Source organism: Liolophura sinensis, chromosome 9 (genome assembly GCF_032854445.1).
Source record: "Liolophura sinensis isolate JHLJ2023 chromosome 9, CUHK_Ljap_v2, whole genome shotgun sequence".
NCBI lineage: Eukaryota > Metazoa > Mollusca > Polyplacophora > Chitonida > Chitonidae > Liolophura > Liolophura sinensis.
In genome coordinates this window covers 34,979,613-35,123,791 of record NC_088303.1, presented here as the reverse complement: position 1 = coordinate 35,123,791, position 144,179 = coordinate 34,979,613, and the positions used below count along the sequence as shown (strand labels likewise).

The window sequence follows — 144,179 nt, the reverse complement described above, 5'->3', positions numbered from 1 at the left end:
AACTTTACCACATCACCTTTGCCTCTGTAGAGACTGCAGGTCAAGAGTAATCCCGGGTTTCGGCTTGTTTATGGCAAAATTATGCTTTCATCACAATGCAGAAACGGGCCATTTCTTGTGTCAGCGCGGAACGCGTTAGGGACATGATGTAAATCTCATATTTCAAGTCAATTAGGCTTTGCTAGACAGTTTTCTGTTAAGAAATCATTCCATTCGCAGTCAAATGAAGTCACGCAAAGAAAGTCTTTGAAGAGAAATTTGAGGGCAAAGTTTACCTCCCTACATGTAACAAATTTGAAGAAGCTGAAGCACCAAACCTGAACTGTAATATCCCATGAGGACAGTTGTGTGACGAAAGCCACGCTAAAGTAGAAGAAAATATGCTATGTTCTTTTATCGATAACTCGTTTGTGCCTGATATATATCAAAATGCAGTCTGCAGGTAATGAAGTCTCCGATGACAATATCTGCGGTATAACTCTTTTCACATCAGGCCGAACAAATACTACTGCAATATGTCTGTGGTATGTTCCATGTTAAACTGCAGCTCTTCTATTTATCGTTTCTAAATGATTCAATTTATCTTAACTTAGTACGGTTCTCTCAAAGAGCGTTCACTCCGTGGTAGGAATGGATCAAGGTGCGTGAGTAAAGCTAGTTAAAAGTTAACTGGCAGCGAATCTTCTAAGACGCGGGTGTGAAATGTCTTAGTTAATGCACAAGTAACGATAAATATTAATCAAAAGACGAGAGAGACATATCACAATAATTTCTTTGTCACTTATGCCAAGTCACAGCGAACGGAATTTCCTATTAATTTACATATAACTGGTGTGAAATGGACGGTTCGTTCGACCTGAACCCTTTTTTCTTGCCCCAAAGGATTAATCAAAGGTGCCTCGGACCCAGTTTAATGTCTTGGCTTGATTTATGCTCGGTTCCCTGGCCTTAATGCTGATGTATGCTGATATTAACCCAAATCATGCGTGCACAACCGTATACAATTACAGCCCAGTTGGCACGTTCGCCTGTGAAAAACCGAATAAATACATATATGTCAACATTCCTAGTCAGTGGCATTAATAACTTAAATAAGGTTGATTGTCTAAAAATGAGATCGGAATCAGACATACTAAAGTGGACTCAAAATGCATTATATATACATATCAGGTGAGCCAAAACTGGGGGATTGCGAATGTTTCGGAATGCTTGATCGTACACAAAATCGAAAACGAGAATCACCCTGTGATTAAACAGTTTCTTAGAAGATCACTGTTTGTTCTCAATTTGTTGTTTATCTTAACAATATAGAGTTAACAACACCACTTGTCACGGTAACCTAAAGTCTTGGTGGACGAAGACATGTGGCAATGGAAATAACACTAAACTTGTACTAACTCATTGAAGTCTCACACTGAAGGGGTCATAAGTTCGAACCTGTTTTCCCTAATATCAAATATGATAATAAACGCATTCCTTCTGCCTACTGACAGAAAGAGATACAAGAAGCACAGGATTTTGAAACTGTCTTCAATTCTACGAAACAAGGCTGAAATATATATGCTACCGGATCTTATTTCAATTAATACACTCTTTGGTCTTTTGTACAAAATTGAATAGCTTACAATTACCAAACTTCTATAAATTTTTCTTTTGAAATTAATCCCTTCCTGAAGAGAAGAAATGGTATTAAGCAGGATGTATCCTTCACGTTTCCTGTACGACAATACATACTAACAGCAAAATACGATATTTCGGTACATTAAAATATGACTAGGGCCATATTACCAGAGCACACCATGACATTTTAATCTGAACATCTATAGCTATATAGCTTACACATGTGCAGAGCCTTTGTCGCAAACTGCGATATAATATCTTTCATACCGGATATAACCACAAACCGTAACATTTACTTGCACCCATTCACCTGTTGAAATGCCGTCAGTTTAATTTAATTGCAAAGTAGAGATTTGCTCAATAACTGGTGTTTAACAGCGTATGTACTACACACGTCCGTAGTCGTGTGCGGGGGTGAGAGCGTCTAAAAACGTACACATTGTTTACCGCGGTAACGCGATGCCTTCAGGGCACCATACATGTCACAATAATATATTAATACACACGTCTATATTCAACTAATTCTATGACTAAAAGCACAGGCGGAAATACCGTGAAATAAGGTTTGCCAATAGATGATAAATATACCCCTGCCTTCCTCCACCCCTCTGTACTCAGAAATTAACACGCATGTAAGTTCAATACATGGTCCTGCAACTTGGATTTACCATACCCTTTCACTCATGTATGGCCTTTTACCTTCAAACAAACTAGCTGCATATCACCAAAACGTACACAATCTATTCTGTTCTTCTCCTCAATCTGTTCCCTTTTTTTTTTCTATTGCGCAGTCCTAACCTACCAACGTTATGAGCGGTACGTATACATATTACATGAATGTAATATTTTGCACTGAAAGCATATGTGAGGTTATGGGAAACGCTTTGAATGTTTCGCCTGTCAACATCGCTTTGAACACCGCTTCTGTCATCAACAACGGTGTTTCGTTATATAGTAGAGCGCCATATAGGTAAAGTGCTGCCTCAATGGTACGTCCTGCTAAACACCTGATCAGACCTGATCTTTGTTTAACTCCAATGTGAGACACCGTACACCGAGGCACTTCACTCGCCTGGGGCAGAACAAAGCAACGACAAGATGAAAGATTACAAGAGAAAGTATGGAAGAATGAAAAATGAACTTGATAATATTCCGACAACTAAGGTTGATCATAACCCGGACATTACAGTTTGTCAGAAAACGGAAAAATCTGTACAACAACTGCATATAGTGAGCACGGCGTAGTTCCATATTAGTAAAGGCCATGCTTTTACCACCGTGGTTTACCGTGTGCCAGTGCCCGGATATCCTAAGGGTGCTAGGGGAAAGTGTACTGCGCATTCCTATTTCAGGTCAATGGTTTTTGTCGGGATTGAACACGGGTCTTGCGCTTGTGAGACGGACTCTCTATCCTCTCAACTAACAATCTGGTTCTGCAAAATGACGGTGTCATATCATTATCATCATAGCTTTGGGAGAATCTACACGGCACATGTATGTATAGTGTCCATCACCTCTAACCACAAGCAGCCACGCAATGCTGGCAGTAAGACAGATGAAGACACTATATTAAGTGATGTTTTTGGATATGTTGTCATGCCATGCTTCAGGCTGTCACACTGTGCGAATGTGGATGGAGACGTGGGAAAAAATAAACATGTCTGAACATCCACCACAAATGACAACTCCACATTTGTTACAACATGACAGACTGACAAGATATACATGTATAATATAGCTTTATTTCCGCCTAAATGGGCTGATGTTGGCAAAATACGACGAAACACGTGTACGCCTCTATGAAGACATCAAAGGATTTGTCTGTACAGTTAGCTTCCTTAAAGCCCACAGAGGTGGTTTCTTAGTTTCTAAAAGTAAGGCACAAAAGTCTTTTAAGAGCATAAACGATTTCAACCGCATGCTTCAGATAAAAGTTTTACTTGTCTGTGGGTTTGCACATCTGATAACGATGTGCAAAACCTAGATAAACCTGGACTTCAAAGCCAAGCCGCAACATGAATCGTTATGCTATACTGTCCACTTGTTGGGCAAAAACTACATGTGAGATGAAAGCCGAGAAAAACAATATCACTCTGCACAGATGAGCAAGCATATATGTATACCAGTGAATGCTGTCTGACGTTGTGCGTACAGTTTTCCTCTCGTCTAATATGGAACACTACACAGTAGTTTGACATCAATAAACTTCAAAAGGTCTACACGAAATACACTTTATGTATAAACTATGCTATCCTACACTACTGATTTTACAGTACATATGGAAAGGTAGGTCGAAAATATCACTACAAACATTCAAAGAGTTTCCACCACTTGGGAAACGGTGCCTACAGAATTATTACAGTTTTAAGGACGAAAATTTTACGTGCACGTTGAGTGTTGTGTACAATGATTGGCCAGTAGATTGGAGTAACCTTATATGGTCCTTCCTACGCTGAAGTGCGGATGGTCATGGGTTTCCCCCAGGGTCTTTCCGGTTTCCTAACGCCACAATACTGGCTGCAGTAGTCTGAGTGTAATACGGCGTAAAACGCCAACCAAAGAAATGACGAGAAAGACTAGGCACAATAGGCGGAAAGGAACTACGCTGTATCTCCTCACCCAGCCATGGGTCTGCAGCGGATGGCCGTGGGTTTCACCCCAGGCTCTGCCTGGTTTCCACCCACCATAACGCTGGCCGTCGTCGTACAAGTGAAATATTCTTGAGTACGGCGTAAAACGCCAATCAAATAAATAAATCAAATCACCCAGACATGTGTAAGATGCGAGTTGAAGAAATCAAGATCTTCTAAAATAGCGATTAAATATTGTTCGCATCAAATATAGTCACATCCCATAAAGGTAGTTTGTCAGCTTCATATGCTGCAGATTTGAAATACACTAGGCGATTCCAAGCAGGCTTCCGTTTACAACCTTTTATCATACGGTTTTACCTTGATCCCTGGGTACAAAACAGTTAAGGGGAAATGATTTACAACCCGCGAACCTTACGGGAGTCAAGTGTACGAGAAACTTTTACGCAAACGTACGAATTTTAGAACGTAGAAGAGAGGAGAACCCTTGAGGGTAAATGTTGGGTAACGTGACGTTATGATCGCTCATTTGTGGAGAAGTACGGAAGGTGAGATGTGTCATTCTTTGAAGAAAGCACGCATCGTTTCACGTGGTGAAGTAGACACCGGGTTTTCCATCCGGCCAATCAAGCAAAGAGTAGATCTCAAGTTCGCTATCCGCCACTTATCGCGGCACAATCGCTGGCTATACGTCGCTTGGCACACAGATCTGTAGCCATATTCAAATATGGATTCCATTTCTAATGATGGAAAACAAAATCCGAGGCAACTCGAGTGCTTCGACTTGGTACATGGCCGCTTGATTGGCACTCCCCTTAAGGATCATCCAAGCATGCGACATAAGTGGATAGTTAACCGGGCCTGAGTTCAGTTTCTCGGGGCCGCTGTCTCTTAAGTCGTCAGACTTTCGTTCAGCCGTGACAGACATATTTTGGCAGTTTATGCATCTGTCGGTGTGAAGATGGGAGTGCTTGAACCGCCCTGGAGTAGGGAGAAGATTAACATATATAAGTTTTGTGTCAGTCGTGCCGCCGGTTTAAGAGCGTCCTTGGTTCTGATAGTTGGTTTTATGTTGATGTTCCATCTGCCAAATGTCTTATCATGGACAGTACACTCACATCCCCACCCGTCCCATCCTTCAGGGAGACAGGTGATGAGGGATGAAGTTATAGTCTGGAGATGACTGCCTGGGTAACAAGTAACACACGTCAACAACTTGTAAGGTAAAAAAAGGAAGAACTAAACATGGCATAACCAGTGGTAACACAACACAAGCTATTTTAAAAAGCTCAATACAAGTCACAGTACTAAGTATGATACTCACACCTAAGTTTGAAAGCAGAACTGTGGTCTTCAACAATGAGGACCAAGTCTCCAACGCTTGAGACATACGTTCTACTATAACCAGAGAAATAATGGGGGCAAAGTAACTTAAGATGGGGTTCAATTACGGTGGAAAATTATAGATGGTGAAGACTGACAAAAATTTGATGAGGCAGTAAAGACGTCTTAGCGGGGTAAAATATTGTGAAATAGGTGTGTGATTATATCGAGAAGGATCCAGTGTTTGGGCAAAGGTCAGGTCGAGCTGGGCGATGGGGGTAAGACAAACGAGATGATCTCCTGCTCAGATGTCGGTATTGTCTGGTCTGCGAGCGACCAGACGAGTGGTTATCAAATATGAGCGAATCGCTATCTGCGGCTAGATACCTAGAATTAGTGGAAGGAAGCGGGGACAAGGCGATTATGATGGAGGACATAGGGCGCTAGGCTAGATTAATTATGGTAGACCTGGGGCAAAGGAACGAGCCGCCGGGTGGTGACTGAAGACAGGGGGAGTCAAACGAGGGCAAATATCTCCGAACAGGGCCGACATGGGTAAAAGAGTGCCGCTCTCTCCGCACACATAATAACAGTGTTTTACAGACCATGGAAGCAGGAGTAAAGAAAAAGAAGAAAGCCAGGCTGGTTGGAAAAGTCCTCTAAATGAAGGGACTTCTTGATTTGCCAAACACATGACATGAAGAATAAGCATGCTGAGAGGAAGGAAAGCCCAGATATGACTTTAAATGGGACTCGTGGGGTGGAATTACAGCTCCGAGTTATACTTCCGTTGTTGTCTGATTTAGAAATGTCATCAGCAGACAATAAAAAGCTCCCAATTGATTCTATTGCCACGTCCAAACAAAAGCTGCATTAGAGAAGAGGAGAGACGAGGTCTATGTCCATTCAGGAAGGCATAATCATTGGCATTCAGGAACAACAAGCTTTACAATGGAAGCCGGGTAATAGCAATACCACAGGAAATGCCTATCATTATTTTGTTGGAAGAGGGACTTGGTGAAATTGCCGGTTCATATTTAGTAAAAATTATACCTTTTACAAGGAGCAACTGAAAGCCCTCGTGCGTCGAGAAAACATTGGGGACAAATGGAAAAGGGTCTGATCTCTAGACCCGGTCAACTGGAGTGATGTGACCGGCAGTTTCATGTCCACTATAAACGGCCGGAGTGCTGTGAATTCGAAAATTACTTTACGGAAAGCTGCATTTATGGGCTTTGTTCCTCAAATTCAACACTGACAACAGCTAACTAAATTGATACCAGGCACTCGGGACTATGAATTAAAAACAATGGAGCTGGGATGACCGCTCACGTGCAAGGTTATATATACATGGTCTGGTCAGCTGGGAACAATCGGTGGCATTCTCTCAAGTCGCCACAATCTGTTGTGTAAAAACTGACAAGATTATGCTGGGGTAAAAATGGACAGCCTGTCCGTCGTGTTTGATCTGGCTGAAAATAGACAGATTCACGAAGACGATTTACAAAAAGCGATTAAAGCATTGTCATTTTTACCTGCACACACAATAATCGACAGTTGTAATTATTTCTGGAATCTCTTACACGAGACAGTTACATGGACATCAACTACACAGTTAACCTTGGACTGCAAAATCTTACTTGTTTTATCCTGCACATGAATGGGGGCTTCCAGAAAAAAAACCTATTACAGCAAGAAGGCACAATGACATTGCCGAACATACATTGGTTGTTATTGCTGGTACAAAACCACAAGAAAACATCCATTGCTCTTGACAGATCCTTTTTGCAACAGTGGTGACAGCTGACCGTGGATATCAAAGGAATAAAACGAAATCACGATTATCAAACTTTGCATAGTCATTAGGCTAAACTTAAAAATCTATCAAAAACAAAAGCAATGTTTTGTTAAGTGTTTTCATTAAGATATATCCGAGACAAATAGTTCGCTGCATTCATTATCTCGGCTATCTCCTGCTCTTGTTGGATTCCTCCACTGGCTAAACCACTGCCACTCTTGTATGTCAAATAGAGTTAAAAATTCATTAAAACTAAGTAAATAGTGTGTAATGTACACGCAGCAATGATTGTCCTTTAACTGGGCTGCCTATGCAAAGGTCAACGTTAAGTCTACACTGGCAAACAGCGCAGTTAATTCTTGAAATTCTTCGAAATATGCATGAACACTACATGGATATCTAATGAGTGAATTTACATGTACCACTAATATCAAATTCAGCCTTATGCCATGGTCGTTATCTAGTCGCTATATAGCAAGTGTTTATTCAGGTAATGTATCCGCCTCGGATTTTAATCTCTTTCGCCATTTTGCAGCCCGACACCTTCCCCTTTCCCGAGATGGGTTATGCTTGACCCGCAATCGATATGGAACAAAAACTTTCAACAAATTACAAAATGCGAAACAGTCTTGCGAACTTCAAAAGAATCGCATGAAACGATATGGCTTGACACCCGGAGCATAATCAAGTGACAATAAACATGTGGGCTAGGGTTTCCTTGCGTGTTGTCATTTTTATTGATTTCAGCCAAACTCATTTGATAAAACAGGCTTACAACTGGAGATCAAGTACAACGCGGCCATATATACGTGTAGAGCGTGTATCCACGTGTGCCCCACTCGGCGAGCCAATGTGATTAACTACTGAACATGTTATACAGCTAATAGCATTAATGTTGTAATTGGGAATATTAACCGGTCCCAAAATGAATACGGCCAATAGGGAAAACACTTTCCATCACTGACTCGCCTACAAGCTTGTACGAGGCCGATAAAAACTGTATACATGCATAAAGGAATACCTTTCAACGCTCAGAGAGCGACATGGGCTCTTCATGGAAAAGCAAAAGGGGAAAAGAAAATCAATTTTGTCCACAATTATTGTCAACAGGCGGCTCATTTGGCAAATATAACACCCTTCTCTTGCTCCAACCAAGATTTGACAGCCTTCTGACATGATTTGATTCATTCTGCCAGCATGTAGCTGGAATATTGATAGAATGTCACTAACAGACACAGTTACTTCGTCTTGGGAGTGGAACAACGTAAATGGAGGGAATATAGAGAAACTGTTGGGAAAAAATTCCTGGCAAAAGAACAAGTCTGCACAGACAAATACAGGTGTTAAAAATACCAAAAGGCCTAGGTCATATGGGGGTAAATTTGATAGAATGAACTGTACTGGGTCACAGGCAGCCATATATCTGTAAACATGTATATAAAAATTCCTGTACAATCATACTGCGATGCAATCTTAACCTCAAATATAACACAATTCTATGTGATTTTCCTCCACAATTGCGCTTCGCTCTTTTGACACCTTTCCGTGTTTGCCGGCGAAGCTTGACTGTGCCATAAGATCATATTTGCTCAAACATATCGCCTGTTTTCTTCCAAGAAGCTGGCCGTGTGTTGCCGTAGTCTAGAATAAACAGACCCCACAAGAGGTACCGCACTCCGGTGTTTAACTAACCCTGTCTACCACCACACAATCCATAATTTCTCATTTTTATATTCAAAATTTTAATAATTTGACGTTAAAACATATTTACTCAACTTGGGTGGACTTGGAACGGAAAGTCGTCAATAAAGATATTTCTTCTCAAATCTCTGTTAATATAACAATCTTTGTTTGCTTCATGTCGTTTGCTTTGCCTGACATCATTTCTTCACCACAGGGCACAAGAAATTGTTAGCAACTGCCAACAGATCAACCGCCAAGTTTGAACAAGATCACTATATATAGAGGAAAATGTCATCGACTCGTAGACACTTCACTTATATGCATGGCTGCTGGGAAAAAATCATTTCATTTACATCTTGATTATGGTTAAACGATGACGTCTAACTGATCAAAATCGGATGTGGCCTACAGAGCCGCAACTCACACGCAATCAATTACCTGCCAATCAACGTAGTCAAGGGATATATATATTGCCACACCCGCAGCTGAAACGCGACCAATAGCTGCAACTTACACATCGACACCTGTGTCTTCACCTGGACTTACATAAGTAGAGTTAACTGTCAATCTGTGATACCTACAAAGACCACCTGTTGTTTTGGTGACAGTCGTACACTGATTTCACCTGAACAGGTTAACATTCCCTTGCATCTGACTAGGTGTATACAAGGCCAAGGGAGAATACCCTGTCTCACTTTAAATTTTAAACATCCTGGATTTTAAGGCTTTCAAGTCGATGTCACGCAGCGAAAGAATTTAAGAAAATTTAAAGGGCAAATAGTATTCGCAACATACTAACCCACGTCATAATAATTGCTTGTCATTAACATCTTTGGTTGCCATATGGATCGTTAACTTTTTAAGAGATGAATGGATCGGTAACAGTTCATCTCGTTTAATACGTGCTATTTTTAGTAAAATGAAAATATGACGATTTTTATACCTTTTGACTAACTTCGACATTGGCACGTGTTTTTGATTGATTTTCATTCATGAATTCTGCAAGTCTGTTCGACATTTTGTGTTTTTTTTTTTTTTCGATTGTTGACAAACGTTAGAATTTTTCACTTCTACCGTGGCGGCCAACACATTGGTAGGTGGAAGACATCCGAGTGCACGGAGTAAACCATCTAGCTTTGACAAGTCATATACTGGCGAAGGTGTGACGTATGTCGTGTTGGGGGGGGGGGGTGTTGGGGGAAGGCCAATGGTCTCAATTATAACTTCATGCAACGCTACATCTAAGAGTACCGAGGAAGACACACAGAGCACTGAAAGCAGAGACTGGCGCTGAAACCGTATCTCGTAAAAGATCAAATTGTGATTTGATTGGGTTTTTACGCCGTACTCAGGAATATTTCACTTATACGACGGTGGCCAGCATTATGGTGGGAGGAAACCAGACAGAGCCCGGGGGGAAACCCACGAACCATCCGCAGGTTGTAGAGAATAAATGCCAAACATTTTAATCCCATGGCCACGATTTGCTCCTCACAAGTCTGTCCGACAAATCACACCACATAAATAGTGTTTAATTACCAAAGTACGTTTCAAAGAGCTGATTCTGTCACAACCTTATCATGATGTGTGTAACAACATTACCGGTTTCTCAGGATTCGTCACGGGTGGATGGACGCCAATTGAGCTAGACTGTTTTGTAGTCAGCCAACAAGACCTTTATTAGTGTGCATAAATTTCAATGTCAACCTTCCATAAGAGAAAGAATTTGAAAAATGAATAACATTAGTTTGGCTCTGTTCAGAAGCTTGCCATCAAAACCCATTTAGTCCTGGGTAGTACCTTTACCGGCTTTTGACTTAATGTTTACATGAAAACATTCACCTTATTTTTATTAATAATGATACATACTATGCTTACAGGGCTGAACTCTTCAGAAGGGTGGAGGCGTTTGGATACTGTTTCAACTTTCCTTTATTTCTAACGCATTCACTTAACATTCCCTTGAGCACAGAGGTGCCTAGCATATTATATTTCACTTCTTTCTAGGCTTAATTCAAGAATTCATTACTACGGGCGTTGACACAATTCCATGTCTGATTATGTAGGTTGTGTACATAAGTGGGAAGTCATGAGAGTTCAAATATGATAACTCCGACACAGGATGCCTGTATTCCTACCACACCAGTTATACGTATCAGTTAAATTTAATTAATAATTTACTTGACTGATGTTTAATGCTATACTCAAGAATTTTTCACAGGCAAAATCGTAGTCATGGTTATGGATGAAGGAAACTGGAGTGTGGGTAGCAAATCAACTCCAGGCGCCTGATAAATCTCCAGGTGTAAAGTTACAGCCAAAACACCGAGGGCTGGATTTGAACACACGACCTCATTGACCAAGGGTCTAACAGTAACAGAGCCATCCAAACCATATAAATATCTGCCTACAGATGTTCAAGCTGCTCCGACACTGCCATTCACAATGTAAGTTTGTACACTGACTAGTCAAAATTCCATGAAATTAAGAGAAAAATAATACTTACATTGAACAGTTGATTTTCCTCGTTTCTCCCTTTGACAGTGATTATCCTGCATCTGTGAACACACAACAGTGACGCCATTCTTAGCTTATGGGCCTTCAGACAAACATCGATGACAATGTACTATGATTGCTCATTAAGAACAAACTGCTGGAATTCTTGAACACGGAATTTTTTTTTTTTGTTGCCCCAACTTCTCCGGGTCTGTATTTACGGGGACCCTGTCGGCGATATTTATCTATGATCTTTTCTCACCCTGTTGCATATTTAAAACCAACAGAGGAGCTATTTAAAACATCCTCTTGGTCAACAAATGAGGGCAGGTTTTGTATATTAGCTCCGTATTCCCCCTTCTGTTCCATGAGCAGCGCTAAGACTGACTGTATTATTCTGTCATTTTCTCGCCAGCTTGTTTGAACATTGAGCATTCTTCTTTGTTTGTTGTTTGTCAGAAGAGATGCTTTGAAGGAGAAAGGTGCCCTGCTCACGTGTTACGCTACCCAGTTTTCACAGATATATCGGCAAGTTCACAGCTTCCCCGTCACGTTGGATTTGAGCCTTACCACCTTACAACTCCAACACTTTTAATGTATGTTTAACTTTTCCCCAGCCTCATCCATGAAACAAGTATTAAATCCGTGATAACATTTACTTTGATTTGTTGACATCCCTTCATTCTTTGCACCCCAAGGACACAATAATTGAGTGTTCACTGCATAAGACTAGTTGAAACTTCAAACTGGGGAATGTCACAGTCTACCACTAATGAAATAAAAATGTTTTTATCAAATAAAAAACAAAACTGAAGTCTTTTGATTCATTCATTTGAGCAATGTGGAGTTAAATATTTCTCTTAAGTTCATATTTAAGGAACTGTTCTCTTTGCCTCACTTTAGATTACATTTCTAATATATGTGCAAAAACAGACATTTCTCTTTCTTTGCCAACATGAGGAATTTGACAAAACATATTCATATAAATTTTATTTTACTTCTCCAAATTCTTCGACATACATGTAGTAATGAAATCAAGAAAATCTCACCAGTAAAATGAAGACAATTCCCATCCCAGCATGCTCTCACATCTTCCTAAACAGTTATTTTAATAAAAGTCTTCAAGATAACCACATTCAAAATTTTAGTTCTACTTGGAATACATTTAAAATTATCTTTTTTTTTTCCAGAACAAATTGATAACACATTGATTTTAAGACTCATTATCCTGATTTGTTAATGATGCTTAACAACAAATTGTTTGACTTCAATTAACATATGAAGGAAATCAGATTGATGGGAGGACAACACAAGTGCACCCAGTTCGATATGATGTATACCCAGTCATAACAACCTACTAATCATTCCAGGGCTGAGTGGCTTGTTGATAACACCTCCAGAGCCAATGGTCTGAAGGGTGACACCCTAGACTACTGGGCCAGTCTAGATGCTAGAACATTATCAATCATAAGCTATTGTGTCACCTTTAAAGACACCAGGCCTGACACCACGACTCCCCTCCCCTACCACCACCAGCACCCTGTAAAAGTCATTGTGTACATGGATGTGTACCGACACCTGGTTGACCAATAGTACATCTACATAAACTTCTAATACTTAATCAATCAATCCAGTGCTCTGATCGCTAAATTTCTAAAACCTTGGCAATGATCACCACGGGTATCCTATCTTGCAAAGTTTGCGCACTTCCCTTATTTATCACTGGTGTATTCTGGTTTTCTTACTTATATATGCGACCTACATTATAGGTCAAATATTTGGGTGAAAAAACAAAACAGAACTGGCAGAGCTTGGAGAAAACACCATCCAGAAACCTGCTAAATGCCCCCAAGCTCTGAAGTTCTGAGCAGGAGCTGGATTTGAACCCTCAAACTCATTTGTCATATTGAGAGAAGCTATTTGTCATTTAAACAGAGCTTATAAGATAGTGCAGCCAGCAAAGAGCCTTTGACCATCTGACTATCACAGTGCAGTAAGAATTAAGGAAATCAATGCAGAGTGATGAATAAAAACTATGGCAGGACCATTACAATTAGGTAGTTTATACTTGGATTACATGCATAATGATTTATAGCCTATACAGAGACAGGATCCATTGAAGGCACACCTGAAGTGATCACTTCATAGAAAACAACCCCACAGAAACCTCCTTTAGACTCAACTTCTACTTTTATTGCAGCACTAGATAACAAGTACAAAACAAATCAGGCTTAAAATGGCAGTTGATAGAAATCACAATTCACAATCATATCAATGGACTATCTAACTGGCTTGCATCAAGGGCTTTGTGCAGATGCCTATGGAAGCCCATGTTAACCATCATGTAGTGATAAGAAGATGGATTTATGAGCTTAATGCTGTAACCTGGGATATCTTTAGGGCAAGACAGTAAATGGGCGCAGAGAGACCTTGGGTGGGTGTCTGAACAGGGCTGTGCTCAACTGCTCACAGATAAGTTTGACAGAAGAAAGTCATTGACAGATGAGGTGGCCGTAGTGACGACAACGACAATCATTCCCTGTTAACCACCCTGCGATGTTGCGCTGATAAATGCCTCTGAGCCTGATGAAGAAGAATCATAGAGAGCGGCAATTTATCAAGATTTTCACAGCCATCTTTTCTGCCCAAGGAGTCATCAGCAGTAATTTTGGTCAAGCTCTAGGTCATGATGCGCCCATTGTCAGATGGACACCATGGGGCGCTAAGCCTGCCCTGCCATGCAATGCCACATTCAGGTTAAGTCTTCTTAGATGACCCGGACTCCAATAAATGCACACTGATGCTGCCCAGACTGATTCCAAACTAGCGAATTGATGATTGTGATAAACAGATAATTTGTCATTGCTTTAACCCACCATGTCATTATAAAATTAGAATATTCAAGGCTTCTGACTTTGATAGACTGAAAGTGCTATGTGCATACTTACATGTAAGCATACAAGACAGTGTTTACCCATTTATCCTAGAATCCCACAAAAATGGGTACACCTTAATTCTTCTAAATTTTGGGACAGATATTAGTAGTGTTGAAAGTAGAATATTACATTTCTTTACAAGCCTTTTGGAAAAGTAAAGATATGAGTATGTTGTTCATTAGATGGTGTAACCATGTGAGAAAAAAGAAACTCAATATTCCTGCTAGAATTACATATATATTGGCTAAAATGAGCAGACCAGATGTCCCAAATTTTAGAAGAAATAAAAAAAAAAAAAAACAGAAGTATTTGTATCGTTTCTTACAATTCTGTAAGTATGTGGTTTCTACAGTAATTAACAGACAAAGTGTCTTATCTCTGTGTATAGGATTCATAGGAAACAGCACACATGCAGAAATTCACAAATGAAACTTGCTAAGTTTAATCTTAAGATGTTTGGCAGGTAATAACATGTGGCATGGTTTCCCAACAGAACCTTGGAATTTTTAAGGTTTATTTGGTTACCATTTAAAACATTTACTTTGGGATTCTGGTTCTCCTGTTACCTAATACATTTGTTACTTTTACAAGGGTGATAGTTGAAGCTTTCCCTCCCAGTCACTGATCAGCATTGGGTCCTTGATTTCTGATTTCAGCAATTTCAGGGAACCTTCCTTTTTTCAAGCTTACTGTGATTATGGAACATGTTGGTCCAACAATATGATCATATAATCAATCACACATACAATAACCTATTCAACAGCACTCTTGGGTCCGCTGTCTTTCACCAATAAGACATGCAAATGTTTGTACATGTACATTACACATGAGAAAGCTCAGAAGCAACCTATTGAAGGTAGGTTTGCAATAAAATACAAAATATATAAGGAACATTTTTAACAATCAAATAAACACCTTTTAAAGATTTTTACCAAAAGTCTTTGATCTTGGGTACTGTTATCCTGATGGTCAGCATGGCCACTCATTATATACCAGTGGATGAGAGTTCAAGTCCAGCTCATGCTGGCTTCCTCTCTGGCCGTACGTGGGAAGGTCTGTCAGCAACCTGTGGATGGTTGTGGGTTTCCCCCCGGGCTCTGCACAGTTTTCACCCACCATAATGCTGGCATTGTCGTCGTATAAGTGAAATACTCTTGAGTACGGCGTAAAACACCAATCAAATAAATAAATAAATATAGAATCAAAAAGTTCTCTGTCACAGACCAGGATTGAACTCGGACCTTGTGTGGCCTAGCGACTGAAAAAAAGGCGTTATAACCACTCAGCCACGACCCAGATTCCTGATTCATAATATATGCACTTGAGAGAACAAAGCCACAGTAACGACATTAATCAGTCAAGGTGTTGAGGTGTTTCAGGTCAAATTTAACGACCAACTTGCGAAAGTGGCCATAGTTTAGATGCAGACAGCTGATTCATCTAATAAACTGTATTCTCTTTATTATTCATTACCAAATGTTCCTATCATTAGAGAGCTCTCGCCCACTGACCCTATTTGACCTGAAACAGTTCACCCCACTTGATGATCATCCAGCTGTTTAGGCACGGCAGCGCTGTGTGTTGTGGGTGCTATAGGGTCAATATTAGACAGAGATGATACACACAAGTAAATGTACTGATACCTTGGAATAAGTTCAATCCATGCTGCAGGCACCACCATGGGTTTTGTTGTTTGCCTGCCACTGATCAGATGGTATTATCCAGCTATTTAGAAACATTAAAATGTGTTTTATGTTTGAATGATAATTTTAATTAAAAAAAATACCTTCAAACCAGTTTTCCCTCTTGATCAGGGAATTCTTGCTTTAGGAATCCATGTAACGCTGACTGAAGACTTTAATTTATCTACAACATATTTCACATCTCCACGGCCCAAAATTTGCAGTGGGGGAATATTTTAAGTCAATGTTAAGTGACTGGATCGGACAAACTCCTATAATAACAACCTACCGAATTGCAGGTGATTCTACAACTATCAGACAGTATTCAACGCCCCTTGGAAAGTTTTCAAACATAAGGCAAATGTAAAAAAAAAAAAATGCAAATAGACAACAAAGAATTGCTTCTGATTGGTCAAGCGATGACAGAGATAAAGAACAGTTTTCCTGTGAATTGGATAAGGCACTGCTCATTACCTGTATCACCAAGATTCCCAACCAATTCAAAGAGGGATTTCCAGACTAACACAGAAGTATTTAAATGAGGGTTCTGTCAGTGGTGTCTACTTCTAAATAATGCGCTAAGATCTGAAATAACAACAGAGAAACTTGTTCAGGGAAATGTTAAATTAGGTTGAAGTACGCTGGTTCTATAAGCAAGACAACGTGAATAAAAAAAAAAAGTCGGCGAGAAAAGGAGATATATCACAGAAACCCAGCTCCTTTCAAAGCAGACATTCCACCGAAGATGTGGAAATCCAATTTGACATGAATGGAAATTTATACTAATTACAATAGGAACAATATCCTTGTGTTTCCAAGGGTGGTTTTCTCAGCGCTTCTCAACGATTTTGTCGGCCAGGAACAGGGCAGAAAAAGTGCAGATGGAAAATAAAAAAAAAATGCCCCGCGAAATTGGTCTTGGAAGGGGTAGGAGAGTTAGAGACAAATAGAGCAAAGAGAGAGGGTCGCCGAACAGTAATCACAATCTCTCACTTCCAACCAGAGAAGAAAACTCGTCAAATTTTGTTATTGGGAATAAAAATCAGGCGCAGGGAGTAATAAAAGAAGCTAGGCCAGAAATGGAAGCCAGCATTAACAATTATTTAAGACATGGCATTGAGGTGCACTTGAAACCGGAGAGGGTAGAATGACGGGGAATTATAAAAAGACAGCAGCAATTGGAGAGGCAAGATGACTGTTGAGGCACAGAATGCCTCTCAAGATTCATCTCTTTACTATGATTGAAATGACTGATGGGGGGTAAAAATGACACATAAACTCCCATTTTTCCTTTATTCATCATTAATTCCAGAGAACATTAGATCGTTAACTGCAGAGGCTTAACCCAGGGTGCTAAGTGATACAAAGCTCAATCTGTGAGCCCTTATACAGACAGTTTACAGCGACATAAGCTTCCCTCCATAACTGGATTACTGCATGAGATATGCCCATCAATTGGACAAATATTGTGAAAAAATAATCTTGGATGGGCCTTCAATCAAATCATCTAGTCCTCCGGCTCACTTTATAATAGCTGCATTTTGTATCATCTCCAAAGAGTCCATTATTCAGGCAGTTTCAGAGCACTTGGCTGGCGGGCGGCTTCGCACGTTCTCCGTGGAACACCCTGATTAATAAACTCTCGACAGAAGGGAAAGGTGCCACGACCGCCAAATTGAAATATTAAAAATTCACGACACTCGTCTGAACATACTGTTGCGATGGAAGAGATAACAATGTTCGGCTGGCTGGAGGGAGATATGAAGTCTGCGTTTACTGTGAAGGTTGTTTCCAAATCAAAACATGTCTACTGCAAACAGTAGTCCGACTGGTCACTTCAAAACTAATTTTTCCCCCCTCTAATTCTGTCTTCTCTCCAGCAGAACTGCCTAATCAGTTTTGTTTCTAGTGTCATGTGAGTTTTTCACTATGATATTCCTTAAGGGGACATGGCTACCGTGGGGATTGTAAATTGCGACTGAGCAAACAGGCTATGTGTTCTGGACTTGTATGACATGCATGTGAATGGCAACCGGACGCCTAGCCATTCTCGTCAAAGCCGCCACTCAAACCAACGTCAGAAAATCACACCAGGATATCATTTCTCGCCGCAGTCAAAATTGCCAAAAAATTGCTAAAATGTCCATAATTCTGTCACGGGCCAGACAGTGTATGACAGATGCTGACAGGGCAATTCAATTAACTCCTCCTACTTCATCATTATGAAGACATACCCAGTTCCCTGCCATTCTGTTTGACTGACATCTCTCTGTGCTATGCATAATACTGGCTCAATTCAAACATAACCAGAAATGTAACCATTTCCAACGGGCAAAATGGGGAGCCAATCCACATTATAAATACCTACTGGCTACACTCACTAAAAACAGATCTGTGTCAATAATCACACCACATCGATGGCTCTGTGTAAACTACATCAAACAACAAATGTTGTTTTACAGCGAACTATGTAGAGATGTTTTATCAAAATTTATCACCTGATTATTAGATAACTTACTTTGGCTTATAACATATTCATTTCTTAAAAGTGAATTATTACTAATGTACAAATGCACCCACCTAGTTTTTTTCCACGGGCACACCAAACATGTATGTTCACGGTGCATACATCAAATAAATGACATTTTATATTTAACTGCATTAAATTAAATTGCATCAATTTTAAAAGACTTATTCAGCTATTTCATGACAAACAACATGTACATTACTTTACACGGGTAGGTATAAGTACAAATTCCAGTCAGCAGTATCATAGATGTAAACTCAGCAGAATGTATTAAAATTTAGTTATTTATTTGATTGGTGTTTCATGCTGTGCTCAAGAATATTTCACTGATACAACGGCGACCAGCATTATGGTGACAGGAAATCGGGCAGAGCCAGGGGGAAGCCCACGACCATCCGCAGGTTGCTGGAAGACCTTCCCACTTACGGCCAGACATGAATTCACATTGACAGCATTGGTGAGAGGTTCCTGGGCCACAGAGGCGTCGGATATATTAAAAATCATACTATGCAAATAAAATGGACTAAATGACCCTCTGCCACAAGTACAGTTGCAAGAGACACTGAGTTTATAAAGTTAATGGCTCCACAGCCAAAGATTGCAAGGCTAATTAACCAAAACAACTATCAACCCAAACCAAAAAAAAACCTAAAAAAAAAGTACAATAAGTATGAAATTAGGACGAATTCATGCAAAGACAAACAGTCTACAGAATGGAAAGATGCAAGGAATGTTCTAGGGGAATGAATAAAAAAAACTATCCAATTCAAGTACCATGCTAATCTAAAAGTTTTTGATAATCAAAATATGTCTTACAGTTGATAGCAACTGTTCATACATCCAAGGTTATAATCAAATTCAACTCGCCATATGTATGGCCTTTAGTCTGTACAGATGAACAGACTGATGGGGGGCATCCATTCTGACAATTACCCTTGTTGGTCAATTTTGGCTGAAGGATCAAAAACTGCGATTTAGTCTTCAGTACAAGTAATAAATTCCTTTCTTATACCAATCAAACTTCATGTTTTAACCATTCCAAGGGATGTATTGTGACTTGTATGAATCATCAGTAACCGCAGCAAAATCCTTGAATCTGTATTAACTATTGTCAAGTTAAAATCTGGGACTGCATACAATTGGGTAGCGGGATATAAACGCTGTAGCCAGAGGGGTGTCATTTGACAATGGTTAAAAAGCTGATGTAAAGGACAGATTTATGGATGGAAGATTAATGTCTCAAAGTCTCATCCTCCGACCTATCTCTCTATGCGGCGAGAAGTTATGCGCTGAAAGGTAATCCCAGATCAGAGGGACTGTAAACGTCAGCAAATTTGGCGACACAAGCTCAGAGTTTAGTCCCTGAAGGTGCGCCCTTGCTCCGACTGTGATGAACGCAGTCCCAGCAGCTGGTCTCATTATGCTGGCTCTATTCTGTATAATTATCATGGCCGTCAATTTCATGTGCGAAGGAATACACCTAGAACGAGATGGAACATCTCGGAGGGGACGATTTCCAGGGGAAAGGATTTGGGGAAGCTGATGAAACACTGGGGGCCTGGGATTTGACTTGTCAGAAGGACCTCATGAACACCAGTCATCTCACCTCCAACACATAAATTTGCCTCAATACTTAGCTCAGCTTAATTCTTTGATCATTACAGTTAACTCATCCCAACTTCATCAGTCTGTGGAAACAATTTGGGATAAGTCTGCGAAGTGGTGTTAAAAAAACCGGCAGACATTAGGCTTTGGCTAGACACAACTTATTTAATGTAGGCGCGTAATAGCATCAAGTGATAGAATGGAAGTCGCACTGCAATTACAGAGAAAGTTTAAAGGTACCTTTATCGAATGGCGTCATGAATAAACCATTCAGGATTGTGAATCATAAGATGTTGTGCATAAGAAATAAAATAGCAGCCAACATTTTGCACTTCTGTGTACATTACATAAGATGACCAATAAGAATAAAAAGAGAAAAAAAAACAGGTGACAAAATTAGAAAAATTACAATAATAATTTATGAAAACTGAAACTCTCCCTGCTAACTTATAATTACACATTTTTGTCAAGATCTTTGTCAAATTCAAGACCCATATATGTTTAATATCACAAAACTCAAGCCAGATTTTGTTTGATATCCACAATTCCTGACCCTCATGCACTCAAATAATGTCATTGATCTATATGGATAGTCAAATAGTTCCACAAGCTCTTGGTAAACATCTCTACACAGGTATACGTACATACCTCTATAATTTGTTATAGGTAAGGGTGCCATACTTTGTTAAGTCCATGACCTAACAGCCAGGGAATGACCTGGAGGGGTTTTTATGGCAGGACTCAAAACCTGGCTGGCTGGAAGGAAGAAGTGCACCTTGAGAGTGGCTGTAATTATTGCGTTACCTCTGACACATCCCTCTAATCACCTCAAAACCATCCATCATCAGCCCACAGTGTCTGCGAGTTGAACTCAAATATTGTAATCGTCGTGGTGGCCCATACAAGTTTGGAATTGATCATTTATTGATGTAAATCCCTGACTGATTAAGCCATAGAGTAAGTCTACCCATAAAGGCCGTGATTACTGTCTTCTTCCCCAAAAGACAGTTACGATGCCCAACTGGATTCTTCATACTTGCCGGCTAATTAACACCCTGGGCTCAAAACAGCCCTCCTAACCTTTGTTTGTCTATGAAGGGAAATAATGGGGGTGATTTTCTCTCTGATACCCACAATCCCCTTCCAAATCCTGTGGCAACGGAGCCCTCCAAAGTGACTATATCCTAATGCAAACAAATGTACCCGACCAAACAACAGAAAGGAACATAAAATGGGCAAAACATCTCACTAGGCTTACCAACGGTAATGAAGCATGCGCCCCCTGTCCCCAACATACGTATGAGAATCCTGTGTATCTATCTAACAATCATGATGACTCTACATTTACTTATAATCAAGATATCAGTGGCCTACATACTGCATGGTGTTTATGATCACAATTAAGACAGGTTGTGTGCATATATTAATTACTGATTTCAATTCCTACACTTCTAAAACTTGATAATCTTGTCAAGAAATTTCCATGTCAAATTTGTAATCAACACCAGAATTAAATGTGTATATAGATATATAACATACATACCATATACTTCTCAGGAGAAAGATAAAAGCACGTACATGTATACAAAAGTTCAAGAATCTGCACTGCAAAGTATATGATAGTGACAGTACAATGGTAACTGTACAATGGTGACTGTACAATAGTTACTGTATAATGGTGACCTACATGTACAATAGTGACCATACAATAATATCTGTACAATAGTGACTGAACAATGGTGACCATACAATAATATCTGTACAATGGTGACCGTACAATAGTGACTGAACAATGGTGACCATACAATAATATCTGTACAATGGTGACCGTACAATAGTGACTGAACAATGGTGACCATACAATAATATCTGTACAATGGTGACCATACAATGCTTACTGTAAAATGGTGATCACACAATAGTGACTGAACAATGGTGACCATACAATAATATCTGTACAATGGTGACCATACAATGGTTACTGTATAAATGGTGATCACACAATAGTGACTGAACAATGGTGACCATACAATAATATCTGTACAATGGTTATTGTACAATGGTGATCGTACAATAGTGACTATACAATGGTGACTGTACAATGGTGACTGTACAAAAGTGACTATACAATGGTGACTGTACAATAGTGACTATACAATGGTGACTGTACAATAGTGACTATACAATGGTGATCGTACAATAGTGACTATACAATGGTGACTGTACAATATTGACTGTACAAAGTCCAACCTCAGTGAGAAAGTTTTCTTGCATATACCCACAAGAAAAACAACTTCAAAGTTACATTTTGCAGAAGTTAAGTTTGCATACGGGAATCATAAATAAACTTTTTCTACAAAAATAAAAATATGATCATTTAATACACTCTGAGGTAATTTGAGAGTAAAGAAAAATAGAAACATTTTCAACACACTCGTCTGTTTGACAAAACAATATAAGGAGCAATTAAGCCCACACCAAAAAAAAAAAAAAAAAAAGACGTTCAGAGTTTTCCTGTAAAGTTTGACAGAGAAATAGCATGCCGAGAGTCATTTGAAAGAGTTCGCAATCCTAGAATTCATTACGACACGAAACCACTAGTTAAAGATTTGCATGTTGGTTGAGGGCCAGCGTTCCATATAGATTATCAATTAAAGACGCAGGCCGCCATGTCTGGATAATAATGACCCGATATCAACATCGCTCGAAACTCAGGCGTAATAATGAAGGCCTAGCATGTGAAGATAATTAACACATCGTTCAGTGTCGTTTGCTTAATTACCAATAATGACTCACTGTCATAGTGAAGATATCCAAAAGACACCATTAAAGGCCAGGCCATGTAAAAATTTACCCTTCCCTTTGCCCAATATAATTGCTATAAACATGGCAACTGGCGAGGAAAAGCGGTGGTTACATTTACGTTAGACATCCATAGAATTGCAATCTGTACTGGTCATCAGCAGGGCATTGGCAGTGTACCACATGGCAGTTCTAGGCCAGGAAAGTGTAGACACTTTAACAAAACAATTGGCTACCTGTTGTCAATCAAGTTGTTCATGTAGAGCATGCTGGGATTTAACATTTAAACATGTAAACAAATTTATCTTCATTTTATTCATACATGTATTTTGTCCAATAAGGCTTTTAACCATTTTTAAGCTTTTGAAATGTGTCTGAAAGTAAATACAGTTTTTCATGTCTTCCTCATGCACTTTTCACTTTATATGCTGGTATTTAGGTCTATAGCAGAAAATTGAAAACCTCCTTACACAAAGAACAAGTCCACAAGCCAGAGTTGGATTTGAACACACAACCCTATACTGCCAAAAGAACATCATATTAGTTCCTTCAGTAAACAAGACTTACAGCCCACTGCAGTAAATGTCCTTCAAATGTGGAAAAGGAATCCTAAACTTTTTTGCATTTTAGCATAACATATGAAAAAGCACACACACACACACACACACAAATAGCAAATACAAATAAAAAACAAATAAAAAATAGAAAAAAATAGAAAAAAAAATAAAAACTTATTTGGCCCATGGTCCCTTAAATGACATTTACTTATCATTTGGTGAGATTATCTATTTATAATCCTATATGGAATAACCATTATTGTCTGGAAAATTACAGAATTCCCCCACTACAATCACATAACAGATGTAACAGTACATGGAACTGGGACACAAACAATGTTTGAATACCCACAGCCTGTGAGATGCTGACATCCAGCATGCTTGTGGTGTATATGTCAATGTTAGGGTCGTACTATGGCTAAGTGGCCAGAAAGGTACAGCTGGACAACAGATCAGACAGTGTGTGTGTGTGTGTGGGGGGGGGGGGGGGGTGTGTTATCCTATCACTGAGTGACTGTCACCTGTCATCCAGATCATAAATGCATCAAAAAGAGGGTGGGGTGAGGATTCAAGTCCATGTCATTCAAAAACATACATGCATGCATTATCAAAACAGTGTATATATGCACCACACAGAGAAGCAGAAAGTTGAAAAGGCTCATTTGTTTTTTACACTGCAGTGTATATATAAACTACAGTATAGCAACAATTTTTCAATTAATTTTAATTCTATTCTTATAGCTGATTAATATGCTGTCTTTGTTTCATTCAAATAAGACAAAATATTCCTCTATTTTTAAGTGCTGGTTTAGTAGAATTAATTTCACAGTTTATAATGTCTGATTTGATTCATATTAATTCACGTAACTGTATTACAACGTTGTCCTTCTATTTGAAGAGACAAGAACAGCTTAAGCTAGAGTCAAACATAAATTTCAAATATAAACAATACACACTGAATACCATGCTACATGTATTCTTTTCCATTTTTCTTCTTTCAGGACAATATCAGAAGAGAATTTACATAAATGGATGTTTGACGTCATCAGTTTTTTTCAGAAGATACATTCTCTGTTTCATTGGAGAAATTTGACAAAAGGCTTCACTTTGTTGACAATGCTGGCAACTGATAAAGTACGTAGCACAACTGAAAATCGCCATATGTGGCCATGGTTCCGCAGCGCCTAGCCGGAAAGTACAAGAATAACAGTTGTCATTCTGCACCTGCTCTTTGCTGATAACCCCCCCCCCCCCCCCCCATTCAAATACCAGTACAGGACTTTCCATCATGCTCTCCCTTCGATTATTTACTTTCATAACATGAGATATTTATACCCCACACAAGCCAGCTCTAATTGAGCCGCATCTTAACACTAGTTGTTATTTTGCTCCTTGCATGAGCCATCAGCCCGTTCCAAAATCTGTCAATCTGGGTGGGCCTCAAAAATACCATCCCGTCAAAATGTGCACAATTCTGAACTTCTACGCTGGTGTGAAGACAGAAACTAGCAATTATGTAAGTTGTAAGTTTTGCGGTGGGAATGTATTGTTTTGGTTTTGGAGCAGCTGTGACACATGTTGGCACTTATGACCTGGTAGCATTTCAAACCTATTTTCATTCCATATAAGCTATTAAGACGTTACGAACCAGCTAAAAGAGTCTTTTCTGTGAGTTCACGCACTACACTAGATAGGAGATGCCAGAAATTTGTATATTTTGATACCTGCAGTAAGAGATGAATTCCTCAAATTAGGAGGATGTAGAACTGTTTATATTATTCCAAATATCCTTCGAGCTGTTGCATTTTCCAGATGGGTAGTTAGTGGCTTAGGTGAAAGAAGACTGATGAATGTTACCTACCCACCAATACTCTTTTTCTGATATCTTATATATTTTTTTCTCTCTCTTCTGTACCAGAGGCATTTTTGTTTCTCATCTGCTTCATATCTAAAGCCCGATGCCACTTCATGACATCACCCACATCAGCTCTATTAGCTAAAGGCTACTTAACATTTTTTGCTATCTTCTGGAACCATGTAGAAATTCGCTTGACACAAACAATTCAACTCTCGGAAAGCGTACGTTGTCAACCCTGCATTATATCACAAAAAATAATTACAGTGCTATGTTAAGAGACCGATATACAGATATACACGTACCTTAAGCAAATTTTAATCTGCTGACGTTTTACCTTGAGTATCTCATCAGTTTCATTATTTCTGTCAAATTTGGAAGCTCCCTGGCCTCTATCATGTGTCGAGTTAGCGTAAACTGTTCGCCCATCTGCCATTGTTAATTGATAAATCCTCCAAGGGAAGTTATCATTTCCTCAGGATAAACAAAAAGATATTCCCATACATTGTGACCTCATTTGCTTCTTATATCTTGTGCATCTCTTTTCTCCCCTCAATTCTCCCCCCCCCCCCCCCACAAAAAACCCATCTTCTGCCCCTCCCACTCCTCCTGTCAGGGGTATACACACGGACACCCTTACCTCACACATGTGGCAGAATATGTGTAGTGTACATGCATGGGGACACATCAATCAGGACTCCAGTTTAAATACTGTCAGTTTTCAGTAATGAATCAGGCTGCTGTCTTACCTTGGCTTAATAAGCACACTTGCTTTATATACATGATGGCTGGCAAGATACACAAAATTATCCTCAGTGTTAATGGCGCTATCAGTCGGTTGGATCGCCAAAAAAAATGAACCAGTGGCTGAAGTCAGCACCTGTTATACTTCTGGACAATTCAGCTTAACACACTATCACTTGCATCTGCATGGACTTTACAGTTACTGTATTAGGTTGTAGGATTTTATTTTCTGATCATTCAACTCAGCATTTATTAACACTACTGTCGTGTCGCTATTATTTATCATTATGTGTACACAACAGCCAAATTTATAAATGTGTGGATATTGCTCCCCAATAATGAAATAAATAATAATACAAATAAAATAACTCTGGTCAACAGTCTGTTGACTAAAGTAGGATTCTTTAATTAAGAACTCAAATCACAGATAAAAAATAATCCCCTACTTGATCAAAAACATGTACATGTAGTTGTTTGCAATTTCTTTACGATTTTATCCCATACTAAATTACATCTAAACATTAATTTTAAAGACTACTGTTATTCTTGGACAGCATGTTCATGCACCCACTCTGCCCATTTCTGAATACTTACTTTCTTTGATCCACTAAACTTGGGATGAAGTTCACAAATCAATCTTATTTGGCAAATTGGCATTCTAGATTAGGTTGAAATTGATTTTGGTGTTTGTACAGCATACCTGTAATTAAGGGAAATCAGGCTACTGTAATAGTTCCCAGTGACCTATCTATAGGTGTGTGAGGTCATTACATGTCCAGTGGGTCGAATGTAGCACTGGCACAATCCAGTGAGGCTCCAAAAGGGGGGGAGAGGGGGGGGGGGGATCAGGGAGAAAGATACAGAAACAGTAAAAGGGCTATATGGACCTATATGTGAGCAAATAAACATACTAAGTTATAGGTGTCAAACCAAATACCATATAGTTACAAGGGATAAATGCCACTATACAGGCTGGTAAAATTGTTCCTCTGAACAGGATAAGACCATGTACTGCTACATGTACAGGGTTATGCATTCCTTGCCTTTTTGTTTTGGTGGAGTTGGGGTGTTCATGAGTACTTAGGAGAGGAATATGGGGCTACATGTAAGCATCCAACTTTATTGTACAGGTATAAGTATGTATGTAGGGTATGTAAGGGCATTGTGACAACCAGCCCTGTGCTTTTAGCAAGAGATCCTACAAAATCCCTGCTCAGGCCAAGGTTTGAACCTTCACCTCGTGTTTCCCATCAAATTGAAATGCATGCGCTTTAATAAATCTGCCAGAGCCCCACTCCCCTTCATGTAATGAGTAACATTTTTTTAATGTAAATAGCAGAGTATAATAATTTTGTCTTTGTTCTTAACCAAAAACCTATAATTACATATAAATAATTAAAGGAGCAGGATTTGAACAACCTTGCTGCTTGAAGAATTTACATGTATGCCTTGGGTTTAATGTCGTACTTTACAATTTTTCAGTCATGTGACGACAAGGAGTCATTAGGTGTGCGTACATATACTGTGCACTCTCTTTGTGGCAGGGCGAGTCAATGCTCCCATCGTGCTGCCTCCACTGAAGTATCATGCCGAAGACAACAGACATGACACTTCAACCAGTCACATTATATTGACACTGGGCAAACCAGTCTTGTTCCCAAGCTCTGACCTCTCATTTTAAAAGTCTTTGGTATTTGATCCCAGGCCTCCTGACTTCGAGGCGGAAGTTCTAACCATTAGACCATCGAAGCGGTCTATCTGCTCGAAGACTTATTTCATCTGAAGAAATGTAGGCCCCATATCAACACTAGAGCTATCTAGCTAGACAAGGCCTACACAATAACTATTGACACAATGTTATTCTTCAATACATCACCACATGTAAGCTTTAATAATCAATTTCAATTTACATGCCCCTTTCATCTTATCTACGTACATGTATATGAGCGGTCTAATAACTTAACAGCCTTAAACAATAAATAAAAATTGGACAATGTGTGTTGATATGATTGGATTGGCAATTCCTGTTCATCAATTTGAATTAAAAGTTTCCCAATCAACATCAAGAACTCATTACCTTATTAACTAAGCCAATATACAGTGCTGACAACTAAAATTGGTTTTATGTAAGATACCCTAATGTGTGCACATGTGTGTATGCCTCAAAGCCACTCTCGGCAAATTATTTTGCCAAAATAGAAAAAAAAATCTTAAGGATAATTAATCTATGTTATACATGACTTTCTCTTTTTTCTTTTTTTTTTTATAGAAAAAAAAAAATGGATTTTTCCTACACATGAGATATGACCATTACCAGCAGAGCTATGAATTAAAGCTTTTCATAAACATCATCTTCTCTCGCGATTTACTCATTTGTTATGGATCTTTGGTTTCTTTACTTCGAACATCTCCATGAAAATCCTGTCAATGTTCGGATGAATAATATTTATAAAGATTTCGTATCGTGAGCGAAACTATCGGTTTTGATTGATTGAGGCATTTGGCTTAACACACATACAGTCTGTCCAGTGAGCCACTGATACATATCATGGGTGAGAAGCCATAAACCTATCCCAATGCTTAATGTCATTAAATTTCCATCAGGGTGGGCAAAATTGATGGCAAGAAATCCGCGACAAAAATATGAAATAATGTTGATACGGTAATTCAACATTTAGCCCGATCAAGTCGAGATGTTGACAGGTCACGACAATAAACTGTCACCTCCCTGGTCGATAATGGTCTCAGATGCCGTGTCTTATGAAATATGACAAGGTCATTTTTCTTCGCTCGCCGCCTGCACGGCAAATTGGACTTAATTTACGGGAGGAAAATGATAGGATCATGCTAGGAATTGATCAGGAGAATTGAAAGCCAGTGTTCTACATGGACATAGATCAAACGGAATTTACAGTCACAACGGGCCCCCTGTCAAGGGACATAACTGTCCAGTTATGACTAAATCTATTACAATCTTTCAGCCATTTATCATCATACGGGAGGCAATTCAAACAAAATCTAGAAGAGATGTGACAAAGGACGCCATTGGCTGGTCAATTCACCATGAGAAAGCTACATACAGATACATGCAGCCTTAAAGCTAATTAACTGGGTCCTTGGTGATGGATATAAATATCTTTGACTACAAGCCATTCTGTACAGGTAGCTGTCATTATTGGACGGCTTCAAACAGCCAATAATTTCAGCTTCAGCGATCTGAATCATAAATGCTCATAAATAAATCGCAAACTGTCATACCATAAAACGTAATGGCTATCACTGCGGTTATTACAGATCAAAAGAAATGTGCCTTTATTGGCAAATGATAAAATAAATAGAAATAATAGCTATGGGAAACCAATATGGGATGATCATTAAAAGCACAACAAATAAAAGACAAGACATACAAAAGCATATTATATTTCATCACGTGATAGTGCAGACCTATCATTAAACAAAAATGCCACATCATTTTTCATTACCTGTACTGAAGGCTTCTAGCAAAACAATGGCAGGGATTAAACTCTGGCCCAATGTTTGATGCAAATATAATTTACAGACGATTTATTACAGAGCACCATAGGGATTTCACAATTGCTGATTTATGTTGAGTAATGCTATCCAGCGTGTGTACGCGTTGATTAGAGAATAATTTTACAAACACTGATATCACTAGCAAATAATGACATATCTCTGAAGCAAAGGCTGGCCAATCAGAAAAACAAAGACTTCGCAAAAGGGTGTTCGTATAATGGATGTAATATAACTTCACACCTTTGGCGTGACATTGGTGATTAAGAATAGGTAGAATTTAGCAGCATTTGATGCCGACAGTATATATCACACAAAAGACTGACAACTGCATGGGTCCAACACTATCAAGCTCTAAACAGATAATGCACATTCTTTAATTGTATCTAAGCTGGCAAATTGTATCACTTTCTTATATTTGTTTATCTATTGAGCTGTGGTCCCATTGTGATTTACAAAACATGCATGTCATTTTAGGTCACACATGTAGGTAAAATACCTGTTAAGTCTACAGGAGAATTACAGTAAGCTGTTCTTTATTATACTGGACATAAATCTTAATAAACTTTTCAACAGTAGGAAAATGTGGCTTCAACAATGCCTGGTTCTAACTTAAAAGCTAAAAGTAAATGATTCAATGTAAATGAAGACTACAAGAGGCGAATCTGCATTACATTAAAATCTGCAAGATCATGAAGCCTAGCTGAGAGTGAAATGTGCGTGTCATGAGTATTCTCTTAGCGTTTTCCAAGCACGGTTAGCATATTTCCTGAGAACATGGCAAGGCTGTTTCCAGTTTCCTTTCCCTGCCACTTGGCCATCGCCAGTTTGCACCTAGGCGCACGAGCGAGCTGTTTAATAATTCAGAAATATCATAGCTGAGCCAGACTTGGAGGAAAGGTTAGCTGGAGGTTCAGATGAGGAATGTTCTGTTTCCCTATATCCTCTTCTAATCCAGCGCGGTTTGCATTATTTATCCCTGATGACCATTTTGGTGCAATATGAGGATTTCATTGTCACATGTTCTGCAGCTCTGTCACGATAAATCAACAAAAACACCCTGATTAATTGTCAACAGGTGAAAAATACATTTGACAGAGTGTTCTGTTCAAGCTACAAGACACAACTCAACCAAAATCGACAAAATATTTTTCAAGATAAACAAGAACAAAAAATCTCTTAAAACTTAATTTCTCCAAGCAACTCTGACTCAAGTTAAGGGTACTCTATAAAGCTAATAAAGCCCCTTGCAATTTGCTGGCGTATGGGTTTACTGCATGAAAATATGAAAACAAAACCCCCTATTTTAGATTTGATCAGGTTTGCAGGTCAGCATGATTTGTGTTCTAAGTAAACCAGGTACACATGTAAGCATTACGTAAACCAGGTGGAAGTGTCATTCGGTACACATGTCAGCATTAAGTAAACCAGGCGGAAGTGTCATTCGGTACACATGTCAGCATTAAGTAAACCAGGCGGAAGTGTCATTCGGTACACATGTAAGCATTAAGTAAACCAGGCGGAAGTGTCCTTGGGTACACATGTAAGCATTAAGCAAACCAGGCGGAAGTGTCCTGGGGTACACATGTAAGCATTAGGCACGTTACATAATGCTCTCATACAACACATTACATAATGCTCTTATACACCTGTCACTCGTGTTCTAAATTTGAGTCTGCCTGTTTTTGTTTCAGTTTCTCCATCACTAAGTTAATAATGATGTCCTGTGTTAACTAAGTGTTTCACCAATTTATCTACTTACATGTAGTTGTGTGATTTGAACACAACAAAATTTGAACCTGTTTTGTCTCTATGTTCGGACCTGGTTATCTCATTAGGAAAGTTCAAAGATGTGAATTGCTTGATCTTTAATCTATTGAATTTGGAGATTAAAGTTCTCCAGTACAGAAATGAATGGTGCCTTACTAACACCTTTTCCACTGACCGAAATATCAAGGTTCATGCACCCAGACTGAAAACCTCTGGAAACGTTAGATCAGACTTCCTTAGGCCATCATTTAAACATCATACTGTCAATCACTATGTATGTATATGCAATGTTTATTTATCTGATTGGTATTTTTGTTTTAAACATACCCTAATTCTTCTAATTTCTGGGATGTCTGGTTTGCTCTTTTTAACCAATATACAGGCAATTCCAGCAGGAATATTTAGTTTCTTTTTTTTTTCACATCGTAGGTACATCTAATGACCAACATGTTCACATCTTCACTTTCCAAAAAAACTGAGAGAAAAATGTTTTCATCGCTTTCAGCACTACTTATATCTGTCCAAAATATTAGACGAAATAGGGTACATTATTTGGGTCACGGAACAAAAGTAAGCACAATACTTATATAACTGCTCTGTGTACATATGTGGAGGCAACTGGTTTACAATAACTTAACTAATGGGAAGAAAACTATATATATTTAACTGACTTAGCTGTAGGGGAGTATAAAGTGTGTCGGCCATCACATAATTTACATTAAAATATATAAAGACATTCCAAAGAGTTTTCCTCTTAAATGACAGCAGTCAGGTTTATGAGTGGACAAACAAATGCTTGAAAGTAAAGCACTGCCCTTAAAAGGGCAGCTAGAATAGCCTATCCTGGATTTGAACACATGACCTCACTGATCAAGGGCCTGAGAGTCACAGTGAGCCAGCACCTTGAGCCTGAGTTTATATGCAAAATTATGGTACAGAGGCAGTTACTGAACATGAAAATCACGGAATTGGAGTCTGTGTTTTGATTGGTCCATCAATAGACAGTAATATTTCCCAGTTGGCCACATGTCAATCATGTCGCAGATGATATGATATGGCCATTACGCCTGTCTGTCAATTTGTAAGTGACTGCCCGTGTGGAATAGATATCACATATTCATAACCAGCATAAACAGAAATTGACAGGGATTTGGGAGAGGCTCAGGAAAGGCCTAGTATTACAAAGGACAACCAGTAGCCAATAAGAAGCATATAAGCCAATAAATTCGGCTTTCTGCTGGTGATATGATGAGATAAAAGTAAAGCCATTGACACGGGGACGTCTTCATTACAGCTAGGAGTCAGATGAGCTGTCTCCTGGGAACCATTACCTCGCCCCAACAGCCCCCATCTTGATTAGCTCTGTTGGACGTTCACCCAGCGTCTCATCTTTCCTTTGAAACACAGCCCAGACATCCTCATGAAATCATATTTACCAATTTTTCACAGTGATGCATCTCCCGAGTTGGCCTTACGCGGCGTGATAACATAAATCATGGGGTCACTGAATAAGTATTACAGGCGCTTGGCCCCTCTGACGCCCCGGGCCACTCGAGCGACTTGCCCTTTCTTATCAATAGATGGAAATGGCGTTACCCCCAAAGCACCGCGCACTACATTAATTCTCTCTTTCTCCCCTAGCGGCCTGTCCTTCATCCCCGAAACCTCTCGTCATTTTTACACAACTCTAGTTCCGTATTAATCTTCTTCGCGCAGGCCAAAGATTAAACTATCCAACACGATCATTTTTCATGTTTAACCTTTCATCGCGCAGGGCATCTCTCGTAAATTCCCAGTCAATCTCGCAGCCGATTGTGTTTGCTCGTCGCTTATATTTCATAAAGAAATCAACGATACGTAGCAATTACCCGTCTATCAAAGCGCCCTCTGGGAGCCACATATCACTGCAATAGTCAACGTGATTGATGTTCTATTTTCGCTTCATCTCTTTTGCTCGCTCTTGCTTCATAATCAAAGAAGATCTCTCTCTGGGCTTAACCCTCAGATATCACGTACAAATAATACATTACATTGGTCGCTCTTTCATTGGCCCAGCAACCTCCAGCATTAGGAACGCTAAATTAGGAAAATGGGTATTTTATTCGCTTTATTATGAAGCCAATTACTTCAAAAACATGCATAGCAATATATTATTGTGTATGGTAACAACGTACCTGTATTTATTATATTTAATGGTGAATTTACCTGGAATTTGGAGGCCAAGTGGTCAACATTCCTGATCTGACATCACTGAAAATCAGGGAGACAATTTCATTGAAACTTCATTAATACTTTGATGTTACAGTACATACTAATATCATTTACAAGTAAATGTATCAAAGCATTGGGAAAAGGGAAAAAAACACTTCCAACCCACATGAAAACACATGCATGTGGAAAACAATGTGACCCCTTTTTCAAGATCCATAAAACACTCTCAAAATAACCTAAAAACAACATGTAGCTTATAGTCCCAAGAGTTTGTAATAGGTATCCACATAAGGGGTCAAAAATTGACATCTTCTTTGCCTTTTTGCAGGCCTTTTTTTTCTATTGGGGAAGTAACAACCTGTTAAATGACAGCATCCCCTATTTTCAGCAGCTCCTGTTAATCACAAACCTACCAAATCTATCAGAAAACAAGATCCCCTTCAGAGCGGCCGAGCCAGACCCATAATCAATGAATCAATTACACATAAGTTGGCTTTGTGCATTTCTGCTGACACTGAAGCTGATGTGTTTGTCCTTCTGTCCTTTCTCCGCAATTGTCCACAATTTCTAAAGAGTGTGTAGACTGGACACTAAAGCATCAGAGGTCATTGCGTGGTAACCTGATGACCACTTAGGTTCACCAACTGACCTCCAATGTAAACAAGAGATCAGCGGCAAATGGTCAGAAAATATCTGTTATAGCACGCTTGGTGGCTGATCATGTTAAAGCTGAGACAATGGCTCACGGTCTACTTTGTATCAAGTATCACCTGCTAAGTTCACCTCAGCATTTGGTCAGAAGCACAGGAACTTTGCCATGTAGAATTGCAAATCAATATAGCCAGGACATCTTCAGCTGAATAGTTTCCGGTCTCTTTCTTTTGATATTTGCATCTTAATGGAAGGAAAGCCTTCAAAAGATTGCTTCATTTTCATCGTTATTGATGACATGCAAGGAATACTACCCGCATGAGAATATTTTACCAGAGAATAGGATATTCCCTCAGAATTTTAAAGCAGACAAAAAACATTTCTAATGGGATAAAACATGTCCATAAAACCTCATCAATCCATCTGATGAAACTAAACCAAATCAAATAACAGATATTCTTTCCATAGAGCAAATGAAAACAGGGGAAAAGATGGATTTATTTGCTGGGAGAAAAGACAGCGTGTAAAAAGAGACACCTCGCGTGACAAAGTCTTATTGAAGTCAAACCATAGAGACCAGCAAGAAGAAAGGCTTCCTTTATTACCTTCATATCAGAAGAGCACCAGAGTTTGACTCAAGAGCTCTACATGGCTGTTCTCACCTTTCAAATTTCTATGGCAGAAATGCTTGCAGAACCATGAACTGATCAAAAGTTACGCGAAAACGAAATAAAAATAACAGTTCCCACACAGTTCCTTGTGTATGAGTTTGTCAAGAGCATTAATTAATCACGAGAGAAAAAGTCTAATCGTAATTCGAGTTATCGACATTTTTCTCCTTTTTCTTTGGGGTCCTCTATCATAATCAGACTGGCATTTCCCAGGTTAAATAAAAGGCCAGCAGATCAAGTTGATTTTCTGCACGGAACAATGCAGGTTGAACCGGCCTGGTGGACACCAATGGCAAATTATTACCACATTATTAATGCATGCGAAAACACTGCTCGCTTGACGAGCAAAACAAAACAAAAAAGAAAGAATAAAGAAAAAAGCAAAAGCCGATTAATTGTGCAATATGAGGCTACAGAGAGGTCTACTCTATCATTGTTGGGAGGCAGAGACATGAAAGACGAGTATTTACACGCGCTTGACACGTCACCCAGTAATGCTTCATTACATCTCCCTTGCTCTTTTGTGCACTATTGACCCACAGAGCAAATTTTTTGCCACCTTTATGAAATCTGACAACTGCTCTAAAGCGGAAAGTCGACAACCGTCACTTTCGCTGCCGAGGCTCCCGTTTGATCCGTTCTTGCTTCGTAATATCGTATCATCCCATAAGCCATTGACTTTTGCCATGAAGGGCACTTGAAGGTCTCCTCGTTCAACAGTCAAGCGAGGCTCTTCCGGAAAGACATATTTATCGACCAAAGCCTCACTACAGGTGAGCGAACAGGATCGAGTGTCACTTTTATTACGGGGTCGCCCTGTGTCTAGTCATTAACAGGCTACAGGATATCCGAGTTCCTCTTGCAGGTTAAAAATGTATTTGATTCCTGAGGAATATTTTGACAAAAGACACTCTTTGATTAGCTTCTGAGGGATTATCGCTGAAGCAGAATGTTTATTTACATGATAAATGGCACCATATGATGACTGTGATCCCGCCAAGACCATGGTCCAAAGCTTACTGAACTATAAACAGTCATTGACCACTACAAAGCTCCATCACCTGTATGGATTATAAAATCAACAAGAAATATCGGGAGAAAAAAGAGAATCAAGTTGTTCTGCAGTCAAATAAAGGCTAAGTGGAACAGGGTGGATCAAAGGTTAGAACAATTCAACAATAGGGGCCTCAACTTGATGACAATAATGATAGATCAAAGCCTTGTCAACTTCAAAACATATTCTAAAAAAGGTGCATTTGCATACTTCGGGAATACTGTAGCTGCAGGTAGAAATATCCTGTCTAAACAGAGACTTGAGTTAAATGCCAGTCAGTGTGATGTCTTCAGTGTGAGCGAGATTTAATTTCCCCCCAAAGAATTATTACCCTCTGGCTTTTGCCTGAATGCATGTTACATAAAAGAGGGTATTTCTGGTGACACATCCTGGCAAGAAAAAGTATAAAAAGTAAACTTTGTGAAAGATGCTGAGCCATGATGGATGATTAATCAGGACAATCACATCACATTGTTTCTTTCTGCATTTTTTGTTTTTCCTTTCGAAAAATTCTTTTATAGGGTGATCTCAAATTGTAATTTTCAAATCTCAAAAATTAAAGGTTGGATAAAATTGGGAAGAAGGTCGTGTATGGGTCTCCAAAGGTTTAATTGATAGTTTAGTGGGAAGAATCTGTACCAGCTCAATTAAAGCACAAGGCAATCGTGGACGCTTCTGTCTGAGCACTGTCTAGAGAATTTCACCCTTCCTGGCAACTAAAAAGGGGCACAGTAACAGATAGGAACCTTCTGGCTTTGGTCTGCACTGGAAGTCTCTTGCACCAAAATATGGGTGAGTTCAGATCCATCACCAGGGCCCTTGTGAATGTGAAAACAAATGAACAAGAGAAAAGACGGTTCACTCGCAAAGCAAATCAATCACTGCAAGATTTATTCTTCCGAACTTCCACACCTCTCCCACCCAACTAGCCCCAGTTTTCTTCAATCAACAGCACAAATGATTTGAAACAAGTTTTGATCAGCTTGCTGTCATGATTTTACTTTCTTGGGGCTTGTGCCACTTTCTTTTGGTCCAGCAGATAAATTTACACAAAATGTCACTTTATGGTGAGAAGTTCAACAGTCAAAAATGTTCGCTTTGCTACTCCTGCCGACATTTGAAAGGTTTCATTTGCACTGGAAGGGAGGCTGGAATGTAGGTTTATTGGCTCAGCTGTACCCTCATATGGACTTTCACATCGGCATTGAGCACCTCTTGGAAATTCATGACTCTGCCAGCCAACAAATCAAACGTCTTGCAATTCACCAATATCGCGTCAGCCCAGCACTCGACCATATTTACACTTCTGTAATATGAGCACCATACAATTCTAAGGGTTTCATCTCGTTTTGTTTGCCAGGATTACTGTCATTCTGCCAAAATTTCACTTCTAGAACTTTACGCACATTAATTCAACAATGAGCCAAGGTCAATAACACTTTCATTAAAACTAATTAAAACAATTAATACATGTTTTATCCATTCAGGTTGCATGTCTCGCTGAAGAATAACCTCATATGTTTTACTTCACTGTTCTTGAAATCAACAAAACTTTTTAAACAATAAAAGTAATCTGTGACAATACATCCAATGCAAATTTTCTTTAAAGCATCAATACATTACATTTGCTAAAATGACACAAACTTTTGTTTATACATACATGAAAGTCATTTGGACATTTCATTTAACATGATCAGGTTACTATCATATGATTTTGTTACAGCTCAGAGTCAATCTTCAAAAAGATCCTCTGCATGTTGCATAATGAGAAAATGAAACTATAAATATGTATATATGTAATATCTAAATTATTTCAAACACCTAAACTATTCACAAACATGTAAAGTTGTGAATGAATGTCTAATGTAATGTCGGTGTTGCTTTATTTCACAGTCTCATTAAGTGTTACCAGAGCTCAAAGTCCTCTACTCAAGACATCAACTCACAGATTTAAATCCTGAAGACATGTGCAAAAGTAATGTAGTATCAGGACATATCTCATGTCACATGTCACCCTGGGGACCAATCAGTACCCTGATTGCAGCAGAAAAAGAGAAATAAAAGAATATAACTCTCTGCAAAAAAGGCGAGTGTCTTAAGCGATGGTATGGCTTTGTCCGGCCAGCTGACAGACAGTGCACCTGCTTAGGCTGGGACTTTGACAATTATACATCATCCTCATCTATAATTGAAAATGTGATCAATTTTTGTCGCCATGATATTGTAAAGGGAGATCACCCTGTGACAGGTAAAATCCATATTATCCGTCTTTCCCCACTATACATCCATCATAATTACGCTGGTTTGGTTGGCTGTGTGTACGTGAAGCGAGATTACGAAAGATGACTCTTCCGAGGGAAAGGCTTGTCCCGGGCCAGACTGCCTGCCAAAGCCCCCCATAAATCATGGACAGCCAATCACAACAGCTCTCTCTCTCATCCATGGCTTCCAACTTCAGATAACGTATTCCCGACAGTTATCTTTTGGTAATAAGGTCCATTTCCCAGGTCGTCCGTTTTCCCCCCATCTCAACATTTTCCATGCCTTACATCAGACACTGCGCTAATGGCATGACAAATGGTTGGCTAAATCTTCAGTTTTCACCAAATACATCATCTTTTCTCAGAGGGATATGAAGTCAGGATATCCCCCACAAACCTTACAAAGTGTTCAGAGACTATTCATTTTTCATTTGTGTTTCTCATCTCTCTCCTGGTCCACAACTGTCACCTGATTTATGCAAGCTCTGCCTGTAAAATGTTGAAGCCTATGTTGTATGTGCTCCAAAACTTTGTTTGAGAAAGTGCCATTTTAGCGGCAAATAAAAATGATAAAATACTACTTCAGTGACTCACTTTTTTCCAGTAGGATTTACCTTTCATCTTACCTTTCTAAACACCCGAATAACATGCATGTAGGTATGGAGAAAGCACAAATGATTAATAAGCATGATGTATTGTAAAATATCCCTAATCTGCTATCATACATGTCAAATTTAAGAGTCTGGTAAATTTGCACTTTACAAAGTTGTAATGTCTACTGGACTCAATTAAATTTATTAAAATGCACAATGTGTCCAAATGTACAGGAAAAGATTTTCTAAATTATTGAAGTCACTTTCATTTTTTTCCAAGTTTTTATCATTTCTTCACTGGACAGAAAATAAAATAATGAATGAATAAATGATTATGGCTTTCTCAGTATTACAGCTAAATTGTGGCAGCCAATGTAGAGAAACAAAACATGTTTAATCATGCAGCAATGTAAACCTATGTATCAATAACTAGTTAACAGTTTTACTTAGCAATTCCTTATCTTTTGGCATTGTTGTGAAGTACAGCCTGCAGACATTAAACTAGCCTCAGGAAGGGAACAGTGAGTGTGATTTCACACGTGTCGCTATTTCATTTATTAGCTGTACTAACGCCACTGTACACTGTTTGGCAATGTATGTTTGCTAAGCAGAAGACAATTACATTGTAGCATTTTTTGTACAGCTCTGACAGTAGGTTATTGGGCTTCAATTGGATTGAGAGTCCTGCCGATGCAGCTCTGGACAATATTTCCACAGTGGGGAGGGGAAAAACTTGGCTGGCTCATCGCCAAGACAACGAGCAGATTAAGACATTGAACTGGTGGAAAGGACCAATGATAAGTTTGACAGAAAATTGTGGCCGAACTTCACCGCATGATGAGGCGCCGCAGACACCAGAGAAATCTAACGAAGATGGATTGGACTGTGAGATGCATACTGATCTAACAAACATGAAATCTTCAAACGATTCCTTCACTCGGCTGTTTCCAGCCAAAGCTACCCAGCTCTGTTGTCCACAGACGCAGCGCAGATATGAAAATTGTGAGATTGGGGGTATTTGATTGGGTTGGCTGCATCAGTGTCAAGAGGGTCCCGGTGGAACGTAAAGGTGGGAAGATATTGCATCTGGGCTATTACGGCCAGTAATGGGGCAGTCGTGTAGGGCTATGATTGATAGTGGCTTTGTTTTGATAAACTTGATAAAGTCGGCCCTGAGCTGGATAAGGGACCCCCGACACCCCTGCAAACAAGCAGAAAAAGACTTAAAGAAATCTTTCCAATTTCCTGCTCATGCCACATTGGAATTTGTCGACCAAAACTGTAAAACGTAGGTGGACCATTTGGGCCGCCGTACAACAAAGTGAGAGCGGGTAGGCTGGAGATATCATTGACTTGACATCCCTGTCTGCACATGATTAACAGCGGATTGTGGCACTGAGCACCTATAATCTATGATAAGACAGAAAATAATGCAGTGATATTATGAATAATCTCCTCTGGGAGTAAGTGTGATGACCCAAAGGAGATAGAATCGGGAAGAGTGAGCTGATTTCTGGTTGAGGACGGGATATGCAATCCTCATCTCCTCCGTATTTCCCCACCGGACCTCTGTCTCTCATCGCCTCTAATGATGGTCACCAGCTCATGATGAAATCAGCAAAAACACCATACGCCTTAAACCACCTGAAGAGGCAGCATTTTCCCTGATCATCTTATCAAAAGGCAATGAAATAACAACACAAAGTTGAAACTTGGGAACTACATGTAAATTCAAGATGGCTTGATTCCCCTCTAGATTACAAAGATACTTTCAGCAAGCTGTCCTTCATAGAGGGCTTAGGTCGAAGAGCAGACTAAATCTGACTGTATGTATGAGAGGTGAAGTGGAAAGAGAGACCTCTTGTCACCTTTTGTCGTCTTAATATCCTCCAAAGTCGACAGACTGTCAGCACTTGCATCTCAGCCCATGGGCAAAAACCAGCACAATAGGCAATAAGGGGCTCCTCTGGGGAGGTCATAGATGGCTTATCTTGTATCAACACACAGCCTTTGTGCAGCTGTCATGTTTGTGTGAGAAATATTATTGATGGGGCCTGTTAACGCTGGCGCAATGTGCTGATCACAGTGGAAGACACACGGCACCAATTCTCATCCATACAGTCCGACTAAAAGTCACACCTGGATATCATGAACATAACAGATATCTCGGTGACATAATTCTATGTCACCGAGTTCTAATTTGTGTACGTAATTACACAAATCATGACCGTAAACACTAGGTTCATGGTTGGCATGTGTACATGAACACCTGTCATTCAACTCTGGATAATTACAATACACACTATAAACATATCACCTAATTAGATGGGAGCGAGATTAACATGTGATCCATGATTGATGAATTACGTTTGAACAGTTTTACATCAGCAAACATTAATACAAATAAAATTCTAAGATAAGCTGGCAGCATAAGGAAGCTTCAGGATGACTTCACTAGACAGTAACATTATAACTAACTTCCTGCCTTGATTTCATGGGTGAGATCTTGGATTAAAATATTTCTACACACTTTTTATTATGTTGCAATGAATTCTATAAATAGTACAGCAGCTAACTACAACAACAATCAATGCAGTCATACTTTCCATGCTGCCTCACTGAAATGCAATGCTGCAAAACAACAGGCATCTAATGCCCCGGCTTGTCACTATATACCGCTGTGTGATTGACTTCCTCTAGTTTACACTCAATGCCAAGTCAGAAAATGCACCAGTTAGACTCGACCGCAACACTATATGAAGTAAAGAATGAATGATTATGGGTTACCGCCACATCGGCAATGTTTCAGCCATACTGCAGCAAATGAAGTAAAGAGGGTATGATATTCTGAATTACACTGATTTACAGAAACATAATTTTCTCGATTTCATCCAGCAAATGAAATAATTGTACAACTACGAGCAACATGCCCTTCAAGAATATGTCTTTATTATCCAATAAAGGCCTGGGTGGTCTGATAGTCAATAATCGCCGCACTCTCTGGGAATCTGGGTGTAAAGAACATGTGAAGTCAAGAAAAAAACTAACTGCCTTCCACGCCAGTGAAGAAATATTTGACTTTTGAGTGAACAATAGTAATCTATATTCATCAGGGCGCTGGCCATTGTTAGTGCCTTTCAGCGCATGATTAATAGCCCAAGTTTGCTCTCCGTCAATACGTCCAGCGAACCGAAAACAATTTCCCAGTTATGTGGACAAATGATTGACAGTCCTTCAGAAGTATCGGCCATATGGCAGTCTATGATTGACATTCATAGCAACGCCTTGCCAGCAAATTTTCATTGGCTGAGACATGTTAAACTCCTACATGTGCATGAAGGAGTCACCCTGCTGAAAAATAAGCACCTCTCTAACACCTACATGCACACAGAAAAAAAAAAGAAAGAAAGATTGCTTCTAAGGATATTAATGTTAACAGCTACAATTACATGTAAGTACTGATGTTTGGAGCAAATGATAAACATGACTGCGGAATCATTTGACAATCAATCTAGCCGTATGATAAGACTTTCCCAACTTTTTCAGCTCTTCTTGTTATATTCTTAGTAATTAAAATGTATGAGCATAATTTGCACAAAAATTTCAACCGTGCTTTACACAGAAAACTTTTTGGGTAACATTCATGCCTTACCATTACCAGACTGAAGAATTCTATTCTTATTTTTTTCTTATTAAGCTGAAACGTACATGTTGCAGAGCGAGGCTAAAACCATGAAGAGCATGGCTAAAACCATACGGAGCACGGCTAAAACCCTGCAAAGCAATGAGGAAACTGCCACACCTATTCATAACCATGGAAATTTCTCCACAACCACAATTTGTCAGCTTGAGCCATACGACGGGCTTTTACCATTTTGTCACCCAAAGTCTGATTTGAACTAGGAACCCATTGCTGTGTGCGACTATACCAGCTTTTCCACTGCTAACAATATTCGGGTGCACCAAAGAAAAACATACCACCACAATTCCACAGAAACAATGTACAACAAAAAAGCTGCTGTGCATGCATCATAAATATACAGACATAGTCCAGACATACATGTACACATCTGTATATAATGAAGGATGCTGACATTTGCACAGGAGAACAATAGAAAATGAATAATTGTTGAGCGCTGCCCCGAGATAATTATGACATATAATAAATATGAGAAAATTGCTGCGGCCAGCAAATAGAGGGAGGAATTATGCAGATCTAAGGTGGTTACAATTGTAAAAATGTAGGTCTCTGACCCGCTGGTATGCGACAACAATGGCAAGGAGCAATTATTGCATAAGTTTATGTGCTGATGAAAAGGTTATAAAAGCAGCCTGGGAGATTTCCATTAGGGGTATCAGTCTCCGTTACAAACAGAGAATTAAGCGTGGCAGAGAAAGAAATTATTACATGGTGCCACTGGACAGTGGTGAAATGATAAATTACATATAATCAAGCCAAATATTGTTGATGACATCGTCGTTGTTGGCCACAGGTCACAACTGTTTGGCATTTTCCCCCTCAAATTATTGCGATATTTGCAGAGTGTTTGCTGAAGTAATAAAACCAATTTGCTCAATTCTAACCATCCCATTGTGGCATACGGGTGATCATAAAGAGAGCTGGTAAGACAAAAAAACAGATGAGATGTTCACTGGCAATATATCCGTAATTTACGTCAGTACCATGTGCAAGGACGACTCAAAAAGTAAATTAACAACTAATTCTTTTGGCGCCTCGGCCAGCTAGAAAATAATTTATGAAACATGTAACCATGTTAGCTGAGGAAAAATTTAGCCTTGACGAGGGATATGTCAAAATACGAGAGACAAAGGTATGCAAATTTAATCAGTAATTTTTCATGGCTGGATGAGATGTGTGCCTGTCACAGCGAGTTGCTGCAAAGATTCTTTGGCAGAATAATGTACGGTGTTGTGGTGTCACCCATAAACTATTAGCCTAATAAAACTAAAAAAAAAAAAAAAACATATCATGACAAATTCTGCAATGAACTGTGTGCAGAGAGCCTGAATCATAAACAGTGCCCATACTGACACAACCTCAAAGTTCAAATACCCTAGCCTGAGTTTGTATGAAAGAGCTTCAAAGTTGATTGACATACTTTTCTGCAAAATGGCAAGCACATACATGTATGTTACAACATGAATATCAGTAAATCATAGGCTTAAACCAAAATGTTATACACCTAACTCATTTGCATATCAATACACTGATCCTGAGTTATAGCCCCTCTGTGCTCTCCAAAGTCAGGGACAAAAAAGGCATGGAAAAGCATCATCATCATCATCATCATAAGTAAATAACCTTATCCATCCTTTTGATTAAGAAAGACCACTAGATTTACCTCTAATGGTGAAATGTAGCCACATATGTTCCAAATGTAAAGCATACAACATTGACAAATCAATAGATACTAACTAGCATGTACATATAGTTCTACACAAATCCAAACACAGATATTTGGGGGTTTGGGATTGCTAAAATGGTCCCATTTCCCCCTGATCAGTCTCCATTCACATCCCGTTAAGACACCATTCACAATTTCACATCCTGTCAAGACACCATTCACATCCTGTCAAGACAAAATTCACAATTTCACATCCTTTCAAGACACCATTCACAATTTCACATCCTGTCAAGACACCATTCACATCCTGTCAAGACACCATTCACAATTTCACATCCTGTCAAGACACCATTCACATCCAGTCAAGACACCTTTCACATCCTGTCTAGACACCATTCACAATTTCACATCCTGTGAATTCACAAAGCTGTGGGTTGTTTTCTTGCATCATACAACCTATCAGCATTTAACAGACTTAACATATCACATGCTGACCAGTAAAGTGACAGAGAAATTACAGTATATCACACACTGAAGAACAGCTTGGACCAAAATTACTACAGGTATTCAAATGAGGCCTATTCTTAAGGTGGGTGAAATCTGTAATGACTGTATTTCATCTGAAGTTTAGCAATTTTCAAGTGACACATTTTGCTTGATTCTGGCCAATTCATCCACCTCATAAATCTAGACAGGACTTTTTAGTGAAGTTTAATTAGGATCTTGTCATAAGAACTGATTAATTCTTCAACCTAATACAATGAATCCTGCCATGATACTAACCACGATAAACAGACCATGCTGCTTCACAGTTTGACATAGCTATCCATGCAAACACACACATTTTTACAGAGCTAGTGTACAATACAATTATATCTACATGCTTGTCTAAGGGATAAATAAAACACTTTCAGGCGATACAGGCATATGGAAACTTTCCAGCCCTTGAGTTTTCCGCGTCATGTTTTCAAGACTAACTGCACACAGATCCGTGTTTTAATTAAGAATTAGTAATGAGATAGCACTTCAACCCATGCTTTGAATAATTCAAGTTCCTAGACTGGGCCACTGGGTATATCTTTGGTACACTAACTCTACGCCTTGGGACCAATCAAATTCATTCCGTAAACTGATTATGGATCAACGTACCGAAAAACCGGCGCGGCATGATACCAAAGTATCACAAAGGAAGCTTATGACCAGATGTGGGAACCAAACCATGATGATACAATATTAACACCATGTCCTTAACAACATGGAGATTAATCAAGGTGCTAGACTAAGTCTTTACCAGGTCCTTCAGCCCAAGGGAACAAACTGCACTTTACACTCCAATGATTACCTTTTAATCCACCTGCTAATTTAACTCTTCCTTTGTTTCCACAACATATTCGTACAGCATTCGAAAAATGGAGCGTCAAAATTTGCTAGAGCTTTGTTATACTGTTTCAGCACTTGCAAAGCTCATTTGCTTGTCCGGCATGCTTGCAAGCACTTTAATGGGTTTTTTTTTTTAACTGCCATTCTTAACAGCACACCCAAGAATTGTTCACTTGTACAATGAGCCATCAATTTCACAGGTTCACGAAACCAAGGATGCCTGGAGTAAACCACAAGCCTTTAGCAAGATACTGACAAGCTTTCCCACAATTTTATGCAGTATAAATTCTAGATATATGTTCAAGTCTCTACCTAATCTAGTATACAGAGGGCTGTTGATGATTAAAGACATGTCAAGTACATGTTCAGACACAAAGTGATTTAAGTTACATTTTACTTTTCGCTTGTGTTGATCTTGTATCACACCAACTTCCATGTCTATGAAAGCTCAAACAGTACTTGAACTTTTACATCCCTTCAGTCGAAACATTCACTCGGGCACATAGCAATAAATGTAGTAAAATCACCCCATTCTGCTAATGACCAGGATGTACCTGCATGTATTACAACACTTATGAGACAGTACAGAGTGCTCTGCCCTTGTCTTGTTGCACATGATCTTGACCACGTCTGAAATAACGTCTCAGTGTGTAGGTAATCTTTCCTGAGATTTTAAAATATTTACACCAAAGCCTCTGGGAAGATGTCCAAGTCTCGTCAAATATATCAATAATCCAAACATGTCCACGACACAAGGTGGCGGGTAAACCGCATGTAAAACATCCTACTTGACAGGGAGATAATATTTTCCCACGATTCCACAGCTGTTTCCACAATACCATAACCTATCTTGACCAATTAATCATTCTGAATCTTCATGACCTGTACTGTCCACACCAGCACCTATATTATTTTGATACTTTAAGGTTTAGAACTGCTGTACCTAAAAATGCACTTGTCACAGCCTTTGCATTTCAAAGGAAGGGTTAAATGACAAAGATCATGATAGTCTGCATTGCTTTCCAAAATTATAACAAATCTGCTCGGTAATTAAATATCTTATAACGTAAGTCTAGGAAGACTACCATACGGAAACAAAATTCCTTACTGCAGCCTCCGCTGACAATGTTCTCTCAACTACTTTGGCATAACTCCAGAATTTTAGCCTCTCTTTTTCTAAACAATGCATGCTCTGTAAACCTTCAAATGTTCATTACGTTTTTGTTATGTTAGCCACCATTACACAATGCTAGTTCATTATGTTTTTGTTATGTCAGCCACCATTACACAATGCTAATACATTATGTTTTTGTTATATCAGCCACCATTACAAACTGAAAGTACATTATGTTTTTGTTATGTCAGCCACCATTACAAGCCGCTAGTACATTATGTTTTTGTTATGTCAGCCACCATTACAAAATGCTAGTACATTATGTTTTTGTTATGACAGCCACCATTACAAAATGCTAGTACATTACGTTTTTGTTATGTCAGCCACCATTACAAAATGCTAGTACATTACGTTTTTGTTATGTCAGCCACCATTACAAAATGCTAGTACATTATGTTTTTGTTATATCAGCCACCATTACAAGCTGCTAGTACATTATGTTTTTGTTATGTCAGCCACCATTACAAGCCGCTAGTACATTATGTTTTTGTTATGTCAGCCACCATTACAAAATGCTAGTACATTATGTTTTTGTTATGACAGCCACCATTACAAGCTGCTAGTACATTATGTTTTTGTTATGTCAGCCACCATTACAAGCTGCTAGTACATTATGTTTTTGTTATGACAGCCACCATTACAAGCTGCTAGTACATTATGTTTTTGTTATGACAGCCACCATTACAAGCTGCTAGTACATTATTTTTTTGTTATGTCAGCCACCATTACAAGCTGCTAGTACATTATGTTTTTGTTATGACAGCCACCATTACAAGCTGCTAGTACATTACGTTTTTGTTATGTCAGCCACCATTACAAAATGCTAGTACATTATGTTTTTGTTATATCAGCCACCATTACAAGCTGCTAGTACATTACGTTTTTGTTATGTCAGCCACCATTACAAGCTGCTAGTACATTATTTTTTTGTTATGTCAGCCACCATTACAAGCTGCTAGTACATTATGTTTTTGTTATGACAGCCACCATTACAAGCTGCTAGTACATTATGTTTTTGTTATATCAGCCACCATTACAAGCTGCTAGTACATTATGTTTTTGTTATATCAGCCACCATTACAAGCTGCTAGTACATTACGTTTTTGTTATGTCAGCCACCATTACAAAATGCTAGTACATTATGTTTTTGTTATGACAGCCACCATTACAAGCTGCTAGTACATTATGTTTTTGTTATGTCAGCCACCATTACAAGCTGCTAGTACATTATGTTTTTGTTATGACAGCCACCATTACAAGCTGCTAGTACATTATGTTTTTGTTATGTCAGCCACCATTACAAGCTGCTAGTACATTATGTTTTTGTTATGTCAGCCACCATTACAAGCTGCTAGTACATTATGTTTTTGTTATGACAGCCACCATTACAAAATGCTAGTACATTATGTTTTTGTTTTATCAGCCACCATTACAAAATGCTAGTACATTATGTTTTTGTTATGACAGCCACCATTACAAGCTGCTAGTACATTATGTTTTTGTTATATCAGCCACCATTACAAGCTGCTAGTACATTATGTTTTTGTTATGTCAGCCACCATTACAAGCTGCTAGTACATTATGTTTTTGTTATGTCAGCCACCATTACAAGCTGCTAGTACATTATGTTTTTGTTATATCAGCCACCATTACAAGCTGCTAGTACATTATTTTTTTGTTATGTCAGCCACCATTACAAGCTGCTAGTACATTATGTTTTTGTTATGACAGCCACCATTACAAGCTGCTAGTACATTATGTTTTTGTAATGTCAGCCACCATTACACAATGCTAATACATTATACTTTTGTTTTATCATCCACCATTACAAAATGCTAATACATTATACTTTTGTTTTATCATCCACCATTACAAAATGCTAATACATTATACTTTTGTTTTATCAGCCACCATTACAAGCTGCTAGTACATTATGTTTTTGTTATGTCAGCCACCATTACAAAACGCTAATACATCATACTTTTGTTTTATCAGCCACCATTACAAGCTGCCAGTACATTATATTTTTGTTTTATCAGCCACCATGACAAACTGTAAGTACATTGTGTTTTTGTTATGTCATCCACCATTACAAAATGCTGGTACATTATGTTTTTGTTATATCAGCCACCATTACAAATGTAGATATTCCTAAACTGAAATGTACACATAGTGATCAGTATACAAGTACATTTTAACTGACACACACACACTGTTTTCACATTTTAAAGTATTATCACAATAGTAAAGCTGGCAAAAAATCCTGTTTAAGAAATGACCTCTGTATTATGAAGTCTGCTTTAGTCCTAAGAAATCTACTTTGTTATTCTTCATTAGGGAAGTCTTAAAACTCTTGGACTGGAAATAAAACAGATTCACGTGGCGATCTGCCATAAAGCATATGGACAAAAACTTCAGCAAGATAAGGAATTCGCAGCGATTTGATAGACGCTAACAATATGAGTGCTTTATTAAAACTCGAAGTGCCTCAGGTGTGTGGGATTTCCTCAAATGAGGCGCATTTTCACCGCAACACGCAGACCTTTAGTAATAACGCAGCAACACTGGAGGGAAAATTTCCTTGTACATCTCGGGTCCATAATTCTATTGAGCATTTGGAAATGACAACTGATTGCTTCGTGACTCCATTTATTCCAAACATGGGTGTGGATTATTTATCGCTATGGCGGCGTTTCTGTAATTTGCACCTTGGTCTGAGCCCGACGAGAGCCCTTTTGTGCCTGTGTTATTAATACTAGGCGGAATAAAGGCTCCCGCTATAAGAGTGAGGCACGAGTCATAACTCGCTAATATTATGGACGAGGATCAATTCTGGATTGGGGCAAGACGGCCAGCGGCACGACCTGCTGGCGGCTCAGATATGATCCGAGAGCGTAGATAGCTCTCCAGAGGGCTGCCTGTCATCGCGAGGCCTTCCCGATTGACTCGCCGACCCACGCCACCAAGTGTCAGCACCTTCACACCCTGGTGGCAAAAACCAAATTATGCATATAATCAGATGGCGCTGGCGTTTTCTGACAGCATACGCTACAGTTTTGAGTGGCCATTGCCAAGGCTAATGTCTCCCATTTGGGGAATATCCGCGCAAACCATATTACATTTTGCCCTCTCAACACTTACATATGACACCGGGGGCAGTGCCAAGTATGAAAAAATTGCATTTGGAGCTGGAGAAATCAGAAAATTATGGGTAAAAATACCCCAATAAATATCAGGGCAAGCGGAGTTAATCCAATTGTATGCAGCCAGTCTGGCAAATGATGGAATTTCTAAAGTATTATACACACATCTGATAACTACATAGCCGTTTAGTATGCCCATGGGGGGTTCTCCATGTGTAAATCTCTCACTGTTATATGCATCATTGCCTCCCCTTCACATAAAGCTAGATCAAATATCTCTAACCCATTACTCTACGGGCGATCACATGCTTCGAGTCATAGCCTCATAAAAGTGGCCCAGTAAGGGAGAAAAATACGCTCCTTATACACAGCCATAATTAACAAAAAGCCATCCATAAGTGAAAATCCTACATGTACACACATACACACACACACACACATATATATATATATATATATATATATATGCAACTGTACAAAAAACATACATATAATACACTGTATACAGTGAGCAAAAGTTAAGAAATTGCATCACTTATTTAATCAGATTCGAGCTTCTACAAATTCAATCACTAGCCTGATTAAAAGAAATAGAGAAAAACATAAAAATCTTTTCACCTTTCTTCGCCAAAAATATCTGTTTTAAGAGTTGATATATTTATAGCACTGATTAATGTATGAACTGTAAAGACTGTCCACATGCAGCTCAGCCATTCTCTTACTTGTATTCCACAGTGGACATCCTGAAGTTAACCGATATTTTTCAGCATTATCCATGTATTTCTTCCAAAACAAAAGTCAATTAAACTTGGAATTATATACCATTTACATACTGGTGATGAAAAAAAACTTATGCATCTATCAATTCATCCATCCCATGTCATAAATTATGTAGCATATTCCTCTGTCACAAAAAAATAACACATGTATGTATTGTAGAGCTCAGTCCAAATGTAACGTTAATGAATAACCTTGGGGACAAGAGATGTGACCTTGGAAATGGTCACCTGACAGAAGAAATCTGGGACATGGTGAAAACAGCAATATTAATTTCTCTGCCAACATCTTTGAACAATTAACTGCATCACGAGAGGTGGATAGCAATTTCTCTCTGGGAAAAATTCAATCACCAAACTAATTTCTTTGGTCCGCTAACATGCATGCATTATAATTAGCGAGAACGCAAGAAATATTCCGGGGCTATCCCTTCAGTAAATCAACACTTAATCAAAGGCCATGTCACATGATAACGTCTATTCCCCAGGCCCATAAACATGTAACATGTGAGTACATTGGAAACATTAACACGGGGTGATTGGTTTATCATATAGTTCAGGATATCAAAGTGCTGAATGGATTATGTTGCACAGCTGCATCTCTCGATTAACTAACACTAACTGTATTAGAATTTGGTGAATACATCAGATGAGCTGGCTTGTGGCCCACGATAACATCCGAGCAGAAACTGCAGATGTTGGCATATGGATTTTCCACTTTTTATGGATTTTCCGCTTTTTATGGACTTTTATAGCTAAGGCTATTCGTAATAACTTCTCCTCTCTGATTTCGTAAAAGTTGGACTGTGGAGTCATCCTCTCATGGTCCACATGAGATTTGCAAGCGTTACAGCTATAAATCCTCATTTATGGCAGAGTGCATCCATTTATTCAAAGCTTTAAAACTGGTAATATCAACTACATTGTAGTTGAGTCGCAGATATGCCAGACTGCCAGATGGACGATTCCTCCATCTCAGTCTTTGCTAATTCAATTCTTTCAGAGTTTCGCTCATCACAGTTCTCATGAAGGCATGCTAATTCACACATATAATCCCTTCTATCTCAATAATATAACATCAGCTGACCAATCTAGGGATCTATTAAACAGTACAGGTATCAAATTTTCATGTACATTAAGACAGATTACATTAATCTGATATAAATCGATTCCGCATGTCCATAAAGCAAGCACTTCAAGATTTTATAACTTAATTCTGAAGGAATAATGATCAGTAGATGTGCTGTTATCAAACTGAATATCTTCTTATTTTACTACATTTTCTATAAATATCTGCTAAATTATTTTAACCTGAAATGACTTTCTTTCAGTCACTTAATTCACTGGATAAAAATACATTAGCTGAAGGCCAATCTCTTGTTAGTTTGTAGGTACACATGTACTAGTTGGAAGAAAACTCAAAACAAACCATTATCTAAATAAGACTAGATGTGCTAGAGTAACATGTACATGTGGTGGAGTGGACTTTACTAGACTGGATGTGCTAGAGTAACATGTACATGTGGTGGAGTGGGCTTTACTAGGCTGGATGTGCTAGAGTAACATGTACATGTGGTGGAGTGGACTTTACTAGACTGGGTGTACCCACAGAGTAACAGGTACACGTGGTGGAGTGAACCTTACTGACTGGATGTGCTTGAGTAACATGCACGTGTGGTGGAGAGGACTTTACTTGGCTGGATGTGATAGACTAACATGTACATGTGGTGGAGAGGACTTTATTTGGCTGGGTTTGCTATAGGGTAACAGGTACATGTGGTGAAGTCGGCTTTACTAGGCTGGAGAGAAGTTTACTAGGCTGGATGAGTAACAGAGTAACAGGTACATGTGGTGGAGAGGACTTTACTAGGCTGGATGTGCTATAGAGTAACATGTTCATGTGGTGGAGTGGACTTTACTAGGCTGGAGAGAAGTTTACTAGGCTGGATGAGTAACAGAGTAACAGGTACATGTGGTGGAGAGGACTTTACTAGGCTGGGTGTGTTATACAGTTCATGTGGTGGAGAGAAGTTTACTAGGCTGGAGAGAAGTTTACTAGGCTGGATGAGTAACAGGTACACATGGTGGAGAGGACTTAACTAGGCTGGGTGTGCTATAGAGTAACATGTTCATGTGGTGGAGTGGACTTTACTAGGCTGGGTGTTCTAGAGTAACATGTACATGTGGTGGAGTGGACTTTACTAGGCTGGATGTTCTATAGAGTAACATGTACATGTGGTGGAGAGGACTTTACTAGACTGGATGTGCTAGAGTAACAAGTACATGTGGTGGAGTGGACTTTGCTAGGCTGGGTGTTCTAGAGTAACATGTACATGTGGTGGAGTGGACTTTACTAGGCTGGGTGTGCTATAGAGTAACAGGTACATGTGGTGGAGTGGACTTTACTAGGCTGGGTGTGCTATAGAGTAACATGTTCATGTGGTGGAGTGGACTTTACTAGGCTGGGTGTGCTATAGAGTAACATGTACATGTGGTGGAGTGGACTTTACTAGGCTGGGTGTGCTATAGAGTAACAGGTACATGTGGTGGAGTGGACTTTACTAGGCTGGGTGTGCTATAGAGTAACATGTTCATGTGGTGGAGTGGGCTTTAACTAGGCTGGATGTGCAATAGAGTAACATGTACATGTGGTGGAGAGGACTTTACTAGGCTGGGTGTGCTAGAGTAACATGTACATGTGGTGGAGAGGACTTTACTAGACTGGATGTGCTAGAGTAACAAGTACATGTGGTGGAGTGGACTTTGCTAGGCTGGGTGTTCTAGAGTAACATGTACATGTGGTGGAGTGGACTTTACTAGGCTGGGTGTGCTATAGAGTAACAGGTACATGTGGTGGAGTGGACTTTGCTAGGCTGGGTGTGCTATAGAGTAACAGGTACATGTGGTGGAGTGGACTTTGCTAGGCTGGGTGTGCTAGAGTAACATGTACATGTGGTGGAGAGGACTTTACTAGACTGGATGTGCTAGAGTAACAAGTACATGTGGTGGAGTGGACTTTGCTAGGCTGGGTGTTCTAGAGTAACATGTACATGTGGTGGAGTGGACTTTACTAGACTGGATGTGCTATAGAGTAACATGTACATGTGGTGGAGTGGGCTTTACTAGGCTGGATGTGCTAGAGTAACAAGTACATGTGGTGGAGTGGACTTTACTAGACTGGATGTGCTAGAGTAACAAGTACATGTGGTGGAGTGGACTTTGCTAGGCTGGGTGTGCTAGAGTAACATGTACATGTGGTGGAGTGGACTTTACTACACTGAGTGTGCTACAAAGTAACATGTACACGTGTTAATGGAGTGCCTTCAGGAGAATACAAGTAGATATCCAAATAAATCACAGAAGCACTGATAGTCATATTAATACCATTAGTCATGCAAAACGGACAAATATTACGTGATGGACTTAATGCCCTGACACGCAGGTTTCAAATTCATACGTCACTCTATGAATTAGCAAATCATGAAAATCATTTAGCACAGCTACGATGGTGTTAGGAAATCCCCAGCTACTGGGTAATGTGAAGCACATAACTGTACACAGTTATCCGGAGTCTGTACCAATCATTGACTTCCACTGTTATAGATATAAAAACAAAAAAAAAAACAACTTCCGAGCCACAATGTACCGAATTGATTTTCTTTTTATGATCTTGTGGACACGGAAGCCAAAGATAAGAGATTAAAAGAAAAAAAATCACCCACCTCCTTTTCTTATTAAAATGCATGATTAATAACTAATCAGACTCTGTCGTGGGCTTGAAATATTGATAAGGAAGTAGACTTTGGAACAGCTTTGGAGCATTAAATAGCCCTGCCTCAGCCCAATCGCATGTAATGGATCAATCATTATTACCTGAATGCGTTTCCCTGACTTGATCAAATTTCAGGTAAACCTGTTATTAAAAATAATACAAGTGTGGTGTTATCATCACGCCAGGCACGCAGGGGCAAACGGAAATATATCAATATTATGTCCAATAAGCACTGCTGATTACACGCAGGGACGTAATTACAGGTAATGATCAAAGCCCTAAAGTACACATGTGAAAACCTGCACTGTGGGCTAAGTCATGGAACTGTGCCCTTATAAAGTCTGGAAACAAAAATAACCATGAGCTTAAGGAACCAGTAAAATTTCAATCACAAACAGTATTGAGTGTCCATAAAATGCATGTCAGACAATTTAAATTAAACTTCTCATCCCTATGGAGATGCGTGAAGTAGTTGAAGCAATAACAAAATTTGTTAGTTAAGTTAAAAATGTCACCTCATCCATAAGGCCAATTACTTACTTTATACAGTGATTTATGGTTCAAAGGGCTTGTCAGGTTACTGAGAAAACAAGTTTAATAGATACATTAAAATGTATTTAGGTCAATCACATTTTGGCACAATACATACAAAGTAACAAAATCCAGACAAAAAGCACATATCTATAAATAATAATTAATACTGCATTCAGTTAATGTTTTTTATGAAGAAAACTCCAGATTTCAACTGTCATATTAGAGGTGTTTTTGGCCAACATACTGTGAAGTACATGTACATGTATAGGCTTTCTTATTAATTAAACAACTGTACATGAATTTATTTTTTTTTTTGCAGATACTTAATTTTTTAGTGTTGAATGAATTCAGCTACAGCCAATATTAAACTGCAAATAAATTTCTAATTTACTTTCGATTATTAGTTCCGATCCATTTGCCCATAAATAATCTTTCCTAACTGCACAAAACACATGCAGATTTTTTGATGTTTTACATCAGGAAAGAGGATTATTCAAAGAAGCACTTGATTGGGTGGGTTTACCTTGCTCAGGTGTTAACGAAGCCAGAGGACAGGTGTCTACACAGTGCTGTTCATCAAGCCTACAGTCCGAGGGCAAGATAAGAGCAACCAACCGATCCTCAGTCCGCTAACATAACGACGGTGTCCCTCAAAGACAATTAGAGTCAAGGTAAACTGTTACCGTAGAGATCAGAAAAACACGAGAGCAAGCCTGAGTGCACACACTATATCTGACTCTAGGGAATGCTGGCTCGTCTTCTGATCCATGAACAAAGGGGAAGAATCCTGCAACTACCTGTTAACTTGATCGGCACAAACTTGGAAACTTTACTGGCCACATGTGCAATATAAGTGTAGCTAAATCACAAACTAACAACCTTAGGCAAAGGCGCAAAATGACACATGACACAACAAATTAATGTACGACAAAATTGCTTACTTAAGTATATGACTTGCATGTACCTGCATGTGCTGGTAGGTCATCATGAATGCTATTATAACTACTTGCCTTCCTGTTTATATATATATATATATACATATGATCAAATCTTTAACTACCGATACTTGTTCTGTTATGTTTTTTTTTAAATCATGAATTAAAACTTACAAAAAATGTGATCAAATTTTGAATCTTTCCACTGTATAATTTCAGGAATTAATAAATCATAACCCATTTTTGTTATATTAAGTAACAATTATTTCAAAAAGGAAGACAAATTAGAGCCATATTATACAATAATTTGCTAATATCAGAACTATAACAGTTTTCACGCAAAATGATACATAGTTCAGTTAGGATGAAGGAAGCAGAAACAACAAACAATTTATAGAGCAGTTTATAAAGTCGATGAATGGTTCTCTTAAATATAAATCAGATTCCAGTTTCAAAATTTACCCTCCGTCTCCGTGACAATACTGATCAATGTCTATTTACATGCACTGATCTAATCCTGATCAAATACTTGTGATACATACATTACTTTTATCGCTACACTTGCCATCAACATGTATACAAATTTTGGGCACACTCAAATAGTTTGATTTAAAAAAAAAAAACAAAAGAGAGCTGACTTGCACCTCCACCATAAAGACTGAAATAAGCATAATAAAACAAGATAGACAAGTATGTAGCAAACAGGCAAACATACATGTAGATGTAACAGATAAACAAATGCCTATTCATTCAAAGACAAATTGACCCTCCAGTTTCCCAGACACTGTGCTTCCTATTTAGCGTCTCTAAAGGAAGGTCACTCAGGGGCTGTCCAATTTTTTTGCCTTTTTGTTAACAACTCACCAGCTGCTGATGATTCAAGCAGATCTTGTGGGGAAACTGGTGCCAAGCTCGTTAAGTTTGAGCAATGTGTTTATGGTGGGAAAGCGTTCTTCTGCCGCAGCCTTCGTGTTAAAGACAAGGAAAATTAGGACAAAGTGGCCAATACGAGACAGGCCGTTCTGTTACTGTCATGGTCATATTTAAAACTTTGGGCTGCATGAAAGTTTGATGAAGGCTTGAGCTTCAAGGGCCGCGCAACAACCAAGGAAGGCGTGAAACCTGTCAGTCCCTGCGACCTCGGACACAGCCTACAAAAATGGTGATATAATTACAGTCACCCCTGCACACCTAGACAGACAATATTAAACTTATTACCTCCCATTACTGCAATCCCCTTCGGGCACAAGCAGATGGTTATAAACTGTTATTTCTCCTATCCATCTGTCCTAAATGGGAGTTATATTTGCTAGTCTTACACCCAAGGCTTATGTATACAGCCAAGAGAGTCAGGCCCTGGGGTAATTCCTCAATGGCACAAGGGGCCTGAAACCGTCATAGTCTAGCTATCACCTTTGCAGCTTGTGTCCATCGTTAAATGCCAGGAAGACATGTACCAAATATACACATGTGTATCTGTTTCCAACTATAAAATATGTGTGTGTGTATGTGGCGAGGGGGTGGAGGGTTGGGGGGGGGGGAGGGAGGGAATTAAAATGTTAGGAAAAATTCAGGTACTGCTGAACCAAATTTAAAATTATTAAAAAAATAATTTACATAATGAAATTACTATGCACATATGAAAGTGGCTATTGCAAAGTCTATGAACAATTTTAGGACCATTCGCAAATTTCCCCGTCCAGAAACAGTTTACTAGTCTGTAGCATCAACCAATCTCGTTGAATGTATGTCAATAGTTCACATAATTAAATTTTTGCTACCCTCACGAGGATTACAATCAATATTGCAGAAATATTTTAAAAAAAAAGCATTTACATGGACTCTTTATTAATAGTCCCCAGTACTTTTCAAGTACTAAAGTACTACAGTATAATGTTCTTCAAGAATAAACATCCAATACAATTTATTTACTGTACTTTATTTATTTGATTGTTTCCGTTCATAATCAGCAATTGTTCAATCAAAGACTGTGACGTTCAAAAGGATTATGCTAGAGGAAATCCCCGTCCAACCCACACACCCCACCGCAGTCTGACAATCTTCCTCGCATACGGCTGCAGCTGAGTCTGCAAAGATGGATTTGAGAGCGCTTATCTGAATGGTCTACAGGCAAGTATAGTCTGAATAGCAGCAATACAGTTCTTATTAAAGCCTTGAGATGTTACATGAAAAGGTACTACAACATGAAGAGTATGCGTTGAAAGATAATGAAGATATGCTGAAAAAATGAGACAAAAAAATTATCTGAGAACTCAGAGGCCACCCCCCCCCCTCACCGACCCCCACCCCACCCCCCACCCCCCCCCCACCCCCCCATATATGGGTTCTCCCTCCAACATACATGTAGTAGCCATCACCACAGTAGGCTACTTCATTTCCACATCATAAACTCCACATTAAGAAATAAATATCAACCATTTTAAGTATCCTTTAAACACAACATTGACCCAAGTTATTTTCATCATAAATTATTAAAAAGGCAACTTTGTTCACACTTCTGACTTTGGTTATAAATCTACAACCATGTAAAGCAATACTGAACACAGTTTGGCCTCGTGTTTTAGAGCTCTTGCATCATGTGAAAAGGTCAGTTGATAATGGCGGGGCTATGTGGACAAGGTTTGTCAAGAGCCACTCATCTGGCGGCAGTTCAGCAACATTCATTGTGGATTCCGTCAACTCTCAAACCTCTTGTCTCCTCGTTCAACATGTAGCTTAGTTCCATGTCCTGTTTTATCAATATTTGCAGTCGCTCTATACATGTCGGCCACGGTTAGTACATCTTGATTGCTCATTTTGTTATTTTGAACGGGGAAACTCGTTTAATACAGCTAGCCTCAGAACTGCTGATTAGGAAAGATTGCAGACTGGAGATGTCTTGACCATACATCCAATTACATGCAGCTCTTTCTTTCTTTACAACAAGTCTCTTAAAACATCAGGTCACAAAACACAAAACAATCAATTTATCAACAGTAACACACTTCTTTAACATAATAAGGAAGGCAGAGAGATGGGCAGTCCATTGATATATCTTCAGCCCTTTGCTGTCCAACTAAATAATAATAAATTATATTACATTTTGCTACCATGAACATCAGTTTGTCACAATGAACATCACTTTGCCATAAGAAATACCAGTTAGCCAGTATGAACACCACCGTGCTGCAATAAACACCAGTTGGCCAGCATGACACCACTGTGCTACAATAAACACCAGTTAACCAGAATGAACACAACTGTGCCACAAAAAACACCAGTAAGCCAGCATGAACACCACCGTGCCACAATAAACACCAGTTAGCCAGAATGAGCACTACTGTCACAATAAAAACACCAGTTAGCCAGAATGAACACCACCATGCCACAATAAACACCAGTTAGCCAGAATGATCACCACTGTGCCACAAAAAACACCAGTTAACCAGAATGAACATCACTGTGCCACAAAGAACATTGCTTTGACAACCTGACAAACACAAGCAAATCTGACTTATGGTAAGGCCAATTATGTACAATTTACTGTAACACTGGGCAGTTTGCGTTAACACAAAAGTTTTAAGCTTATATTTAAAATAATTGATAGATATTTCATTACACGAGTGTCATGAACGGGCTTGCTGTATTATGCCCTAAAGCCCTAAAAACCTTGTTTTATACAAGTTCTATTACAACTAACAAGAACGCCACCTCTTGCTTCATTTATTTGCTTCTATAGATGCCAGCAGTGTCAAATACATTGATCACGCCTTTGTTAAGTTTGGGAGACATTCTGCCCCACTGGCTCCTCCGTCCGCCCAATCCTCAAGTGGAGTGACCGGGCCAGCCACGGGCCACCTGACTCTGTGTCAACACGGCCAAATAAGGAAATGATCAGAGAGATTGCGTAGTTAAGACAAGAAAGTATCGACGTGAATGTTCCAGCAAGCTAATCAGGGCTCCGGTATGAAAAATGGTTTGCCCCTGGCGAATAGAATGAGTAACTGTCTAGGACCAGGAGGGGCAATCAAACACAATTTCAGGTCAAATTTCCGTGAAGATAGTTTTGAAAAAGGTTCGATCCAAGACAGTTATTACTTCTGATTGTTGTAAAAACATTTCCGCTTGTTTTAATATCAGTCTTTCTCCCCAATTTTCTGAATTTAAAGAAGTTGGGCATGCATGGGGCCTCTGTGAAGACTGAACCTTAGATTAGACATGGAAATTATAATCTAAATGTAAAACTATTACAAAAACGTCCTTCAAACATTTGATCATTCAGCTATACAGTACAGCATTCCCATTCAACAGTTTTTTTGACAGATGTTTTGTTAGACACGGATCGTGAACGCTGAATGCTGACTCTTTTTGGAAATAACTGCCGAACAAAACCTTCAAATCCTCAAATCATTATCTGTGATTATTCTGCTTTCTTCCGGAGATGAATATAAAACATCGTATATCATTAATTTCTACTTGAAGAAAATGAAGAGGATGAATAGTTAAAGCTGATTTTAAATTTACCGTGCATGCCACACAAGGGGGATATAGAGGATTTCTTACAAAACTTATTCAAATCTGGCGCCAGGCCACATGGAACACTTGGAATTCTTCACCTCACAACGACTGGCCCAAGTAGAATGGTAAATAGCCACAAAATGGGGATTAAAAAGCTAATTTGGTAGAAAAGCAACCATTAGCATTCAGAGAGCTCCTTTATGCCAACACATATTGGCTCCATAATCCCTGCGTGTTTGACTAGCTGGACTCCACTATTTCTTGGATCAATTTCATTGCCAAGGCCAAATTTATGATCTTTATTTCGTCTGTGGAGAGCATGTATGGTAGAATCAAACAGTTGATCCAAGCGTCTGTGTGCTAGAGCACAACTTGCCATCGGAATACACCTAGACAATGTATAGAGAAGTTGAGGACATAGGTCTGTATATACATAGTACTGATTTTCTCCAATATTGCACTCCATTCCATTAAATGGTTAACATGCCTCCTGAACACAACTGAATAAAATCAGACACAAGATTAACTGGTCAACTGATTGAAAATGATTTAATAGAACATCAGAAAACATAATTTTATTAAAAAAAAGTGAGTGAGAAGATGGGCGTGCATAATACTTCATGTTAAATGCCTTCCTTGACTTTTCTTTGGACATAATTTTGTTATAAATTTGATTAATTATATCTTTGATTGGTGTTTTACGCTGTATTCAAGATTACTGCATGACTGAATGACTGCGGCCAGCAGTATGGTGGGAGAAAAGCGGGCAGAGGCTAGGGGAAACCCACCACCATCCGCAGGTTGCTCAATTTGATTATGACATTGTTTGCGTTTCCGAACATATTCAGAGTAACAATGAAATGTTTAAACAAAAAAAACAAAAGAAAACATAATTTAGGCCTGGTTATATGTTCGAAGTAAATTATTTGACACTTAACAGAAACTTTATTGGCCATAAGGACTGTAATGATCGGATCTGATGCTGGCTGTCATCCCAACATACACTGGCCTTATTCCACCTAAAATGTGTTGGTATTTCCAGTGAATGCACACAGTGTAAAGCTAGACCTGCTAGTCTGACAATTTCCCATCTGTAGTTGACATACTTGTATGAGGAGGGGTGGGGTGGGGGGAGGGGACACTATATTCACACCAATGACAAACTTTTGCTGGCCTACTAGCTAGGCCACAAATTTACTGTGACATGTTGACAAAGAAAATCCTCACAAAGGATAGGGACACAAATTGCATGTCTGATACCTTATTCCCATAGCCCTCCTATTAGAGGAGATAAAACAAACACACTACCTTAGGCCCAATATGGTCTTCTCACCCAGCCTCCTGATTGAGCTCTTCAGTCCCTGGAGGAAGAAAATAATTATATTTATTAATTCCTTTTATTAGGCAATTTCAGATCCAGCAGTTCTGAATCTTGGTTTCAGCTTGAGGGATGCAGCTAGCATACACAGCACAAACTTTTACGCAAGCAGCATCAAAATTTGACCCTCTCAAGTCTACAGAGAGATGCTTTTTCACAATGATCAACAATTTTCTCGTGCGATTCCCTGTGGGACACAATGTAATGATCTCTGGGATACTGGCCGACTTTGTGTTTCTTTTGATGCTAATTACATAGCTTAGTGTGTCAGCAGGATGAAGGGATATAACTCTAGTTTATGGGGTGTGAAGGTCCGAGGCATCTTTAATTTATAGATCGGAAAAGCCTTCACTTAATCAAACCAGCTAAGAATCTACAAGTAATCCCTTTTAAGATGGTATTGCCTACAAACAGTGGAATTAAGTCACATGAAGACAAGGCCAATTTGCACAGTACATATATTCTTCTTGACACAGCATGGCATGACCAAACCATGTACGAGTATGTATGTGTAGAGGAAAACAGTACTTAAGATAAAACTGACCTCATCTTAAGTATAAAAGGGTGCACGCAACTAGCTTCTTCTCTACTTCCCCAGTCATTTCCTCCAACAGATCTAAATCGGTTTGTCACCGAATCAATTCGATATTGATCGCTGTCATATTTTGCCGACCACAATATCGAATATTCATTAAGAAATTGTTAGGGCGAGAAATCCGCTGCCTGGGAAATGAATACAAGATCGGCTTACCAGAGGATGTAACCCCATGCTGTCTGGAAATAGTCAATAAATATTATTTTGGCGCATCCTTTCTTTCAACTTTCCGCGCTATGTTGACTTTTCATATGGAGGGTGGATAAGGGGGGATAATCACCCATAATGACTTTCAAGAGTGTATGGATTTCGGATCCCCAAGTGTGCTCTAACATGTCTGGTTCTTAAGAGAAATCATGGCTGTGAACAGCCTACCCTCCAGACGGAGTGTCCACAATAACTAAAAAATATCAATGAGAATAGCAAACTGGCAATAAAAGAGCATCTCAAAGCAATCGGGTTATTTAAGCAAACTGTCCATTATAAGGCAACCAATTCACAGAAAAGCACTTCAAGCCAGGAAAGACGGGGGTCAGAAAAAGGCAAAAATGGCACAGGATAACGTTACAATGGAACGGAGCCAGCTCTGGAAATCCATCAACAAAAGTTCTGCAGCCTCCCATCATTTCACCTCTAATCCATATTTCCCCTTGCAAAATTATTGACCAAGGGATTTGAGGAAATGAATTACCAGGAGAGGATTATACTGGCTAATGTTTCCATTTCTTTTCGGGGCGGCGAAAGTCTACTGCTCCATCTGGAGTGCTACAGTATTGAATTGATCCACAGAGAGAGAGAAAAAGAAAAAAAAAAAGCTGCAGAAGAAGGACATGAGATGCACATGAAGGGTGATGACAGGAAAATCTCTTTCAGAAGGATCTTCTTAAATTCCTACTGATGGTAACAGTTATATGAGACCAAGTATTTCTGGAGATTAATAAGGGAGGGGAAAAAAGGTCACAATGGCAGTTTGTAAGGATATCCTACGAAATGCGATGCTCATCCCTTATGACAAGCTAGTTATTCTCATTCCCTTTGTACAGGCTGATTACATCAAGACGCTCTCTACTAAGATGGCTTAGCACGCAGTCTCCAGCTTTCATAGCCTGTGCCCTTGAGAGAAAATGATGGAAAATATTATCTGGAGAGAATATGATCCTCGTAGTGAAATCTGCAATCTGGGGGTTTTACACTTGTGCACTGACAAAAAACACACACACACACACAAAAAAAGCTGTGGAAATCTGACCTTTAAATAAAACTAGCGCTTGTCAGTGATAAGTCTGTTAGACATAATTAATGAGGTTATTGCTTCATTACAGGAAAGCTCTTTTCTTTGGAGATTACATAAAATAAGCTGAGCAGCTTTGTGGGAAGGGACTTTGTGGGGAGGGGCTTATACAATCAGGACTTCTTCCGCCAGTTGACAGCAATATCAGATTATCAGCTACCAATATGGCTGCCATGTTTTTTCTTGCATTCTGTGATAGGCCTATTGACCATTTTCCATATCTATATACATGATATGTGTAATTTCAAATATTTCAAAGCCTCCTCCATATTTATTTAATATCAAAGAACAAGTACTGAAGGGTTTCATGACTGAATTGCATGCCCATGAAATTGTAACACAAAATTGAAGTAACATAAGCCACTTATCAAAAGATACGTTCATGAAACTTAATATATTCATTTATTTGATTGGTGTTTTATGCCGTACTCAAGAACATGTCACTTATATGATGGTGGCCAGCATTATGGTGGGAGAAAACCAGGCAGAGCCCGGGGGAAACTCACAACCATCTGCATGTTGCTAGCAGACCTTCCCACTTACTGCTGGAGAGGAAGCCAGCATGAGCTGGACTTGAGCTCACAGCGACCGCATTGGTGAGAGACTCCTGGGTCATTGCGCTGCGCTAGCGTGCTAACCAACTGAGCCACAGAGACCCTGAAACTTAACATAAAATGCAGAAAAAAATGTATCATTCATATGACTACTTATCACATTTTTTTTTTCTTTTTGCACTATTCCAGGAACAAGTGTATACAGTATTTGGTGTATTTTTGCAATCAAGTTGGTAGATGGAGAAATACCATTGCAACCTTTAATTTCACATTCACTCATGATGGTTGCAATATTGCCACAATAAAATTTCATTCATTTTTAATTTCACTTAATATTTCTCTAACTAATCACTCTGCGATACATACTGCAGTACAGAATTTAAGTTGATCAAAAATCATGTTACAATATATGCGATTTACTGTAAATCATATGTACCACTTCACATGACATTTGATCAACTGGGTATAGCAAGATGAATAGCTGATCAAAAAATCCCATGACACTGAAGGCACTTTGATATCCACTAAATCTAATGTGACGTTAAATCTGACGTGTGAATATGTGACACTCAAATTACCAGCGGGGAAAAGTAAATAGAGCACATTTCCATAGTGTGATAGTCTACATCCTAGATGATATATGGGACTTCAAAATATTTAATAAATATCAATGACAGATGTTTTTTGATTATATTAAATGTAAACTGTATTCACGCACAAGTATTTTGTACCTCAGTTGGAAGGTCTATGGCAAGGCACCGACATCCCATATCATGAGTCACTTTAGCAAGTATTTTGACTGATATCGAGATAATTTGCATCACCGTCAGATATTATATAAAAATTGATGCATTCCTTGACGATGATTACACATAAAAGAGGCTAATTGCTTGTATACCGCGCTATATTGTGTGGATGCGCATGTTCATCCTGCTTTGATGAAAATACATCGGTCACTCTCAGACGAACTGCTTATGCTCTCTGTCAGTGAATATCGCTCTCATTTGACAATCCAATGAAATCACCGGGAAATATAGCTCCGTCTGCCAAGGCATAATTGAATGGAATTCTGTGGAAATTAATAAAAGTACGAGTCGACAATTTTTCTGTCAGCACTGAGCTGACAGACGTAAAGCACTGTAGTACTTAGGCATCGTTGATTACCCCAACCAGCAGTCAATCATAACAGTCTTGGGCACTCGCGCTTATGATATTGAGAGGAAACACATGTCTGCAGTTCAGCGCCATGACAGACAGATAATACCCATAATGCCTTTCATAAGTCACACTGCCGGCGATAAATCAATGGAAGAGAGTAGGGGTTTATTTTAATTCACTGACAGCAAGAGGAGAAATGGCGCGCCCCACAAAATTATTAAATCCATTTTAACCTGTGCTGGGTCATGACGAATACCAGTTACAAAGAGCATTGACAGATCGTTGCGGTGTGAAGGGGTAAGAGGGGGCTAAGAAAGTCTTAGAGCAAGGCCTTCTAGTCGGCTTTGCTCTGTCAACCATTCTCAGACCTTCAGATAATATAAACCATCAGTCATGGAACCCTTCATCTGGCCAATAATGGAAGAGAAATTATCAGTGAATAAAGGGGATAAAAGGAGAGAAGAGAAAAAAGGAATCAACAATTTATCACATTGTTCAATTCTCATGACAAAAACCAATCCTAGGGTATCACATTTCATGTCATAGCTCCCATAAATCACCATTATTTTCAATAATCCATAATAGTATTTATTTGGTAACACATGTCAATGTCACCATAGCTTACAGATGGATTGTTCACTGCGTGAATACCTGAGGTTCTAGGATGTTAATCCATTCATTAATTAGACTTAATAAATGATTGAGAATCAATCATTTAATCACCTGTCCTTGACAAGGTAATTAACATATGCTTTTTTTAAAAAATGAGGATTTTTATTCATTAATTTATTTATTTGATTGGTGTTTTACGCCATATTCAAGAACGTTTCGCTTATACAATGGCAGCCAGCATTAAGGTGGGAGGAAACCAGCAGAGGTCAAGCTTGCTGGGGAAAAAAAGCTGTTTACATCTATGTACATTGTATTGTCACCAACCTTTTGCACAAGTAAATATAACATCTCTTTTCTGAATGTGTCTGATGTTGTAAAGCTATTTTTTTATATGTGCACATGTAGGTTCCTCAAAATGACCAGGCCTGTTGTAGAAAACTTCAGGGTTCTCTGCTATCAATGGCTGGCTTATTTACTGGAAAACTGAAGTCATATTTACTAGTATTCAGGAAAGGCCTATGATGAATAGCGGAACCCTTTCAATAGATCCACCAAGTAGTCTTGTCCTCCATGCACCAGTGTCATAAACTATCTTTCATACAGAATTTCTAGGTTTGCCTTTACTGGTTACCTTCTTTGGCAGAACTTTCATGTTCTCCACTATTAATTTTGATAGCCTGACATACAATCATAAAGCCTGCCCTAAACAAATGGCCAATGGTCGGACTTGACCTCCAGCTCTGAATAAGGATAAATCGGTGAAGAATGGCGTGTTTTTAGGAGTTCACCGCAATAAATAATGACTGTGTAGAGCTAGAATTCCTTTATCAGGCCATGTAATGACGTCCACGGAAGCCATTCAAAAGACAACGGATCAAGATACCCTCTTGTTCCATTAACTATGAAAATCTCTTTCTTAAAATCTCAAGACATCCTGTAATACTGAGCAATAAATCACCAATTCCAAGCTCTCACATTTCTACAAGTTCGTGAAATCCCTGCGAATTTTATTGAGGTCTGGCAGTCAATTTTGGGGAGCAAGTCCAAAGAGGCAACTATGTCCGCCAAAAGATTACTTCTGTGAGCCTAATGATGTCATAAGATTATTTTCTATCTCCAAAGATTAAAGAGGTTCAGAGCAACAAGGGCCATTATAAGCCAGGGATCTTGACAAATTCGTTTTCTTGGCATTTTTATTTACTGTGAGCATCAAGGACACCATGGAATCTAGCGATGGAAAACTTGTCATTAAGTTTTACGGACCCCTCACCTCCTAAATCACTCAAATGCGATGTCCGTGTGCAGTGGATGACCGGATAGCAGTTTATGGTTGGGTATCTGTGTTTTGAAGCTTCCAAAGGGTCTAAAATGGCAAGCCATCAAAGCCCTAGGGTTAATTAATGGACCACCTAGTCATAAACCGACACAGCTTTATTTCCTCCTGTGTCTGAAATATTACACCGACAAATTAACAGGCCATCAGAAACACACACGATCAGTCATTCTAAAACTTGGAAAGTCAAACAATTTAAAAAAAAAATTACTTACAACTTACTTCTGTAATTCGCCTCTTTTATCTGAATATATAATAAGTTGAGCAGTATAAGATCAAAATTAATAATACAGAGAAAGGCATATATTTAAAAACCTGACTTTTCCTTGTGTCTACCGGTAAAATTTAATGGCATTTCAGCAAGCTGAACAAAGGTTCTGAACATCAGTCTGTGGTAATTTTATCTTTGTGGTCAACAATCATATGTAGCATTAGAAGGCTACCAATGCCTCTCTGCCAGGAAGTCTGGATTAAACATCACACTCTTTAGACATGAAGTTAAGAACAATTATTTCTAAAGTCCATTTCTAAACTCAATTCAATGCTTCTGCAATGCCACTCGCAGAACACAAGTGAGTCACATCAGACATAATGTACCTAATGTCGACCAAAAGCTATAAGCATGTACACCCGGATAATATCATACAAGTGCATCATGATGTACAGCTAAGTCTCAGCTGTCTGCCAGCTAGATCTCAAGAACAATTGGAGTTCTTTTTCTTGATACCAAAATAACGCTCATTTACCCCCCCCCCCCCAAAAAAAAATAAACTACTGTGAGATCATACCAGCTACTTAATTTACTTGACATGACTTATAATAAGTCTTGCTCATACTGGCTTAACCTCTGACCATATGTTGGAAGGTTTTGCAGCAACCTGGGGATGGTCGAGGGTTCCCCTCGAGTGGCGGTTTTCTCCCTCCATAATGCTGGCCACTGTCTTACAAGTGAAATATTTATAATACTTTTATAACATAAAACACCAATCAAAGAAATAAATAAATATACTAAGTTTTAAATCAACCAACTTGATTTTGGTAAGTAATATGGGAAAGATTTTAAAAGCTACATGGTAAAACTCTCTATCTGAAATCTAGTGTTTTGCATATATACATCTAAAATGTAAAGAGACTGCAAGGATAAGGAAGGAGCATAAAAGCTCAAATTTTGAAAATGGCAATGGAAAAATGTCTCCACTTGCCGGTTTAATAGAGGCATAAAAATTCCGCCTTCAGATTCGGATGGGGTATTAAAACAGAACACTGGGCAATTACATTGCCCTGAAGAAAGCTACTTTTTCTATGAATCCCAGAAGGAGCATCAATCATAGCATAACTCCTAGTTCACCATAAGATTTGGATGCAAATCGCCTGCAATTATTTTGCTTGGAGGAATTAAGCGAACAGGGAATGATATGGAATACCGAAACATTTGGGCAAGTAAAAGCCTTGTTGGGCAAGCCCCCGTGTCCAGAGAACATTAACCTCTGCTCTCCACAGTCACTTGGCGAAACATGCCAAAGTGGACTATTATCTTAAAACTTTTGCCAGCCATCCCCTGGGAAGGTAACATGGCTTCTTTCGTCAATATTCAACTTCTGCCTCAATTATTTATAGAGGTAGTAACTCACTGAAGACGGATTAAAGCTAAGAGGGTGAGGATTTCGCCCTTAGACGTCAGCCGCCAAATATTACCCAGGCACCGAGGGTGATAAACTGTTTTATTGGCCCCTGCCACTCGACACTAAAATCATAATCCAACTCAGTCAGCTTTTCCCCAGCTTCGATTGCCAGTTGTGGCTCTTAACCAATAAATGTGAGAAAATCCTCGCCAGAGAAATGATCCGACATTCGGGGAAACAAAACAGAGACTTACTCTAAGACTGATTCATGGGATTTCACTAACACCAGATTTAATATCTCTTACTATACTTCACTATTAATGGGAGTGGTTCTGGCATGTTCTCAGTCTTCTGAGATTTCAAAATTGATGGTATGAAATTTGCATACAAATTCCTAATATTATAAACATTGCACAAATGTGTGCACCAACTACATCCACTTCATGGTGTGCAAATTAAGATGAAGTGCACAGAAGAATATACAACTTGATGAAGTCTTTATATTTTTCAACTCAACTTCAGTTAAATACACTTTTCACATTACTTCAATTACAGATATAGCTTCATCTTATGTGTGCTCCAATTACAGATATAGCTTCATCTTATGTGTGCTTCAATTACAGATATATTGTCACCTTATGTGTGCTTCAATTACAGATATAGCTTCATCTTATGTGTGCTTCAATTACAGATATAGCTTCATCTTGTGTGCTTCAATTACAGATATAGATTCATCTTGTGTGCTTCAATTACAGATATATCTTAATCTCATGTGTGCTTCAATTACAGATATAGATTCATCTTGTGTGCTTCAATTACAGATATATCTTAATCTCATGTATGCTTCAATTACACATATATCTTCATTTTATGTATGCTTCAATTACAGATATATCCTCATTTTATGTGTGATCAATTACAGATACATTTTCCATCTCCTTAACAACAAATGCACATTTTTATCATATTTTCATACATGTATATACGTCAACTGTTAATGCCAAATAACTGCATGTCATCAGACTTAAATCAAAATTATCTCCCACACAATGAGCACATGTACACTATCCTGTCTGTAATAGACGAACAATTACCTCTACATACCTTGTACACGTATGTACATATATACCCATCCCTTTAACCACTGCATCCAACAGTGCTCAAATGGATAAGAAAATGCCCCATGTACATATGTACAACATTAAATGTACATAGACACATGAATAAACATTACATATTGAGACATGTCACTGTCATTTTTAGTATGTACACAGCAACATTGTTTTAATAAGTGTTGTGTCACAAAGGCAATTTCTGCCATGTGTTCAAAGTCACACGCAATTCTGTGGGGCATTGATACTCGATAACTTACCTGGAGTGAAATGGAAAAACAATGATGGCAACAACTAATGTGACATTTACCTTGCGGATTTACCTCACAGCCCTTGTCCAATGAGAGACATGTCTGACATCTTATGCGCAATGCTCTCCCTTTGAAACATCTCAATGTACAGAACTTTGGAAAGGTGTGCCACGAATTTCAGAAGATGTCCATAGAAAGGGAGACAACCCCCAAACCCTCTGTCTCCAGGCGTAATTAGGGCAGAGTCTGAGTAATTAAGGTCAGCGAACGATAAAACGGGTGATCAAACAGCAGACCGATTTGCCACAATCTGCAGCCTCAACTTTGGCCCTCTTACCAGCGTTCAAACATGTCCTGTTCTAAAACGCTGCCCTCAGTATCTCCGACACCTAACTCAACTTTCACACGTGTGCCTGTCTCACAGGCTATGAGGTTAATGTAAATGCTGTACTGAAGAACATATCTAAAACATGCTGTACATTTGAAAATATGGCAGAGAAGTACATGTAGTAAAAAGCTGAAAGATCCATTTGTGAGATGAAATATGCTGTAAAGGTTTCCCTGGGCTTGCTGTCTTAATGAAGCCTTGTACACAGTTCTCATATAAACCAATACAATGATGAAATTAGGACCCATAAAATCAGTATTTTAGTATATACATGCAGAACCAGGTATTGAAAATAAATTTGCAAAATTAAAAATGTGGAAACGTACTTGAAATTAAATTAGAAAGGAAAAAGAAAAAGTCATCTACACATACTCGATAAGTTAGTTAAAATTATATGCATAAATTATGTGTTTATATAACCATGCTTAGGAAGAATATTTTAATTAGAAATATCGACAACAAAGTACGACAAGCACGCACGCACGCACTCACTCACTAAATATCAAACATGTGTCACTATCATTTTTAGTCACATCAATGTTACTGTGTATCTCATTCCATGATTTCACTTCTTACATGTACTTTGGGCCAGACAAGCCAGCTCCAGCCAGTTTGGTGATCTGAGGAAGAGATTGATACTGCATGCACAGGGATTCCTAACACCCAGTGATGAGCAAGGCTGCCCTATAAATTCTCACAAACAGCAGAAAATTGCTTCTGACTTTCGTAATGTTTCGAATTTGGACAAGGCTTTATGGCCAGAACCAACACAATTTGGACGGCAAATTGCTTTGTGCCGCTGTACATTAGTGTTGACACTGTCCAGCTCTCCGGCAGAACATTAATGTGGGCGCAGATTTCCGGGGTTATGCCAGTGATTTGTCCTCCAATCCTCAAGGTTGTCTCAATATAATTTCTCCAGCTCATAAGGGACTGACCTTTGCCCTCTGCCCAATCACTCATATTGTCATCGAAATGAGGCTAATAGGAGCCGGGGGACGGGGCGTTCTGTCTACCGTGACTCGGGGCAAACACGAACCACGGCTAATCAATGCCTATCCTCCATTGCTATTCCCTGTAGATGAAGCCAATGGCTCTCTTCTAATCGTCTCCCAATGGTCGCTCACCAATTGGCTACATTTCTCCGTCAGAATTGGCCAAGCTTAGCGGACGAAAACTTTGAAGTAAATCAAACGGTACAATTATACAATAACATGGTCTACATGTAAGGTAGATACCCTAATACCTACTTGTACATGCTGATTTTTTTGCAGTTTTCACTATTTTTATTCCAAGCTGATTTTTTATTGTAAATAATGAATGGGATGTGTATTACTATCCAGATATTAATTAACCATTTTCAAAAACTACGATGACAGGATTTAAATGACATAAAAACTAACTAAATCCCAAAATACGGTGAAAATATGTTTGCTACTTGGCTATTAAATGAAGCTTTAACAAGTGAAAATAACAGTGGATTAGCATTATGACTATGAAATTAAATATGGCAGAAAAATTTAATTGTTTTAAACTTACTGTTAATTCAAACTAAAAAACTACAAAATGGACATGCATGATGATTCATGTGATTCAGTAGGGAGTGGTTTTCTGTTTTGATATAAACCTCTAGCCAAAATATTTATAATTTTGCTCGGAGTTTCAGCTTTACTTTTTTTTTATCCCCACACATCATTTCATCCTCCTGGATCTGCTTAATTTTCCCAGCGACTTTTCACCGCTACGTCGGCGGCTTGACCAGGTGATCGTCTAACACAATCACGAAATGCGCAATCGCGAGTCTAGCGCATTGGCCGAGAATCAAATTATGGGCAGTTGATGAAGGTCCAACCCTCTGAAGACTTGCCCTGGCCCAACAATCATTAGGTCTGGTATGAAACAGCCATCGCAGGCAGACGGCGCAAAAATAGCAATTTTATTTCCGAGCGAAAACACCCCTATCTCCGACTGCATATAACTTTTGGATGAGGCGTCCATGACAGCTCATAATGACCTGACTGACATCCGCCATAATTAACGCTTGATTGGAAAACTTTCCTTCGCATACAAATATTTCCCTCAAGACACCAAAAGACCTAATATGGTTGGTTATAATGGAGCGGGGTCAGGCTAGATGCTACTAAATAAGCTGATCGGTTATCAGAGAAAATTGAAAAAAAAAAAGGGGCAACCGGGAGATGAAAAAAATTGCCCATTCTTTTATTTCCCAATATTGTTTTGCGGGATTGCAGAAGAAACAGATTGTTTTAGCCTGCCTCATCATCTTATAACCCATGGCTCATCACAGCACGAGGGTTTCATTAAATTTGCAAATAACGAATATCTCTTTGACAGACACATCAAAGCTGACGTTAACCCCTTGGTACAGGCAACTGTAAAACTGGCAATATGATTAATGAGTATTGGGCTAATTGATTATAACAATAACCTGTATCAAGACGCCACACCTGAGCCTTTGTGCATTCATAATTTAATTAATTAATTATCCAGTTATACTGCACTGCATGAAGGCATCACAGCTCCAAAATATGTTTGATACCCGCATCTTTGCATGTAAATCTGGATATCACAAATACACCTAATTGCTCAGCCTTTTCATACAAGAAAAAGCAACTTTCAGTGCATGTGATGTGCCTCCTTGTCACAAGACGGATTTCCACAGCTCTTTGATATAGTGCTGCTTCACCGAGATGATTTACCGAAGGCAAGTAAGCCGCCCCACCTGGGCCATTATACTGATATGGGTCAACCAGTCGTTCCACATCCTTAATACAACTGCTTGCAACATCCTCTTGCATATCCTTACAGATTATAATATTAATACTGTCAAGCATAGAAATAATACACACTGTTGACAGTTTCTGAACACTTTACATGCCTTATTAATGTACATCAAAATATCACAAACCTCATCATGTCCATTTTTATAGCTAAAGCTCCACTAGACTGGGAAACTACAGCAGAAAGAAACTACAGCAAGCAGAAAGAAACTACAGCAAGCAGAAAGAAACTCCAGCCCCAAGGAACTTCTTAACTGGCGAGTGTACTTTCGACTGTTTACATACAAAGAGATGTTAAATTCACATAGCTGATAAGATTAGGGAAAATTACAGCTGTATACTGAAGGGTCAACTACCATCTGAATGTTGCCGTAATTTCAACATTCCTCCATGGCTAACTGGACACTAGTTTCTGCCAGTTGTTAAAACAGTCTATTCGGATGGTTCCACCAATCAGGTTATAGGCTTCCACACAGTCTTTTACTGGGCCAATCGATAACCGGCGAATGGAGAGTATATTTGGGGATGAGCTGATTTCGGAATTAGTCTCAGCACAAGAGCCATTTGAGAAAGTACACGTATGTCTGCCAGTTATGAAAATTCCAATGACCTTTTCCCCTTTGAACAGGGTCAGTTTAACTGCATGTTGACGTCATCAATTCACCACTTGGATACCATACATGCCCCTATAAAAATTGTGCTCCAAAAGCAACCTATGAGTATTGGGATGCAAAACACTGAGCCGTGTACATTAGTCCATGGCAGCAGACAATGGCCATCTCTCAGCACATGTGATCGTTGGATCAACTAAAACACGACAATTTTCCACTAACCATGGAATCCTGTTATATAACAGGAAAATTTCTACACAGCAGAATTACTCATGAACAGTTCCCATAATCCATATTGTGATTATATATTCAAATTATTATTATTATTATTACTACTATATGTCATATTATTACTACATGTATTATTATTTGATTTTTGTCATCAACACTTTGGCAACAAGCTGTCAGGATTAAACAATGAAACTCACACATGTTACGGCATGTCTAAAGTTGTGTCTCTTGTAATTTGAGTGTCACAAGTATGGCATGCATTTTGTCCAAAACCTTAAATAAGTCTTTTTCTCAAAAATGACTTTATGGAGTAGAACCAAAAAAAGCTTTGATTCAGGTCTTTCCCTATATTTGCTCTTCAATATATTGCTTTAGGGAGTTCTCTCAACAATAGCCCTCAAATTCTGATGGTTAATTCAGTCACACTGATTCAATTAACTTTTGGTCACACTGTTTTCTCATAACATTCCAGCATGTAAAAAGTGTAATGTTTTTAATAATAAACATACAATATACACTTTGGGTATAAATGCTAAAGCTTTAAGAATGGAAAAAAAACAATAAAATATATGTCCATTGTAAGCAATGTTTATAACAGAAAAAAAATGAAACAACAACAAAAGAAGCACCCATCGTGTTATATGTGTATTATTTCTAAAGCTTCACAAATCACTTTTTTACATCAGCGTTTATTTTTTTGAGGTCTAAAACAAACCTTGTGGGGAAAATAGCAGCCCTAACACCTATCAGTCAGCAGCCAGATGCTTATTTGCGCTTACCACGCCATATCTAGTAATACATATGGACAAAAAAGATGTATCTTGGTTAGTTTTTATTCGACGACATATCTGTGTAGTCGCCTCGTGAGTGTTAGTGACGCTTCCAGCTCCCCAGAGGGACAGCCTTCCTGCTGTTTGAATGCATCCGTGTTTGCATTTTTCATCATCGGCAAGCTCATCTGACCCCTGCTCACTTTAGTGTCAGCACACAAGAGACTTACAATTCCAGAAACAAGTGTCATGTCGTATGTGCCGGAGACGGGCGTGTAATTGACAGTATTTACAACTGAGTCCACAGTTCGCCAGCCCCGATGCCATTATCCAAGTCCCTTATCGCCCAAAACTAATTACAGACCCATCTTCAGGTGCCCATGACGGCAATTTTAGTGTTAATATTTTGAAAACAGATGTGTCATAATTGGGTCAGGGGTCACATTCCTATTACAAAAGTGTTGACACTTTCGCAGTGAAGGGTTTAATTTTCCCCCCGGTTGTTTCCTTAATTTCATTTTTTGATGTGAGCAGCTCTTTTCAGCTGTGAATGAAAGGTGGAATTCAACACGTCCCAAAAACACATGTGAAAATGACGAGGGTGAGAGTGCCTTCTTAAATCCCCCATTAATCATGTGAACCCCCAGGAATTCACTGAACATCCCCAGGTATATTGTAAACTCAACTGCCATCCCAACAATGGCTCTGACAAGCCATATACTCACATATTCCATAGGATCTACAAACAATGTCAATCAACACCTATAAAAGACAACCAAAAAAACACTTCATGCACATGTATTTCACATGTAAACGTATGTACTTTTACAGCTTTCCGATGATATGTTACATGCATGACCTGTTTACCCAAAACATATACACTCCAAAAACTTGAAAGCAAATTAAACATGTTCTGTAACATGATATATAATTACATGTAAAGATTGCATTGGCAAGTTGCAAATTATTCAAAGACCTTGAAATGTGAGATACATATGAGTCAAGCAAAAAGAAATCAAAAACATCCAATAATTTGAAAATGAAGCTATATATTAAACAGGTAATGTTTATGTTTCAGTGAGATTTTTTGTCACCTCGGAATATAAGGTTTTATGGACAGTCTCGAGGATGAAAACATGTACACACATAGCATCCTATGAAAAACTTTATATAATCAACCATCAGATAGCGTTTTGATTAAAAACACATCCTTGTCATGTGTTCCTTGATGAAGCATCTGATTTCTACTTTGAACCATATTTTCCTCTTTGATACCAAAGGTTTCTCTTTCCCATGCTTAATTATCACAGCCAATCAATTATCAAAGACTGGCCATTTAAGCTTCTACAAGATGTGATCCATCATCGAGAATTTGTCTTATGTACCCGTGTGTCGCAGAAGTGCATCATTTGATATCTGGACTCTTCTTTCAAACAGGTACTGAATTTGACAGCAAAATTGATGACAAAATTACAATTTCAGCTTGTCTTAAGAAAGCTATTTGCAATATGTGAGGCTTCTAGCCCATTTATTGACATTTGTGATACATACACACTGCCTATCAGTCACTTTTATCTCAACAACATGGGGGAATATTGTGAACTTTATTGCGGTTTCTAAAGGAGGTCAAGTAGAAGTCGATGTAACTGAAGTCCCACAAATAAGGTATCTGAGCTTGGAATATTAAATGCTGAGTATGAATTCATTTGGAATTGAGTGAGAACAAAATGGGCAAATTACCACTTAATTACTTCCTTCATTAAAGCCATACCGGCATATGATACAGCCTATTCTGTCAATGCAGGCATGGCTTCTTCAGAACATTGCCAACTTCGTGAATTGTCAAAAAACCAGGCACATTTGAAAGCAATTTATTCACTGACTAAGAAAGTGTAACTATTCATTCGTATGAAGGTAAGCAAACAGTAAGGCTTTATAAAAAGTAGAAAGTATAAATATATATGTACACTGCATCTCCTTCTTGATGCAGAGCAATACCAAACACAATCTACATGTACCTGACAACAAAACTTTTGTACCCTATTAACCAATTACCTCCTGTCCATTTGTGTATTTTATCATGCTTTTTAAAAAAAAAAAAATAGCAGAAAATAAAATCACCCTCAGTTCAACTGGTTAAACTGACAAATCCTTATGAAAAAGACAATAGCTACATGTATAAGAATGTAGCATAAGAATGTTATCTTTTGCCCTCATCTGAAATCTACTATACTGTTTTCAAATCTAAAGAGTTATGCTTTTACATTGCAGTCACTTACTGATATTTCTTACTGGTCAGATTTGCAGAGTTTTCAGGGTATTAGAACATGTGAACAACAAACTTTACTGCTAGTGTTTTCAGGGTATTAGAACATGTGTACAACAAACTTTACCGCTACTGTTTTCAGGGTATTAGAACATGTGGACAACAAACTTTACTGCCACTGTTTCAGTGTATTAGAACATGTGTACAACAAACTTTACTGCTACTGTTTCAGTGTATTAGAACATGTGGACAACAAACTTTACTGCTACTGTTTTCAGGGTATTAGACCATGAGTACAACAAACTTTACTGCTACTGTTTTCAGAGTATTAGAACATGTGGACAACAAACTTTACTGCTACTGTTTTCAGGGTATTAGACCATGAGTACAACAAACTTTACTGCTACTGTTTTCAGAGTATTAGAACATGTGGACAATAAACTTTACTGCCACTGTTTTCGGTATTAGAATATGAGTACAACAAACTTTACTGCCACTGTTTTCAGAGTATTAGAACATGAGAACAACAAACTTCAATGCTACTGTTTTCAGGGTATTAGAACATGTGGACAACAAACTTTACTGCTACTGTTTTCGGGGTATTAGAACATGAGTACAACAAACTTTACTGCTACTGTTTTCAGGGTATTAGAACATGTGGACAACAAACTTTACTGCTACTGTTTTCGGGGTATTAGAACATGAGTACAACAAACTTTACAGCTACTGTTTTCAGGGTATTAGAACATGTGGACAACAAAATTTACTGCTACTGTTTTCAGAGTATTAGAACATGTGGACAACAAAATTTACTGCTACTGTTTTCAGGGTATTAGAACATGAGTACAACAAACTTTACTGCCACTGTTTTCAGGGTATTAGAACATGTGTACAACAAACTTTACTGCTACTGTTTTCTGACTGAAGTGCAAATACATGTAAACATACATGCACAAAGCAGTATTCACAAAACAGGCAGCCAGCATACATGTAGTACATCCAAGTCAACTGCAGAATTTTCGTCCGCGACTAATCTAATTCTAGTAAGATTCTTTCCTTGTCTTTTTCTGATTGTTACCATACTCCTGCAAACTGTGTGTCATGTAAACAGGGAGACAAGATCAAGATCCGGGGTCGAGGCTCACCGAATCGATAAAGATGTGATGACATGGAAGCGGGCGAAACAAATGGATGAAATGATTGGAAAAGATAATTCTGTCAAATAAAGAGATAAAAGGGAGGCCGATATTACACAAGTGTAAACAAACGAGGGATTTTAAAACGTTTATTACCATATTGAAGGGAGAGGCTAAAGAGCTTGTTCTTGAGAGGGTCGTAGCGTCTGTGTCCCGAATTATAGCGCACGGATTTCTATGGGCTGCCCATCCATGTCTCGGAATCTGCGCTTCCACATTAGTTTGCCATTTCCAAGGGTAAATTTGTCCCCGACTGGGTGGGTATTGATCAGGAATAATGGGGCTGGCCTGTAGCTATTCTGGTGGCTGTGAAGAACCGTGCCCGGGACTCATAAAAATCACTCCACAAACCTCTTAATAAGCTCATCTTTGGTCCATTTTGGCCCCCCTTATGGAGTGGGCCGAGTGCCCCGGTGAAAAACGCTGACAGTTATCGTCCCGATTCCACTGACCATTGCGGTCAGAGTCACATCCAAATGAATACGTCTAATTGGCCGTTTTTCAAATAAAAAGGAGCAGATTTATGTCCTCCCTCGCTAGGGCACATTAATAAACTGCCATATTTCATTCCTCAGTTGACAGGTTTAGGACAGAGGGCTCAATGACTATGGCTGATCAATCGTTTTATCAAATCCACTTTACAATGAGAGGCTGAGCAGAAAAAGAGATAACAAATTTGCCAAAGGTTAAACATCACGAAATGAAAACCCCAGCATGTCCATCTGTGTTCCAGCAGTCTGTGGGGGGGGGGGAGGGAAGAGGTCGGTTGGGGGAGGGGGGGGATTGGGAACAATGCAGAGCAGCAAGCGATATCACTTCAAAGACTGTTTACAAGTCCCTCTAAAGGACACTGATTTCAACCAAGGCGACTTACCACATGATGCAATGGCTCGGACAATAATAAGGACTACATTAGTACAAGGCAAACCAGAATGGACTCTCCTTTATGATAAAACAAACGGCAGCAGGTACAACAGGCACAAAGTTCAGGACAATAAAAATTCATTTGTGATCTCACACGATTTTCCCAGATTCTTGAATAAAACTAGATATTCCTACATTTCAAAAGAATGTTCACCTCATTAGGCAAGGTTTACAAATCACAGCTTGAAGCAGCCTTGACATGATAACCAAGCAGAAGAAATGGAGATAACCAAGCAGAAGAAATGGAGATAACCAAGCAGAAGGAATGCTACAGCTGATAACACTACAGCCAAGCAGTTATCACTTATAAGCAAACTGGCAATGGGAGATTTTTTCAGATAAAACCCTTCTGTCGCTAAATGTAAGGACTGTCCTATTGTGATACATAAATGTTAGGCAACTTTTCCTGACATTAATTTGCCAATCACTTGTCTTGCCGTGTTTTGGAGGCACAAATGCCACCTCCTTCATTCGGGAACTTCACAAGAGTTCAGCTAATCAATTTTCTCAATCTTTCGTCTTATACTCCAGATATCTTTTTGTGAAACGTCCACTTTATAGCATAAATGTGATAAAAATAATTTTTAAAAAATTATAAAATAATTACTTAACATTTTTGACAGGTCACAGGGTACAATGAAACTTTTTTTATTTTTAGTAGTAAAACATTTCAAGCTTAATACTCCTCTAATGCTCACCTACATACATACATCGGCACATATTAAAAAGACATCAGTAAGCAAATTAAAATGTATTGTTTACTCGCTAGGAAATCACATACACAATATCTGTCATTTTTTGTTTTTATCTATCTCTAAATCATTCATTAAACATGATTCAAAAAAAAAAACAAAAAACAAACAAATTCAATGATTGAAAGAAAGTAGCACAGTTCACTTTAAAGTTTCATCAATCCATAATGTTCAGTGATCACAAAGTTAGTCATAGCTAGACCAGCAATCTCAAGTCACAGGCTATTTTCTAGACCACATGAATCCATATATAGACAGCCATACAAAACTTTGATCAGACATACACTTGGCGGATTATTTTCAAAGTTGTAAATTAGTCTAAAGTGTAATTATTCCCGCAGGCATGCAATTGCACAGATATCTGAAAACTGCTCAGACAGCTGGGTTGAAATGTACATACGACAGGTGCAAAGTCACTTGATTAGTCATCGTGAGGATAGATGGGGAGGAAGAAAGGATATCATAATTTAATAAGTCCATTAACATTTACACACCTGACCTGAAAAATGTAACTCTAAATCTATAAATACATAACGCCTAAACACACCAAAAATAATCGTTAATAGTGGTATTCGCAAGTTTGTAAACAGTATACCTTCAACACACAGCTTCTTTTATACTATTATTTTATTTCACCCATGTGCATACGAATTAGGTTTCCAGAAAACTTTTCAGATCAACATTTTTATTACAAGCAATCCACTGCTTACCCTAGATTGCTTTAAAAAGCTGTTAAACACTTTCTCTGACAAATTATCGGAAGCCCACTGAAAGAACAAAGTGAATCTAAGTTCCTCTTTCAGTATGTCATGACAAACATCTATATTTCGAGCTGACCGTCTAGCCATCACTGCCTTGACCACACGATAGGCGATGACAGGAATTAGTGACCACATTTGGCTGAAATAATTCAAGGCGCCGACTTACAAATGGCTGCTCATCCATGCTCATCCAAGCTGGTCAGCGGGCGCAATGAGATGGAGATTTTGGCAGAGCCAATGACGTTTATGGGCCACTTTACCCGCAGAGATGTGGTCAAGCGTCAAGCTCAGTTAAACTGACCCTAATGGTCAGGCACAGAATCCATAATTCAGACGACTTGGAGAATTGGCCAACCTACATGTGAATCTATCTCTAATACATGCAGAGGACCACGCCACAGCATATGTTTGTCTTTCTGTGATTTGCTTCTCACATGTACCTGGGTGACAACATCATAAAACTATCTATTAAGCTTTACGACATTTCAACAAGGTGCAAATCATTGACTGTTCGAAATAAACTCTTTCAGAACTTTATTTCCATGTCCTTTACTTAGACTTACAAAAATACACATTTTGTCTGGGCTAATTTGGCCAATTCAGTTTCATCAAAAAAAAAAAAAAAAAAAAACCACTAAACTTGCAAAATTCATAAGTACAATGAATGCACCGTAAACCTATAAAGCCTATAAAGCACTTTATTAAGTGGAATTTATGTATACAGTTTTTTATGAAATGACACCTAAAAAGCTGTTTGTGTCACTTAGATGCAAGCTTCATAAAACTGCATGTGCAGATTGTTTCTCTAGGTTGGGGAAATTGGGGTATATGCATTATTAAGTTAAGACTCCTACAAAGTCTCCATAAAAAAAAAAACATGATTTCATATACAAAATGTATGCACTAAGGTACCCTGAAAAAATTTTCATATATTTACCCGAAACTTAACATTACAATACCATGTCCTCCATGTTACCTTGGTATCAGTATATATGTAGATCAGTCCTATGTTCGCGATGTGCGAATTGTCAACAATCACAAAGTCCTGCCATTCATATATTACATGCAGCTTACAAGAAGAAAATGGTTAACCATAACTATTAGGTAAACATCTTCAGGTAAAAGAAATGTACCTGAATCTTGTCCTTGTTGATTGGATGCTGACGAAGAAAACATGCATGTACATGTTACAGAGATCTGGAGGTCATGCAATTGTCTGTGCAACTGTTTAAGATGTATGAGTAAACAAGGTAGATAAAGTCAATTTATATCAATAACTTGTAAGATTAATAACTATTCTAAGATAATTGTAAATTCAAGTAGTAGCTTAGCCACAGATATAAAACTGATAAATTTTTTCAACTTCCAATGTGGATCACCTCAAAAACAAATTTACAATGGTTTATTCTGTGACACACATGTAAGCGTATTGGCTTTATTTTTTTCAGTACATATGTGTTTGGATGACGAGGAATGGTCACAAATAGGATGAATGAGGCTAAGCACTGATTTAGGACCTGGCCGTCAACGACAACTTACATTACCCAGAAAGTCATGATGGGCCAAAGTCAGGACAATAGTACCCAGGAAAAGACTGTCAAAATCCCCTTGCACCATCTTGTATTCTACTGATGACCACTTCTGCTGGGCAGGCAGCATTTCAAGGGCTTTTGCCTGTGTGGAGAGTAGCCATTATTGTTACATTACATTAGCGGATTATTTTATGAGGTGACAGAAATATGACCAGTTTATTAGCCTGGCCGATTGAAGGGAGCTCTGCAGACGCCTTACGACACGTCCCAAGAAGGTTCCTCGCCACTTTCCAACCAAATTACAGCCAACGGATTGGAAAGGTTTCAGACGGACTCGATACGGCAGGTGGAGTTGGCGTGATAAGGTCAACCATTGCTATTTTGTCTAAACGGATTTGCTTAGAGGAGATTTTTCCACAATTATATATGGAAGGTTTGTGCTTTCGGCAAGGGCAGAGTTGGGTGAAAGTGTGCAAAGGCTGGGGTCAAACAGACGCTGTTATGCAAATTAAATCAAATCTGACGTGGCTGAATTTCTTTCTCGGCCTCTGAATCAATTTACGCCAAAAAAGATTTTCAATCGGCATCCGTGTGCTGTCAGAATTTTGCACGGTGACTGGTTTTCAAACAGACTTGTTTCGTCTCTATTCCTCATTAATACTACTATAATCCCTAGCCCGACAATGACAAACGAACTGCAAGTCCTTTCAATGTCTCCTTTAAGAGATGTGCTATGCCATATGAAATGTGGTAATTGTATTAATTATGTACTTGCTACTCCAGTCTCTCAGAAACACAATGCTATCCACGATCTGTCACTCAAATCTAATTCATTTTTGGACATAATGCCTAGTGGACGTTTGGGATAGGCCCCATTGAATTCGCCCTGCCGTTCTCCATGGAATAAAGCGATTGCTAGAGCAGTGAGTTAAGCAGAAGTTTTGGTAGTCACAAGACACAGATTTGAAGCTGGCCAGGCAGAATTATCACTCTAATTCCTAAATAAACTCCCACAGAAGAATCTGGCAAATGGGGGCTGCCAAATCTCGTCTTATTAAATCACAACGGTTATTCCGAAAATCAAATTCCGATACAGAGACTTGTCTTCATGCCCAGTTGTCTCTTTGATAGAAACCCTTAATTCCTGTCTCGTTATCAGAGATATATTGAGCATATCAGTCTCCACCCTGGTGAACCCTATCCAACACAGGCGGCCAGGAATTATAAATTACTAATACAAAAGCTCAATTACAAACTGTGGCTGGGTACCTCTGAAAAAAAAAAATATTGAGTCATCGAAATTATCAGTTAAGCAGACCAGTTTGGGTGGAAAACCCAAGACTTACTGTCCAAGGGTTTAAGGACCGATGGCCCAATAATATGCCAGTCTACTATATGTTGAATCATCCGCAATGGGAAAAAAAGAACAGCAAGTGGAGTCATAAAGCCTGCAGTAAATTTCCAGCAAAACATTTGACTGGAAACACACTGACATTGATGAATTTAATGCTCAAAGACGTAGACGTATCTGTAGTTATCCCGTCTAAGATTTTTTTCTCACGCTACAAAAGTTTTACAAAGTTACGCAATTTATTCATTTTAATTATGTGAGTGTTAATTTAATGTACTGATCAGAGTAGATATCTTTTGTTCACAATGGCAGTCTTAACGGGACACATATCTTCAACAGGTTTACGCACAGTGGAAGGATTTTTTCTAAATTGTGAATTAAAACATAAAGTCTACTTCACACTAATTTCGTCTAGTTGACTGCTATTCTAGGCGGAATCTTTTAGCCTGGAGTAATTTAGGCCTATAAACCCTGTAGTCTGCTGTTTATTCCGTAACATTTTGTGGAGAACTGGCAACGTATTATTTTCTGCTTATCTTCAGCTTGGACCTGAGTTGCCATTGTGTGGGAAGTGGTACTCCACTAAGTATTGTAAATAAAAAACCCTAGAAATATAAAACTATACTAATATATCAATGGTTTATGACATCATAATAAAGAATTTATGGCAAACAATGTTTAAATTTGTTGTATTAAATAACAGAAAAGAAATGCAAAGAAAAATTATAAAATAATCATTTATTACACATTAATTTTTTTTTTGGATAGTATTATCTCCAGTTCTTCACACTGGTTTTATACTTTAACTTTCAACATCACATCGCCTTAATCATAAATGCCATAACATTTTTAGTGCTGCATCACTAAAACACACTGTTGATGATGGTCATGCCAGATGGCACCTAACCTACTCAGACACAATGTACATGAACAATGGGTATACCACTACTTGGCATACCTTTAAATGCTGAGTGCCAAGGAAGCAAGTGCATAGTTGTATGCACCGAGATTGCTAAAATGATAACAGAGGATGGTCAAATTGACTTACCTTTCAAACGTAATCATATATTTTAGCAGTATTATGGGTGAAAGAAACCTGAGTGTTCAGAGTAAACCGTCAAGATTTGGCAAATTATAGACTAAGTATCCCGAAAAAAGGTCATCAAACATTCTGCTACTATTCTGGAACACATGTTTCTTGTAGGCTATCATCCAACGTGTAGCTTCCAAGCAAACCTTTGAACACCTTCCTAAGATCAATAGAACTCTAAATTTCAGAGAAATGAAGTCAAGTATTGTGTGTTACAAGCTCATGAGGGTGGAACATGTGGAATGGGGGTGTACTTTTTTTCCTGCATAAGTGCAACTCAGATCCGAAGGTTGCGAGAAAGTTTACCACAACCTTCTCCCATATGACCAGAGAGGAAGCCATCCTGAGCCGGAATGAAACGCATAGTGACTGCATGGATTAAAGGCTCCTGAATCAATGTACTGCAGTAGCACATTAACCACTCAGCCACAGAATCCCCACCAAAACTTTGAATGTTCTGTTCTGGACACCTAGTGTAGTCCTTCATCAAAGACTCAGTGTAATGTCCTTCATGTAAGTGCCATATCTTACTTTCCAACATATACCAATCAAATACAGGGGAAGTAAACGAACACAAATTGACAGGTAGGAAAATATAATAAGCATTTCTGTCCTGGCATGATACTCTTTCTGAGACTTTTAATTTTCAAGACCTAGCCCAAAAAGCGGGATTAATCTCACTTGAACTACAAAGTAATAATACCAGAGAAATGACATTTTATGTCAAAGTTTTCCATCCACATACTGCCTCAGATGACACCGACCAAAGCCTTTGATGGAAAGAACGAGCCAGGCGGACATTATGTTTATGTCGCTTTCATTTTTCATTGCAAATTGTCTATGGCCCGTTAACCTTTTGAGAGTGATGACAGACTGGACAAGTCGCTGGGGCGTGGATTCATTACCAAGCTCCGGCCAGCATTGTGGCATACTGTGTAATATTTCTCGCCTGGGTGGAGATTAAGCAGACTTGCTTTGGGGCACTTCATAAAGAATTATTAGGCAGTCAAGGAGAGGTGAATATTACGACACACTACAGCAAGGCTGAGGTAGCCGCACAAAATTGCTCATCCATCCTGGTCGACAACTTTGTTTTCGGGTCATAAACAAGCAATCCTGCTAGCTAGGAGTGATACGGAATTCTGAATAAACCCAGGCCTGCTTTCTCTCACACACAATCTATGATGCATCTGCGTTTTTTCACCTGCAATAACAATGAGCTAACAAAACACAGATGCAAGCAGAATTGTTAATATGTTCGGTTAAACTTAATCCCTGTGGGATCTCAGGAGCTGCCAAGAGATGAGACAGAACAGAGAATCCTGGAGCTTCTGCGTTCTATTCAGTAACAGGTCTTTTGTGACTACTATTCTGCAAAATGGTAAAAAAAAAAAACACACACACACACACAGGGGCACGAAAAGTAGTCAAGTACACGGTGGTTCACCACAGAAAAATCCACTTATAAAACGATGCAGCATGTTACAGACTGCAACTACCTGTGCGTGTAATGCACATATATCAATACACAATATGAAATAGACCCAAGGAGTTTTTGCAGAGCTCAGTTTTGTACATACCCTAAATAGTCAATAAATTTGAGAAGTAACTTTAGATGTAATCTGAAAACAAACTTGGAAGACTAAACATGTCTTGTTTAGGTTATAGCCTCACAGGAATGTATGCGAAATTATACATCAACCTCTCCAGGTAGCAGCTCAATAAACAGATTAGGCACCATTCATTTAATATACAAAAACATGCACGACGTCTGTGGTTGATTGTGTTGAAGATTTAGAGTGTGTGTGTAGGAAAGGCAACAAAGAATAAAGGTTGCACCTAGAGTGCAGCATATTATGTCACAGAATGAATGGTTATGGCTGTTGTGTGATGTGTTTAAACTATGGTATGGTACAGACAAGAATAGTCTGGTACGAATGTTCAAGTCTGTAGAGTACCTATAGCACAGTATGTTTATGGGGCAAAGAATATCCATGGAGAATGCACCTCAGTAAAGTATGGTACAGCAAAGAATAGCCAGAGAGAATGTAACAACATATGTACTACAGTAAGGTAGAACAAAGAATACCAATGGAGAATGTACCTCAGTAAAGTATGGTACAGCAAAGAATGGCCATGGAGAAAGTACCTCATTACAGTATGGTAAAGCAAAGAATAGCCATGGAGAATGTACCTCAGTACAACATGGTAAAATAAAGAATGGCCATGGAGAATGTACCTCAGTACAACATGGTAAAGCAAAGAATGGCCATGGAGAATGTACCTCAGTACAACATGGTAAAACAAAGAATGGCCATGGAGAATGTACCTCAGTACAACATGGTAAAGCAAAGCATGGCCATGGAGAATGTACCTCAGTACAACATGGTAAAACAAAGAATAGACATGGAGAATGTACCTCAGTACAACATGGTAAAACAAAGAATGGCCATGGAGAATGTACCTCAGTACTGTAACATGGTAAAACAAAGAATAGCCATGGAGAATGTACCTCAGTACAACATGGTAAGAGAAAGACCAGTCATGTATGTTGAACAACATCTATATTACGGTATGGAGCAACAAAAAAAAAATCAAACATGAAGAATGTATGGGCCTACTAAAGAGCAGTTTAGAACAAAAAGAATTAGCCAAAAAAGATTGGACTGCATTTCAGTTTGTATATGTATGTGCTGATTACTGGAAAATGTTTTTAAGTTTGGATGTGCGCATGAGCATGGTTTTTAAGAAATGAACTTCAAGGCCAATACCTAAAATCATACAGATTCACACACCTTGTACGAGTTAGCATATATATGCAAACAACACTGCATGCAGCCCACCATGATGGCAAGAAGATAACAAAACAATATTTAATTTGATTTATTTAGGTAGGTGGTTTACGCCGTACTCGAGAATATTTCACTTATACTACAGCAAACAAAATTATTGTGGGAGGGAACTGGGCAGAGCCCAGGGGACACTCCGCAGGTTGTTGGCAGATCTACCCAAGTGTGGCCAGAGAGAATGCCACCACAGAGGCCCCAATCTTACATTTTAATAAGAGACAACGACTAAAGACATCCCACAGTGAAAATTCCAAATTGTCCGGGCAATTTGTGAGTCTATAACACAGATCTAAAACTGTTTCCATGAAGCAATGTTTACATATTTCATTGTTGTTTTTAACTCAATACGCAAGATGATGATGATTGGACATGCAGTTGGAAGAAACTGGAATCTTTGGGGGATGCCAGGGACCCTTGGTAAGTTAATGATGAACTGTCTGATGTGTAAGGAAGAGACATCTACACAATGTCGTTTGAAAACAAATCGTCTATGAAGAATGCTTGAATGTATTAACGGCCATACGATCATCTCCCCCACATTTATTGCCACTATCAAAGTGCCCACAACACACCAACCAAATAAATGAATAAACAATATATGCAAGTCACCACCAAAAGCGAAAGTGAAAGAGAATTCACAAATTCTGTTCAAGGCCGATTTTGAATCCACACCTTCATAGTTCCAAAGACTGACAGACAAACTTGTATCAACCACTTGGCCACAACCAGCTTATAAAATTACAGTCATGTAGCCCTTTTACATGTATGTGTACTTGCAAACAGTATAGAGTATAGAAAACACAGGGAACAGCACATAAAACTGATCAGTTTCACAAGGCATGGGAGACAACTCTTAACACCAAGACTTTTGGCGGTAAGGGAAGGGGATGGGGGGCTTTTTCAGGAGTGTATGTATGAAATTACATACAAGAACAATACATATGTGAACATATAATACATGATCTACATACATGTAACAATGTGATAAATTTATCATAAAATGTTGCTAACAGTGAGGTACAGGTTTGTTTTTGAATCTAAAATAAAATTTTTTTATTCTAAAATAAAAGAATATGAACTAAAAGAAAAGCTGATGAGCTGAAAGACAAATTGATGAGCTAAAAGAAAAATTGGATGCAGTCATGAAGCCTCAGTGACATTCAGAGAAGATTCAGTGATCAAGGTTTCTAACAGAGAACAAGTTTATTGAACATGCACTATCAGGCCATGAGAGAACAATGAATTAAGTTATCTTTGAATGAAAGGGAATATTTTCTGAACTATATGTTTGATCTATGTATGCTTGTAAGCTTGGGGATTAAAATCGTTCTCAACAATTTTTCAGTCACATTGAAATGAGGTACATGTGCCATGTCGAAGACACCAGACATGACACCCCACCCAGTCACATTATACTGACACCAGGCCAACCAGTAAAGTTGCTTGCTCTAACCTCTCACTGCTGAGCGCTAAGCGAGGCAGCAGCAAGTACCATTTTTAGAATCTTTGGTACGACACGGCCGGGTTTGATCCCAGGGTCTTTGAGGCGGACGCTCTAACCATTAAACCACGAAAGCAGTTCCTGTATGTTTGATAGAGACACATGCATGTACATGTAGATAAATGCCAAATTTGAGTCATTGCTTTCATCACCAAGCTTTCATCACGACATTACATTTGTAGCATCTCCTCCAACCACAATGCTGGCTGTTGCTGTCAAATAAGTGACATATTCTTGATGCGGCATAAAATAAATTTTTGTAGCATCTGCTCTTGAACACTTGTGTGCTTTGGTGAACACTTGTGTGCTTTGGTGAACACTTGTGTGCTCTGGTGAACACTTGTGTGCTCTGGTGAACACTTGTGTGCTTTGGTGAACACTTGTGTGCTCTGGTGAACACTTGTGTGCTCTGGTGAACACTTGTGTGCTTTAGTGAACACTTGTGTGCTTTGGTGAACACTTGTGTGCTTTGGTGAACACTTGTGTGCTTTAGTGAACACTTGTGTGCTCTGGTGAACACTTGTGTGCTTTGGTGAACACTTGTGTGCTTTGGTGAACACTTGTGTGCTTTAGTGAACACTTGTGTGCTTTAGTGAACACTTGTGTGCTTTAGTGAACACTTGTGTGCTCTGGTGAACACTTGTGTGCTTTAGTGAACACTTGTGTGCTTTAGTGAACACTTGTGTGCTCTGGTGAACACTTGTGTGCTTGAATGAACACTTGTGTGCTTTAGTGAACACTTGTGTGCTCTGGTGAATATTTGTGTGCTTTAGTGAACACTAGTGTGCTTTAGTGAACCTATCAATCACTCTTTATACCATTACAGTTCTGCCAGAAATTTCCCCACTCTTACTGTTTGTGGAAACTTGCAAATAATAAATAGCTAATGGCGCTGCTGGAGTTGTCAGTACAGGCTTGTGTTTGTTAAAGATCCCTTGCCTTCCGACAACATGGCAAGCAAAGTCAGTGTGCCACACAGAGGAAGTTTGCCAGTAGCTTGCCAAATGTTGGTGGTTTACCCTGATAATTTTATTACATAAAAAACAGACAGCTGACATACATGTATATGTCATTTACCACATTTAGAGTCCATTAAATGTGAATGAAAATGGCAGACTTCCCTTCATACACAATGCACAGGCCAAGGGATATAACTCCAAAGCTTGCAGTGCTTGACAAATTGAATCAGGTTATCTCCCTTGTACAGTGGAGTCAAATCATTACCCCTCCTCAAACAGTTACTTATTTATTTATTTATTTGATTGGTGTTTTACGCCGTACTCAAGAACATTTCACTTATAAGACGATGGCCAGCATTATGGTGGGTGGAAACCGGGCAGAGCCCGGAGGAAACCCACGACCATCCGCAGGAGGCTGGAAGACCTTCCCACTTACGGCCGGAGAGGAAGCCAGCATTAGCTGGACTTGTACTCACAGTGACTGTACTGGTAAGAGACTCTTGGGTCATTATGCTGTGCCAGCGCGCTAACCAACTGAGCAACGGAGGACCTCTCAAACAGTTACTGTTCAATTACATCTGTAAATCATCATCCATTCCTACACAACATGCAAGAGAAATAATATGATATATCAAGGCCATCACGCCCAAGCTCTAATGCTGCAAGGGCAATAAAATGTTACGATGAGCAATCAATTAAAATGATACATCATGTACTGTACATGTACTACTGTGTAACCTACAGAATTCATTGGTCGCCACACGCTCTCATGCACACACAACACAGCCAGGCTCACCTGTGTGACGCTGCTCTGCTGGATTATCTCCCCCTGTCACAGCCCCCTCTGTACTCTGCTGTGTGACCCCACGGTTCATTCCATCACTTTTACCTCCATCCTGTTCCACTCGGACTGACTGCACACCTAGTTACATGGATTACAATTTACAAACGTACAGTCAGTTTTTTCAGGTGATTAGTTCCAAATACAGCATGAAAAGTCTCATTAAACAATCCAATACAGCTAAGGATTTATGGCAACAAAAAACAATAAATTTGGCAGTATAAACTGATCTGTACTTCGTGTAGCAAAAGCGAATAGATTTCCACTTCAATGGAGCAGCGTTTTCTTTCTTTTTCGTAAAGCTGGATTTATCTTTATTTTTGAATGTAAGGTACTTAATTACGTTTCATTGTAATTTCATTCACACTGTTCTAAGAACTCAACCTTGTAGTGGATTAGTACTGCAAGGTTATTTTTCTTTCCCGCTAAGTAATGCTCCATTCCTTAAAAAAAAAAAAAAATTAAGGAATAAAATGTTATGGGGATATTTCGCGACTTAAAACTAACCCTATGTCAGAGTATATTTATATTGTAAGAACAATGAAGATAGAGTATGACTGATTGGTTACAGATTCAACAGCTGTGTGGTCAGGTTTACAGGGGTGAACCTTGAGACAACCATTATGCCTTGTCAGGTAACACTCAAGTGTCCTCACTCCTCACAAAGTCAATGATTTAACTACATGCTATTACATCTACATGGAAATGCCGTTTTCATACACTTAATGTCGTTTTGGGTTTGTAAGTGGGCAAAACCACAACGTCGGATGTAACCACTACCCTTCAGCAGCTACCCAAGAAACCTCCTGACTTAAATAAAGCCACAAGTTCATATGTACCAGCCAGAGCAGGAGTCAGCATGTTTAGTGACCAACGCAGCCTCAACGATCATGGGCCAAGCATGTGGGTAGAACAATGCCTTTAGCCATCTGAAACGGCAAATGAGGTCCCTCAGATCATGTGACAATGTCACATACTTTGCTCAAGAACCAGATTTGCATTGGTTGATGTGATTTGACCTGGATCTCTCCACTAGAGAGAGATCAGTGGAGATCTGAAATGTCAGTCAATGCCATGGGTTTCTCATGAACATAAGCAATTTTTTCACATGATTACAGTAATACAAAAGAAACATTCATGAACAAGACCAGGCTACTTACCAAGGGGCCCTGTACTCTGTATGAACTGTATCGGCATGAGACTGGGTGAGAGGGAGGTTAAGGGCGCATCCCCGCTCCCACTGATGCTGGGGACGTGGACCACCAGACTGGGCTGAGGTGTTACCCCAGACGTCCCCTCTGCCTGACTGGGTATGACAGCCTGGGCACCGGTGGGGAAGACAACCTGTACGGCACCAGGGGCTGCTGCTATCGGATGGTCGATGATTTGAGCCAGTGTTTCCAGGTTAAGGCGGGGTACCGCCATCCCTCCCTGTGTCACCTCTGCGGCTTGTACCTGCGGCAGTCGCTGCTGCACAAGCTGAATGCTAACAGGCATAGGTGCTGTACTTCCATCTGCTGCAACGACAGAGTCTGGAGATGCCAGGATCTGCTGCTGTTGTTGTATCACGGGATGTTGTTGTTGTTGCTGGAACTGGTGCTGTGGTTGTTGCTGAACTTGCTTTTGTTGGTGCACCTGCAAATGATCCTGGAGCTGGTGTTGAACACCAGTTTGTTGACGCTCAAATTTAAGCTGCTGATGCAGCTGTTGTTGTTGATGTTCTTGTCCAACTGACTGAGATGAAATACATGTAGGCGTGGCAATGGCGATCTGTGGAACAGAATCGGACTGAAATTGGCCTATGAAACCTGCAACTGGGGTGCCCAGGACTGCGACAACATTGTCTGCTCGCTGTCCTGATAAGAACTGGGTGCCGATGAACTGAGATTCGGGGAAAAGCTGCCCACTGGGCACTCGGAGGAGAGGATACTGAATACTAGGTAACACTTGGAGGCCCGATGAATTCTGGATCAGTCGCCCTGTCGGCACAGCTGGTTGCTGAAGGTGATGGAGAATCTGGGCTGTAGATGTCTCCACCTGAGGAGAAGCCTCTTGTACTGGGGGAGAAAGTACCTGTTGTTGATTTGTGTGAGAGACCGTCTGTGATGTGGACGAGGTCACTATACCGACACTGCATTGTGGGACAGTGTATATGTAAGAGCTGCCTGGCTGTGCCATCAGAGGGTCAGACAGGGGTTGAGATGTGAGAGGCCCCTGTGTGCTCTGAGCAGCTGTTTGCCCAAACACCCTATAACCAGAGGAGCCTAGAGAGGCAAGGGCAGCTTGACTCACTTGTGCTGGACCTCCAGTACCTTCAGTAGGGGCAGTAGATGTTGAAGTATCTGTGCCTGCTATGACAGGGTGCTGTAAATCCAGCACTGCCAATGCTGTACTCTTCAGACGGATTTCTTTATGCTGCCGAATGTGACTCCGAAGTGAGTCCGCTCGCACAAAGGATGAATTACATTGATCACACTGGAAACCTTGGCGGCAGAGTGTCCTTCGTCTGGAGCGAATAGGATGAGCTTCCTCGCTCATAGCGATACCCGAATGGTGGGCATCTGACGATCTCTTATTTGTCTGAAGTTTGGTTTTCTTGCTGCGAATTTTCTCCGGGTGGCGTTTTCTGGTGTGCGTTTTAACGTTTCCATTCTGTTTTGAAGTGTAGCTGCAAAACTCACAGCGAAATGGCCTGTCGTCGCTATGAACCCGCATATGGTTTTTAAGGGCAGTTTTACCTGAGCATAAGTAATTACAGGTAGCACACCTGGCAGGTGTGTCAGGGTTGTGGGTTTTTAGGTGTTCCTTATAACCCTTTTTTGAAGATGTACTGAAGTCACACTGTTCACACTTCATCAGTGGGTCCATGGCATGATTGATACGAATGTGACTTTTCAAATTTCCTGAGAGAAAATGAAGTAATGATTGTTAATTAATTTGAGTAGCACAAAACAAAAAGTTGACTGTCATGTAAAATATATTTAGACTAATAATTATTTATTTTAAACTGAAAAAATACTATGTTGGACAAGTAATATTGTCTGCAGATTTCTTACCTATTGCTGCAAATGTGGCTTTTTAAATTTAGAACATGATAGAACATGAAGAATGAATACAATAGTAATGACTGAATTCATTTAAATCAAATACTAGTCTGTATATTTTTCACACTATACTAATCAAACAATTTTTCAAGTCCACGACTGACACAAGATCATTTTATAGGTGATTTGAATACCGAAGTTTCATAAAATTTCATTGTGAATTACATGTAGAAATTTCCCGTAACATCCAAATCAACCTTCTTCACATAAGGTTCACATTATTAAGTTAATACACCCTTAATGTAACTTAACACGAAACTTTTACATGAACAGATGAATGAATTTTCCCATACACCTAGTATGTTCACATTATTAAGTTAACACAAATTCTTAATGTAACTTACAGCTACAGCTTTTAAAAAAAATATATATTCTGAGAATTTGTGGAGGATACCTTTGATAGAACATTTGTAGTCACATTTGTCACACTGGTACGGTTTTTCTCCTGTGTGGATCCGCATATGTCGCTTTAAGTCCGTGTTGATCTTGAACTTGGCGTCACAGAACTGACATTCGAATGGGGAATCTCCTGTGTGAGTGCGCAGGTGGACGATTAGCTGACTAGAATTGCGACTAGCGTACGGGCATATCTGACACCTGAAAGTAAAGATGTGTACCACAAAAAGTAAAAAATAATTTCAATTCCAAGAATTTCCCCATGTCAACTTCTGTATTCATTAAGTTGTTTTTTTGTTTTTCTTTTTAAAAACAGGATCAAAGAAGGGAGATCACTCTTCTTAAGTGGTTGTCTCCCTTTGCTCACATACAGCTGTATAAATACAGATACATGTATTTCCAAAGTTTGAGATGTTATCAAATTATACGTATGGCTTTTAATTCATTCTATTACAAAATTAGACAAATTTTATGTTCTATTCTGACCACCATGCACTGTTTGTGAATGTATGTGAAAAGCAATTCATCAAGCACTGCACAAGGATAAAAAAAAAATGTCAACTGGCCAAAGATCACTATAACCTGTCTGAATGGCTGCCTGTAGATGCCTGTCTAAATCAGTAATCATGGTTGGTTAAAGGGGGATATGAAGTGATTACACTGCAAATAATGCGCCGAATTGGTGACTTTTTGTTGTTGTTGAATTTCACATATTGGTGGGAGCTTTAATCCAGTTAGAATCAGTTTAAGGAAGTTAAGAAAAGCTGGTAAATTTAACAAAAGTAGATAAAAAAAAAAAAAAACAGCTCTCTGTCTTGCTCTGCTATTTTGTTTATATTGTATACAGCATTTCTTATAATTAGCAGTGTTGTGTTGTTTTTTCCTTTTTCTCTTTTTCTGAAGCTTGTGTCTTAATCTAGTAAGATTTGAAATTAAAAACTCATTTAGTGAGATAATCATTGCAAAATGTTGGCAAAATATAGACTTTTTCATGATCCCATTCTTTTCACCACACTATGCCTTAAAAACACACTTAATCTCATCAAACTGTATTGCTGAGAAGTGTGTGGGTTTTAACCTGCGCAAAATGATTATAAACACTGACGAAACATGGAGACATGCCCATATATCCTCAAGGATGAGTCGGTCAAGCTACAGCTGAGGTTCTACATGTACCCCAATTACGAAGATCCCCTAGTCTATTTTTTTGTGAATTAAATTAATTCAGTCATGGACTGGTATAATCACGGTGACAAACTGAAACCTAGTTTACATGATGATATCTGCTGTAACATGATCAAAACGGAAAATTTATGTTTTAGAAATCAACAACAGAGCCCCTTTTTTGTTGGCATCCACCATTGTGTTACTCTTATTTCACATGTATCAGAGGCCCCCACATGAGCCCCTTCTATTGGCATGGAAAAATACTGTCCTGAAGATCAAAATCTTCTACCCAGGATAGCCTGGGTAGAAAATGTATCTGTTTACTGATAGTCACACAAGAAGGGCAGGTGCATTTCTAAATGGATGCAGGACCTTCACACACCAGCATAAAGCTAATATGTCACATCCTTTAATCTTCATGCAACACAACATGACTTTGGATCTCTTCTTCTTCATGTATAAATGTTTTGGACAGTGTAAATTAGGTCAAATCTGGTAATCTGAGCTGAGGTTCAATTGGGTGCTTACACTCTTCATACTTTTAGACAAGTATGTACAATGAATGCATTAAGGACAGAATAAATGTTTGATCCTTCTTGTGAAGGTAGAATCCGCTAAATCTCACAAAGTTTAATTAAAACTAGGAAAATTAGGAAAATGAAAACGTATTTCTCAGTAGAGATTTTATTTTACTAGGTCATGTCATGAGATTTTGCTTCACTTCATCAAAAGTATAAGCTGGACAGGATTTTCATTATATTTTAATATGCTCGCCCCCTCTGTACAGGACCTGAAAATGCTAGCACAAACGGTTGACTCAAATTGAGCACTGTTAAATACTGGGTGACAGAATTTAGCACTGCATTCTGAGAAAGTTGTGACAATGTTACTGTTAACTAAACAGGATTCTATGATTGTTCTTCCCTTCTGGGGAAAAAAAACCCCTACCTACCCTTTTTTGTTATATCAAACAAATAATATTAAATTTTGGCCTGGCAAGTAACATTTATTTCCACCTGACAGGTGATATTTTTTAAATAACTTCTATCCCTGACATACATAACCCAACACACGTATCGTAAGTTTTATACACCATATACGCATAATTCAAGTGTTTTACTAAGAAACAGTTTAGAAGAAGAACAGCAAATTCTGAAAAGAAAAGAAAAGCAATCCAAACAAGAACAAAAGGTTTCCAGCTTTCAGCTTGGGAGTCTAATAAACATTATCAATCAATGTTAATAAAAGTTTGCGTCTTACTTGAACGGCCTCTCATCGGTGTGAATTCTTAAGTGTTTCTTCAGACTACTGCTGTCTGCTGACGCGTAATTACCTGGCAATACATGAACATTTAGTTGGCAAGGAAATTAACATCAGTTAATCAAAAGCGAACCATTGAAATGTGACCAAATGTGTTCTATAATCAAAACCTCTTGTTAAAACATTTGCCAACTAATACCTCACACTGTCTGCAGTAGATAGTTGGAAGCCTGCAGATTTTTTCTATTTTTTCTTTTTCTCTTCTATCAGCAAGTCATATTTTTGTTAATCACTTATCAACGGTTACCATATATGTAACATACATGTAAAAGCAAAATATTAAATTAAAATATGTTTAATGAGACATTACACCAGCAATTATACATCCAATTTTCTCCCCATCTATCATTTCCCAAAAGTAGTAACTAATAACTAAAAATTTTCTTTGGCTCCAATGTATTTTCAAAATACAGGTAGGCATCAGTTTTCAGTTCTCAGTTCTCAGCTAACATGCTTTGTAATACCACTTAAAGGTTGCACAGTATGAAATGTCATTCCATTGTCTAAGTACTCACAGATCTGGCATGCATAAGGTTTGTCCCCAGTGTGGCCCCTCATATGAATTTTCAACTTGTCACTTCTGTTAAATGACTTGTTGCAATATTCACATGTGAATGGCCGTTCACCAGTATGAGTTCGTATATGGCGCTTCAAATCTTTACAGTAGGCCGTGAAGAAGTTGCATCCCTCGTACGAACATTTGAACTTCTTGTTCGGTAAGCTGTGCTGTTTTTTGTATGTTGTAAACTGACCTGTACAAATATATATATATAAATATATATATCAAGAAATGTGTTTTAAAATACTCAAGGCTGACCTGAAGAAAGTTCAGAACAATCACCATGAAGCAAAATGGCCAATGTTGCAAAGAAAGAGATATGTGTGAAGCAATCCTGTTTTAAAGTTAATCGGCCTCAAAATGACATACATTTCATGTACATGTACATACATACAGGCTTACACCCAGGAGACAAAAATGCAAATTTAAATTAAAAATTATTTAAATTTCTAATTAAACTTACCAGCCTTGACCTGACTGGCCTCTAATGAGTTAAATATATTCACTCTTCTTACAACAGAAAAGCTCTAATGCCTTAAGGTTCTAGTAACACTCAGCTACTGCTTACAAACATGACAGAGATGATCACGTGCTGAGCACAGTTCTTTTTGCATTCACCAAGTACAGTATGCTGTACTGTGAAAACTGCTTATACATGTACCTGTATGTATGCTTGGGGCTTTATGTCGTACTACATTGGGCAATGATGGTCAGTTTTAAGGGTGGAGGAAACCAGAGTGCCTGTGATGAATCACCAACCTTTGGCAGGTTACTGATAAACTTTCGCACGTACATATACAGATCTGTACGTAGGCACACCACATTGGCAGAAAGGCAAATGGGCTTCGAACATCAGACAGCACAAAGTCACACAAGTATTGTCATCAAACAGTCATGCCTATATATTGTCATCAAATAGTTACGCCTATATATTGTCATCAAATAGTCATGCCTATATATTGTCATCAAATAGTCACGCCTATATACTGTCATCAAACCGTCACGCCTATAGTCATGCCTATGTAGTCATCGAACAGTCACACCTACATATTGTCATCAGTCACGCCTATATACTGTCATCAAACAGTCACGCATATATATTGTCATCAAATAGTCACGCCTATATATTGTCATCAAACAGTCACGCCCATATATTGTCATCAAACAGTCACACCTATATAATGTCATCAAACAGTCACGCCTATATAGTCACCAAACAGTCACGCCTATATACTGTCTTCAAATAGTCACGCCTATATATTGTCATCAAACAGTCACGCCTATATATTGTCATCAAACAGTCATGCCTATATATTGTCATCAAACAGTCACGCCTATATATTGTCATCAAACAGTCACGCCTATATATTGTCATCAAACAGTCATGCCTATATATTGTCATCAAACAGTCACGCCTATATATTGACATCAAACAGTCATGCCTATATATTGTCATCAAACAGTCATGCCTATATATTGTCATCAAACAGTCACGCCCATATATTGTCATCAAACATTCACGCCTATATATTGTCATCAAACAGTCATGCCTATATATTGTCATCAAACAGTCATGCCTATATATTGTCATCAAACAGTCATGCCTATATACTGTCATCAAATAGTCACGCCTATATACTGTCATCAAACCGTCACGCCTATAGTCATGCCTATGTAGTCATCGAACAGTCACACCTACATATTGTCATCAGTCACGCCTATATACTGTCATCAAACCGTCACGCATATATATTGTCATCAAATAGTCACGCCTATATATTGTCATCAAACAGTCACGCCCATATATTGTCATCAAACAGTCACGCCTATATATTGTCATCAAACATTCACGCCTATATATTGTCATCAAACAGTCATGCCTATATATTGTCATCAAACAGTCACGCCTATATATTGTCATCAAACAGTCACGCCTATATATTGTCATCAAACAGTCACGCCTATATATTGTCATCAAACAGTCACGCCTATATATTGTCATCAAACAGTCACGCCTATATATTGTCATCAAACAGTCATGCCTATATATTGTCATCAAACAGTCACGCCTATATATTGTCATCAAACAGTCCTGTCTGTATATTGTGATCAAACAGTCACGCCTACACATTGTCATCAGAGCCCCATGAACAGTGAGAGCTCGGAAATGTACCTTGTGTGTCCTAGGGATTTGAAAGGCCCTGAAAACCATTTGATCATCACTTAGTCATGGTTGTATAATATACATTGTCGGCTGCCAAATTTTGATGTCTTCTCTAAATCTCTTCAGAAAGCTCATAGACAGACATGTGACAGGGTGTATATTTTGAAGATTCATATCAGATTAGGTAGATTAGGTAGATTTGGCAATCTCTTTTTTTCTAATTAATGAATAAGATGGACCTTTTAAAGAAATTAAAACTGACAAAAAAAAAATTAACATTTCCAGAAGGTTTTGATTGAAATTTTAATGTAGGCCCTATTTTGGATGGTCAGTCAGGTTAAGCATAAAACAAATGATTTTTATAGTTATCTCCTTAAATTTTTATCATGGCCTTTAATATGGAAACATACCTCTGTTTTGCTGCGATGAGGACACAAAAGGTGGAGACACTTCTAGGACTGTGTGAAGGATCTTGTCAGTAGCGTTTGTTTGTGAAATCAAATTTCTCGGTGGAGAGAACACTGAATTTTTCTCAGACAAAGTTATATCATTCTCTACCTGTATGAAGTTTGTGTTAGTTCCATTAGACTGGCTGATGTTGTCCTGACTGAAACCTGCAGATAGTTCTGGTGGGATTGCTTCTGTCAAACTCTGATTCACTGGAACTTCAAGTTCATGCGTTTCACTGTTTGTCGATCCTTGTACACATGCTTTTTGAAGTGGTTCGCTTAATCTTGTGCTATCTGATTCTAGGGTGCTTGAATTGAAAATTGTCGTTTTTTCTTGCACTGATACAGGAACTGTCAACGAAGTGTGTGAGATCTGGTTCAAGCTTTGTCCAGTGGCTGAAGCCATCCCACTGCCATCAATAAGAGAGTCAGAATTCTCCAACTCTTGTGGACCATCCAGTATCATGGATGACTGTAAGTCCACATGTCGCTGTTGTTGTTGTTGCTGCTGTGGCTGTTGCCCTTGGTGATACAGAGAAGTACCAAAGCTATCAACACTTGTAATATTTCCATGTTCATTTGCAGAAGACACTTGTACTCTATCAACACTTGTGTACTTCAACCCTTTCGGTCGAGGCAAGTGGTTTTGGGAATCCAAAGGGTGGGTTGCACCGGCAGCAGACAACATTCCCTGGTGAGGCCCTTGAAGAGAGCCATCTGCTGTGGTAGCACTCTGTTGTAGACATCCCTGTTGTTTGTGCTGAAGGAACATCTGGACATCGTTGAAGTGCATGTGACATGCTCCACAAATGTGTGTGTCCACTACGGCTGCAAGCAAACCAAAAACATACACTCATCAGTCACTGGTGTGAACATGCTTTGGATTTACAAATCATAAAAAACACTGTCAACCCACTTGCACTAAACTTACAGTACCTGTAGGCTTAGCTGTGCGTACGGCATGTGGTGTATGTATATGTAACTTCACGTATACATACTATCACAGCAATGACTTGTTCCATAAGCTTACCTTGAACACCTCTGAATCCACACAAGTATGAAACTAGAAGAAATTCCATAAATTCTACCTACAGCCGCCATGTTTGAATGCATACTCCTCACAGCCCCTACAAGGGAGATAACTACTGACATTACTAGCAATTTATGTATTCTGAACATCTTGTTTAATCTATTCTTTAATTGTTTTTTAAAATTTTTTATTCATCAATGTTGACTATGGGTTCCTTCTATGTCATTACTGGTAAGACTGATCCTAAACAATTATCCAGTATGCGTGTCAAAAGATCTAATTTGCCTAATAGTGGCATTGATAATTGTTTCATGATTCGCTTGCTGTGAGGAGTATGCATTCAAACATGGCGGTTGGAGTTAGAATTTATCCAGTTTCCCCTAGTTTCATGCTTGTGTGGATTCATTAGTGATGGCACATAGGAACACCTACCTGGAATTGATAGCTGAAACGACTATGACTATGGACAGACAAATTATTTGGTGCCCAACAGTAGTTTATTAAAGCCAGCAAGGAAAGTACAGAGGTGTTCAAGGTAGGCTTATGGAACATGACATGATTCTCCAGATCCAGTACTCTATTTCCTCAACCATTGCACATATGACAGAGCAACTTATGCACAATGCAATTTATGCACATTTTTAATTTGATTTGGAGACAAAACGACATTGGGTGCATTGGTCAATTTTAGGGCTTCACAAAAAGTATAATTATATCAGTCTACACAGAATAAAGCCTTCAGAATACGCTTGAAACACCTTGTGAAATGGTTGAAGAATTACAGTAGTTCCTTCTGCTCCAAATTTACCAAAGCCATAGAGTTATGTCCCCTTCATGCACACTGCATGACAACCATGTCTCCCCAGCAAACTCATGAATTCAATGCCAAATACAGCTTTGGAATTTGGGCACCCAGGAAGTAGGTTAATTTGGGATAAATTACATGTATTTCCAGATATTAAAAAACCCAAAATTGATGTTTTCCATACCAAAGTATATGTAAAAATTAAATTTTGTACAGTCAGTACACATATATATAGAATTTTGGGGAACATTCAAGTTGAATTTAACAGGGTAAACCTCAACCCTGAATATGGGTATGCAGTGATTTGGGCACCTCTAAAAGGTATAAAAAAAATGTTTTTGTACTTGGCACCAAGCAGTCAGCTTATAAAAACTCAAATTTTAAGTGTATGTAGCTGTATGTACTCCCTGAAGGAAATTGGTTCCATGGAACATACATGCACAGGAGTTTCACGAAACTGAATCCAGTCGATCTTTTTTTTTTTACTTCTGCTTAGCCTTCTGTCAAAAGATCTTTAATGGCTTTTTATTTCCTATATTCTGCACTGCCTTAATACCTGTATCACTATGCATATTTTTAATAAATCAACAATAAAAAAATATCCATACATTTTAATATATTGTTATATTGGTTTTCGCTGAATGAAGTTGAGGTGGACACCCCAATTCACACACCACATACACTTTGAAAATGTGTTGTGATTCTAGAGAGAGAGGAGTGAGAGGTGAGTGAGTGAGTGTTGGGGATTTAACATCGTACTTAACAATTTTTCAGTCATATGACGACAAGGAATCCTTAGAGTTCATGTAATGTGCCTCCTTGTTGCAGGACAGATTTCCATTGCTCTTTTATGCTGAACGCCATGCAAGGAAGTTACAACTTCCTCTTTTAAGGTCTTAGGTGTGACCGACCAAGGATTGACCCTGGATCTACCACTCCCGAAGGGGACGCTCGACCAACTGTGCTAACAGGGCCAGTAGAGAAAGAGGAGCTTGGTACAGTATTTGAGGGTTTTGACCCAAGAACAGTATTTGAGTAGCAGAGAACATTTGGTGACATTTCAGACATGGCTGCCTGTATAATGCATTAAAAGCACACTGTCCTCTACCATGTATCCATGTAATGACCAAAATAACTGGCTCTGTTGCCACTCTGTGTGTACAGGTAAACACTATCAAAAGTCCATTACCTAGAAGTATGCAACTTCTCTATAGCTAGTCTCCACAGCACTTTACACTTTTCTTCGATCTCTAACACATTATCTGCGCAGCCTTGTGTTTTTTTCTCTACCTATTGCGCACCAAACGTTGGAGAAACGGCTGATGTATGGTGGGAAAAAAATGTTCCAAACGCAGTTGTATTGAAGTACACTTAAAAAAAATTACAACAACGAAGAGTTTTGTAAAAGGACAACAATGTCTTTGAGTTGCTTGGAAATATAAAAATGGTCAATGGGTTATTAACTGCTTAGCAACAATGATTAGGGAAACCATAGTTTTTAAATACCTAGTTTCGGTTTCAAGGCGAGTGCAGTTTTTGTAGCAGCCGTTTACATTAGATTTCCTATGATTCAGTTCACCCAAGAGAGTTTCTACACATGACGTAACATGTGTACTGTGCCGAGGAGACTAGCTATCGGGAAGTTGCATACTTCTGGGTAATGGACTTCTGGTACAATGTGTTAGAAACTGGTCATTTATGGTTGCATGTTTCTCTGACACATCAAACTTTCCAAAAACTGATCAGTTCACTGGCATTCAGCACCAGTCCATTCAGCACTCAAAGAATCAGTGAATATTACATGTAGCCTAGGCCTGTGACATTTTTGCACCATCTTGATTTGCTCAACCAACATGGTGGTTGGAGTTAGAACTTATCCTGTTCAATTTCCACCAGTTTTTTGCTTGTGTGGATTTATTAGTGATGACACATGCGTTACTTACCTGGAATTGATAGCTAACACAACCATGAGTACGGGCAGACAGGTTAGTTGGCTGACAGCAAATTTAGTATTTAGTGTATTGAATCCAGCACCAGAAGTTCAGAGATGTTCATGGTAAGCTTGTGGAACAAGACAGGGTTGATAGCATACACAATCACTGCCCTACACCCTGATATTTTTTTTTATTAATTCATTTGATTGGTCTTGCACACCATATTCAAGAATATTTCACTTATACAATGGCAGTCAGCGTTATGGTTGGGGAAACGCATGACCATCGGCAGGTTGCTGACAAACCATCCTACGTACCGAAGCCAGCTTGAGCTTACCGCATTGGTGTGAAGTTCCTGGGTCATTGTGCTGCCCAGGCATACTAACCACCTTGCCCGCGGAGGCCCCTACACCTTCATAGATGATACCATTTAATTGGCAGTGATAGTAGATCCAGGATCAATCCTTGATCGAGTCACACCTAAGACTTTAAAAGAGGAAGTTGTAACTTCCTCGCTTGGCGTTCAGCATGAAGGGGATAGTGCAACGACTGGTTGACTTGTATCAGTATAATGGCTCGGGCGAAATCCATCCTGCTACAAGGAGGCACATTACACATACATGCACCCTAAGGATTCCTTTGTCGTCATATGACTGAAAAATTGTTAAGTTGGACGTTAAACCCCAAGCACTCACTCACTCACTCAAACTCATAAACAAGGTACAGATTAAGGCAGGCCTGCATGTGTAAGAATATCTTTCTCTGTTTTTCTTTTTCAAAACACTGCAATATACAGTGGATCCATGAATATGTGTTTTGTTTTGGTGTAAATTTTGCTCTATAGGCCTATGTTTGTTTGTTTCCCCCCCCCCCCCCCCCCCCTTTGGCTTTAGTACTTTGCATTAGATAATTAGATTAAGTTTAATCTTAAAATTCTTCACTAGGTCTATCAGAATTTTGAACTTTTATGAACTCTATGAAACTGAATATGTGTATGTTGAATAAGGTTGAAAGGATGAGTAAAATATTAAATGCCAAATCTGCATCAATAGGGGGCCCACATATCTTTGCTTCTCAAATCATGAGAGCATGTGCCCGTTGAAGTTGGACTAAAAATGATCTACTAAATGCCTAAGTCTACGATTCTAGCTACAACAGACATTGCCAACTTCACGCCAATCACCCTACAGAACATAGTATTGCAAGTGCCAGGCATCAACAACTAAAGAGGCAAGAAGAAGTTGACGGGAACCCTCGGTCCAGTTGGTCACTGGGGATCCATTCAGGCCGTACATAAATGATGTTTACCCGGGCCTGGGCAGGGCGAAAATCAGGGCCCCCGACCCAGCAGTTCCCACACCGCGTATCGCACTACATCATTTCATGTTTGAAAGCAGAATGTAGGATGATTTTAAGTATTACTGACCTTGAATACGGTTTTTCTGCATGACTTTCCTGAGTGTCCATAGTTGCTATTATGAATGAGTTTTTTGTTTTTAAAAGGTTATTATTTAGCTCTCATTGTTATGCTCGAAGAGAGAGAGAAAATGGCGGAACGTGGATAGTGAAACTCTCAATGGCGGGGCCCGTCAGATGGCGCTGTTACAGCTGTCAGCGATAATAACAAAGCCACGTGGGTAAAATGCCCACACTGGGAAGCTTCCATGTGCACTGGCCACCATTAGAAGATTCTCGCAAGAGCGTTCATCAAAGCTAGTGTACAGTCGGTTTATAAACCTGAATTGAGCTGATGGGAAAGACAAAATTTACAAACTGGTTCAAGAGAAGTCAAAATTTTTTCACCAGAAATTGCCTACATTGCATCTCCAGCAGTATAAACGGTGAGGCTTCCGGGGCCTAGGCGGACCCTGAACCACCGCCTAAAGGGCGGATTACTACTTCCGCTGCCTCAGCCCTCCTTTACTTTTCCTTTAGTAGGTTGGCTTTAGTTTTCACTCTGTTCTGAGATCCAGTTTTGAAGCGAAATACTTAAAGAATGCGTTTTAAGCTGAAAACAAAGACTTTTAACATATAGATATTTATTTTAGTTGCTTCCAAGCTCAAACTTTTATAAAACGAAACATGGATATATGATATAAGGCCGAACGGGAGAAGGTCTTCCAGCAACCTGCGGATGGTAATGGGATTCTTCCGGGCTCTGCCCAGTTTCCTCCCACCATAATGCTGGTGGCCTTCGTATAAATGAAATATTATTGAGTACGGCGTAAAACACCAATCAAATAAATAAATAAATAAAATATAATACAAAATATGAATAGCAAGTTTAGATGGTTACAACATTATGTCGTTTGAAATACAGGTAATCTATGCCCACTTTGAAAACAATTTGTTTTAACTTACATGTGTGTCATTGCGCGAGCTCGATATTAATTTTGGTCTTTCGTCCCTTTGTTACATTTTGGGTCTTTTGTATTTCCTTCAGGTATTTTTCCCTACTGTGTCTTGTCTGTGTACACGTTCGTCCCTACTCCATCCAATATACTAGGATCATTCAGTAGGCCAATATGGCGCGCAATATGGCAAGTTTATATTGAACCGTTTGGTTTTGTGCGGCTCCAATAAAATAAATTTCTAATTTTCATTACGTTTATATTTCTAGTATTAAAGAAACATATTGTTTTGTCATTTTTCTATGGTGAAATGCCACATTAATTTTGCCTCTTCCACAAATTATCCACACGCAAAATATTAACGTCACCGTTGAGAAGCACGATCATCAGAAGAGGACAACAATTTTTGACATGACAGCTGCCTACTTATGTAATGAATACTTCTTGTGTGTGCATTCATGTGAGGGTATTATGTATCCTCCACGCATGTTAAATGTATATGTTATTGAATGTTTAAAGAAAGGAAAAAAGCGCCAAAAATTATTGTTCCTAAATCCAGCTCCATATATATATATATATATATATATATATATATAATATATATATATATATACACTGTTATAGAGAAGTACTTTTTTAGGCTTAACTACAATTAACCGTGCTCCAGTCCAGCGCAGAAGAAAATGATTTACATAAAATCACGGAGGTAACTTTAGTAGCTCCATACACTTTGCAACTTATTTCTGGTCAGCTGATTAGATCATTTAATTCATGTGAGTTGTTCTCGACAGACTCACCAATAACAGTTTGAATGAACATTTCAGTGAAACTGAGATCTGCAGGACAAAATCCATTATGTTTCCATCCCCAATTCTTTGGAAGTATAAAACAAGAGTTGTCACAAAAGATCGGCTGTTATAGAGTCAGAACCGAAATCGGAATACATACTGAGTGTTTATATGCATGTACAGGGTGGAGCGTAAGTCTGGACCCATAGGCAATTTACTATAGAATTTGTTTTCATTTATTTTTAACATAATTTTAATCATTTAAGTGTCATGTATAATTTTATTAATTTTATTTATTATCTTTCAGATTGTTACCCATGGCAGAGAAGCTAACAATACCGAATTTGAGTGCATTGGATATTTTCTTATGGGAACATCTTAAATCAGTGGTTTATGCTAACAAACCAAGAACATTACAAGGACTTAAACATAACATCACACAAGAAATTGAAACCATAAGAAGGAATAACTATATGCTTCGAAATGTGCAAAGATCATGTGTCTCCAGAGAAAGAAAGTGTTTGGAGGAAGGTGGAAGTCAGTTCGAACACTTACTGTAAACTATAAATTGTTATATAGTAAATTGCCTATGGGTCCAGACTTTTACTCCACCCTGTATATACAGCTAGCTCTCGGTGCAGACATCAGACACGTCAACGCGTTTGATTGGATGACCGAGAATGACGTATACCCGCACTTATCTTCTGTCGTATGATCTTAGAACGATTACATGTCTATTTGTTAGTTGTGGAGAATATGTAAGCATTTAACGACATTAGGACTACAATCCCCATACGCAATGCTGGAGCAAACTGGATATGCACTGAACGATAATGGAATGGAGTCATGAGGTTTTGTTTCACTATCTCGTCCCTGCGGTGGAATTAACATTTATAAAAAAGATACAGATAGGCCTATAGGGCATATCCGTGTTCCAGAAATGCCTACAAAGAGGGTGACAGATGGCCCCACCTGAGTGACCCATGCGAAGTACTTGCACAAGTAAGTAGGAATTGTATAACAAGGTGTATAGACCTAAACGTCTAATTACTAGCCTATAAGTTTGATCTCAGACAATAGAACGCATCGATGTCTAATCTTGCATATAAATATATGTATTTTCAGTACTGGTATATATTAGGTCATTTCATACGTGTATACACAAGCCTGCACAAACTACATGCAGCAAGACGTACGCGCTGTCATTTCACAGAAATATAGTCTAGCGGTCATAGGTCTGTATAGGGGCCGTCCTTTTATGAGTGTGTGTTATACATATAGGTTAAGCTTTCAGATTACGGCACGGGTGGAACATTGGAATTCGAAGGTTATATAACAATTGGTCACGTTACTAAAACCTACTCTATATGTAAGTGACAAGTGCCGTGTTGATGACATCTAGAATATTCGACTGCTCATGGCGCGTATTTTACGTGGGCAATCCCCCTGCACAGGTAACTTTCGTTTTCATGGTCGACTATAATTAAGCGCAGATAGGACCTATTCTCCTTACAGCCCATGGCCGCTTTTAACGCTCCCTTTACATCCCTGCCACCACACATTTTGTACAAAAATCTTGAATAACGCGAGATCAGTGCAGGATGTCACGGTCATTAACCTTTGTTTGTAATAATGCTTTTTGCAAATACTTTCTCTCCAGATCATGATTCTAACCAACACATGAAAATGAAACAATTTTATTGATGAATGTTGATTAAAATATAGCTGCTAAAGCAGTGATGCCGGGATTCAAGCCGCCATTTGGAGGTTAACGTCTGGCTAATTGAATGGTGTCCACGCATTGATATATAACCAACTTACACGCTTACAACGCGTACACGCTTCGTAGCCATCAGTGCATTGTACATACACAGTATAGCCTGTATATGGCATCTGCCGAATAAAACAAATCGACCGTTACAGAATATTTGAAGGACTGGATATCCTCTGGGTTTTAACACAGCTGAACGACAACACGCGTACAGTACACTTTTTTAAAACACAGCGATTTTCACAACTGCAACAATTTTGTGTCACGTGACCTGTAAATATGGGGAAATTGCCTTTTTCCACAATTTGCATCAAAAGTATACATCTCAGGAAAATATTTTTTTTGTGGAATCCTGATTAGGACGTCAAACTACGTGTCAAGAATCCTCAAATTTTTTTCGTTTTCATGTGACTTCACTGTATCAGGTAAAACTTAATTTGCATAAACATTGCATTCTTTCTTCCTCCAAATAGCTTTCTAGGAACGCTTGTTATGTGGGCCAATTTCAAGTCGATCGGACATGGGGTTCTGTTTTCACTTCAACCCTTATTGGCCGCCACGTCATTTGACTGAGGACGCCCAAATTTGTACTCTGAAGAGCACATCCCCGGGTCTACCACATACTAAAGTTCAGGAATATAAGCGTAAAACTTAACTTGGTTCCGTATCTAAATGAAGTATGTTGAAACCAAGTTTCAGGAATGTACCATTTGTGGTTTTCTCATAAAATGTATCACAAAATGTCCGAGATCACTGATCAACTGATCAAAAGTGCGACTAACTTGAAACACCGACAACTAGAAGGTGTCAGTTCACGTTACTAAAACCTACTCTATATGTAAGTGACAGGTGCCGTGTTGATGACATCCAGAATACTCGACTGCTCATGGCGCGTACTTTACGTAGGCAATCCCCCTGCACAGGTAACTTTCGTTTTCATGGTCGACTATAATTAAGCGCAGATAGGACCTATTCTCCTTACAGCCCACGGCCGCTTTTAACGCTCGCTTTACATCCCTGCCACCACCAGCACATTTTGTATAAAAATCCTGAATAACGCGAGGTCAATGCAGTGTGTCACGGTCATTAACCTTGTAATAATACTTTATGCAAATACTTTCTCTCCAGAACATGATTCTAACCAACACATGAAACAATTTTATTGATGAATGTTGATTAAAACAAAGCTGCTACAGCAGCGATGCCGGGATTCAAGCCGCCATTTCGGCGTTACGATACACGTAAATGAGTTACAAAGTCGGGAGATGACGATTTGTTTTAACCACTTTTAAGAAAAGTGAAATTTAAGAAAAATTGTACTGTCTTCTTCCCTTTATGGGCCAGAAGGATGCGTGTTTCAGAATCAAGTTTTAAGGTGGCGGACTAGAAAGTCGTAGTTTGAAGCCAGGTTATCCTGTGGAGGACCAGTAGGGCTACATAACGGTTTATTACGTTCCTTTTTCGTTCCTAAAGGTTTAGTGCATTGCCATAATAATAAAACAATGGTTGAATTTAATCCCTGGTAAACAGTTGCAGTGTTGCATTCGGTGAATTAGCGGTACAAACTAGGAAAATCTTGCCAAAAACAAAAATTGTGGATGAGGACTTAAGACTAATTGACGACTAGTTTTACGTGATTATTTTAGAGCATGTTTAAGTAGTCAGCATTAATATTCAAGCCTATGCTAAAACGTTTTAGCATCTAGTCTTTCACTGCATGCGCTCTTGTTCATTTATAATTAGCATTTACCTTCTTTTTACGTTCTTGCTTATATGAATTTTTTAGCGCGCCTTACGAAGTGATGAGAGCTATTGTGAGAGGGGATCAAATGCTGTCAGTGTCCACTTTTTGATCAATCGTAGGGTTGCAGTGGCTACCCAGATAGTACACAGATAGCCAGTCATCGGTAACGATTTGCATATAAAAGATCAAGGAAATCTTTTACCTCATAGCTCAACATTTTGCTCAGCTATTCACAAGGTTGCAGTTGCCTCCCCTAGTACACGGATTGTCAAATGCAGTGCGTGATTTGTATATTAAGGCCTCTGTGGTCAACTTGTGCAAGAACTCCCCACAGTGTTTTTTTCCACCACAATGATTTACAACTCCATATCATATCCTCTATAAGTCACTGCTCTGCAATCCATCCACATACCATAAAGTCATAGTTGTGACAGTATAATAAATTTGGTCTTACCTACTGATTTAATGGTAAGATCTTAACATAATTTGGAAATAATATCTGTTTATGACAGTTTCAATAATTCTGCCCCTCTTGTTTGTTTAGAGATCAACATTAAAATGTATCACATGACTTAAACACTATGCAGTTTTACCAACTGCTCAATCAGGCGAGATACCGGTATTCTCAGAAGCTTGAAGAAGAGTAATAGACCCATTTCACAGCCCTTGTATTGTAGTTAATAATATAAAATATTCTATAGTGGTCGGTTATATCTGTTAGCAGTATTCCCGAAAGCCTTTCCTTATCTGTTGAATTGGAGAAAATGTTGTCAATACGTGAATTAGAGTGAGACTGTACACGAGCGGTGTTTTGAATAAATCAATATTAAAATCACCCATATTTACAGTTATTTGTTTTCTTTGCTGCAGGTATCGAACATATCTAGCAGTTTCTTGTTAAAGTCGTTTACATCTTTACCAGGTGGCCTCTAAATTATTCCAACAAAATATTTAACGGAGCCATATTCAGCTTCGATGCATAAATATTCGCCACGAGCAGAATAATCTACAGATCCTCTCCTAAAAAGTAGGGCCCGGTTTCACGAAACTTTTAAAGTTATTTTACTTAAGTAAACATAATATTATACTTTCGAAGCGTTTAACTTAAGTTTTTGTCGAGAAACACTCTTTCCTGGACTTAAGCAAAAAACTGCGACTTAAGCAATTAAGTGGCCTTAGGAAGTTTCGTGAAACCGAAACCATGCCTGAATATATTAGCCGCGCGACTGTGGCTCAACTGATCTAAGATGCACTGCCGTAAAGAGCAGGCAGGGCCACACTGACGTCTGGTTTCACACTGGAAATCCTGGTTTCTGTGAGGACACAACACGTAAAGGGGTGCTTCAAAACAAACACGCACGATCCCTACTCCAATATGTTCAACAAAATCAAACAATTTCAGCGCACAAGTTGCCACCACTTCGATGTATTGGTCGCCATTTTGGGCTGCCGTACTCGCCGTCACGTGACTCAGGGAATCCGGCTGAAAACGCCAAAGCTGTCAGCTATAAATAGCCCGCGCGTCGCATAGATGCATATTCAGTTCACCGCGACCGCAAAGGCTACAAATAAATTACATTTCTTTCTATTTGTTGACAGAAAAACTCTTTGGACATGCCCCATGCAGTGGCAAAATGACAGCCGCAATTAATACAGTTCCCGCTCGACAGCTGGCTGTTCTGACCTTTCGCCTGTACTGCGTGTGACCCCTGACCCAAGGTCGGGGAAGTCCAGTAAACAAAACCACGTGATGCAAAGACGGGGGGGGGGGGGGGGGGGGGGGGTTGGTCTCATAGCCGAATACGGTTCAAACGCTCTTCGTTCAATGGGGGATAATTTCCATTAAGTCGGTTTCAAGCTGTCTAAAAGCACATCATTGTCTGCTAGCACGCTGTCGTACTTGTCAAATACTGGTATAAATATTTGCTTTACGACAACAACTGGGTTTTACGCTGGGGAACTTGTTGAACAAACTACGCTATTAGTATGATTAGGCTTGCTTTTCGAAAAGACAAATAATCATTGAGCTAGTGATCGAACAATCACAGAGAGTTACCTATGGAATCGTATAATTCACATAAAACATAATCTGATAAATAATTGTTTGTTTTTTTTTCAGTCGGCACACCTCTTCCTAACAGTCTAGATATAACAGTGCGGGAGAGATGGAGAAGGAGGACTGGGAGAAGATAGAGGAGAAAAGGCTTGAGATAGTGCGGGACTTAGATGCCACAGAGTTGGTAGAGTATCTGATACAGGATGGGATATTCCACCTGGGTGACAAGGAGCGAGTCTGTCACGAGGTTACGTCCCTGGATAAGGCCACCAAACTGATGAAGATACTGAAGTGCAAGCACGGGAGTTACAAATCGTTTTACAGGGGGCTGAGAAAAGTTCAGAGCTTCATAGCAGACATGTTGAGACCCCCAGCAGACATAACACCAGGTACGCACACGTGCATGCTTTGTACGCTTGATCTGAGCATTTACACACGTTAAATTCCCATAAATTCTTTTTTATTACTGCTTTAAACGTCAGAAACTTCTACGACAAGGGCAGAAGTATTCGTTATTTTTATACGATGAAATTTTCACTGTATTTTTATATGAGTTTTAGTGGCTATCTCCATTCATAAACGTCTACACTAGAATGGCCTGTGGAAATGTACGTGTGACGTTCATTCATCACTGGTCACATTCTTACAATGCATCTAGCATAAAGTTCGGCAAAGTGCAATTTTAAGATGAAATAAAGATTGATTAAGAAATTTTTTTTTCTTACAAGACAACCGTTCATATTTAAATACAAATATTTTATAAAGAATAATTTAGTAACAGTTTAGTGTGTATTTTTGTTGCTCAGCGAAATCCTAAATTGAAAATATTGTACAGTGAAACATCAATCATGATGTTGCTTTTTCTGTTTACAGCTAACAACCCGGTTGCCCACATTAAGAGTTTTGTACGAGGAATTTAGCGGAGGACAGGTACCTTTCAGTGAAATCCAGGAAGAACTACACAATTACACGGAGGAAAGCTGGAATGTCACTAGAACACAACAGTTGATAGAGCAGGTATTTGAACTGGCGGAATTCAACGTTAAAGGAAAGAAGAAAAAGAAACAAGAGTATCCTTTTGATAAAATTTTCTTATCCTCCGTAGTAATTACATGTATATGTAAGTGAGTGCTTGGGGTTTAACGTCGTACTTAACAATTTTTCAGTCATACGAAGACGAAGAAGGAGTCCTTATAGTGTTTGAAATGTGCTTGTTGTTGCGGAACAGATTTCCACCGTTCATTGATCTAGTGTTCCTTCACTGAGACGACTTACCGAAGGCAAGCAAGCCACCATTAGACTGATACGGGTGAATCAGTCTTTTTAAGGGTGTGACCCTACCCAGGATTAACCCTGGATTTACCCCCACATCCCCACCCCCCGCTGATGTAAAATTTGTGACAAAGTTTAACAATGTTATGGTTAAATGATCCATATTAAAAAAAATAATAAAAATAATCCACATTTTAAATAATACAGTTTCACAATAATTCTTTCTGCCTTTGAAATTTCAAAAAGAGTCAATAAAAAATCTATTTAGGGAAAAGGTAACTGAAGTATTAAATTCTGAGGAATGCTTATATGACGTTGTCCAGTAGTACCATGAGCTTTTGTTTCAGTTGGAAAGTTTCCATAAATGAGAAGTTAAACCTAATAACCTATCCTTGTAAGATTAGTGTTAAACTCTGTCATCAACAAAGGTGTTTCTGCTTCACATTTCTGTTCATAATAATTTTGTTGTATTCATACATAGGCAAATTTTAATTGCGCTTCAGCCAACAAGTATGGTTACTTTTTTATAGCAAGCCTTTCATGTTTGGCCTTAACTGTTCATAAGTCAATACGTGTTAAATATTAGAAGACGAGAAGACAACCAAACACAACGAAGCACAACGCAGGGTACAGGAGTCCATGAAGATGGTGGGTATTAACTTTAAACTGGATACTAATGTGATTAGTTTTCATGCACATCTTTCTTTCAAAGAAGAATAAAAATATTTACAACATATATTTACATACATTTTGTTACAATATATCCAGCTTATCATACTTATAAGTGTTGCTCATCAGTTTTATTTCATGTTCAGATTCTAGGGATGTCCAGGTGTCGTCAACACAGTCTACCACACCTTTACCAAGCATTCTTACCTGGACAGTGCAGGAACTACGTGAGCAGCTTCTGATCTGGGCAGATCGTAACAAAGTGGATCGAGAGTTTTTGGAAGTAATTGGTCGGGAGGCTATAGATGGGCGTGTTCTGTGTGAAATGACAGAAGAAGAGTTAGAGAAATTGTTTCCATTCATGCCGTTTGGACATCGAAAGAAACTTTATCTTTTCCGAAAAGAGTTCGAATTTGATAATGATGATGACAAGGTAGATACAAAAAGAGAAGAACAATTAGAGGAGTTTGACAAAGCAACAAAGCCAACCAGCTGTTACAAACAGCATTCAATCATCCGAGGAAAAGACACTAGAGTAACGAACATGATGAATCCTGTGCATAAATTTGTGGGACCAGAAACTAATCGATGTGAGAAGAATCCTCTTATCAATATGGCCTCGGAAGTTGTTCGTTTTTCTGCCGCTTGTTTGAATTCTCGCACTAATGGAACTATACATTTTGGGATAAACAGTGATGGAGAAATTTTGGGGATGCAGACAGACGAAACCAAATTCCGAGAAACATTTGACAAAGCGATAGAAGATGGATTTTTTCATGATCAACACTCCATTGTGAAAAGGACTATTCGGCCACCGAAATTCATTGAAGTGTTGCAAGCGGATGTTGCTCCTAAACTGCATGTTGTAGAGGTTGATGTGGTGCCTTCATTTTCATTTACTGGCGAAGAAGCGTTTTTTATTCAAACACAGTCAGGCAGTAAGAAGAAACAAAATGCCACGCGGTTACTTGTATTTGACAAGGATGAGGTGAAAGACCTGACAGGTGACGACATAAGAACACACATGGATCAGAAGAAGAGACTATCAGAGGCTAGAAAAGGTGAAGAGATGAAGGATCGAAATAAACGGAGAGACAGACATTGCCCAGATTTAGACAAAAAGTTTGTACAGCTGTTTTGTGGGGGAATGAATTCGCTGGGTGACAGTGATGTTTACCCCATACTTGTGTGTGGAAAACCGAATGACAAATCTCGTGCTGTAATAACTGACGAAGCTTTCGACTTTCTCAGCAGAAGAGACTGGACAGTGGTAATGGATTTGGATGACTGTACTGACGACAAAAGTTTATATAATCTGTATGAATTGGGTTTGTCTAAAACAACCACTGTCCTGACTTCTGATGACTTCGACCCACGTTCATCTGAAAATACAGACGACAAAAATCACTTAAAGAGCTTGTATGAAGATTTGACTACTTCCCTTCACCCGCCCTGGGTGTTTTTGAATGGTTACGCTCCGCTGAATAAGGAGTCATACCCTCCATCACTGTGGAAAAGAAAGAGATCAATAGGGTTTATAGAAGTGTTGAGATTTTTCCATGCGGAGATACCAGAAGGACGCGCAGTTATAGTTATTCTACTGTTATCGAAAGATGATGGCGTTCTACCTGAGATATGCGATGAGATTTGTCGTATATTTGATGAGCAGTGGATGGTTTTGGCAGAGGAATCAAACATAGCAGATTCTCTTAAAAGCGAATTAGTTCGGCGCAATGTGGAAAAAGAAAGTCTTGAACATCGGTTTGTTGTGGGTATACCCTGGAAGCACGTCGCCCAGATTGCAAAACAACTGAAAGGTTCCGTTCCGCAGTCAGAGTGTTGTTTGACCACATCGACTGGAGCGTCTTGTGTGCTGAAGGATAAAGTTAAAGGGAAGCTAACGGATCTGAATATTCTCAGTAGAACAGAATGTGACGACAGTCGGTGGGAAGCAGGAGACATGGAAAAGTTTTCAAAAGATGAAGAAGCACGTTTTTATAGGGGTGACGAAGCATCTTGGTGGAATTTTTGGTTCAAAGATCATGTTTGTCAGCGAAAACAGCATGGGGACCTGTTGAATCAAGTGAGGAAATGCCTTGAAGGAGACCTACGTGAAGGTGATAAAGTAGGCCGTGTGCATTTTTACCACCATCCTGGTTCTGGTGGCACCACATCCGCAAAGCATGTCCTCTGGGAACTTCGGGAATATTATCGTTGCTGTCTTGTTAAACAGCTTTCCAACGAGACATGTGACCAAATTTCTAAACTTCGCCTTTATGAAGACGGTGAAAGACCAAAACCAGTGCTTGTTCTTGTCGATAACTTAGACGAAGAAAGGGTAGATCAACTGTACGCGGAGTTGGAAGAAGCAGGCAGGCAATCAGCCAGAAGTTCACAAGAGTTTTCGGTTTTTTGTGTCATGCTTATTTGCTACAGACGAACCAAATCCGCTACAGCATACCAAGATAAACTTGTTTGGTTGACTCATGATTTACCCACAGAAGAGCTGCAGTGGTTTAAGAAGAAGTATTCAGACTTGGAGAGAAATCATCGAGAGAAAAGTGGAGTGGACCCCAAAACACTTATTGCTTTCAACATTATGAAAGAAAACTTCAACACGGAGTACATAAAACGCGCCGTGCGCAAGTTCCTTGAGGATATTACAGACTCAAGGGAACGAAACTTATTGAAGTACGTATCGTTGATAAACTCTTTCGATATTGACTTTCACCCAGTTCCATTGTCGAGCTTTGACCCGATAATGTTGCCAGCACGAAGTAGGAAGTATCCAATGCCCAGTTGGGAAGCACACCTTAGCACTTGTGTCAGAGTCCTTCTTAATCAAAAACCTACTCAAGGTCTAAGAGGACAAATTAAAGGTTTGCGTGTGTTCAGCTCCCTCATGTCGAAGGAAATCTTGCAATCTCTACTGGATACAACCGATGTTGAAAGTAAACCGCAAACTGTGTCCGAAGCTATGATTGAGTTTCTTAACTCCAGTGTAATGAAAAGCAAAGATAACTCAAACAAACAGATATGGAAAATGATCAGAAACCTCATGAAAAAACGAGCATGGTTAAAACCAGGGAGACTTGAGAAGTTTTCACCGCTCATAACAGCGATACGTAACGAGGAAGGGGTGGACGAAGCTGCAGAAGTCATGATCACTGTGTTTGAGCGCACCGATGACCCGATGGTGGCACAGTGCATCGCTAGACTTTTCATTCAGGCCGAAAATTGGCGAAAGGCTGAGGACTACGCCAAAATATGCACACACATGAGACCATCAAATTCCTGCGTCTGGGATACGTTCGGTCAGGTTTATAAAAGCAAAATTGAAGCTCTGTATAACAGATATGTAAAAGACTTCAGTACCAGTTCAGCACATGAGCCAACCAAAGAGGATTTAGAGGCCATAGCTGAGGCTTTTACTGGCATTGAAATCTTCAGAAAAGAGCAGCGAGTAAGTAAAACCGAAAAGACCATGGCTGTTTCAAACAAAGTAGGCTATTTCAGTGAGCTACAGATAACTCTCCTTTTGCTTGATCTATTGGGCTTTCTGACTCCTTTTGACAATAAGGAAAACTTACACCGATTTCTTGTCCACCAAGATTTCATCATACCCGAAGCACAGCGTCGTCTGGGACCCGAGCTTTGTGACAGATTGAAAGAATTGTTCAAGGGCTCTTGCGATGCACTTATCTCGCTAGAGGATGAATTCTTGCATTTGAAGGATGGTACTGTGGATGCCTACCGAAGAGGTATGCACAGAATCAACAAAAATAGACTTATCAAGCTGAAGGAATATCACGATGTCCACTTTGGTGAAAGTCAAGACAAGATTCCACTAAACATGTCCCCTGAAGACGCCGCAGCTTTCCGTCGACGAAGAGTCATTCGACTGGGAGGATTGTCTCTTGGAAAAATCTTGGACGTTCGTGACATGCAGAATGGTGAGGCAACTCTGGGCCATATGCATGGTCTTTTGCTTCAAAACATTGAGTCTCCTAAACCAGAATCATTTGACTTTAAGGGCATTATCGGTGTGTCCTTAGCTCTGTCTACATTAAAGACGAACGTCAGCACCATCCGTGATCTGATCCGATGGAGTCACGCTCTTTATGGAATGGTCAAGGACGATGACGACAGAATTGAATTGGAAGCATATCTTTACATGGTTATGTTTCACTGGCCAACTGGAGATGGATATGATCGCTCTCGTTGTCCAAGTGGAACCCTGCAGACAGCAATAAAAAGATGGAAACTAGCGTTTTACAGATTGTACCCATGGCAAAAAGAAGTACCGCCGATTAAGAAGAAAGAGACGACGATTTACCATCTGGGAAATGGCTCGGATATGAACCAATATACACATTTTGAACAGCTTCACGGACGGCAGGGAAGACGACTGATCAAAGGAGCGCAGATCTGGACAAATCCAGAGACGGTGAGGAGACTGAGGTTGCTCCAGGGAACCCTGATTAACCAAGGCAACGATGTTCAAATTTCATTTCGCTCATCTGAGGGAAGCATGTCCCAGATCACTATCCCAAGCGGAATGCCTATCCACGACAAATCTATATGGAATAAGCACGTGTTCTTCTTCTTAGGTTTTAGTTGGGCAGGACCCAGAGCCTATGGTATATCTGGAGACGATCCCAGACAAATGGTCTGCCCACAAGCTTCCTCTCATCAGCCTGTGCCTGTCAGACCATACCACCAAGTTCCGGGTGCTAACTACGACACAAGTGTTGAAGTTACATCTCTTCTGATTCAACTTCGACGGATTGCGGAGTTGAAACATGTTCACAGACAAAAGGGCTACCTGCCGCCAGACCAGGTGAGAGAAATAAAGTTGTTTGCCTGCCTTATATTGACTAATTATTTCGTTTTTCACCGTGATAAAAATATTTCATTTATAGGATTGTTGCCAGGTTTATGAGTGGAGGAAACTGAACAAATGATTCTGAGGCCACAGAAGGTAGTGCTATGAATTTTTAATTACCATTGGTAGTTTCACATACATAACATCAACTTTTTATCCCATTTTGACCTGCAGCTTCATAAGATTTCAGCTAGACCATATTTTTTACACTGGAAATTCAGTAGCACATGCGTCACCCATGCACAGTCTTAAAAAGGACAAGGAAAGCCTGAACGCAAACAAACTGCCATGGACCCTGCTTTATAGTGTTGGGATAGTTAATTCATCCTACATGTATAGTGGGTAAATATGATAATCACGATGTTTAAATATGACTGTGGTTCGATGGCACATGTTGCAACGTGTTATATGAACTAAATTATTTCTCTTCTTTCCACTGTTATTTAGATAAATCATTTGATTCTCTTTCCAGTGGAATTTGGTTAGGCAAGAAGGCAGTTTGAAGGAAAAGCTAAATGCCTTGGTGTCGGCTCGCAGCGAAGTGTTTAGCGAAACTCAGCTACCATATGAGAGTTTTTAATAAGAAGTGACGTTTTTGTTCTGTGACGGCTACACAAACTTGTCTGAGATACCTGGGGGACTTCCAGGGGACTTCTAGGGGATCGTCTAACTCATTATATGCCTTCCGACATCCAGTACGCTGGCCTGAGAGTCACTGGAAGCGCTCAGACTCACTTGATCTTATTCCGGCGATACAAGTTCCGGTTTATCCGGAACTTTTTCTCTGGCATTCAGAGATGCTGGAGGACAATTACTGAATTGCATCGATGAACTGTTGTACCTTGTTTGCAATATTCTTAGCTAGCATATCTGGTTTAACATGTCCTCAGCTTCATTCATATACATGTATATACTGCTGAACAGTTGTAACCGCTTGATCGCTTCGCAGAGAAACATCCTATGGTACAACTCAAGACATGATTGCGTATCCTAAATGTCAAAAACAATTGCACTACATTTGTTGATATGTTAATAGAAAAATACGCCAATCATTAATTTGCAGCATTCCGATTATACACGTGTACCAATTCATTTACGTGCATACCTTTGATTATTGACCAATACTTTCTACGCTAATAGTATGATTAGACGTGGGATTCACGCCATTCTGGTAAATTGCTCATAGGCCTACATCGTTACCAGGGCAATGTTGTCGTGTATTGTATTCCATTTTACATGCTTTGTAACTACATATCTTAAGATTCAGTGGGCTAAATAACCATCGCGATACGATACGATTCCAGTCTAGAATGCAGCGCTAAAAAACCCGAACAGTATATGCATTCAAAAACAAGTTAATTAGATGTTAACCGCCTTTAACATGTATGTTTAGATGGAATGATATCTATAGTTTTGTGCAGTGTAAAGGAACACGTAAAGTGCTATTCTATAAACTATTAAAACAGTAATTGTGAACATAGCATCTTAAAAATTGGTGAAAGTAATAAATATATTTACAGGTTTTTACAAATTTTTGTTTCTCCCACCACTAGCTGACCAAAGACATAATGATTTTTATACTGACACCATCTACTCTCAACAGATTTTATTTACAATGTCATGTACACATAAATATATATATATATATATATATATATATATATATATATATACTTTAGTTCTGTGCTTTTTCACTGGCTATTTATTTATGTATTTATTTATTCAGATGATTATTGACTTGATTAAGCCTTAATGCCCGTTGTTTGAATTATATATATATATATATATACATACGTGTATATTTTTCTACGAATCTATGTTGTTATGAACATATGTATTTTGAATAAACATGTTATGTCTGTGTTATACATGTGTATAGAATCTACGGTATGTTTGTCTCTAAAATTTCTATTTTACTATATATTATTGTATATTTTTGCCTTGTACATTGTTATCTCATAAACTTCCACAAAATAATAAAAACTAAATGTTAGTGTTATGATGTACTTTAGTTCTGTGCTATTTCACTGGCTATTTATTTATGTATTTATTTATTCAGATGATTATTGACTTGATTGAGCCTTAATGCCCGTGGTTTGAATTGAAGTTCGAATTTAAGAGCTGTTCAAGCCGGGTAGAGATAGCCAATTCCTATTTATCAGTACGTATCAGTATGCTCATGTAGAAAATACATGTGATTTATTTATTTATTTATTTGATTGGTGGCCAACATTATGGTGGGAGGAAAGCGGGCGGAGCCCGGAGGAAACCCAGGACTATCCGCAGGTTGCTGGCAGACCTTCCCACTGTGCCACCTCTTCACATATATACTCAACATAATGGTGATATAACTATAATCCGAAATCAGATTTTACATACAGTAGTGACATATAAGAAAAGATATATACGCACAACCGCTGTTGAAAACTTGCTTCTAGTGCGGTCCGGATTGTTTGTTTTAACATAGCTTTAAAATGCAACAGGACTTACACAATTATGTCGTGTCAAGATGTCCTAAGTGGCCAGGTCATGGTGACGTACCGAAATGTTCGAACATGACGGCATTAAAACTAAATTTACGGCATTAAAACTAAATTTCACATCATTACGAGAGGTAACGTTTTCTTTGTTTCGTTATAAGGAATGACACACTGTCGATTGGCTGTCGATTTCCACTGTGCTTTATAATGTACAAAGTAGTTAAGCAGGCTAATAGCCATATGGAAATCAAGGTTGCCACCAAAATATTGACGTTGTTTCATCCAATGGGGAGAATATATGTAGCTGCATCTTAACTGACATGAGATATACTGATGAACTGTACTCAAGGGTGATCTCTGTGTTTTATGGCTAATAAATAACAGTGTCATTGAAGTCTAAACCACTTTCGGCCAACTGGACGCAAGACTTCGAGAATATATATATATATATATATATATATATATATATATATATATATATATATATATATATATATCTGCATGGCCAGAGAAGTATGACATTAACTACAAGTCAAATCTAGCCCTGCATCATCTATAACTGTGAGTAGACTTTGATACTAACACAGCATAATGTATCATAAAGCACAAAAAATGTTTCTATTTCATTATATATATTTTGGTGATATTTCATAAGCTCAGCAACATAGTACATATACATGACAATCAGCGTTTTCAGGTATATAGTAGTCTCCGAATGAGATAGGCGCGAAAACGACAACCAGGCGGGAAATCAGTTGAACCAAGAAGGGGAGCTAACTTTTGACCCCAACGAACACTCGGGACGTTTCGGTCGCTTGTGTTTAAGCCCCTACAATAACCTGCGTCATTTGCCTGCTTAATTGTCACAATCATGACAGAAAAGAAGCCATTTGTTTGTTTAGGATTCCGGTTTGATAATGTTATAACATCGTCACATGACGCCTACATGTTTTCGAAATCACACGATATGGGTCGACTGTAACACCTTATGCTATATACCTCTTTCAGGTTTTCAGTCTTCCAAGATTTAAATGCTGCCGCGATGATTGTGGTATTTACGAAAAAAAAAACTCAAAATTGTGCCTGAACGTGAGAATTTATACAACGGAGGTCAGTTTTATTGGTCTTGAAAACCGGAGTACCCGGAATAAACGACCGAACCGAAAAATTACAAACTTTCTCACGTGTGACCCATAGAGTTTTACACAACGTCTTAGTGGGAACGTAAGGGCATTTTAGCTTGTATAATAAAATTAATAACTGGCTTTAACACTTATCACGTTTTTGATGCGCTGGTCGATTAATTGGTTGTGGTATAACGCCGTGATCTAGACGTTTTATACGTCCCCGTCATTAGGCGGAGCGTATTATGATATAACGATTTTGTCCGTTCGCATTCGTGTCAGACGATGACAATGTGCAGCGACTCACTTTTCGCGGTTGTCGTGGTAACCAGAAAGTCATTTCTCTATGTATACTATATGAATAGATATGATTTCGTGTCCGGGATACAACTTCAACTGCTTTCCACGCAGAATTTTAAGTTTTGGTGGATAAATAGATACACAAATGACTCACATTTGTCCATTTTCTCGGTCGTAATGGTAACCATATAGCCATTTCCCTTATATATGCTATATAAACAGAAATGATTTCATGTTTGGTCTACAGCTCCAACTATTTTCCGCATCAATACGCATGAAGATTCCCCTCCGAGGTTATACTCACCACGGTGCTGCTGGTACTCTTTTGTATATTTCAAACAAATACATTTGTTGGGGCATATATTTGCGTTCACCTGAACTCGTGTTCACTTATATTACGACTGTCGCCAGGTATATGTGTATGAGAGAACCGGATTTGCATAAGTTGTTGACTCTGTGAACTTCGGAGCGGTATAAGTAATTCACACCAAAATAACTCGACCAATTTGATTGCAAAATCAAACCCAGCTCTGATCGGTCGCTAGGATATGCCAAAACAGTTGTCAAGTGAAATGCTTATATTGTGACTTAAAACACTATTCTAATAAGTAAATGCATATATCTAGGGGTACCAAGAAAGAAATGCATGAGTGAATTTTTACCTGATAACTTATTATGGCATTATTGTTCAAAATGGAACGGTAATTACAGTTACACAGTCAGAAAGAACGTCAGAAAGAAAGTGAGCAGTAGAAACTCATTCAGCTATGACACCAGGTTACAGGTGAATGTTCATCTCATTATCTGGTGTCACCGCCATCTGTTAACACCACACGCCTTTTGTTTAAATAAATAAATAAGTAAATAAAACTAACTAACTAAATAAATAAATAGAAACGCCATGTGTACAGTATTAATTTCTATTGACATATATACTTCTGCGGCTGACTATTCTCAGTGGTAAAAACTAATAAAAATGTGGCAGTTAAACTTCATGTTGAGCGCACAAAATACACAAAAGTCGTAATTTCTAGTTGCAAAAATGATTTTTATTCTCTCCAACGCCTACAGTTTGTATTTATGTCGTAAATTTAAGCGTCGACGTAATCAATAATCAGTGATAGATCTACATTGCCCTCAAAGAAATATTTCACTTATTTAATGCTATGAATTTTATACACGCATTCGATGCACATATATTCCAGTAGAATGCCAACAATTTTCATCACATAGATTTTTTTGAAACACAATTTTCTTCACCAAAATGTAATAATCATCAAAGTCCTCAGAGGATAACCGTGATTTGTGAGTGATAGGTGAAACTGCCGATTTCGCATCTGTTGTTTTCTGGTTGTTACATGCCGCGATAGAAGTAAACCACTGTTCATTCCACATCTATATGATATAGAAAACATCTGCTTGGAATAGTAAAAACATAGTATATCCGCAACTTTTAAAGAGATAATATTTGTAAACTTTGCCAATTTTTTTTTTAAATCGTACATTAAAAAGTGTGTAGATCTCTCCGTGGATGGGATACCAGTGAACGTTGCACGTGACTCATTATCAACCCTCAGAGGAGGGTTACATGAACAGTCATTGTGAAGTACCACTATAAGATCTGCAGCATGTTTTCGCTTTCGCCAGATTTGATTTGTTCATACTTGTCTAATTCTGTCTTAATGGGCATGTTTGTAAAGCATGGTGATCTGTAACCACCTAGTATGCTATATATAGCCTTGCAACCAATGTCAACCTAAATTTGTCTGTGACATAGTGAACTCCATCAACGTACTTTGTGTGGTGTGTCACGCTTGGTTTAATTTTTCACTAAGAACGCAAGTGGTTATCAACGCAAATAAGACAACGTAAACGGGCGTGAGAACATTATTTTCATAAAGCCCCCCCTCTAACAGGGAAGATATCATAAAAGTTTCCTGTGCCACGACCGGGACTGATCCGGAACCTCATGGTCAGAATGTGTGCCGCTAATCTTCTCAATCCGCTCAAATAAGGGAGACAACCCATACATATCGCACGCCCTGCATTGGTAAACAACCACACGGCTCCTTCAACACCATCAAGATTTCGGGTTTCAATGCGGGTTTCAGTGTCATGAAATCGCAAGTCTTTAAAATTACATCTGGGCAACTGTTCAAAAGAAATAGATATAGCACCGCTCAATATGGGCTGTTACCTACTCAGAATGAAGTGTCACTTTTAAAGAATATAGTCCACAGTCCACAGTTAATGCTCCCCTGTTATTTTTAGTTATATTTCCCTTGCCTTTTGGGACTTCTCTTTTTTGGCTTGTTGGGTGGCATCATGTGCAGGCGAGGTTTCAAGGGGTTTTTTTCTAGGTACCGTATATATTTGTAGGTATTTCAGGAAATGTAGCCGGTAGCACACTAGGCAAAAGTAGTGCCAAGCCTAACTCTGTAAGGCTCTGATTACTTATAGGCCTACTATCACAGCCCTGTCTTGATCCACAAGCTTACCTTGAACACCTCTGTACTTTCCTTGCTGGCTTTAATAAACTACTGTTGGGCACCAAATAATTTGTCTGTCCGTAGTGATAGTCGTTTCAGCTATCAATTCCAGGTAGGTGTTCCCATGTGTCATCACTAATGAATCCACACAAGCATGAAACTAGGGGAAACTGGATAAATTCTAACTCCAACCGCAATGTTTGAATGCAAACTCCTCACAGCCCATACAAGGGAGATAACTTCTGACACTTCTAGCATATTTTGCACTTGTTTAATTTTTCCTTCCATTTTGTTTAATTTATTTGAGAAATATTTTTAGTGATCACTGCTGATTATGGGTTCACTCTATGACATTACTGGCGAGACTGAACCTAACAATTAGCCCATATGTGTGAAAAAGTCAATCTTGTCCAGTAGTAGTGGCAGTGATGATTCCCCTCACTGTGAGGAGTATGGATTTAAACATGGCGGTTGGAGTTAGAATTTATCCATGCAGTTTCCACTATAGTTCCATGCAAAATATGGGTTTACTAATGATGACACGTGGGAACACCTACCTGGAATTGATAGCTGACGCAAGGGTGACTGCAGACAGTCAAATGGTATACTAAAAACAGCAGGGGAAGTAAGGAGGTGCTCAAGATAAGCTTATGGAGCAAGACAGGGCTGTGATAGCATACGTAATCACAGCCATGCAGAGATATGCTAAGCCAAGGTTCACTCACCTTTCACTGAGTGGTTTTGACCCCAATCGGCTGTTTGTCAGTTTTGCCCAAAAATTTCATGAGTCAACCCCTATCAGGAAATGGCATGGAGTTGTCTCAGGGGGCGAGGATTATCATGCACGGAACTTTTGGGGCTCGCTGATTTAGGTATAGCGCTGTGAAACTTAACGTTAACATGTAAGTAAATGGAAAATTCAGTTAATGACTGTGGCCACTTTCGGAGCAATATAAAAAGATGGCGAAAGAAATTAACGACAGTTTATTAGAACCTGAACATTGTGACTTTTTGAGAGACAGTAGGCCGTGTGTTTTTACTTGCAAAGAAGCGTGAGGAAAGTAAAATTATTTAAAATTATGCGCTTTAAAGTTAGGAACGTGAGGAAGAAAATAAAGAGAAAAACATGTCAGAGCAACATATATAAACATAATTTTATGCCGTACAGAACGTAAAGTTTTTAAATTCAGTTGAGGAAAAAATAAACAAGTATACCCTATATGCGCTTTCTCCACATTCACGGCAAGATCATGTCTACTAAGCTGCTCGAACACAATTAGGTCTCATAGATATTGAATTTTTATCGCAGGAGGAAAGGGGATAACAGAAAATGTTAGCATGTACCACCCTTGAAACGCTTTATGCATTATGGCTGCATGAAATGATCCGACAGAAACCCCAAGAGATTCTGTATAAATGAAGCACCATATGGCTGGATTTTACAACGTACTTAACCCTAACACCTTTGGGGATTTATCTATAGACCTACATCCGTATAATTGCGGAAGTATCTAATTTCTCATATTGGCCGCGGAAATGCGCATGAATTACATGCACTTAGAACTAAAACACCCAGAACTAACAATATTAGATCAGGTAGGAGATGTTAAGCGTCATCTGTCATGATGCAATCTACAGGTATGTTTGCTGCACTTCTGATATTATCCTAATGAATGGAGCGCTATTGTCATATGCATATAAGTCCGATCTGAAGAGTATCACAATTGTATGGTGGACCAGAGGCGTCATCATGCAGAGACAGTTATTCATTTATTTGATTGGTGTTTTGGGCCGTACTCACGCAGAAACAGTTGTTCTTCACAGAGTACCTTTGCATCTTTACATTAACCTTTGCTGCATCTAATCGCACCCAATGGACCCTTGGTCAGTAAGGTCGCGTGTTCAAATCCAGCAGTCGTGTCTTCAGGTCAGTGGGTTTATCAGGTCATGTCAAATGGCGGTCGTTTTGTTCACGCCCAGTCCGATTTCGTTCACTCATAAGCCTGAGCTCCGTTACACACGTGGACTGGTGGAATACAAAGATCGGGCCCATAAATACTTTTTCACTTTTGAAAAAAGTCAAATTTTATCTGAAGAACTGTGTAAGGGAAATCGAAAAATTGGAAAAATTGAAGTCAGAAGCCTCTCTCTCCAAACCTGTCTCCCGGCATCCGCATGAAGATATCCTGTGGGATAAGGGGATCTTGAAACTTAGCGTTTAGAAATTATCCAATGTATTAAATTATCTGAATAAATAACAGACTGTGTTGTATTTGAGGTTGTCTATATAAATGTGATTTTTACAAAAGTAATCCTCTCCACGCATCATTTTTTTTAAGAAATGAGGACGCTTTACAGATAATACAGAAATTTCATTGTGAATATTAGTTCAGTGATACTTTGGTAAAGTTTTATTTGCAGAAGACGTTGCTTATTTGTATCAAGCATTCAGCATAGCACTTTTACCTCGAGTCAACCATACACTTGCAAGCCACCCCTAACAATCATAACGCCAAACATTTCCTTCCTGTTAAAATACGAGAGTTCACTCTATAGTATACAAAATTTTGACGTGAGAATTCCTCTATCGTCTCAAGCAAACGAGTGATGTACAATCGCAGTGCAATGCATCACAAACATTGGTTTATAAAATTGGTCTCACATCAGATAATTTGATTCCAAGTAGTTTATCACCAACAGAATGTGAAATATATTAGTTCAAAGTGTATGTGTGTGGAAGCTTAGAGCTGTATTTTTCTAACCGTGAAATAACGGGTTGAGTTGCTAGATGCCAGCCCTATTTACAGACCATCGATGAAGTAAAAATAAAAAAATAAATTTTGTTAAAAAGTCATGCACAAGGGCTAAATCATAACAGAGAGAAGATACCACACGTGTCCTGTGCAGCAGTGGTTATTTTTTTCCGAATAAACCGTCTCGTGTTTAATATCCAATTTTAAGACAATATGCCCTTTGTATATAATTCAAATTAAGATAAAGTTTTGCACGATGTATGTTAAGCTGAAACTACAGGATAGGTAATACAAAAAAAATCGACATCCAGGAAATTTAATTCATTATCATGTTTCTAAGTCTAGTGGATAACTTCCATGCTATGGTTCAGTAGCAGACGGAAGAATACATAAATGGCGCCAAAACATTTCCAATTCTAATTCGTGTAAAACTTGGGATACCGGTGCAGCAACTTGAATCAATTTCTAAAAAATACATAGGCTGTTAAAGGATCATGCAGACCTTTTGCGAAAACCCTTATTAATAGCGAGTAAGAGTTGTTTTTCCCACATTTTAATACCTGTACAACTAACTCACATTTCCTCGATAAATAAAAGAAACCAATCATTTACAAACCTTTAAAATCTTAATCACCGTCTATCTCTGTAACATCTTGTCCAGTCACATAAATGATTCATCAAAGTGTTTGGTGCATGTATTTGGAATTCATCAGGATATGTGTTCATGAATATAACCGAAATCTATTCTACTGTTCACACACTATTTGATTTCTATCTGACTATATACACAAGAAAAGACAACATGAAAAAAAATGAAATATCAGGACCAGCCCTACTGGCGCCAAGACAACTCGAGATCTACTTTCGATAAGCTCATTCAATCAATCCTAACTCTCATCACGGCAAAAATCCGTGAGAAAACGTCCAAATCGGTCCATTTTAGGGTTAAAACGACGCAGTTGTCATTCACTACATATATAAGGACCCTTCCATTTGGCGAAGACCTTGTTTCCAACAAAACTCCATATATACGAGTCTGTCGAGTACCTTTACTGCACAAAGGTATGTGAATGGCACAGCCTTGTTACTCCTCACACCGAAGGTCATCTAGGACCTGACACAAGATGTCGTGACCACTTTCACGGAATTCAAATAACTCCTAACCATTGGGAATCTTGTCCATCAAAAATAATTCAGGTGTAAGGTGTTTCCGTGAGTTCTGTTGTCCATTCCTGCCCTGGCGGTGCAGATTTGTGGGCAAATTGGTGTTAGCGTACTACTCATCTGCTACAATAATTGTCCTCATTACGACGACAAATTTCCCCCGTCAATACCAATATCCCGCAGTCAGATTCGCCAAAGCGAGAACACAGTATCCTCGGTGATCGTATGTCCGACTTGAAGGAAGAAGATAACTCCGGTATACCTTGCTGTAGCACATTTCATGGCGCTTGTAAACCAAACTACCTAACTACCAGACAAACAAAGACATGATCCATGGTAATTCCACTCTGCTTCGGTATACAGTTTTTTGCATCGGCTGCCCACTCTCAATGTTGGACAAGCTTTTTAAAACTCTGTCCATTTCGTAGCCAAATTCAGCTGGTCTGGCGCTGCCATCTTCGTTTCCAACCTTCCTTTCCTATAGTTGTATTCATACGGTAGGAATTGTTTATCTCTAACTGAAATCATTCAACTGACCACCAACAAACTCCGTCGCAATCCGACAATCTTCAAAACATTTGGCCTCAAATCGACAAAATCGAGAGTCTTCAAAAGTTGGAATCGAGATCGTCCAGGGATAACGTCCGGGCCACAGTCGTTCGCTGAAGTTTTATGTGAGTGGGTTTGGAATTTTCCACGTCGTTGAAGCCATTGCTGCTAACGCTGAGGTCGTGAGCAAGGCGGGACTTGCTGTCCCTGCTCTCACTCGACAAACCACTGTCAACAGTCCGATAACTGCGCAGACTTCTGGAGTCAAAACTCTGAGACGCCGCAAGCGAGTAAGCATTGTTCCTCTCGTCTCTCTTTTCAAGCTGTACCACGACGAGACGGTAAATCAGCAAGACGATCACTAACGTGTTCTTGGACGTAAAGAACATGTTCGTATAGCTCAAGACGCGGTACTGGAATATCAGCAGCATCCGTAACACTAGAAAAGGAGCGTCCTGCAGGACGATTGAAATCATGATGCCGAACACATCGGCTTGACAACAACCCACTTTGTTATCCGAGGATTTGTAAGTCGTCACCCTGGGAACCAGCCCAGACTGATCTCGTCGAGCTCTCGCAGCGGTGAGAACTATCGAGAACTGTAGCAGACTTAGAGACCAAATTCCAAGAATAACCAAGCACAGCATTTTGTTGTAGCGGACCTGGAACAGATAAGCGGGACATTTCGAGTTAAACAATAATTCAGCCTCACTTTCATGGTTCACGCGAGGAGTTGATGACGTATAGGCATAGTGTGATATGGGATGACTACTCAGCAGGATTCTTTATCCATAAACCTTGTAACCAACCACTGAGTGGCACAATCTCGAGTACTAAAAGCATAACACTCCAGTCAAGTGAAATATATCAACATTGTTCCAGCAATAATTGATGTGGTGTATCGTTCATAGTTTTGGTTTCCATGAATTGATTCTTGTCATGAACTAATTTGCGTATCCGTGTAACCATTGCAAGAACGTGAAGAAATGAACAAATTCCCAGGACATTTTACCTACATATGATGTAAACATTTCAGATTAGTGGAGTCAGTTACTTTGCACAATAGCTGTACGAAATGACTCCACAGGCAACAATCATCACACACTTAAGGTATAACACGAAGATTAAGATCAGCGCATTGACGTGCAGGGTAATGCAATACTATACCTCGTCTTCTTTAAAGGCTTCAAAGAACTCCACGATATCCGCAGCTGTTCCGATGTACACTAAAAGGAGCTGCGACAATTGGTCGTGCGTGAGTTTCCCTTTGGGCAGTATACCCCTGCCGAGGATCAGCAATAACAACAACAACTGTTCCAGAGTTCGAATCCACTCGTCGGACGTTAGGCTGATGGGGATGTGGATCTCAAGCTGTACCTGCAACAGATTGAGCATCTCAGGCACTGAACAAGGTAATGTTGTGTCATGTATATACATGGATATCGATAAAAGATCTGACCAAAAGAAAACATAAACTTGAATGAATGGGGGATAGTTGAGAGTGATTGCTATTCAAAACATTCAAAACTATTTATTTATTTGTTTTTTGAAAGAATAAAATACAAAAAGAAATTATTATGTGGGATTTTTTAATAATCCATCTGTACGCAACCCTTTTAATATCACCAGTACGCCCAAAGGCGTAACCTTCACGTAACGCAGACAGGGGTTCGTGGACGTGCGCCGTTTGACCACAAAACCGTATTTAATTTAATTTAGGAATATGCTTTTTAAAATTAAAACAGTAAATAAAGCCCGTTTCTGGTGTATGTTTTCAAAATTTCCATTGACTTTCAATTGCTTTTTGTTCATTTTTCGCCATGGTACACATTTTTCACCACGGTACATATATTTCCCCATGGTACACATTTTTCGCCATGGTACACATTTTTCGCCATGGTACACTTCCTATAGATTCTATTCTTTCTTTTCGCAAGAAACGCCTGGTAAGAATGGTTCAAAGACATTGGAAAACCCAAAGAGTGGAAGTAGAGATTGGCGTAAACCTTACTAGCCATAAAACTAGGTGTCAAAACAGATTTTTGTGTGCCAGCCGTCAATCAAAATGGACGTTCTGGGTCCGTAATCGCAAATAAATACGTAGTTTTAATCAAGTGACTTGAAAGACAAAGTCAAGTTGAAGTCATTCAATTCTCTAAATAAAAAGGTATTTGTCTCCATGACAAACCTCTTTATCTGTTTTTGTTTCTTTGTTATTTTTTTTTCTTCTGCTGTACAATGAAAGCACATTCTGTTCAACCGGTCAGTCAAATCAGGCCTATAAGAAACCTAAATATCGATGTCAGTTTAACGCCTTGAAACCTGCGCCGCTCATCATATTGTGTTATCAATTCGCCAGCTGTTCAATATCCCGACAGTTCCGACAGCTTCATTTGAAGGTTTCCGTAATACGTCCATACGAATGATGGATGTAACAAATGGCTAATTTTGTAACCCGCACAAAATCGGTTGACTGACACCCATTCCAATGCCCTATATTAATGACATGCATTGATACATGTGTGAATATGTGCCATGTATACCAAAACACAATACCGACATTTGTTGGGTAAATACGTTGTATAGTGTTTCGCACTTAAACACTTCTGTCAGCTTCAAGGTATAAATCACATGTTTAAATTTAGTGTACTGAAAGTTAATTCAAATCGGAATCATAGAATAATGTCATGACAAGATTGTCATTAGATATTTCGTTTCATTACGAGTGGCCTTTTGCCTTACCTCCGTCTGCAAATACATAAAATTGCTAACCCCGAGATAACAAGCGGAGAACAGCTGTGTAACGATACATTTTTAAAAAGATTACGTTCTTTGAAAAGAACATCTTGCATGATTTGACTTGACATACAGGGCATGTTGGTAGATCATTAGCTCCCGCTGATATGCCACGCAGTAGCCACTATATACAGAGACAAGAGTCGTTTATAACGCTGTTCAAGGAACGCAAGGCATTAGCCAGGAGTTTGGAAACTCTTCAAAGTCTTGCCAGCCCTGAGGCCTAAAACTATACGTCAGTCATTGCATTAAACAGGAAAACGATACGTCTGAGTTTACCAGACAAGGGTATAGATCTGTCTATAACGAATATGTAATGGTAGAAATGGTTGTGTGCATATATATCAATATACACGTAGATTTTAGTTTACATGAACGATAAACACACTTGTACATTTATGCAACCCAGTGCATTTTAAGAATTGTGGTGATGGACTTCTGCTTTCAGATCTGGCTTAACGATCGACTGTGTCCTTTCAGACTTGGCAAGCTAACAAACACCTGCTTGAAGCGTTACAGACGAAGCTGTTGGCATTGGCGTCCGTATTGACTGTGGCATGAAATTCAAATCCCACTCTACTCTACTGTTTGCGCAGACATTGACTTCCGGCAGAGTTCGGCTCTTTCCGGAAAATCAGCAATGTGGAGGCTTTTGGCAGACGAAATCACGACGAACATTGCAAACAACGTTACTGATTTGGTATCCAGCGCCCGTAGAGAAAACTAATTAAATAAGTGTGCGCGCGCTTCGTTTCTATGGCAACATCTCGACGATCAACTAAAAATTCTGTTTGAAGAATGTCGTAACCAAACTATTGCATTCCAGATCTTGACCACAACCGCACGGACTAATGAGGTCCGTTTGAAACCAAAAGACAATAAATTGTAAATCGTTGGAGATTTCTCCAGTCGTACAACGCCGGCGTGCTCATGCGAACTGGCCCTTGTGACAGCAAATAGTCTAAAGCCTTTGATCGCAAAGCTTTACTTAATTAGATTTTGACAAACATTTCCTTTTAACAAACGACAAATCAGATATGGCATACAGATTGGCATGTACCTGGATTAAAATGCACATGCGCGAAAGAAAGAAAATAGTTGTAACATCACATTCAGTTAGAACGTGAATCGATAGCTGGTACGTTCCTAAAAGAACCTCGAGCGAGCAATTAACCTGAAAATAATGTCCACTATTTGCGAACATATAACAGCCAAAAAGTAAGGTGAATTGAGCTTGTTTAACTGCATCCTGTATCACTACATACATCTTGTAATTGGCCAGTAGTAGCAAAATATCACTTGTAAACACTAACTTACCATCAGCATTACACATGTATGTCCACAAGTAATGATTTAAAGACTTATACTTGTTACAAAACTCTCTTGTAATTTTGACTGCAAATGAATCAAACAAATATAGCACTACTTTTTCACGTCGTATTTATAAGTTTTGGAAGCCATTCATACACTGCATGGCGTGTGACACTGGTTTATGAAATGAACTGAAAAAGTTGCTCCTCATACAATATAGCATGATTGTTTTATAAACAGCTCTCCCACAAACAATGTTTGATATTTACCATGATAATTGCCCAGTCGTTGTGAAATTTTGCACACTGCATCTCAGTAATCAAGTCAACACACTATAGCAAGGATTACCCTGTAGTAACAGATGTGCTTCAATGAGCATGCGCAAACGCATTATTTTGGAATTTTGGTAAATATCAAACCTAGCTTTGATGGAATTTCTGATGCACTGTTTATTACTGTAATCTGTTTTGTCACTATAATAGCTAAGAGATATAGTCCTAATGATACTGGTATGTGAAAAGCAAGCCCATTATAAAATCTACAGCTTATAAAAAGAAGCACACATTTTGATATGTTTGTGTAAAAGACAAGCATTTGATGATTAAAGAAAATCCTTTAGTTTTTTGCTCCATACAGCGAATACTGTGTGTTGACACAAACTTTCTGTGCACATCTGTGCGGAAGTAGACGGGTTTTAAATCACTTATCAGGAGATATGACACCAGATATGACACCAGATCATGTTTACAATTGTTACACATCCCTTGGTACGCCTACTAGCTCGAAATTTCAAAGCCAGGGAACGTTTGAAATCAGGTAAGATGAACAAGATAAAATAAACACCAGGCTGAACTGATGGAGCTTCCAGCTGCTTAAGGTGTGCTCTGTTGTAAAGCAGAGCAAGGCCATCTAACAACTTCTCAGCAACTGTTCCTCTGCTGATGAAGATAGCACGTGTTCGAGACAACCTTAATTTCCTATGCCTGGGAGATTATGTTTCTGTCGACGTGTACTTGTCTGTTTGTCTGCTTGTTTGTCTGTCTACAACCATACAGAAAATCACTACGTGTAAGGGGGATTTGAATGATATATCGAGCACAGGATGGCCATGGGTTGAGGGTTTTGGTGGTGATCCTCATCGACATCCGAATCATGGAACTTTTTAAAAACGATTAAAGGAATGATTTTAAATTATTCTTCACCACTGACAGAGGAGAAAAGTACAGACTATTATCCTGCATTAGGGGAGTTAATTCATTAGGGGAGTCCTTTCATTAGGGAAGTTCTTTCATTAGGGGAGTTCTTTCATTAGGGGAGTTTTTTCATTAGGGGAGTCCTTTCATTTATATGTGGCTGATGTTTGTACTCTCGGTGGTCCTTATAAATACTAGCTGTGGAACCCTCCTAAAATTTTTGAAAAGCTTCAAATACGTACGACTTTTAAGTTGAGAATATCAGTTATCAAGATGGCTCCAAACTCTGGTCACAAGTAAATACATGAAGTGTCTTCAGTCTCTATGGGTGGCTTTAAATCGTCTGTTTCTTTCCGTTTTAATTTGGATGTTGCTATTTTCATACCGAAAACCGTACGGGTTCCGGGTTTAAACGTGTTCTCGTCACACAGTGGCTGAAATAGTGACGACTTGGCCCATCTGTCCTAGCAATAAGTATATTTAAATAAGTAGTCTCTACCACACGATTGCCAAGACACTGCCTCCATGGTCCTTAAAACCTGACATTTATAGAATTCAAACATAATGCTGTCTTACCACAATTTTTAGTTTTCCGGTTTGGGAGAAAAAGTCCCCCCCCCCCCCAAAAAAAGCAACCGAAAAAAAGAAAAAAAGCCGACAGGATAGTACCTTTTTATTAAATCTTCCTATTGCTAAGATTGTAGACCATAGGGTAGAATTCGAATTCTGAAACCTGCAGCTCATGGTTTTGTTTCGCATTAGAAGGTAGTATCAATACGAGACCAGAGCTAGTATTGTTTAAAAAGAATGCTTAAAAAGCCAAACTCAGATCAGGAAAGAACTTAAATTGTGGCTGGTACATTGTTCCGAAGTAAAGAATCAGTGTACCAATTTTGAACTTCATAGAGTAAAACGTTTTAATTGTATCTATGTTTTCGACATAGTTCTTAAGACGCCTGATAAACATAGGCCCTGTTTTCTGCCACAGTAGAATCTGGTGCTAACCACTCGTGTTATTGACATATACAACAGACGTGGCATCCATCCAACTAAGCACCAACCAACCTTTCTCCAGGCCCATGCGGAAATTACTCCGTGTAAAACGTGAATGACCTAACGAAAGTTGAATCCCTGACAGATGTTTCGGATGGAAGTGGGTGAAGTTTCCGGGATAAAAAAAAATGTTCTGAAAAGTGCATTAAGCACAAAACAGAGGGAAATAAAAAAAGAAGAAAACAAATGAGGAAATGAGGACAGCTTTAAAATAGTTCTTCCGGAAGAAACTTTATATAGTTTTTAGCTGTTGTAAAATATGCAGAAGGATATAGTCTGTATGATTGGTCTAAAACTGAATTCTTACTCTGGCGTAATCTGGACGTGCTACATTTTTACGCATAAAGTTATTGCTAATAAATCCATTTATTACCTTTATTTTCGTCTTGATGTTTATGCTGATTCTGACATGCCTGAAACAGTCAGCTTACCATGTCAGATACAAATATGTTTGTTCATTTCACTATTGTCCACCATCCCCCCCCCCCCCCCACCACCACCACCACCACAACAAAATGAATGGCAAAAGTGTTTTTACCATTACTTCCGCAAAAATAGTATTTCCCCTTCGTAAATTATTCGGTAAAAACTTTTCACGCCTTGATTTATGAGTTTTGGCTGTTCATAGCATTCCTCGTAAGGACCTCCTTAATACAGCGCTGTATATCATATTGCCGTAAGTATTTAGGTCTAGGACCATTAAACACTACAGTAACCCCTTGTACGTACCATGTATAATACGCTAGGGTGCGCTTTGTAAATCTGGTTCCGCATTAGTAACTGCAGCCATAGCGTGACAGTATACTCACCCCAAGCACACTACCTAGTGTGGCCTTCAGGTCTTTGGCGGTGTTATCTAAATAACCAGAAGACATGGTCACGTTTTCCCTCACCAATATCCGCCTGTCTAATTCATAGATTTCCAGAAACCAAATGGAAGGCACGACACTCAGCAGATATATGAAGACGCTGGGACAAAACCTGAACAGAAATAAGCTATAAGTTTTTTCCTGTACACTAAAATCTTGTTTTCCTTGTACACTCAAATCTTGTTTTCCTTGCTCAGTCAAATTTTGTAACATAATCTTTGAGGTAATGCACCAATTGTTATGTGCTGTATTTGGAAAATATTAATCTTTGGAGAGTAGGTCAAAAATGTTCACACTTGTATGAGTACACTAAGCCAGAAATTTGTTACAGATTAACCTTTGAAAAGTAGGACAAAATATTCACTGCAGCCAGAACATGCTGGGCCAGAATATTGTACAAGAACCATGTGAAATTAACTAATGCATATTTGGCCGATGAATGAAATATGAAATAAGGTTCGTCATAAAGACAATTGAAAACTATGCGTAAAAATACTTTCATTTATTTTTTTCAGATTTTTGAGAGTGTCGAAAGGCATTCAAATATTTGAAAACTATGGTGGGCTTTATAAGCCATACTGACAGTATTTAGGAACTGTGACGTCACATCAACGTTTTGCCTGATGTTCACCAGAAGGAAGGAAATTTTGGGAACATTATTTCAGCAATCTTTCACTCATAAGTAAAAAGAGTACTTTCAACATTCAGTGTCGTTATTAGGTTGGATAAACTTCCTGTGACGTCAGAGTTCCTAATTGCAGACAGCATTGTCCATAAAACCCACCTTAGAAGTCAAATGTTTGAGCGCCTGTAAAATAAATGAAAGTATATTTATGCTTAGTTTTAAATGGTTTACTTAGTGATACCTTCTTCGACTTTAAGAGGCCTTTTCCTTTAACAGCGTTAAGATAACAATAGTTCATTGATAGCAATATTCACAGGCGATTTGAATGTACTTAAATGTATCGAGGCGTCGCAAATAGACACGCAAGTCTTTGTCATGTTTGTCACAAACTATTATTGACGTTATTCTTCAGTCAATCAGTCAGTCTTCAAAGTTTCTAATATCAATGAAAGTACGTTGACTTATCATTCGCTCTACTTGACTTTCTTTTAAATCATTTAAATTTTAAATCATGAAGTGTATGTAACAGTATATAAGTCTATACTTTGCCTTTAGGTTTAGTCTTGATTTGAATGTAGTTACAGAAGTACGCATTTAGAAATCTGAAGTTGAGATTATACAGTTGGGTTTATACAGATAGTATATACACTGAGGTCCAGTCGGAAACATGGCGTTCACCTTAGTATGGCCCATGACAAGGTGGTTTTCAAATACGATTTTGTTCTCAATTCAGCCTTACGGGTTGCATGGATTACTCAGTGTAAATAAATTGTATTATTATATTACTATTATTATTATTATTATTATTATTATTATTATTATGCCAAAACATATGCCTTAATAGGATTCACATCGAAATAGGTTGCATACGTGAACTGTCAGATTATCGTGAAACTATTGAAAAATTTTGGTCGTGAATAGTTCTTAGTTGCTTCCTCTCAACCATGCACTGCAGTAATGTCTCGGCTTTGTCCCTTACCATTTCCACTCCTTGCCGCCCTTCTTGCCCAATGTGACAAGAGCCTCAGTGAAGAGTAGCCCGAGAGCCGTGGCCAGGTACCAATATCTGGTGTCCTGGGTCACCACAAACAGGCGCCATATAGACACTATCCCGTGTGCGGCGAATAGGAGGCGGACTATCACCGCCCGCACAATGGTCAGAACGCTGGCGCTCATCGTGGCAGCATCCTCGCTGCAAAAGAAAAAAACAGCAGAACAGTATTCTATTTATTTGCATGATTGGTTTTTCTCTTTGAACCAAAACTAAAATCTAGGCTGAAACAATTCAGTGATGCGTTATTTCTTTGTAAACTTAGATGTTTTGCTAGGAGTCCCTAGATACTATATGGACTAACAATACTTAAGATCGGTAAGGTTAAGTGACGGCCGGAATGTGTAGGGGTAGAGGATCCGAACAAATCCTCTGGCTGGATTTGAACTCTCGACCTTGATATTAGCAGGTAAGTGACCTTGCTTTCATCGCAATGACGCTTCAAATGGCTGCAGTAAAAATAAATGAGCTCATTCCAAAACTAGCCAGATATATTTGTGTTGCCATGGATACAATAATGCTTACGTAGGATATAGGGCTGGAGACGAATTCATCAACTTGGCTTATCCATTGTCCACTGGTAACCCTACAACAATAGTTTGTGATTGAAATGTGACACGTCCTTCATTCATGCTCGTGAAAGTGTGCCTTTTGCCCATGCATACAAAATGCATCACTGCCAACCATTTCATACCATGACCATTCACTGCCAACCATTTCATACCATGACCATTCACTGCCAACCATTTCATACCATGGCCATTCACTGCCAACCATTTCATACCATGGCCATTCACTGCCAACCATTTCATACCATGGCCATTCGCTTTAGTATTTTATGCCATGCCATGCTCGTGTTTTCTAGTTTCATCAATCCGCTAAAGACTACAACTGTAATGATATCTTGGTTAATATTATAATATTTCTCAGAGAATATCTCTATGGTAATGCAGAAAGGTAGCATGTATGGACATACAATAACGCTTTTGACAGGTCATCGCTGGAGAACAATCCATCACCTTGTTTTATCGAAGTATATAGTGCTAGCCTTACAACAATAGTCTGAGGTGTAAATGCGACATGTTCTTCATCAGTGTCACTGGAGCTGTGCTCCATGTTGACCCGGGCCAATACATCACCACCAATCATTTCATAGTATGGCCATTGGCTTCGATCTCATACGCCATTCACCCAGCCTCCACTTGCCTACAATCCTTTCTGACAATAAGCAGTTGGCAGAGCTGCTATGCAACTATAAGTGGTCTTACACAGATTTAGGTGGGCAAGTGGGGGAAAAAGTGGTTAGTGTGCCAGCGCGGCGCATTGAGTCAGGAGCCCCTCGTCAATGCCGTCACTGTGAGTTCAAGTCCAGTTCATGCTGGCTTCCTCTTCTGCCGTACGTGGGGAGGTCTGTCAGCAACCTGCGGTTGGTCGTGGCTTTCCCCCCGGGCTCTGCCCGGTCTACTCCCACTATATATATAGTGCTGGTCGACGTCATATAAGTGAAATAGTCACGAGTACCGCGTAAAACTCCAATCAAATAAATAAATAAACAGATTTAGCTGATTACTAATATCGCATGAACACTGAGCTGGCCAAATGCGAGTGGTTTCTTCAGGACACTATGCTTTTCTCCACGTATACGTGTAAGATTCTTGAGGGGGTTGTTTTGGAAAATGGTCTTGCTTTTGTTTAGTCGGAACGTCCATTATGGTTAACGGCTTGAATACGAATGTCTGTTTCGAGGCCCAGATTAAATACCAGTGATATAAATGAATAAGATACATCACCTAAGCTATTGCCTAGCCTACAGACTATGCCGACATTTAGAGAATTGCAAACAACCTGAAAGGTGCTATTCTTCGGTATAATATATCCAGAAAATCGTATTAATATTTTACAAATAAGTATGTGCTACATCATGAACGCTATAATAAGATAACTGCGTAGGTTCATTAGTTATAGATGCCCCAGGCTCTGCCTGGTTGTCTCCCACCATAATCATGCCCTCTGTCGTAGAAGTGAAGTATTCTTGGATAAGGCGTAAAACTCCATCCAAATGCATAGATAAAATAATCAGAACTTATATGATATTCGCATACCATTTCTCAGCCATAACGATGGACGTTCCGTGTCAGAAATCGGAAGATCGATTTCCGAAACGACTTGCAAGACAAACCGTCAAAGAACTTAAAACGTATATTAAGTGAGAAATTAGGTCCTGTGTTAGTCCCGTGAAGCGAGGGAGTCACCTCAAGGGACACCATTGGTACGTAAAGGACAAGAAGTGCTAAATCGCAAACTGGGTCACCATGACGAGAGTTATTCTGACAGAAGCACACTTCAGTGCTGTTTACTGTAGTGTCTGTTGATATACATGCTGGCTATGAATTCGCCACTTCAAGCATATGGATATGGAAACACTACGTATTTGATACATAACTGTATTTACTTCGTATTTGATGCATCACTGTATTTACCAACCCTGTTATAATTTTTTTTCACTTATATTATTAAAAAATATTGCATTAAAGACAAAACATCTTGGCAAGAACAGCACAGAAATGACTCAGATGAAATGTCGTGGATCTAGTGCAGGTCTGATAGGATCTATGCAACACCTTCAAAGCTCCTGAATAGGCAGCATTTATTTGGTCAACACCAACAGAAGGCAAAAAAAAAAGATTTCCAAAAGGTAATGGTGTTGTCTTAATCTTGACCTCCGTGACCGAGATGGGTGGGGGACAACTTTCTTCATCCAAGTTGACCAAAATGAATATTGGTGCATTCTAAAATTGCCTTTTAATACAAACAAATGAACACTAATATGTTATATTTTTAATATTGTATGAATAAATAGACGTAGGAAAATATTTTTGGGCAGGATTTGGAGCATCAGTCAGTTGCCTTATCCGCATCTTACCGCCTCACCCCCTTCAGTAATCAGTACCCAGAATGTGTACTGTATTAGTCTATAAGTATCAATAATTGACATTATACAGACTGAAAACGTCACACAACACACACAATTCCAACAAATGCTGTAAGGCGAGATTATTCTCACGCAATATGCTGGAGCCTTTGGTTGTATTGCTATTGAAGTATGCTGCTTATACATGACTATGTACACTTGAGAGTAAAAAACAGAGCAGCAACAACAGTGTGACAGTTGGCAAATGGTCATACGAAACGGGAGAAATTCAGTATTATTGGGTTTTAACTTATACACAGATTCAGATGCATATGCAACCAGTACTCAACCAGAAATCATTATTTTTCACCTCCACAGCAAAGTCTACAGGAACACGTATACAGAAAGAGTGTTTCACATATAATAATGATTCTGCACGTTTTCACTGATCTGTCTAAATCACATGGATCGGGTAAGTTAATTCTGCTGCATATGCAAGTTACATTAAACCACATGGAGCTATCGCATATTTGTGACATGAACATGTCACAACACTAGACCAGTGTTTATAATATTCAAAACACCAGAAACTCATTCTTAGTTTTTGCGCACTCCTGTTTTTCTGTTAACAGAATTACATTTGCTATATCAGTTGTGTGTTTGACAAATGACTTATCTTACTTGAAGAAAGCGTGCTTAAGACATATAACTAGCACATTTTAACGAAAATCTTCGAGCCAAAATGGGCTCGGCTCAAAAGTCATCTTTCTTGATCGTGGTAATCACGTCTGAAGTAATTTAAAAATTCCAAATTCAGCTCACTTCTAAATGATACAACGGGCTTGGTCAGTCTGAGGATATTCTGTAGCCCCAAGGCTGTCCTATCTTGAGTACACAGCCCTGGTGGTCGTATCACAGTACATGAATAGTCAAGTGTCTGGACGGAAAATCAGCAGGAAACAACAAGATTACCGGGCTAACCAACAAAAGCATGTCGAGGATTTAACCCACACGCCTCTGCTTCGTCCACATATAATTACATCAGGCAATGAAGAGATACCGGTATCTCCTACAATTCCCATGGCACTCCCATGAATAACTGCCTTTATCAGGAAAATCTGCAACACATGCGTTAGAATTGCAGCAAATGAATTGCATTAAAGGCAATAATGCATGAAATTAATTGAAATCTGTTACAGCATGCCTGAGTCATGTCACAGAAAAAAACACACAACATGAGATAATCGGAATCCTGGTGCACATATACGCAGATAGTCGTACATGTGAGCGATGCACAGCAGACAGGCCTCGTTATTATTTGCAAGGAAGACATTCTCGAAAATAACACAATACCATCCCTTAATGGTACGTAATGGGCTGTTTGTGTCAAACTGTTTGGGCAGTCTATCATGCCGAAAAGGGCTTATTGAAAACTCGCTCTAATTCTACAAAGTGGATGGGATTTTTTCTGTCCACAGAGCAAGTTGATGCCGCAAGCTTTGAAACCCCACAACTTCATTCATGGCAGACAAACATCCACTTCGGTTATATCAGCACGCGTTCAAATATATAACAGGTAGTCCTTAGCAACTGTATCAAAATCGTCAAATAGGCAATAACAAAGCACCGGGAAATGCTGCTCTTAGGTATATATATATACATGAATAGGTGACCCGTTTTATCAAATATGACGTGAACAATTTTGGATTTACTAAGTTACGGAGTTAGTAATTCCATATCGGTGCAAGACTTTGCATGG

General features: G+C 39.0%; 4 protein-coding genes across 4 annotated transcripts; 2 read left to right on the top strand and 2 right to left on the bottom strand.

Moving 5' to 3' along the window:
- Positions 1-30,709: 30,709 nt before the first annotated feature.
- Positions 30,710-101,548, bottom strand: LOC135475813 (zinc finger protein 574-like). The gene is made up of 9 exons (XM_064755753.1): positions 101,536-101,548; positions 100,409-101,275; positions 97,791-98,027; positions 97,216-97,288; positions 94,787-94,989; positions 92,449-94,191; positions 91,244-91,369; positions 61,868-61,920; positions 30,710-30,783 (listed from the first exon to the last, which is right to left on the bottom strand). Exons 1-8 carry the CDS (start codon positions 101,546-101,548, stop codon positions 61,889-61,891), a joined length of 3,294 nt encoding a protein of 1,097 aa, XP_064611823.1. The 3' UTR covers positions 30,710-30,783; positions 61,868-61,888.
- A 6,564-nt stretch (positions 101,549-108,112) lies between these two features.
- On the top strand, positions 108,113-113,981 carry LOC135475168 (uncharacterized). Its single transcript, XM_064754954.1, has 3 exons — positions 108,113-108,357; positions 112,990-113,315; positions 113,800-113,981. The coding sequence occupies exons 2-3, from the start codon at positions 113,036-113,038 to the stop codon at positions 113,844-113,846; spliced, it is 327 nt and encodes a 108-aa protein (XP_064611024.1). The 5' UTR covers positions 108,113-108,357; positions 112,990-113,035; the 3' UTR covers positions 113,847-113,981.
- Positions 113,982-115,053: 1,072 nt separating this feature from the next.
- On the top strand, positions 115,054-121,374 carry LOC135475167 (sterile alpha motif domain-containing protein 9-like). The gene is made up of 2 exons (XM_064754953.1): positions 115,054-119,707; positions 120,225-121,374. The coding sequence occupies exons 1-2, from the start codon at positions 115,193-115,195 to the stop codon at positions 120,330-120,332; spliced, it is 4,623 nt and encodes a 1,540-aa protein (XP_064611023.1). The 5' UTR covers positions 115,054-115,192; the 3' UTR covers positions 120,333-121,374.
- Positions 121,375-128,873: 7,499 nt separating this feature from the next.
- Positions 128,874-139,634, bottom strand: LOC135475519 (transmembrane protein 26-like). The gene is made up of 4 exons (XM_064755446.1): positions 139,438-139,634; positions 137,774-137,945; positions 131,779-131,988; positions 128,874-131,273 (listed from the first exon to the last, which is right to left on the bottom strand). The coding sequence occupies exons 1-4, from the start codon at positions 139,632-139,634 to the stop codon at positions 130,671-130,673; spliced, it is 1,182 nt and encodes a 393-aa protein (XP_064611516.1). The 3' UTR covers positions 128,874-130,670.
- Positions 139,635-144,179: the final 4,545 nt, after the last annotated feature.

Bases quoted from the DNA above. Each gene is read 5' to 3' on its own strand.
- LOC135475813 (XM_064755753.1), bottom strand. The intron at 98,028-100,408 runs GTATGTTTCCAT...ATATTTGTACAG, and splicing joins CTCATCGCAGCAAAACAGAG to GTCAGTTTACAACATACAAA. The intron at 61,921-91,243 runs GTGAGCCTGGCT...TTCTTCCTCCAG, and splicing joins AGCAGAGCAGCGTCACACAG to GGACTGAAGAGCTCAATCAG.
- LOC135475168 (XM_064754954.1), top strand. From the start codon at position 113,036: ATGGAGAAGGAGGACTGGGAGAAGATAGAGGAGAAAAGGCTTGAGATA. The intron at 113,316-113,799 runs GTACGCACACGT...TTCTGTTTACAG, and splicing joins CCCAGCAGACATAACACCAG to CTAACAACCCGGTTGCCCAC.
- LOC135475167 (XM_064754953.1), top strand. From the start codon at position 115,193: ATGACAGAAGAAGAGTTAGAGAAATTGTTTCCATTCATGCCGTTTGGA. The intron at 119,708-120,224 runs GTGAGAGAAATA...TTCTCTTTCCAG, and splicing joins GCTACCTGCCGCCAGACCAG to TGGAATTTGGTTAGGCAAGA.
- LOC135475519 (XM_064755446.1), bottom strand. From the start codon at position 139,634: ATGAGCGCCAGCGTTCTGACCATTGTGCGGGCGGTGATAGTCCGCCTC. The intron at 137,946-139,437 runs GTAAGGGACAAA...ATTTCTGTTCAG, and splicing joins GGCGGCAAGGAGTGGAAATG to GTTTTGTCCCAGCGTCTTCA. The intron at 131,274-131,778 runs GTATAGTATTGC...TATCTGTTCCAG, and splicing joins AAGCCTTTAAAGAAGACGAG to GTCCGCTACAACAAAATGCT.